This window comes from Aphelocoma coerulescens, chromosome 2 (assembly GCF_041296385.1).
Source record: "Aphelocoma coerulescens isolate FSJ_1873_10779 chromosome 2, UR_Acoe_1.0, whole genome shotgun sequence".
NCBI lineage: Eukaryota > Metazoa > Chordata > Aves > Passeriformes > Corvidae > Aphelocoma > Aphelocoma coerulescens.
The window spans coordinates 3,595,804-3,739,982 of NC_091015.1; the positions used below are offsets into that span (position 1 = coordinate 3,595,804).

General features: G+C 42.7%; 1 protein-coding gene across 3 annotated transcripts; it reads right to left on the minus strand.

The window, feature by feature from the left end:
• Positions 1 to 35,242: 35,242 nt before the first annotated feature.
• Positions 35,243 to 102,251, minus strand: MINDY4 (MINDY lysine 48 deubiquitinase 4). 3 transcript variants are annotated; one of them, XM_069006298.1, is made up of 18 exons: positions 102,081 to 102,251; positions 100,392 to 100,511; positions 99,641 to 99,843; positions 96,807 to 97,065; positions 95,383 to 95,804; positions 83,917 to 83,975; positions 83,464 to 83,573; positions 82,361 to 82,477; positions 79,671 to 79,759; positions 75,951 to 76,052; positions 74,928 to 74,991; positions 73,858 to 73,923; positions 73,488 to 73,555; positions 57,341 to 57,404; positions 54,504 to 54,665; positions 45,055 to 45,235; positions 41,353 to 41,425; positions 35,243 to 36,527 (listed from the first exon to the last, which is right to left on the minus strand). In XM_069006298.1, exons 1-18 carry the CDS (start codon positions 102,117 to 102,119, stop codon positions 36,479 to 36,481), a joined length of 2,247 nt encoding a protein of 748 aa, XP_068862399.1. In that variant the 5' UTR covers positions 102,120 to 102,251; the 3' UTR covers positions 35,243 to 36,478. The 3 variants fall into 3 exon arrangements, with proteins under 3 accessions (XP_068862399.1, XP_068862398.1, XP_068862400.1); XM_069006297.1 differs by having other exon boundaries at positions 102,057 to 102,251; XM_069006299.1 differs by lacking the exons at positions 73,488 to 73,555; positions 73,858 to 73,923; positions 74,928 to 74,991; positions 75,951 to 76,052 and having other exon boundaries at positions 102,057 to 102,251.
• Positions 102,252 to 144,179: the final 41,928 nt, after the last annotated feature.

Below are 144,179 nucleotides of genomic sequence, written 5' to 3' on the forward strand. Positions count from 1 at the left end.
TCCTCTGCATTAATAGCACTGAGTCCCTTTTTCTCTGTTGTACTTCTCTGCCTCATTATTTTAAGATTATTCTTAGGCCCCTCTACCATTGTTGGATTAGGTTATTTATAAAACTTTTTTCTTCAACAATTTTAGCCTTTTTATTCTCTTTGCTTTTTCTCTGGATTCATTCCTGTCTGCCTCCATGTAGAAGTTTTACATCTAGAATAATGTGGTTCACAACAATTTTTCCAGTCACGACATGTCAGATCAAACCATTAAGCATTTAAAAACATCTTTCTGTGAACTGCCTGCCTGTATTTTAGGATTATGATATTGCTGCTTCTCACACAGCAACTTTCATAACGGGACAAACCTAATAAGTCTCAGTGCCTAAGGTCTGCTTTGCATCATCTTTAAATCAAATATTCTCTTCTGTGAGGAGCTGCATCTATTCTGAAGAGAAATGAGGGGTTCTGCCTAACCTTTTCCATCATGGATCTTCAGTGCCATTTGCCAAAGCAATATGCCAGCTATTCATGAGGACAAAAACACAGTGAACTCAAAATAACCCTTTTTTTTTCCCCCCTTCTTACCACAGGTTAAAATTAGAATAAAATAATAAACTTGGTGAACTTACAGTTTCCAGCTACATTTTTCCATCACCACCTGAAAATGTGATGTTTAACTGTCCTGGGTCTAGTTCTGAACCTTTTGACCCGAACATTAATAAGCAAGAATCCTGTGGAAACTGAGAACTTCCAGAATGTGGGGATAGTAAGTCGGGACCCTTCCGTGATATTATTTGCCAGCACAGATTTTCCCAGGACAATAACTGGAAATGCTCCAGGAGAAAAAAACAATGGTGGTGCACTGTGAAGGAATAATGGAGAAAAAGCACTTTTGGTGGTGAAAACAGCTGGGGCTGTGAGACCACCCTTCTCATGGTACATTTGTGATGCTGTAGTCAATTCTCTAAAAACCAGAATAATGAAGAATGGGTCATTACACAGCAACTTATTCCAAGGCCTGGTCCTTTTCCAAGGGATTGGCAGCTTCACCCTGCCCGTGGTGTGAAGATGTTGGCCCTGGGGCTTTGATTCAAGCCTAAAATTTCTCTCCAATGATGCTCCTTCCCAGGGCAGTCCTGCCATGGACTGAAATTGCAGATTCATGGTTGGTTTTTCTGCCACTGACCAAAACAGGCCGTGGCCTACAGCAGAGCCTGTATTCAGAGAGGTTAAACAACATATACAATTTCTTTAGAGCAACACCATGCCATGAAAAATATGCCATAGGCCTTCCTTGCTATGTGGCAAATCCACATTAGCACAGCAGAGCTCTTGTGCAGGGGCACAAGAAAACAGGCTTAAGAAGAAAACTGATTTTTAGGGGCCACACCAGGTTTTTTTTTTTTAATTATTACTATAACAACCGGTGCAGAGTGAAATACACTCTAATTCTGCTGCACTTCTTGTGAACTATCTTTAAAATTTAAGTTACAGCAAAATAGTCTTGATAGCAATTTCCATGATGACAATGCACGGAAATAAAATATGGGATAAGAGAGAAAAAAGAGTCCTAGGAGACGAGAAATAGAAATTAATCGGTGATCCATGGCCTTGTGGACTATGCAGAGTGAAAGCAGATTGCTTGCATTGTTTTGAAGGTTTCAAATAAGGAGAAAATAGCTTATTTCAGGGTTTAACTGGTATTTGGAAGACTTCCAGTGGTCACAGAGTGATTGAGCCTTGTGCTTTAAAATAAAATACAAATGGCTTGACAAACCACTGGGAATTTGTGCAGCCAAGGAAAAGAGGTGGGGAGGGGCTGGCAGAGGCACATTCCTGACTCTCATCTGGATGGGATGTTAGAGTGCACCAGTCCTGGGCTGGTGTCAAGGATTTCTTGTAAAAACAAATCTGGGGGGGCCACAGAGCTCTCAGAGCCTTTCCTGGGTGATCCAAAAGTCCTGGCTCGGTGTCCACTGCTCTGCACACCCACTGTTTCTGCGAAAGCATTCAGAAATTCTGTTTGCATTTTGAGCATGGTAAGTAACAAATGCATAAGGCAGATATTCTTAAATGAGTAAGAATTCCGATGCTGTTTTCTGGGATTTATAAATACACTTATTCCATAGAGAGACTTAAAGCCTGAAAAGCTCTTAAAAAGATAATCACTCAGAGCAATTTAAAACAATTTTTAAAAGAAAGACACGAAGGTAGGATGATGCAGATATTGATCTCGACTGAGTTATCAGTGCCAAGAGACAGATGGCACTCACTGACTCATGGTAATAACCACAGAGATCAGCTTTTAATGCACTGATCGTCAACATGCAGAGAAAAACATGATCAATGATCTATTGCTATTTTCTACTCTTTTTAACCAGTGCTGATGGAAAATAAGGATCATTGGGGCTGTGCTATACACCATTAGTAGTGAGTGGTCAGCTGAGCACGACCCCACCTGATGACAGAAAACACATTTTTAACTTTTTGCTCTCAATCTTTCTGCGTTCTCCTCCATATTCAGAAGTGACTCTGAGACTACAGAGCCCTGCTAAAACCAAGTGCCTGAAAAAGTATCCACAGCACTTTCAGAGTGTGTGCTGTTCGAAGGGAATAATATGTGAATCACACCAGGCTCAGCTGCTCTACAAATTCAGTGGGGAAACCAAGGCCAAAACATCAGTAGAAATGTAGGTGGATGCCTTCCACCAGCTCAGGTGAGAAACCACTGAACTCCAGCATCCTATTCTCACAGCTGTTGATAGAACCTGTAACAACCAGGTTCTCAGCTTCAGTGCTTCAGCCAAGAATTTTGGTGGGTTTAAATCCTTCTCTGGTGTTGCTGAGGAGTTGTCAGCCTACTTTTCCCAGAGAAAAATTTGTGGAGACAACCACACCATGTTAGAGATGATGGATGGTAGAAACTTTGTGACATAAATGGTTTTCTGCTGGAGAACACTTCAGGCCCTGGACCTGTTCAGTTTTCTCTGAATCTTTCTGTGGACAAACACAGGCAATTTCAGCCCACAAGGAGGATGAGGTGGTGGGATTTGTAGCTGGAACTCCTCTGCGGACTTTCTGCAGGGCTGCTTTCAGTCCAGGCATTAGGATGACATGGAATATTCCCCATTCAAACCTTTGTGCCACAGCAAGGAGATCAAGACGGCATCAGCAGCAAAAGAAATTATGGATGAACATCTTCAGGGCACACATTTGATTTGGAGGATTTCTGTTACTCCTGTAGTGGAGGGCAGATTACACCGCTCCTGCCCCAAAGGCTTGTTCCTAATACTCCAGGGGAGAAGCTCTGCCCTACTGCACTGTAATAATCTCTCCTCCTTCCTAGCAGGCTGCTGTGGTTCTCTATTTCCTCTAGCTGGCTTGGCCACGGGGCTTTTGCATTTTTTCTCTTCCTTTTATGTAACACAAATATCAGGTAGCAAAGATCAAACGGTTTGATGTCTGGCTGATGCATCACCTGGGTTTAATAACTCAGAGAGTCAGTGTGGGGCATTAGAGGGAGATGGGCAGAGACAGGGGTAGGATGGGCATGAGCAATGATTTCCAGATTCTTTCTCTTCCTATTGTGTCCAGAGTTCAAAAGCAACAAATGCCAGAGTCTGCAAAATGCAGACAAAGTTTCTCTGCTTTCCTCTACTTTTGACTTTTCCCTGACACTGGACCAATAGAGCAGTAGTAGTTTAATAGCAGTGTGCTAGCAGTAGTTGCTAGGAAATCATAGAAATATCATCAGGAAGAACTAGAAAAATTCCCATGATGGAAGGAATTGGTTTACATAGTACAGGAGGTAGGAATAAAGGAATTTGGAGTCTTTTCTGACCATGAAAGACAACAAAGTCTAATGCAGCTTGAAATCCCTCAGGCACACCGAACAAAGCACCCAAAGAGGAACAGCTGGATTAAATTTGACTTAAAAGCCACCATAAATGGCACTGGCCAGTAGTCTCCAGTATAGGGATGAGCAGGGTGATTTCCAGTGGCATAAATTATAGCCTGGTTTGAGTTTTGACTCCACTATTTCAAATTCATGAGCTGATTGAGAAATTTGCTCTGATCTTGCTGAATGCAATAAATCGGGCCATGAAGGAATAGCCTTACATGTGCACCCCCATAAATTAGACTGAGATAACCACACAGTTTTATTGAACATAGAGCAGCTCTTCGTTTGCTGAGAACCACAGACTGATTTCAAAAGCTTTCCTCTGCTGAAATCTTCCATATCCTCTCCTTAATCTCTTAAACCATCTCAACCCTGGAGCACAAATATTAGAGAAAAACAGGGAGATACATTTTCATTCCGTGTGCTTCCTCTGCGTGGATGTGAATGGCATTCACAATCTCTTCGCTGGCCCATGTGGTTTTGTCAGCATCTGTTTCTTGGAAGTGCAGTGAGTTGCATGACCTCTTCCATAATTAAATTTGAATCACTGCTGTTAAAAAAAATCCATATCATATTCTTACTTCAGTAAATGCATAAAGCTCCAGCTCACAGTTACCTCTTCCTCCCCTTCCTCTGTTTCTCCCATTACAAAGCTGTTCCCAAACTTCAGAGCAAGCATGGCCAGGAACATTTCATTTCAAAATATATATATATTACTCTTCAGATAATCCCCACTATTCCAATGTCATGCTTTACCTTAAATAATTCTTCTTCTTCACCCCTCCATCTTCCCTCAAAGTTATTACAAAAAAACCAGCCCAAGACTTTCTCAATCACTGCTTTTAGCCAAGATTTTATATTTTCTGCTTTGGAGCCAAGATGACCAATTTAAAACAGACATAGAACAATACCAGAGAGGAGACCTCTATATATGCAAGATTTAAAAACTTTATAAAGGTGAGCTTTGGCTCAAATTAAATTGTATTTCTGCTAAATCTCATTCTGTCTCTTAGGATACCCTTTTAAACTATAAAACTTCTAGAAGTCTCACAATTATCAAGGATTGCAGCACTGAATTCAAGCAGTCAGCCTGGTTTCTCAGGCTAATCCAGACTACTTCCATATGGAGCATCCTCTGGTATCATGTGAAGAGCCTGACAAAGTCCTCATGCAGTCTGAATGACCTTTATATTAAATAAAATCATGCTTGGGGGAAAATAATATCATTCTTTTTTTGGTTAATATTCTTCCCAGGAAGCGCTTCCTTCCTTTTTTCCTCCTGCTGCCCATACTCCTGCTTCCAGTAGAGGGGCACCATGTCCAGCCAACCCTTCCTTGCTGGCAGATTCAAAAGGTATTTCTTTCTCTTGTTTTTTAAGGACTTGAATTAAATTTTTACCAGTGTCTTTTCTGGCCCCTAACTATCAGGTAACCTGTTTCAGACCTAAGCTTGTACTCCTCGTTGGGATGAGGAATTCAATTCACTTCCACGTGTGCAATAGGAGCAAGTCACGGAGCAGATTCCCCCTGGCTCATTTAGGATTTGGGACCTGCACAGTCCAGGCACACTGGGCAGGACAAAGAGGAAGGTGGTGACCCTGGCTAAAATATCCCAATTTCCATGAGGCTTAGGTAGCTTAACCATGGCAATGCAAGCCTTGCTGCTGCAGCTGATGCCTTCAGACCTCTTTTCTCCTTGGCTTTCAGACACAGAACACAATTTTAGATGTGCTCTGGGCATTGTCCTTGGATGCTGACCAAGACTGTCCAGCACTTTGCTGCTCTCAGAGACTTTCAGCTGTTCACTCAGGCAAGAGTTTTCCACTGAACAGAGGGAAGCAGGATATTGGAGGCAAGATTAAGTCCCCCCCATTTCCCAGCACTGAATCAAACAAAACCTTCTTCCACCCACATATTGCTGTCTCAGCTTAACAACAAAAACAGCCTGCCAATCTCTCCCCACACAGAAACCTTTAGAGTTCTCATCAAAAGTAAAGGAAAGGTACCACAAAATTTCTCAAGCCCACCAGGCACAAATTGCCGTAATTCCTTTCAAATTATCTGCTGTTATTTTCTTTGAAATCACTGGATGAATCAGATGAGAAGCGAGGGAGCAGGGTATTTCCTGTACCAAAAACATGCCACAAATAAAGACAAGAAAGTTTTGCTCCTCTCTAGAGCAGCACTTGTTGGCCAGAACTGTCAGTGTTTCTGAGCAAAAACTTTAGTCCAGAGAGTCAGGGAGGCAAAAGCAAATGGGAGCCTTTAAATGGCATTGTAAGGATGGGGGAGATTAATTTGGGGAAGGCCACCAGTAAAAAAAAGAAAAAAAAAAAAAATTGAAGAAGAACCTACTGTAAATAGAGACAAGAAAAGAGACAGGAAAAGAACAGAGAGGGATTCAATCTTGATAAAGCTGAGACAGCTGCGAAAAAGAAAAGCAACCAAAATATTTGCGCTGACAAGGAATGAAGAGAACTAACAATGAATACTCAGAGTGTGATAGAAAGTATGGCAGAGAAAGAAACTGAATTTAGGTCTTCCCAGACCTGCAGCCACAGGGCTGTGCTGGCTTCTTGCAAAGCAAGCTGGAAAACATAATGAACATTAATAAAAGGCTCATGAGAGTGAGTAGTTTATCCAGGCTGTAGGATATACAGAGCTTTGGGGTATCATGATTTAATGATGTGTTAAAAGAACAGAATCAGGAACTTCTTAGAGTCATATATATATAAATAATCATATATCACATATAAATTTTTATATATACACCCCTAGGTAGAGAAAATCTAGGATAAATTATCAAGGAAGAGGAGAAGCTTTCCCAACAAGACCTGTTGTACAGTAACTCCCCTGAGGAAGTGATGAGTACAAAGTTCTTGAAATACTAAACATGAGGTTTTTTCCAAACCAACAAGTGTGCCCTGGAGAGAAAACCTGTGCTGGCCAGGATTTGGAGCATTTAATAGTCCTCTCCCATCTCTGGTTTGTGAAGATCTCTGGGGACTGAAGGAGCCACAGAGATGTTGACAACGCTTTCCAGTAGTTTGCTATCAGTCCAAAGGGAGGAAACAGCTGGAGAGTTCCTAGAGCAGCTCATGGAATTTCCCAAACCAGATAATTCTAATCAGCCTGTCACCCTGGAACATGATGGTGATGCCTTTTCCTGGTGTTAAAATCAAGAGTCAAACACGGTTAGAAGGGGAAAAGGGATTTTACCTTGGTATTTATTTTAAGGATCCTTAGGTGCACACGTCCAGGTCATATGCATCGAGATGCACCCTGCCAAGTCCATCTCTGTCTCTCCCCCTCCCCAACATTGGGTATAACATTATAGGCTTTACTAATTAACAGATCTATCAAAGATTCCCCAATGAGAGGCTCAAGTGAGTCCCCCTCCCCAAGGAACCTTCCCCTGGATGGTTCTATCTGAGTTTACAGAATGTGTTCTGGAGAGGACCTTGGGCTCTGGGGCACACTGATCCCTGGCTACAAAGCTTCTAAAATGTTTAGTCTCTCAGCTTGCCAAACAAGTCCAAGAATGTGGGCAAAAAGCACTAGGAATACAGGAGTTGTAAAAAGGTACAACAGGGGTATAAAAGAAAAGGCAAAAATCTTTATGGCATCAATGGAGCCAAGAGTGGAAGTGGCTAATGCCATGGAACATCTGCTCTGCTGTAAAGATCCATGCCCTGTCATTAACAAGAACATTGTTTTTTCCTAATTATTGTAATTCCTTATTACTTTCATGGGGAAAATTCAGAAAAACAAGGAGGAAGATAATCAAAACTGATGAGGCAGAGGAACAACATTTCTTATTTTCCAAGCTCCCTTATGGTGCATCCCTGCTGACCCACCCATCTCCAGACCCACCTATCTCCAGACCAGAGAGCCAAGGGCAGTGTCTTTGCCCAAGAAAACAAACTTGGGTACCCTCTGCACGTGGGTTTTGCCTATGAATCACCTGCTGGTGTCATTCCAGATATTTCTGTGCATGTATTAAAACCATTCCAAGAGTGGGATGGATATGAGACGAAAGATGTCTTGATAGAAGAAGCTGTAATTTCAGATGGAATTGCTTTGGGATTTATGGGTCTGAGAAATCCGTGCAGATGTATTTCTGAGCATTAACTTATCGCTGAATTGGAACTGTTTCAACATCATTTATATTTCAGTCTTGGGATTTCCCTGACAACCTCCTCCAAATCATTCCTGTCTGTTAATGTCCTGTCAGATTTAATGATTCTGGCTTCTCTGACAGTTTTATCCTTAATGTGAAATAAATGCCTTCCTGATGCTTCGCTCTGTGTTGCTGATGATGTGATAGATCAACATTTTTATTTATGTTTGTCTTTTGGACTGCAGAGGATAATCAAAGCTGGCCACTGAAGGCTACGAAATGGATCCTGTTGGCTTCACTGGAAGTTAGACCCATCCCCTGACCAGGTGGGAATGCAATGGTCACTGATGCAGATACAGAGGGGATCAGCCTCAAAGCAGGGGAATAAATCTCAAAGGAAGCTGCTCCTACTTGCTAACTAAACACAGACAAGTTATTTGAGAGGCAAAATATTTTTGCCAGAGGAAGCAGAAAGAAGGAAAAGTCCTGAGGCTCTGGGGACATCACAGGCACAGGACCAGTTGCATTAAGAACACACCAGAGGAAGGAAAGTTTTTCTTCACTAAAACTTCTTTCACTCTGTACAGCCCAACATCCAGGTTTCACAGTGCACACAACCTCCATAACCAGCCCTGGTGTTTCACCCACGAGGATTTACTCCAGACACAGAATTTCTTTGCTCAGCCCTTGCAAGAAGGAACATCTTTGACTCTGGGCTGAAATTTTGCTTCAGAGAGACTGGGTCCAAGCCAATGCCAGCAGGACAAACTGTCCTCCCTGGGAAGTTGTCATCTTTGCAAAGATTCATCATTTTCTTCAGGTTTTGCCTTTCCTGGGCTGCAGATCCCTGTACCATGGTCCCTCAGGACTGATTATTATGGGAACAGGATCATAGTTACGTGATTTTTCTCCTAGATTGAAAGAGAGGCTTCTCCAGAGGCTGTCACCAAATACATCCCTCTCCTTTGAATAAGTGCATGGAGCCTAAACTGCTGACTTTTGTGTCAAACTTTGGTTCTTAAAATGAGGTGACAGGAACATCTCCCTCCCCACAATATCTGTTCCCTGAATTATGGAGCTTACAGAGGGATGCACATAGTTCTGCAAACATGATAAGTGAAAAGTAAGACACTCCAAGGAGCATATTCCCCATGATAAAACTTGATTCTGACTTATTTAGTTAATTTTCCCGTGCCTGCTTAATGTGATCAAAATATTTTCAGAACAAGTCAATGCAAGAAAACAGGGCGGCCCCAAAGCAAGAAATATGAGGTGGAGAAGAAACTCTTGTCTCTAACCCAGCAAATATTTCAGAAAACATCATTTTTCACTTCACTGTTTCCTCCTCTGATTTTTTAATCTCCATTTTTCCACAGAAAAAGCCAGACCAAAAAAAAAAAAAAACAAACCCACCACCAACAAAAAACACCATCCCAAAACCCAAAACCCTCTCAAAAGGTCAGAATGATGAACAATATTTCATGCTGCAGGTTGCAGGGTCATTGCATTCCTTTTCAACAACTCCAAAACCACATGAGAAAGTTTGCAAATACCTTTGAAGATAGCAGGGAATGACTCCACTTACAGAGGGCCTCAGTCTCCTATTCAGGCAATACTCAGCCTATAAAAGCCAATAACTGGTAACAGCTTCCATTATTAGCAAATCCTCTATAGGTAAATTATCCCTTAATCTGCCAGTACCACTGTCAACATTTAATTAATCTGCCTAAAGGCCTGGTGCTGCCTCAGTGGGGTAAAGGAATTTTTTACCATTTATTTAAATCATAACCCAATTGCCATTTTTAGGCACTTGAACACTCTCTGACTTTCCAGATGGGCAACACCATTCTTTTCAGCAGCAGCAGCTGGTTTCTAGATTTTGAAGCCTAATTTCAGGGCTGACAGCATTTTCTTGTAATATATGTATTGTTTAAATACCAGGAACTTCAGTGATCCTTGGTCATCATTATTTGTCTTCATTCTGCAAGTGAATATCCCTGAATTAATTAATCCCAGGGCACGATGGAGGGATAAACTACTTGTGTTCAGTATGCAGCTTATGCATGTGAGAAATTTCAGGTTTACAAGTTGTGCTTCCACTTCTTTTCCAATTCAACCAAACTCCTGGAAGGGGCATTTTTTCCAGGAACAAGTTTGGTATGAAACATCTTCAGCCCAGAATGTGAAATGCTCTCATGGTGTGTGCTGATGTGTCGGCCCATTTTAATCTTCTAATATAAAGACACCACTGCATGTGGAGTTACTGTTTTCTGATGAAAATAGTCAGGGCTTTTTGGTGGTATCAGCAGCACTTCCAGCAATCCCTGTAACAGAGTGAAATAATTTAGACCCGTTAGATCTCAACTTCTTACAAATCCTTTCTCAACGCAATTTCTGTATTCGAATCGTTGTTTCAACAACGACAACAACAAAAAGTAAAGTTATTATGTTCTGGAATTCTCCAGAAATGCAGAAACAGTGGAAATAACAACAAAATTCCTTAAAAAAAAAAAAAAAATACATGTATATTTGCAAACTCCTCTTTTTTGGCCAACGCCCACACCCAGCACACCCTGGAGTTCATCCTGCATCCATTTGTTTAAACAACTAAAGAACAATGAAACATTTCTGGACATTCCTGCAATTGCCTTCTATCCATCAGCTCTGGCAGCTGCTTGGCAACTCTTCCCTTGACCTCCAAAATAAACCCACCCTCTGAAGAAAACACTGCAAACTTCTAGAGCCAGCCTGCTCGCCTGCAAAGTGATTAATTCGGGTTTGAAACCAAAGCCAGTGTACTGATAATGTGGAGAAAACAGGGGGAGAAAAGTGTTGAAAAGCTCAGAGCAAACAGTTCCTGCTTTGCAGGATATTCTTACCAACTTTAGGTTTTCCAGCAGATGAGAAATGAGCACTCTGGGCAAATTTGAAAGGCTTAAGAGGAGACCTTCCTCATTAGCCACCTCCTCATCCCCAGGATTGGGGAGACGCCCTTTTCAAACCTCCGTTGAAGTCCTTCATGTTCTCAAGTCTCTATCAGCTGGAATTCAGGGGCTTCCCTCTCTGGGACACCTCTGAAAATTCCTTCCATTATTCTACTGATAAAACAGGAATATTTCATAGAATAACATGTACTGATAAGAGGTGAGGGCTGAGATGAAGAGGTGTCTTATGAAACCCAGTTAAGAAACACTTGGGTTATCTCAACCAGATGTTACTAAACTCACCACAGGAATTGCTGGCTTAGAAATGCTGACCTGGGTTAGGAAGTGTTCAAGCCACATGATTAAAACAGTCTCTTTTAGCTTTAAAATCCACCTATCCTTGCAGCTATTGAACTTGCTAACTTCTCTGGAATTCATGGGACAATATCAGTTTCTACTGGTTTTTTTTCAGGAAATTATTTGCAAAGAAAGGCTTAAAAAGCGTCAAGAGAACAAAAAGTTCCCTATTCCTTTAATAATTCTCAAGTCAATATTGAATTTGGGAATTATCTGCCTCAGGATTTATGGATTATGTGAAAAGTTAGAGTTCTTACCTACCATGGACACTTTTATCTCATGCTCATCCAATTGTTTCTGGGCATGCCCAGCTGCATCCAAGGAAAACTTAATTAATCTTGACTTAAGTCAAAATAAACAATTTAAAGCATTTTAAAATCCTCTCTGGGGCTCAGGGAAAAAAGCAAACAAGCTTCATAACGGAAGACATGATTTCATTTCACAAGCTCTTACTAAGTTTTCTTCAATTTGCTTGAACATCTGTAATGATTTTCCAAAAAAGAAAGCAACAAGTATTGCTTGTGCTGCAGAGCTTGAGTTCGTGTCCCATCTGATTTTCCTGACAGTCCTCAAGGTTCTCCTGGGAATGCCCTGGACTTTTTTCTGTTTTATTTTCTTTCCCCCCCTCTTTCCTTCATGGATAGCAATGAGTCCTGGGGATTCATGATCGAGGCAAAGGGGTGTCACCTGCTTCTTCCCTTTAACAAAAAGTGTTTCCAGCATCCCAGGTGTGCATGGGGATGGCAGACCTCGGGTCCCTCTAAACACTGAGTCCCTCTTGCCTAAGTGTCCTTTTTGGATGGAGACAAATAGAAATCTTGGTGTAGGTTGTTATCAGGAAAAGGTTCTTCCCCCAGAGGGTGGTTGGGCACTGAACAGGCTCCCCAGGGAATGGTCACAGCTCCAGTCTCTCTGGGTTCAAGAAACATTTGGAAAACACTCTCATACCCAGGGTGGGATTCTTGGGGTGTCTGTGCAGGGCCAGGAGCTGGATTCAATGACCCTGATGAGTCCCTTCAAACTCAGCATGTTTTATTTTTCTGTAATAATAAATAAAATGTACTGTTGCAACCAGCTCCAGCATGCACCTGTATTTACTTAACTTCAAAATGAAGTCTCTGCTGGACATTGCTGGAGAAGGTGTCATCCTCTACAACCTGGTTAAATTCTTTACTCTCCTCAGAAAAAAAAGACTGAAATTGTTGAAGGCAAGTGTGGAATTCATTTCAGGGCATACAGAAGGTGATCTAAGTGGGTGGTTTACAGTTCATTGAACTATCACACATCCACGGCTTAGCCTGGAAATATTTCCAAGATACATAAACCAGCGAGGCAGGATGGAGCAAGGAGGTGTCAGAGAGCTCAGAAGGGCTGCTCACAACCCAGGAAAGAGAATGACCCAAGAAAGGTGCTCACATTGAGGTCAACAAGCTCACACCAGAGACCAGCTATGAACAGCAACTTCCAAACCCTCCAAGGACTTCTGCCAGTGTTTGGTGACACCACTGGGAATCCAGGGACAGCCCTCAACTTCATCTTTCCCATGTAGATAACAACAGAACCTGTCTGTGTGTTGTCTTGAACCTCAAAGGCACAACGTTCATCCTGTTCAATTAGTCAGTACAGGGCCATGACTCAGGAGAGACCAGAATACAAGAGGAAATCAGGGATATTAAGGAAAAAGTTTTATCTACTGCTCTGTTCCTGAAATGAAAAGGTTATAAAAACTCTATCCTAAGCGAAATGGGAGAAGAGGGAAATCTTATTTTTTTGCTTTTGTGTTTGTTTCCAAATACAAAATGAAGGGAATTCACCATTAGCTTATACAGGGCTGCACAGTTCTGGGCAGCAAAATCAATGGACATTAAATTTCGATGCTCAGGAAGGCAAAAGTTTCAAATGCTGAGAAAATTTCCCTTTAAAAATTTCTAAACAGTCTTAATATTTACTTTGCGTGATATCATCAGAGTAAGAGCCACAAAGAGTTCTTCTGTGTAAAATCTTTGAGGCAGAAGAAATTCTGACATATGACTTCTCCTCCCACCAGAAATGGGAAGGAGAAGCAGAACTCTTTTAAGGTAGATGAAATTTTCTCTTGGATAAAAATCCACCTTCTCTTAGTCATCACAATGGAAATCTGGTGGAATTCAGCCATAGACAGCTGAGTTCTGCATTTCTTTACTCTGCCTGAATTTATATAGAACATAAATATATGTTCTATAAATAGAAATACACGTAAATATAGAACTCTGTAAAGGTCACTCAAACCCAAGCAAGAGTGACACATCAGTTCATCCTCATCACTGCAAGGTCTCAGCCTATGAAGCCTTTTGGGTTTCTTCTTTATATTTGTTCCCCTGTTTGTTTTTGTGTTTTACTTCAAGGCAACAATTTGCTGTCCTTTATTTCTTTGTTATTCTTTCACTCAGCCATGGATTTCTATTTGTTGCTCTTTTTCGTATTTGAACAATGTTCTGATATGTTACAGCTGCAAAGTTCATTTTTTAATTAAAAAATTTGTTAGAAATGAGTGAATTATAAAAATATTAAATCAGGACATACTTTCCCAGTGGTGTACATATGCATCATTCTGAGCTCTGATATTTACTCATTTTCATAAAATCTTTGATTTGAAAACACTATTCTTTGAAAACACCATTATTACTGCTCTGACAGGTGATACATGCTTTCTTTGTGTCTTTGAGGGTATTTTTTTGAAAAGGATCTTAGAGATGGTTTTAAAAGTTAAATTTAAAAGATGTCTGTTAAAACAGAAGATGAAAATGTAATAATGAAATGTCCTGGTTCTGTGCCATTGCTCTATTTTGGATGGAATATCAGACCTACCATTGATTCGGTGTTTCTTTTCCTTCGTGATAACCATGTCTGTGCCATAAAACCACAGAACTCTTAACAGATCAATCAAATATCCAGCTTCAGCTGAAGAAAGGCTCTCTATTTGGTGGGGCAGCAAACACACATCCATTTCCACCACCAGCTGTAAACTTCCAGTGTCACAGGAATGGGCATTTGCTCAGGAACAGTCCACCCATTTATCCAGCCTATCAAAGCCATGTCCTGTTCCCAGCCCTTGTTTGCTGTGAGCAGTGAATGCCAGCCCTGTGGGGTCACTGTCTGATGGACCAGACCAAAACACCCCTTGGCAGAACAATTCTCCCATGCTGAGATCTGTGCTGCCCTGGCTGCTCCACCTCCAGAACAAGAGCTGGCTTGGTTGAAGGTAGGAGCTGAAAAGAGGTGATAAATATGTGCCATGACACCAGATGTGCCTTATTTACAGTGCACAGCAAGACTTTGGAGTTAAATTCCCATTTACTCGTTGAAAACAAGGTTTTATGAATGTAAGTAAGCTTTAAGTCATCGGTGTTACGAGGCAAGCACTGAAGATCTACATAACTGCAGTGTTAGGTGAGGTTTGGGATTCCTAGAACCTGGAGTTTGGTCTACATGTAGAGAAAAGCAAGAGAATGGGAAAGAAGTTTATCATCCAAGCTGCCCAGGTACCACTTAAATATCAAATAAAGCCCTTTCCCTCTGTCCTAAAAGCTGTCAGAAGCTGCTATAAACCTTCCACCCCGCAGAGCCCCTGTAACAGGCTGTTAGCATTTGTCATCCTCCCTCTCCTGCGAAACAAACCCTCCATCCATGTGTTCCACTGCAGAGCAGCAAAACAGATAATGGAGATGCCAAGAAAGGTCATTTTGTGTATTCTTCCCCTTCCTGTTTCACGCAGCTTCTGTGAAAGATCCTGACAGGTGGTTTGAATAAAACATCCCACATGCTTTGTTTTTTTTCATCAAAGGCTGACAAAGGATAATTTGTTTGCTGCATCCCTCCTGCAATGCCTTTATTGGGAAAAGCTGTAGCAGAGGGATTTTTGGAAGCAACAGCACTCCCAAGCATTTCTGGGTGGCTGAGCTGAGCAGCAGGTGTGGGCAGACAGATAGATCAGACTGCTCTGATGCTCTGCAGGCCACCACCTTCTCTCCAAGCCCACCAGGGCTACCAGGGATTCATTACAGTTGAGCCTTGGCCAGTGGGTGTCACTAAAATTAAGCTGCAAGGGAAATTAGAAAAAAAAAAAACAACATGGGGGCAAGAGGACCTGAATTTTAAAAGCATTCCAGACCTTATTTTTGGCCCAAAGCCTTGTTTTGAATCCTTCCTTTGGTCAAACAATGGCAATGAGATCAGAGCCAGGCATCCAGTGCCCGCTAATTACTCAGTGGACTGACGCTTGAGGGGATTGCTGGATGGGATGGGAAATGGTTTTACTGAGGTATCCCTGGTGGTGGTGGCATGTTTCTTTATGGGTTTCCTACTGCCCTGTCCCTCCTGCAGTGGGGGGACGCCAGCCAGGTGACTCACTGAGGTTCTGCCCCGTGTTTACTGCAACAAACCTCCCCACAGGGAGTTGCTCACTGTGCTCAGCCTGATTTTCCCAAGAACACCTCAAAGGGCTAATTTTAAATGAACAAAAGCTTTGGAAGGCAGGGATAAGGGAAGGGGGAGGAGGGTTTCTTGCAGGAGGAAAGAGATGGCAGAAATAGCCTCCTTCCTTTTTCCTCTCTCTTGTCCAAGATAAGGAAACATCACACGCTAAAGGCAATTTAAAAACAACTTAAAAGGCAGATAAATTTAGTCACAAGTATTTTACTGGGTGGACAGTCAAGATACAGAGTAAGTCTTCAGTCAGAAGGGTTTTAGGGAAAATTACCAGTGGTTAAGGCAAAGGGGCAAAAATCAAGGAAATATGGCTGGCATTAAAATTAATGTAGGACGAAGTCATAAACCCCCAGCTCATCCACCCACAGCAAAGGGAAGCTGGGTTGGGATGTTTCAGTATACTTTGATTGGAGGTGTCTTTCTGCAGAAGGGGTGGACTGGCCCATGATGAGCATAAATACGTAATTCTCATATTAAAGAATTCATGTTACAGTTCTATCAAGACCAGACTCTTTCAGAACTCTAAAAGGTTGAAAAAACTTATAATTCTAGGAGATAAAAAAGGAAGGTGATGAATGAGCATCACAGGCACTGCTGTGGTCTGATGATCCTTCTGTGAAAAATTGAAGGGACTTGCATCTCTGAGGCAGGGAAATGGCACCAGAAAATGATACTGGCAACTGCTCAGCAGTTGAGGTTTTGCATGGAACCAAACCTGCTGGAGTCACACTCCAGATGCCACACAAGGATTATAATGAAGTCCCCTCCTTTTATGTCTCCTCTCAACTGTCTTTTTGCTACTTTATTGACTGTTTTCTCAGTGGTCTTTGGTTTATATGGAATTTGAGCTGACTTCTAAAGTTTGTCAGGCCAACAAAGATATTCTATTCATCATTGTGGTGAGCATGTATCAACCACAGGTCAGCACTAGCTCGAGGACATCTGTACAATGCTCCGTTGCACTAAGCAAACACGTCTTTAATCTCTCTGTACCATCTGGAAAATAATATTTCTTTTATTTTTCCCTTTTGATTTCCTTTTCTGTTGAGATTGCAAGTATTAAAAGGCAAGCCCTTTCTCTGATTACAAAAGGATACATCAACACAAGCAGGACAAACAGTCCAGGACCTGCTCCTTGGCCCTGAAGGCAAGTGGTGTGATTCATCTTATGGCCATATGGCTAAACTTTAGTCCATGTGAAAAAAAATAGAGTGGCCTCACCCACACCTCCTCCTGGGAACAGGCTCTGACCCGTGGTAGTATTTGAACCATCTCTGAGCATTTTCTGGGAAGGAGAAAAATGGCACAGAGTGAAAATGTTTCAGGGAGTAGATTGCTACAGAAGATTGTAGGACCAGCCCTGGTCAGCTTTAACAGCATAAACCCAGCTTAAGTGTACAATGCCCAAGACAAAAAGACAGAAGGTTGATTTGGACCTGGTGGTATTACTAGAAAAGAAAGAGCAAATAGGATTTTTCCAATTCTGTTTTTGGTTTGGCTGCTGCTAACTCAAAGTCACTGGTTATGAGCACCTCCCAGAAGGAAAATACCGACTCGAAGGCAGCAGGCGGCCCCTACAAAATCCAGCACATGCTCTGGTTCACTCCCAGCCATTCTTTGCTAGGTTTTCCAGCCCTGGAAATATGTGTTTCCAGCAGAATATTTTTCACTGGTTCATGAGGGGGAAAAGCCATTAAAGAACATGACTCTTGACAGAGCAGTGCTGGTGTGCACTGCTTGACTTGGATGTGGCGCACTTCGAAACACCCAGTGAGGAAAGAACCATCACTCAGATAATCCTTCCCAAGTGCAGTGAGAAGGAACTGCTGGTGCCACAGAGCAGAAAAGATTTCCAAAGCTTGGATTCTAATTTCCTGATCCTCAAAAAGAAATTGCTCATCTGCAGCTAATCATGTTTGCGCCTTTCGCCGTCTCCAAGAGCAACATTTTCCAAGGTGCTTTTAATGAACTGAACAGCCTCCTAAAGACTCAGGAGAGACAGAGAGGCTGTCAGAGACAAATCTCTTTATTTGATTAGGCTTCACAGGATCTTGGTACATTCCTATCCAAAAAGAACACAACAAAGGTTGATCCTCCTCCCACCCAGATCAGTTGGACTTTTTCTCCAAGGCAGGACCAAATCCAGCACATACTAATTAGAAATGTTTTGATGAAATGTTGTTATGTAGTGTGAGGCGTGGAACCAGGAAAGCAGATTGGGTTGCAGGAGAGACATAGCTGGAGGTGACTTCCAAAAGGAAAAAGATGAGGAGAGGCCAAGGTGGCAGGTTTGACCACGAAAGGCTCAACAGGGAAAAAGAAGGGGCAACCACACAGCCTGAACCTCACCTCTCGTGGGGGCTTGGCCCCTTCTGTGGGACACAGTCGTGTGACCCCACCTACATTCCCAACTCTGGGCCAATAGATAAAGGCATTTCTTCGTAATGAACTGCTTCATGTGCCTTGGCAGAAAAGCACATAGCTGGGAGCAGTTGGGAAAGTGTTTTGTCAGAGGCAGTCTGGCTGAAGGCTTGCTTGTAGCACTCTTTGCTGGAGTTCTGTTGGGCTACACTTCTCATTTACAATCTGCTCTGCTTTTGCTGCTTTGTTTTCTTTACATATATTTCTGCTCTGTCTAAAAGAGCACTTTTCCCCAAACCCAGAGGAAATGCTCAGAATTCTTGATTTAGTCATTTAGTGAATTTAGTGGCAGATTCTTCCAATTACCTGCATGTTACAGGGTCTCATAAACACCTTTGACAGAAATCACAAGACACATTCTGCACTTCTAGGCAGAGGCTGTGGTTTGTCTGTCAATTTATCTCCCCCTTTGATGCTCTCTCTCTCTCTTTTGTAGCCAAATATTGCATAAAATTTGAGCATAGAAATTGAATCAGCTCAACATAAATTGAAATGTTATCAAAGGTTTATTTGCAAGTTACAGATTCAGTTCTAGGGAAAAATAGACTTTTCTTTCTGCTCTGTTCTTTTGATGACAATCTACTTTTGAACAAACAAAAATCCACTTCAGTTTTCATCTGTAGCTTTCCTGACAAGTGAAAAATTGACTAATTCCATGAAATAACATTTTCTTACATGTTTTCCTTCTTTGGTACAGCTGAGATTTGGCCAGGACAGAGCACCAACCTGCCAGGATTATGCGGAAGGCGTAGGATTCGTGGTATTTCAGACCCAGTCAACACAATTAAGCCAGCTTTGTTCTATTTTAAATTCACAGAACACAGCAATCACCTCAGAAAAAACTTCCAGAAAGTTTTGATTTGTTTTGTTTTGTCCTTAAACGATGCAAGTTCCGGGCTGATTTCCAGAACATTTAAGTTTCAAACCCGAATAATCAACTTCTGAGGGATCACCTGAGCTGAACCTCCAGGTCCTTGACAAGAACTACCTGTTGAGACCTGTTGATCTTCTCTGCACACAGAGTTCTGTTTAGCTTCAGGCCTCCCTGGGAGATCTTCTGTAGCTGCCAAACGTTATCTTTTCAGAAGTAGCTAGCAAAAAATCTTCAACATCTCTGACCAAACCTGTAGGGTAAATGAAAAATAAAGTAATCTATAAAGCCCTCCAATGTTCCACCAGTGCTGATCTAGGCTGACCAAAAAGGGAAAAAAAAATCTCAGATGCCTACATTAAAAAAATATGAGTCTTTATTCTATTTTTGTTTTTCTATTTGATTGCAAACTGATTCAAACAACACCAGGTTAAATCTAGCTCAGGCTTTTCAGAGCTGTGATAACCCCAAAGCAAATTACATGCTCAGCTTGCTGACAGGAGTCTTAAGGGTCAAAACTCTAAATTCCATCACTTTGGTTGAGTGCCAAGTATTTTGGAAAGAGGAAAAAAAAAGAATCAAGTAATCTTCATGTGCATCTTAACGGATGCAAATAATTTTAATAAAACTAAAGTGTTGCCTGGGACTCTGTGCACCCTGGAACTTTATTCAAGTTTTCTTCTGACATGTAAAGTGAGAAGTTACCATTGATTTATGGGAAGGGAAAGGGGAATATTATTTTTTTTCGTTTCCAAAATGTTGTGGGGCCAGTAATGGATAAGAATGACCTGAGCTGGATACTATGATGTAGTTTAGACTGTGGTTTCTGAGTTTTGGTTATGACATAATGTCAGCAGAGAGACATGGAAAAGGAAGAATTTTAAGGCACCTTCTGGGCTTGCTGTACCCTTAGTTTCCAGAACATTTTTTTGTTCTTGATGTGAATTTGAATATTATTTACCTACTCACATCTAAGTTGTTAGAAAAGAAAAATCTGGGACATTGGGATTCAAAACATGGAAGCCAAACACTCAGACCCCATTATGTGACAGCGAACTCTTGCTGCATTTACAGAATCACAGAAGGGTTTGGTTTGGAAGTGATCTGAAAGCTCATCTCCTTTCAATCCCTGCCATGGGCAGGGACACCTTCCACTATCCCAGGCTGCTCCAAGCCCCATCCAGCCTGGCCTTGGACACTTCCAGGGATCCAGGGGCAGCCACAGCTGCTCTGGGTAATGTGTTCCAGGGCCTCACCACCCTCAGAGGGAAGAATTTCTTTCTAGTATCTCATCTAAACCTGCTGTCTGTCAGTTTGGAGCCATTCCCCCTTGTCCTGTCACTCCACACTCTTGTAAACAGTCTCTTCCAATCTTTCCTGTAGTTCCCTTCAGGCCCTGGAAGGCCACAATGAGGTCACCCTGAAATCTTCTCTTCTCCAAGCTGAACAATCCCAATTTTCCCAGCTTTTCCTCCCAGCAGAGCTGCTCCATCCCTCTGATCATCCTGGTGCCTCGTCTGGACTCTCTCCAGCACCTCCACATCCTTCCCATGCTGGATCCAGGGCTGGAGGCAGCTCTGCAGGTGGGGTCTCACCTGACTGGGGCAGAGAGGCAGAATCCTTTCCCCCTGTCTGCTGCCCACACTGCCCAGGGTATGACTGGCTCAGCCTAAAGATTCAGTCATTAGAGGAGAATGCGAAATCCCCATCATTTTTTGGAAATAAAATGTCTCTGGACATTATTGGAAGCTTAAGGCAGCTATGTAATAACTGAGACATCTCGAATAGATGTTAAAATGGAAATGGATTCAACCTGCTCTGCTGCTTCCAAGCACAAAGTCAGAAAGCAAGGGAGTTCTGCCATCATAACGACAGCCCAAACTCTCCTTACCTTGACAGCTCTAAAATCGTGAAAACCAATTAAAATGTCATGAAGTTTCCAAAAATATCTTTAAAAACCAGGGAGCTGGGACGTCTTGGAGATTCCAGCATTAAAGCAATCTGCATGGGAGCAATTTCTGCCTCTTCTCAGCTCTAACTCTTACTGAACAAGCCTAAGGAGGTTGATTAAATACAGAGAAATTATTCTTTTGGCTCCTTGGCAAGGGAAGGCTCCGGGATCATCCACTCCACACTGCTTCCCTAAAAAGGAGACAAGGAGCATGCCGTGCTCTCTACAAAGTGCTTCCTAGGGAATGTTAAGGGAGTGATTAGGCACTAATGACCCTCCTGTGCCTCCTGGTGCAAGGAAAGGTCCTGTTTGCTCTGGCCCAGGCTGGTTTTTCAGCACGTTTGCCTTGGTAGCAGCGCTGCTTTTTTCACATCCCCGTTTTCCATTGAATCAGTGATTTGGTTGTTTCAGTTCCAAGTTTTCTTAATTTTTTTTTTTTTTTTTTTTTTTTTTTTTTTTTTTTTTTTTTTTTTTTTTTTTTTTTTTTTTGCCTGCTAACCTTGGTAAACAGTCCTTCAGTTGTCAGGTCCTGACTGATTATTTTCACCTGGCTAAAGACTCATTGTTTTTCCTTCTTTGGTAAAAACTTCATGGATGTAGGCATTCATTCCCTGATAGGAAACCCAAATTAACAGATAAAAACCAAGATCTTTGTGTAGCCAAATGGTTGTACTTTTTTTTTACACGAAGTGAATGGAATTTTTCTGTTTAAGTCAAGGCTACATTTTGTCTGGGAATCCATAATTGCTCACCCAGTTAATTAATCTGAAAAAGACCATATGATTATTTTTGTGAGGAACCATCTATCACTGACTTAGCACTGAAAGTACATCATGGCTATAAAACTCCAGCTGAAACAGGCCAGCCCAATGGAATAACACACAGATCTTTGACTTCAGTTGTCTTAAGATTATTTTATGCATTTATTTCATGCTTTGGGAGCTTCCAAATTAAGAACCCATTCTCAAGTATGGATTTTCATTTGATTCCAGATACCTCGAAGCCGGTTTTTAGTGAAATGCTCTTCATTTTGAAATTAAAACATATTGATTTCAACAGGAGTGAAGCTTCACCTTTAAAGCCTTTTAATGGGATACATTCTTTCACATTGAGTTTCCTTCATTCCAAAGCCAAAACTGTTTTCTCCTCAAAGAAGTGATGGGTGGAGGTCAGTCAGACTCGTTAGCTGGGAATTAGGAATGTGTAGGCCTGTAAGGCTCTGCTATGAAGTACTCTACACATCTTATGCCAATGGGGACAGAAGGTACTTAAGGCACGATACGGATGGGTACTGAAAAGTATTAAAGGCAAGACAGAAGTTCCCTCATTAATTCTGAGAGAATCCCAAAATGTTTCCGGTTGGAAGAGATCTTGAAGACCAACCAGTTCCAACCCCTGCCATGGGCAGGGACACCTTCCACTATCCCACGTTGCTCCAAGTCCTGTCCAACCTGGTCTTGAACTGCTTTATTTCTACTTTTACAGCATCCACTCACAATCACAGGGGAATTTTGCTTTTTAGTTTGCAATGGAATCCTGCATGCCAGAGTACGAAGGTGCCAGTTTCGTTCTCAAACTCCATGCTATGAAGAAATAGAATTGAAAAATTAAACTCAGTCAATAAAGATTTCCCTGAATATCCTTAAGCATATTAGGACAGAAGTAAACAAAAGACAATTGGATGAGGGAACTTTATTCGAAGTTATTTGAAGTTTTGATGTTATTTTCTTTCTTCTCTCAGTTTCCCTTCCCCTTACTGCAGTCATGTATTGCTGCTGTTATTATATTCTTTATTTCAATTTCAAATTATAAAAGGGCAGACAGGACATTTTAGGTAGTCCCTTTTAATTTAATAATAACTTGTGATGTCATTTACAACATGGGTGCTTTCAGAGAGACGTGCAGGCTGAATTGGGCTGCCACATGCTGCTAATTTTGGATAAAGCAGCAGTTTTACACTCCAGCTCTGGAGGACATTGGAGCATTCACCGTTCTCACTCCTAGTTTACACAAAAGGCAACTGCAGTGTGGCTGAATTTATTTGGTATAGCAGCAAACATCTTGGCACAGGCTGGCACTGACAGCAGAAAAATGTCACCAGAGGCCGTTTCCTACACACGGCACTGGGATTGTGCAAAAATCCCTGCTGGAAAAGAGCCTGCTGAGCCCTGAGATCATAAAGGGCTCCTCATGCATAAATGACACCAATCCTGATGCTGGGACAAGTGGTTAAAGACTCTGCAAGCTCAGAAAGAGCACGGAGAAAATGCCTCTGAAGTCATGATGCATCCTGTGTGCTGTGCTCCACTTTTGTGTATTCCCAGCTCTAAAAGGTGGGTCAGGATGGGCCATCCATTCATCTGGCCCTGAAAGTTGTGTCAGGTGATGAGGTCAGACAAAACAGTTCAAGGATAAAATTAAAATTGACAGGTTTTACCTCAAAAGGAAAGCAGCATTTCACACAATTCTGATATTCAGGTATCGGTCTGTGTCAGGGGTGCTCAGACCAGAGGAGCTCTTCAAACACATCCTCACAGCCCAAGAGAACCATCTGTCTGTCACAGGGGATGGAAAAGTAAAGCTCTTCCCCTCATTTTGCTCCATTTTTGGTATAAAATGGAAAGCAGACCTGTGCTGCAGTAAACAAAATGCAACTTTGCTTCAGCAGGAAGGGACACTGGTTTTTGAACATAAAAGTGATTACAAGAAACATGTTAGCTATGATTTTGACTTAAACCCAAATCAAATCTCCTGGCTAAGCATCACTTTCCTGATCTGCAGTTTGTTTCTCCAGTTCTCTGTTTTCACAGTCAGAATTTGTGTCTGATTTGCAGGCTTATAGAGAACAACAACTAACCCTGAGTTTTCTCAGGAAACACTGATTGAGGCATGTTAATGAGCTTGTTCATTAAAAAAAAAGCCCTTTATTTTTTCAAAATCCTTAGCAATAAACTGAAAAGTACAAACCACAGATGAAAATAAAGGTCATGCAATGGTGAACAGCAGGTAAGCACATCTAAACAAAATATTTCTGAACATAATAGAAGAAGAGAGTAGATCTGTATTTGCTGTGAGACTCTGGGCAGTGGCTTGCCTTTGGATTTTGATCACAGATCAAAGTTTTCCATAATATAAATTCTCGTTGCTTGTATCTGTCTGCATGTTGAATATTTTCTGGTAATGAGAATATTTTTATATTAATTGCCATTAAAACTCACAGCAAAGCAGAAGCTGATATTAGAGTTTCACTGGGGTGCCATGGAGTTAAAAATCAGGAATGAAACTCTAGTTCAGGCACCTGGAATTTAATTTTGGATTTGTGATTAATATTGGATGTGAGGCACTGGTTTGCCATTTCATAACTGTTCACCTTTATAATGGAAAGGATGAGAGGAAATATTAAATCAGAAACCCACTGGCCACAGAATCACACAGAATCCCAGAATGGCTGGGTTGGAAGGGACCTTAAAGCCCATCCAGTTCCACCCTCTAATGGGCAGGGACACCTTCCACTATCCCAGGTTGCTCCAAGCCCTGTCCAGCCTGGCCTGCAACACTTCCAGATCTGTAGAGACATGGGAGGAAAAAAAAAATCCGGATTGTTTAGCAAGCAAAAAGACAGAGATGATCTCATGGAAGAGGAAATTTGAAGGCTCCCCAGACCAAGAGTGGTGGTGATGTCTTTTACATACGTCTATGGTGCAATGAAGGAGCAAAGGAGATTTCCCTGACTTGCTGAAGTCAACACACAAAGTCCTACAACTCCTTTCAGGAATGTTTGTTGATGGAGCAACACGTTCCCATTCCAGAGATTCAGAGCACAGGGAGTCCTCAGGAGGTCGCAGCTGTCCAGTAGTGCTGTTAAAACCTTACAAAAGTATTAACATGGAATTTATTTCCTTTTTAAAAAATAGCTTCAAATAGGTACCCAAAAGCTTGGTCTCTCCCTTGAGGACTCACACCATGATTGAAAGCCAATCACCACAAGCAGCAAGGCTCAGTGAGGATCAGAAGGATGATGATGGGGGACCATGGGTCAGGATGATGGATGCCAGAGGCATTTGGATCTGAGATCCCAGTGGATGTGAGGTGGCCACAGCTCCACGTCCCTCAGCCCTGCCTGCTGTGAGGTCCAGTGTGTGTCCCCACAGCTGTGCACACACCCCACAACCTCCCCAGAAGCTGCCTGAGACCTTCAGACCCTCCAGGAGGCAACTTGCCACCCGCTGGCCCCTCCAGCATCTGTCCCAGGGCCATGTCTCTCCAAGGTCTGGCTCACAGACCTCTCCCCTTCTCACCAGCTGGTTTGAAGCTCTCTGAACAAACCAGGCATATCCATGTGGGCAGTTCCTCAGGGAAACACTCACGGCCTGGTCTCTCCAGTCCCTGGACCCACAGGCACACGAGCCCTGTGAGCCACAGCCCCTTCTCCACATGCTGGCCCTAAGAGCCCACACAAACCTGTGGGGGCCCCTTGCCCAGAAAAATACCTGGGAATGGAGTTTAATAAGGAGATAGGGCAGAGTGAGCTGAGCAAGTGCAGAGCGTGGCCAGCCTGGGGTTTTGCACATGTTCAACAGCTTCTATCCCTTTATCTCTCTGTTTTCCCACACTTGCTCCTTCCAAAGCCACATTGATTGGTTCTCTTCCAAATATCCTACAGTAACTTTTCACACACTCTCACAGCTCCTGTAAAATCATCCCATGGTGACTTTTATGTAATCTTCAAACGCTCCTCCCTTGCATCCCTGTTCCTGTGAGGGCAGAGAGCCCCACAGCTCTCAGGATCCCCTTGGGGGGCATTTCTTTGGCCAAGCCAAGCCATCTCAGTGGGTCTCAGCTGCTCACCAGCCCCAGGAGTGACTGAGACAGAGAACTCCATTGGCACCAATCACGTTATTGGGTTTCTTCCACCTAATTGTAGCTCCTCAACTCCTTGATGAGCCTTTGGGTTTATGGTGATTAGCTGTTAATCACCTATGCTAATGGCTTAGGGAAACATTCTGCCTGCTTTATTGCTCTCTCTGGCCAGCCCTTCCATTGCACCAAGCATGACTTGCACAACTGCTAATCCAAAAATAATTTCCCAAGGTCTGGGGAGCCCTGTCTGGCCAACATCTCGTTGTGCTTCTTCCTTTCAGCCACCCTATATCAATCACCAGCTTCTCCTCACCCACATCTGTGAAGATTTGAGAACCTATAAACCTCTTCCTGATAAACAGCTTCTGTTCCATCTGTTGGTGTGTGCCTTGCCATGCAGTTCCCTCCCTTCAATTAAGCCACGAGTTTTATTTCTCATTCACTCTGAGCCAAAGATGTGTGATGCTGACAACTCTGCCCCATTCACATCCCTACTCAAAGCTCCTTTTCCCGGGAAGACTCACCGAATCAGCTGGTGAAATGTTTTCTCCACCCCACTGTGAGATAAAAGGGCAAGAATGAGGAGATTGGTGAAAACCAGCAGGAACTGCTTTATCAGAGAAATATTCTAGATCTTGCAGACTGGTTTTAAAGCAATCGATTTTGAGGCAGGGTCCACCTGAAATATTTTCCCTTTCCTATAGCTGGTAACAAACCTGAGGGTATCTCCTCCTTCCAGACTTACTCCAGCAGCCAGCTGGGGCAAGGCAAAGAAAAAGCTCCCCCTGCCTGAGCTGCATATCAGAAAATTTAGCAGCACCCCAAAATACAGCCTTGAAAATCCCAATAAGAACAGATTGTTCATTTTCTCCCTTTATTTTACCAGCCACTCCGGGACATATTTTTTCCATACTCTACGATGCTTTACTGGAGCAGGGACTCTGCTCTGAAGGTGTGGCCGTGGCACAACTCAGAGGATTTACACAGCCTCAAGACCTGGCCCTGCATTTTACCTTGGCCTTTCCAGCATGCTTGGGTTTAATTTAACCCAAGGCCAAGAATTAATATATTAAAAAAAAAAACCCAACAATTCATGCCTGGTTACATTTGTCCGAACAGGAGCTGAACAGGACAAAGCACAATGCACTTCCTTGCTTTTATTGCTCTCATTCACTTCATGTCATGCCAAAGAAGGTTGATTTAGGAAGTTCTAGTAATTAACTGCTGATGTTTTTGACTGCTGTCCCCAAGAGACTCACAATGACTTGTAATTGTTGTTGTGTAGGAAACGCTTTCTGGAACGATTGGAGATAACATATATTCTCTGTATGGCTTTACTTTTACTTGATTATTTTTTTAAGCCAGGAACACGATTTTTTTTTTTTTTCCCTTTAAGCAAAAGTCACCTGTTCCCTGCATCCTGGAAACCTCATAAATCACCTTTCTCCTCACTGACTGTGCTGACTATTTGCTGTCGGAGACCACAAAATAAAGAAGCTTCTTAATTCAGTTACACATTAAATACGGAACATGTGAAATGGAAAAAACAAGGAGAGAGTAAAAATTAATGCTGTTTTTATACTTTAAGTTACAAAGTGCCTTTCTTTGCTGTTAGCAGCTGAGAAAACTTGAAAGGAGGAGGAGCACCATGTATTTAGAGAGCACCACATGTTACAAGAATTTAAACCAGGCTGGTACTATTAGAGGAGGCTCTAAAAGAATCCCAGAACAGTTTGGGTTTGAAGGGACCTTAAAGATTATTCAGTGCCACCCCCCTGCCATGGGCAGGGACACCTTCCACTATCCCAGGCTGCTCCAAGCCCCATCCAACCTGGCCTTGAACACTTCCAGGGATCCAGGGGCAGCCACAGCTTCTCTGGGCACCCTGTGCCAGGGCCTCCCCACCCTCACAGGGAACAATTTCTTCCTAATACCCAGTTGGAACACGTCCTCTGGCAGCTTGAAGCCATTCACCCTTGTCCTGTCACTCCATGCTGTTGGAAATAGTCCCTCTCCATCTTTCTTGCAGGCTCCCATCAGGTACTGGAAGGCTGCAGTTAAGTCACTCACTTCTCCAGGCTGAATAATCCCAATTCTTTTAGCCTTTTCTCATGGCTCTCAATACAGCCTCTCACTCATCACATAGCCCTATGTTTTCACTTGCTGTTCTGTTAAAAATTAATTTGTGGGTGCCTTACCACAATTGCTTTATCACTCATCACAATAGTGCCCTATGTTTTCACTTGTTGTTCTGTTAAAAATTAATTTGTGGGTGCCTTACCACGATTGCTTTATTAGATGCTTATCTAGATCCTACTCAAAATTAAAATAAATATAATAATTATAGTTCTAATTCCCCTTTCTGGGGCCTCTGCTACCCATAGACACATGGTGTGATTTTTGGGGGTATCCTGTGCAGGGCCAGGAGTTGGACTCGATCCTTATGGGTCCCTTCCAGCTCAGGATATTCTGTGATTCTGTAATTTTATGTATTTCTCAAAGTTCATGTCATGCACCAATTAAACACCTATTTTCTCTCTCAGATGACTCAACAGTTGGGTATCCAGTGCTATATTTCATAAGTAAGAATAAAAAGTGCCTAATTTTCAGATTTTCACCTATTATATTCACTGCTACTGACCGAAAACCAACCCTAACAACCCCAGAGCAGCTTCTGATGCTCGTGTTGTGTTTGTCAGCTTTGCACACTGGAATCACGATTTCAGAAACGCTGGATCGTTTCACGGGACTGACCTGAGCAGGAGCGACTCAGGAAGGATATGGTGATAGGAATTCAGCCCTGAGAAGGATGTCAGTCGTAATAAAAGTGTTCTGCATTGAAGTGCTCGTAAAAGACCGGCTGTCTTCACACGCCACGGCAGAGCACTCATTCCTCATTTGTCACCCTGTCTGGGAGTGCCATTTACCAGCTGCAATTTGCCATTTACCAGCTGCAATTTGCCATTGTGATATTTTTCCCCTTTTGCTCCTATTGACCGAATGTAAACAATTCATGACAGCAGATTTGAGATCGCATCAACAGCGTGTTGCAGCCACTTCAAAACAGGAATAGGGCCATGGATCACTGACAGTAAGACATAAAACACGGACCATGAAGGTTTTTCTCAGCCAAGATGTCACAGCATGCAAGGGAGTGATCTTCCATCTGAGAGATAAAATTGTGGAGCCCACTGAAAACGGTGTTTAGCTGATTTCAACAGAAATGGGTCAGGCTGGAAGGGACCACTGTGGGTCACCTGGTCCAACCTCCTGCTCCAGAAGGGCCATCCCAGAGCTCATGGCAGTCAGGATTGTGTGCAGACAATTCTGGAATAGCTCCAGATCTACACTTGGAATGAGCTTGGCCCTCAGTATGTTTTTCTCCTGACTTTAATGGTCAATAAGGCAAATGAAGCACAGGCCTAAAACTGCAGCACAAATAAAAAATCATCTGAGTAACAGATGGGTCAAGTCCTGTACCTCAGAGTAAAACAATTTATATCACCTTCCATGTTCAATGTTTAAGGTGGATTTTTATTTCTTGCTTGCGATACTAAAATTAATTTACTGCTGCACCTTCCACCACCCCACGACGATGTTTTTATAGTGTTTAGGATTTAATCCCTACCAAAACTTCACTAATGTGACCCATGTCATGCTCACAGCTCATCCACAGCCAAGGGGCTGCTCAGTATACCTCTGATCTTCAGTTTGGATTTTCACATCTCTTGGGAAACAACCTTGCAGAAACCCTTCCATCCTCAGGGGAGCTGTCCCACACAGACCAGCACAGGTGGAGACCCTGGACTGCTCCTTTCCCTCAGCCACAAGGGATGTTTTTCCACTCTCCCTGCAGCAATGACTCAGAACTCAGGGTCTGGAGACCTTGGCTCCTGTCCACACCACTCACCAAACCAAGTACATCTCAGCCAAAGGTATGTTTGTGGAATGTAACTTTTAACCTCCTATTCTTTGTGTATTTTACAGAGAGGAGCTGAAAACTTCTGTTCTTTTTTTGGTTATGCATTCTTCACTGCTGTTTTGTCAATTAATAAATATTTGCTGAATTCCAGTGCATGGAGTATTTTTACGAATGCCCAGAATATTTCTTAGATTAATTCAGAAGGCCTTGCCAAATGATAAGATGATGATAAGGAAGCAAGCAGAACACCCACACAAGGCACAGTTATCTTGGGTGTTTTATCAGGATTTAGGGTTGTGACACAGCCCCAGTGCTGTTATACAAGAAATCTGTGCTTACAAACTCTCTTGTCCAGGACACCTTCCAGGTCCCACCTCTGATAAGCCTCCTGTGTGCCCACATGAGTAACTTGATTTATCAGCAACTTCTGTTCCAAAAGCTGGCAATTCCTGCTACTCAGCCCTGTGCTTCCTTCCACAGAGATGATGCTCTGTCTCACAGATGAAAGCTGTGAAGTAGAAGCCAGAGGTGAGGATGGTGCAGGAGGCAGGAGGAATCTCTAACCCATCATCTCATTCACTTGTTCTGTCAAGCTCCATAAACACAACTTCCTTCTTGTCAGGCTTTATCATTCACACACAGTGGGATTCACTTGAATCAGTCATCCTGGACTCCTCCAATAATCAGTATAATCTGTGGAGGCCCAGAGAGCAGCAGGCAAGGAAGTGAAAACTGCAATTCTTTTTGTAGCACCTAAACCAGACCGGGTGGCTGAAGTCCACCAGTGCCTGTTTCTCACCAGTGGCTTTAAAGATATTCCTGGGTCACTGTTTTACATGGAGATATCTGCCCTGTAAACTCCTGTGAGGAGATATTTTGATGATGATGACATTTCCAGGGATGATGCAGCCACAGCTTCTCTGGGCAACCTGTGCCAGGGCCTCCCCACCCTCACAGGGAACAATTCCTTCCCAATATCTCATCCATCCCTGTCCTCTCTCAGTCTGAAGCCATTCCCTGTGTCCTGTCACTCCAGGCCCTTGTCCCAAGTCCCTCTCCAGCTCTCTTGGAGCCCCTTTAGGAACTGGAAAAGGCTCTAAGGTCTCCCCTTCTCTAAGCCTTCTCCAGGCTAAACAACCCCAAATCTTTCAGCTTTTCCTCAGAGGAGAGGTATTTCATCCCTCTAATCATCCTCATGGACCTGCTCTGGACTCACTCCAGCTCAGCTGGAATTCAGCTTCAGAGCCATATTAAAGTCACCCTGCAGATTTATCACCTCTGAGTATCTCTGCACGAAACACCTCACCTCAAGCTGGCCACAGCCAACTCATCGTGCTCTAGTTTTTCATAAACTGGTCTTGAAAATCAAGGCACCCAGATCCAGGAGTTGCTAGAAGACATTTTAATCTGTGTTGAGCAAGGATGGGGAGTGCATGGGATGTGCACAGTGCCATGGAAAACACTGAAAACACCGCCTGAAACTCACCGTGAGGCCAAGAGCCAGAGAACAGAGAAAGTGCTTTAACTTGAGGGTCTGGAGAAGTCTCAGTGCTATCATTCTCTGGATAGTTGAGTTGTACCTTTAAGCACAACTTCCTCAAAGATCAACAGCTGTAGTTATCCATAATTCCTTCATAAAAAAATGAAATTTAATTAAAATAACCCACAGCAGATGAAACTCAAAACCTTGAAGTACTCATAATTCTTTATCTCAGAAAAAAACCCAGCTTTTTCCTTCTAAAATCCGTGCTTGATTCCTTGCTGATATAGTCAGCAACTATTAGTGAGGGATGCCACGAAATCTCGTTGTTTTCCACTGTACCAACAATCCCTCCCCACCCTGTTTGAAATGACAAATAAAATACCTGATTAAGCCCTTTTCCCTTTTCTGATTTTATAAACAAGGCTGCTAAGGAGGAAGTGCTTCCTTATTTCTGAGCTGGTGTTGGATTTATTATTTTATAGCCAATGTAAACAAATAAGTGAAGGGTGTGAGTGCATTCAAAGTGTCCTTAATGGAGTGACTTTTCCTTAGGAGATGCAGCAGATGGGATCATACAGAGATGCAGGAGCAACCACTTCCATTCCATAAAAAAATCTCTGTTTCCTACATGATCTTTTTGATGAAAAGTAAAATAAAACTATGAACATTAAAGCTTTGGTGCTCGAGTCTTGATTTTTATATTTCTACAAACACGAGCTGAAGAGACAAATTATCACAGGACAAACTTAGGTGAGGGTTAAGTTTTTATCACCTGAACAGTAACTCTGCATACCCCAGGTATGGACAATATGAAATTCAGGGTGGTTTCCTCCATAGTAAACTTACCCTGGGACAGGAAAATAAAGCAGAGTTCCCAAAATAATTGAAATCAGTATTTTTTACCCCATTATGTTTTCACAATCATACCCCAAATCATGTAGGCCCTCTGAAGAACTGACTATTGGACTCCTTCAAAAGATTGGTGCAAGCCATTTTCAGGGGAAAAAACGGTGATTTGATGTCTTTGTTTTTTAATGTAGCTCCCAACCAGCACCAGAAAAAATCCTGCCTTCTCCAAGTACTTCACTTTGAGCAACTGAATCCTCAGAGCCCCTAAACCACTTATCCCTGATGGAAAACTTGGCTTATGGTGGTGTCATTCTTCCAAGCTCTTCAGCTTTCCTTGATTACTGAAGTGGCCATTTCCTGCCATTTCAAACTGGCCCCGTGGATACATCGCAAACAGAAACAAACAGAAATCTGCCCCAGGAAAGGGAAAACTTGAAAGCAACAGACTCAAGTTGTCATTTTTAGTTTACCTGGGAACCAAACCCACAGTGACTGCAGGGATTCATTCATGGTATCAGTCATCATATCTCTAAGTTTTCCCAGATTTAACCAGAATAAGGACAGGCATGTAAAAAACAAACATCAGGTCTATAAAATTGTGATTTTTTTTACCCACAACCATCATTTTTTTGCTGTTGCCATTATTTCTCCACTGACCTGATGAGGCCCATGAAACATTCACAACTCAATCTCCCAGATTAATTTCCACTAGCAAATCAATTATTAAAAACCAAGGAGGAAATCTGGGCTTTTGCCTGACCAGTGCTTTAAATGTTTTAATTGTCTGGGACATTCTGTACAAGACAAAGCCAAATAAACACTTTGTACAGAGGTGGTAGATATGACACCCTGCCAAAATAGTAACTCTGCTCACATCTCCATGCACAATAAGCCATGTTTGTTATTAGTTAAGGGGTCAGTTTTCAGCACAGGGTGTAATTTCTTATACCACAAAAGGAAAGAGAATGAAATGAAGACACCGTGCAGACCAAGTGCCAACGTCACTGGTGTCTTTTAATGCTCAGTTACCAAATGGTCACTGTTTTCTCTGTTCAGGAAGTCACATTGTTTGGGAAATGAAAAAAAAAAAAAGAAAAAAAAGAAAGAGAAACAACGAAGAGGAAAATATAATTTAAAAAGCTTGGATGCATGTTGTGCACAGGATGTGTTTCTACACAGATCTGTGCAAAGGTCTGTGCCACATAACATTTTGCATTGCCTTGTGTGATTGACCGAAAAAGCCCTGTAATGTCTTAAAGGAAATAATTGCTGGTGCTTTACACTGAGTAAAAACACGCAAGTCCTGATGCAGGCAGCAACCAGGTAATGCTCTGGCATTATCTTTTGAGAGTATTTAGATCTAAATTAATGTTCTGCTTGAAGATTTCTTCCAAAGAGCCACTCCTTTTGCCTGATAAAAGGCACTGGCACTGAGCCCTGCTGAAGGAACCTGCTGCTTTCAGGTTCCAGGAGCAAGGATGGTGGAAGGAGCTCGGCAGTGCTGAGGTGCCCTGCACAGGTGGTGGTTTGGAGAGGTGGCCCAGCTTCTTTTTTTCCACCTTTGTGAGTGAGGGGTAGGTAAATCTGGAGTTAATTCACTGTCAGGTGGGCAGTGGACTTTGCAAACAAACATACAAGGGCTCAATGACAGCTAATAGGTAAGAAAAACCTGTTTTAACAAAAAGATTCTCCATAACCAGTGAGGAAGGAGCCTCAAAGTTATTTGGAGTCTGTTTTAGAAAGAGGGACAGAGTTCAGGGCCTCTCCTCATCTTCATTTACCCTCCACAAGAACCCATAAACCACCATTTCCAACAAAGCCATCCTCTTCCTCATACACTAAAAATCCTGACATCTGCATGGGTGCAATCCACAGGAGACAATCCTCTTGGGCTCCCTTTATAGGAATAGTTCTTCTCATCCTAAAGCAAAGACACACCACACCCTCCCCTCCCCTCCTCTGGACAGAGAACAGATCCCCTGAACACATCTGCACTGCAGACATCCAGATCTCAGTCAGATAAAATCTGGGCTGTCCCAAAGCAGCTCCCTCCTGCCCCAGAGGAGCCCTTATCTGTGCTGCTCTGCTATCAGGGAGTGGGAGGTTATCTCCAATCTGACATCGTTTAAAGCTTTGAAATAAATGGTGTGGGTTTACTAGACTGGAAAAACCAGAAAGGAATTTATTGGTTCCAAAAATCTTCCAACATTTGTCATCTCCACGGTATTTACTGTCCAAATGCACCCTTCAAAATTTTATATTACAGCTGCCCTGTGAGGCAGGTGGGAAAATCAAAACTGCATTTGTTTCATGAAACAAAGTGTGGACTACAGAATACAGAAATTTCAAGAGGGAAAAAGGTTTTACATCTGGGATCTTTGGCTGTTTGGGACTCCCCAGAAACACCGAAGCTCAAGCTGAGGTATCCTAAAGGCATTACTGAATCTGCCTGCAGCTGACAGCACAAACACATCCCCAAATACACAGGGATGACAGGGTTTGCCAGAGGCCATGTAACATCCCTGCAGCAGAGTCAGGAACGAGCATGGATCTGATGCTGCTGATGTCTCAGAGGCTGAATCTCTTTGGGAGATCACATCTCACCAAGTTTTAAGAAGTTTGTCTATGTGATATGAACTAAATGGATTTTATTCCACTGGAATAAATAAAATTAAAGTAACTGGAACCCTGAGATGCTTTACTGCATATAATGGCTTTAAACTGATAGAAAGCAGGTTTAGATTGGATATTAGGGAGAAATTCTTCCCTCTGAGGGTGGGCAGGCCCTGGCACAGGGTGCCCAGAGAAGCTGTGGCTGCCCCTGGATCCCTGGAAGTGTCCAAGGCCAGGTTGGACAGGGCTTGGAGCCACCTGGGATAGTGGAAGGTGTCCCTGCCCATGGCAGGGGGGTGGAATGAGATGATCTTTAATTTCCCTTCCAACCCAAACCATTCTGTGATTCTATGACAGACAGTTTGGTGTGAATGGGAAGCAAAGGGGGAGGCAGATCTTCATCCAAAGACCATTTAAACCTTTCTGGTACTCCTTTATAACTTATATTCAGGTTGGTTTTCAAATCTAACTCCAGTGTTAACTTCCCAAGATCCCTATTTGCACAGTCAGTTTGGTATCTCCACCCTACACCCAGAACAACACTGAATTTTTGCTGGAAATAGATTTTGTACTCATTTTTCAGGACCCAGAGGAGTTTCCACACTGACTAGGAAGAAGGTGCTACAATAAACATCAGAAACTAAAAGTCCTTTATTGAACTCTCATGAAATATTCACTCTCAGGAGAGAGGAATAACTCTAGAAACACCATTTATCTACCTTTTTTTCCCCAAGGCATTTTTTCCATTCTTCAGTACAGTAACTTGCTCCAATTTCGGTAGAGTGTTGCTAAAACAGAATTAATCAGAATACAAATTGTGGCTTCAGTACCTCAGGATCCATCTCCACCTCATTCCAGCACACACACTTTATTTTACCATGGAAACTGGCACCTATCACAGATAGGCACCAGTTGAATTTCAAAATGACACAACTCTTCTGTTTTCTTGTAGTTACGAAGAAGCAAACCCCAGATCTAACCTGCCACTTGGGTGTACATAAACCCTGGTGTAGAAATAAAGGTATAAATGTAAAGATACCGATACAGCTGCCTCTTACCAGAAAGAAAAATGAGCTATATCAGCACGAGGCACTGTTACACACCAACTGCACCCAGTACTAGGAAGGTACTAATGGCATTATTTTGGTAACACAGAACCACAATCCTTACTGCAAATTTATGACACAACGAGGACTTGGTCTAGGCCAGGCTTCCCCTGAAAAGCCCAGATGGTCACCAACCTATTTAGTGCAAAATGAGGCTTGCTAACACCAGGCAAAGAGGTGAACATCTGTTCCTTGGATGATGTTTTGTAGTGGCACTGGAGTTCTGTCAGGGGAGAACAAGGCAGGACAGAGAAGGCTGTAAAAGTGAGAGGAATCTGGGTTCAGCATCTCCCATCAGATGCTTCCAAACAATTGCAGGATACAGAGTGGATCCAGAAGGAGACCTCAAGGGGACGTTGACGACTTCTCTGCTTCATCTGTAACCTTGATTTGGTGGTGGGAACCCAGCCTGCCCTCAGGAGCTTTATGCTAAAGGCAGTGACGAGGAATTTACGTCAGTGTTGTTTATATTGTAAGCAAAATATCTGAAGCACGAGGTGACTGAGGTGAAACTCTGCCAGCCTGTAACCTTGTCATTCTTCCTCATCTCAAACTGCCCCATTTCCTGCATTGGTGGGAATAGGAATGTGCTAATTCAGTCGTTTCCTCTTGGTCTTCCCAAATAAAGTGCAGCTCACATCAGTCACAAGATGGGTTCCGTGCCGTTCCAGTCAATGACAGCTCCTTGCCACCTAGAAATGAAAGCAAGCCTTTGACAACCATCAGTTCATCACTGGAAAGGCAAACCCACAGCCCTCAACCACCCAAGGAACCTCAGAGAGATTGGGATGGGCTTTTTTGGGATAACTAACCATATATCAGTGGGAATGGAGCAGAAGTGAGGGAGTTGTACCCCCTGATTTGAGGTGCCAAGGTTGGAGGTCCCTGTCCTGACCCTCCCTCCAGCCTCTCCTGGGAAACATAAAGTCCTCAGCAGCAGCTGATTCACAACAAGAACCTTCACGTTGGACAGAATAATTAGGGAATGCCCAAGATGGGTACAAGAATTAACCCCAAATAACCAGAACACTCAGTGTCAGCTGTCAGTAGATAATTTGCACCCTCCTGTTCAGCTCTGATTAGGAGCCCTCTGACTCTGAGATCCTGTGCCTGGATCATTTCACTGAGCACCTCTCTTTGCTCCTGACCTTGGCTCCTCCAAGCATTCCACGGCTCATTTTAATGGTGATGTTTCACTTTTCCTGTGCTGAGGTTTTGCCTTTCTCTGCCCTTATTCCTCCTTCAGAATGGCACTGAAGATGTACACTGGGAACAGTGTTTCCAGGCCAGTCTGGACCCTTCCATGTTCTTAATTCCTGGCTCTGCACTGGCTGCCACATCTCAGCTGCCCACCTCAGGAATGGGACTGAATGCAAAGGAGGCACCAACCCTGAATTTGCCACAAAATGTGTTTTCAAACCATGGCAAAAGACAAAGATCTGCCCCCAAACCTGGTGAAAGCAGGATGATGCTGTCCAGTCACGTCCCTGAAGTGAGTCACCTGACCCCTCATGGCATGAATTCACCCTTGGCTGTGGCTCTTCTCATTTGCAAGGTCATGGTCCACATTTTCTGGGAACTAAACTGTTGCATTCCCAGTGCTGAGTAGATCTATTCAAAATACCTATTCTGAAAATCTGTCTCAGAGTAGTAAGACCTCGGTGAGGGGGTGGAGGGAACAGTGAGCTGCCAGTGCCACATTCTTTCTGTCACTGAGGACAGGATGTGTCAGCAAGGGTATGGCAGCTCAGTCCTTGTGCTGAGCAAGCCAATTAAGCGTAAAGCAAAACCAAAAGCTGAATTCATGCAGTCTTCAGGGCAGTGTCTCAAAGGAAGTGACCATCTGAGGGCTGTTGTGAAATTCTTCCCTTCTGTTTTTTACATTGCTGAGAAAATAAAAATCGAAACAATTGCAGAGATTGTCTCCATCCCAGGAATACTTAGCAGGAATACACAGCAGAGATGCTTCGCATCTTAAGTTAAAATATGTTTCATGTGTGGATATTCAATTTAGTCTGGCATTTGTCAGAGGTGAGAGCTGTCCCTGCCAGAGGTTAGGAATGTCACCCCTTAAAAAACCAAATGGAAAATAAAATTGCCACCTTCTGTCCCCATTGGATTTTTCAGGTAATGGCATCAAATCATCCCTTATCTTTGTCTCCAATCTTCCCAAGGCACAATTTTGTATCTCGCCAGGGTGATTAAAGCTTTGAGAGGGATCCACAGAGGCCCCACAGAGGCCAAAAGACACCAGATGATATCTGCTCTGAGCCTGCACTGTGCCCTGTGGAATTACCCACATTGCTGACACCACTTTTGTGGTTGGTAAGGATGTTGTTAATCACTGTGCAGTGAGGAACTGGCCTTTTTTAAAACAGGCTTTCCACAAAGAGCTTCAACAGAATATAATTTTGAAGCAGGACTGAAGGTAACTTTCAGAACAAGCCTCATCTCCTGGGTTTATTTTCAAACCATTTTTTAGACTGAAAAGCAGCCTTTGGCTGTTTGCTTCTATGAGACAAAACTTTTTTCCCCTCTTGCATCTGCACAAGAAAAGGTGTCAAAGAGTGAGGAATCTCACTCCAGGTGCTGAACAAGTCTTTTATTTACAAACAGATACAAAACCTCCTGGGCAGCGCAGGGGATCACCTCCCCAAACTATCCTGCCACAGTGTAATTCACAGTGAGGCATTTTCTAGCTGCTGATTCAATTATGATTTATCAGATTAGCAAAAGGAAAACTACATTTGACCCATCTGCTTCAAGCACAACCTCACCCAAGGGTCACAGAGTTAACGGGAACTGAAGAGGAACAGGTCAGGCCCTGAACAATGCTCAGCCTGGAATAGCACTCAGTGAGCATCTCCTGTGCTGATAATTTGGTATTGTTTTGGAGCACATCAGTATCTCAGGGTGGAATGCCCAGGCTCTGCTCTTCTCTTATCCACTAAATTCCCTCTGGGTGTTTCACTTCACAGCCAACAGGTGAACTCAAGTACGCCCCAGCCCCACTACCACAGAGGGTTAATAAAACACACTGCTGAATTCAGGTTAAAATATCAGATCAGAGTTTGGTTCCCCTCAGGCAGAGCCAACAGATATTATTTCCCCCAATGCTGAGGATCAGGACTGTGATATAAGAGTATTCCTCAGGGAAGAACAGGATAAGTTGTCTGCACGGCAGCTCCAAAACAACTCAGGGATGCACATTCCAGACATCCCTGGGCCAGAATCCGACTGCTGCCACAGATGTCTGGGGCTGAGAGCCACAAGAAAAGCACTTGTAACTTGTCCATTTTTTGGTTACAGTGATACCTGGTGGTGACTGGTCATTCCAGAGCCAGCTGAAGGGTTACCTGCTTTAAACTCAGAACTAAACTTCTCTGATGTTTTATACAATAGGGACTGAAAACATGAGCCTCCTCCTCTGGCAGAAGCAAAACCACCCTTCTCTTCTGATAATAATAACATTAACAGTATTATCTTGATATTATTATTATTATTATTATTATTATTATTATTATTATTATTATTATTATTATTAATTATTATTATTATTATTATTATTATTATTATTATTATTATTATTATTATTATTATTATTAAAAACTGAATGCCAAACCAGCCTACTACCTATGGAGTTTTCCCTTTAGGAGAGGGTAAGAGAACAAACATCAGGCAGATGTGAGGCACAGAACTCACTCTGTGTTACAGGATGGTGGTGCTCAGATATTGGGATAAGCAATGGGCTTGTCATGGATTAAACCAGAACTGAGGCATGTGAACAGAAGGAAAAACCCCCAATTAACAATAAAACCAATTAATGATAGTTAATTGTCCTAGTTTGATTCTTCAGACTGTGAAATTCTTCACTCTGCCTGAGAAATTATCCTGCATTTTTTGATGAGAGAAGTCTGATATGGAGCTTCATCATGAATTCTTCATCAAAATAAGTAACAGCTCTTTGCTTTATGAAAAATTAATTCAGGAGTATTTTCCATGATAGAAAACATCCCTTTTTTTACCTGCCAAATTGTTAAAATGTTGGTTACTTGGCTTGGTTTTTACTTTTCCTTATATACTGTTCCACAGCTGGAAGAAAAAATTCTTAAAACAAAAAGGAAAAATTTAACATGAAAAACCTTTTGCAGCAAGGCCACGCTTAAATAAATACCCTCAAAGCAAAGGGAGAACACTGAAAACAAGGAGCCAGACTGGCCAGGGTAAATCAGACAGTGCTGAGAATACTACAAACAAAATAAATTGACACTGGAATTTGCTGGTAATGTACTTCTCCAGCAGATTAAAGCAGGGAACTTAAAATAAACAAAAAGCAGCACTACCAACACTGTATAACTCTGACACAATGCCAGGAATGGAAGATATTCTAAGACTTTAAGTAGTTGCATGCATTATTCTCCCCGTGGGGCTTTCTGAGGTTATACATTATTTATTTGAGTTTGCAATCATGCTTAAGTGTCACTGGAAATGAAGACTCAATAAAATCTGTATGTGCAGGAAGGCTGGACTGATGTCACTGCTGTCACCTTGCAAGATGCCTCTTCTAACTTTCAGTGACTTTCTGATCATTGGCAGCCACTGTCCTTATTTATTTGTTTTCTGCTGGGTTTTTTTTTACAGAGCAAATTGTAGCAAGGACAGGAGAGGAACTGCAGGAGAAACCTGAAGCTGCCTGGCTCGCTGATAGAACAAATGTTATGGTCTCTGACAATGAGGCTTTCACTTCTTGCTCCAGAGATATTCAGATAGTAACTTCCAAAGCCATGCTGGAATTCACATAAAGCTGAATTTTCTGCCCAGCTAAATTTCTCCATTTGGCTTCCTCCATGCCTCACTAAGCTGAAAATGTTCCCATTAACTTCAGTATGACTTGGATGAATTGCTTACACAGGCCTCAAAGTGCCCACGAAAATCCCAAAATGACAGGAACTAACCTCGTATTTAAGGAGAGAATATGAGCTAAGAACTGTCATGAATGACTGCACAAAATGTGCTGTTTTGTGGTCCTGACAAAGCCTGTGCTGTCCACAGACAGCTGGAGAAAACTGAGACTGTTCAATGGGGCTTCATGATATTGAAAATAACACCCAGGTTGCCCCTTTTGTTCTTCAGAAAAGACTGATGAAAATAGAATAAATTTCCTCCTTTTCTCATTACACCTCTGCAACAGGCATCAAGCACTTTTGGGAATCTAAATTTAGATCTACTGCAGCCAAGCTGTGCTCTCTGACTGGATTTGGCTCAGTCAGTTCTTGGTGATGTAGTGAAGGTCCCTCTAAGAACGAACACCTTGGACAGTTCAATGTGAATTACAGTAACACATAATTAAATGTGTAATACTTACCACAGCCTGGCCCATTCAGATCCTTTCTGATTTTTAAGCAGTGATTTTTCAGCTTTACTTGCTGAAATATTCTTTTTGACTCTATAGCCTCACTTGTGTGACTTGTATCAACAACTGAATATATCTGTATGAAAAACTGTAATTTCACTTACTTTGTCCTAATACAGTGCTCAAGTGGAGGAGTAAGATCATTTTCTTTATTTTCAGGGCACACCTGAGTTGTATCTGCAGAGAGATAACAGACATTGTTAGTGGCTGGGGGAATTTCTATTCATGCAGAACCCCACAGAAAAACTTCTCAGACGATTTGAGCCCAACCACTGCCACATCCACCACTGATCACCACGCCTGAGCCAGGTTGGATGACTCACACAGAGATGGTTTCAAGGAAAACCACAGATCAGAAAACGAAATACTGTGCTGCAGGGCTGTCACAAGGCTTTTATTTTGCAACTGATGTTGTAATTACTGAGTAACTTTTGTTACTCAAATGCTAAGGACAGTGGTAGTGCTACACTTGAATAGGAAACCGCAAGTCCAGTTTGAACTGGATTAGGACTCTCACCCTGGAGAAGAAGATTGCCCCTTGACTGTTCAGCAAGCAATGCACAGACAGGAGAAGATGATGCTGTGTGGGATATCAGAGAGCCTCCCCAGGCTGTGAGCATTCCTTTGGGACCAAGAGGCAACTGCAGGGCTCGGGGAAAACAGAGAGGTCACTGTCTCAGACATGGCATCTGTCAACAGTGAAAGTAGAGCTGAGCTTCCCAGGGACAAAACATCCTGCCACCAGCTTGGATGTCAGTCTGCTCAGCTGTTTCCTGTTTTGGAGTCAAACATTTAAACTGCAGCAGACCAGGGTTTTTTTCTTTCTTTCTTCTTTTCTGTCTGTCACCCAGCCAATGGACTGTGAGCAGCACACCATGCCAAAGCAGGGTGTAGGATTTGGGTCTGCTTCAGTGAGACTGATGTAGACAGGATGGGAGGGGATTGTTCTGACATTCACAACTGCCAGTCTCAGATCTATCTGGCTCTCTTGTGTCACAGAAAGGACCTGGCTCTCCCTTGTGTGTTGATCTGATGGGTACAAATGCATGCAGAGAACTCTGGATGACTGCAAGGGCTGGAGTAGAGGGAAATGGACAATATTTAAAAGTACATCAAGTACTGGTGTTTTTCCTCTAGATCCTCAGGAACTTAAGAGGCACATAGGAATCTTTTAAGTTTAAAAGAACCTTTTTTGTCATAATATTGAAGAGTTTGTAACACAAAATTTCAGAATAATAGAAGTTGGAAGCTCTAAGATCATCAAGTCCAAGCATCAACCCAGCAGCACCACCACGTTCACCACATAACCCATGACTCCAAGTGTGGAAATACTGTAACACCCAAGTGCCACATGTACACGTTTTTTGAACACTTCCAAGGATGGTGACTCCACCACTTCCCTGGGCAGCCTATTCCAAGGCCTGACAACCCCTTCTGTGAAGAAATTTTTCTCTAAACCTCTCCTGGTGCAACTTAGGCCACTGTCCTGACCATAGTGCTGGTAAGAGGACAGGCACATGGCGTGACTGCCCCTCCCAGTCATTGCCAACTCTGATGAATTTTGTCATTTTTAGACTTGAATTCTTCCAACAAAAGGTTTAAATGGAGTGTTTCCATAACAAAGAAATATGAAAAAAAGTATCATAAAGGTGTATCTTACAGGAACAGGCAAGGAATATGTATATTCAACTTCTAGGTAGTGAGAAACTGAGCACCAGCACTGTTACAGCTCTTCTCTGCCTATCCAAAATTTCTAATAAATGCAAAGATTTATTATTATTTTCCTCTCTTTATGATGGTATGTTGATGTCATTAACCTGCTTTTATGAAGGAACTTTATATTTCTTGTCTCCATTTTGGGAAATGGCTAAGTATGAAAAGCAAGGCAAATTCTCAATGTGAAGTAGCAATTGCTGCTACTCCCAAAATAGAATTCTACTCTTCTGTCTTTTTTGCCTTTCTTGCCCAGCACAATTTCTTTACTATTTCCTGAAATGTGACCTTGATGGTAATTTTATCTAATTATAACCAGGATTCCCATTTCAAGGAATTCACCTTCTTGCTCAGGTAAAGCAACCAGCTTTGCTAATCAGCAGCAGGGAGACGTGGCTGGGGCAGTGCCCAGCTCCTCGTGCTGCATCTCCAGGTAATGCTGCCTAAACATCACCCCTGCTTGGGATTTCTACAAGGAAAATACCAGCAATATTCAGCATTCTGGCTTTTCCATCTGCTCCTGTGCTCTGGGTTTAGATGTTTGGCCAGTGTTACCTTCTGGATGTGAAGTAATTAGAGTTTTCTCCAGACCTAGCAAGGGATTACTGCACAGCCAGAGCCAGGACAGCGTTTTTGTGGAATGATGAAAATATGTGCATTTTTACTGCCTTTTGCAGAATTTCACAGATAACAAAGGATTTACTGGGACAAACCCTGGAAGGGGCTATGGCCACAACAAAGAGATATCTACAACTCCATGCACGTTTAGGCTTTGGGGAGAAACACAGAGGAATGCCATGGCAGACTGGACAGCAAAGGGAAAAATGTATACGTGCTCTGGGAAATTTCTCATCCAGGGATCTTAGAGTGCTTGGCAGATCTAGATTTTGGAAACATTCCTGGTGATGGAAAGACAGATTAGGATACCTGTTTTGGACCAGATGTTATGTGGTAGAACACAATAGAAAAAATGTGCCTCTAGTCCTGTGCTGAGCTTCATCACCCGTGTCAATTTTATCTGGGATGTGGGAACCAGCTGGCAACCAAAGTCCTGGGAAAACTGATCATTTTTTGAGCATGTGACCCCTACAGCAGAATGACAGGGGTTTTCTTTAAAATAAAAGGATAAATAACAGGCAGAAAGATGATTGAACTCACTACCATATCTCGTGAGGTTCTCAAGCCCCCAGCACTCCCAGCACATGAACAGCTTTGCCCCAGGGACTCAGGCAGAACATACAACACCCATCCTGCCCAAAAACCTGGATGTCGGTGCAAATAAGGAATAGAGACAACTTATTTCTAAAGAGCAGACTACAATAGAGTGGCTCCTTAAGATTGAGAAGGAATGTGGTTATCAAAGAATCACAGATGAGATTGTATAAAAATACCAAAGGAAAGAAAACAAAAGGTAGGTAGGGTATTATTAGCAAACAGGGATTTAGTGGTGGAGAACATACTGAAGTAGGTGCTTTCTAAGGACCAGAATACTCATCCAAATGCCCTCCAGTTGGAGAAATATGTAGTTACTGTAAAAGCAGCTGTGTAATTTGGCATGGTTCCCTGAAAGGAGTGTAACAAGCTGGAAGACCTTCTGCAGGCTTGTGCTTCCAGACAGGTAAGAGACAAAACTCTTTTAGCAGATTACTGGCATCTTCTTGCCTTGGAGGCAAGGATTTCACGTTTCCTCACCCTATGTGCTCATTTTCCTACAGGCATTTAGGGTGAGGAATGGGAGGCCTGCACTTTCTGCCTGTAGAAACGATGTGAGATGATGTGAAGGAGAATGGGAGTAGTAAAATACATTTTATGGTCCTGGGAGTGTGAGTAAGGCAGAGATCACAACCTGTTCCTTGGGAATCAGTGCCACTGAAAGATTTGCCAGTGTGTATAAAGTGACACACGATCACTTTTAACCCTTTCAAGAGCTTATCCTCAAAACCTCCTCGCGAAATATAATTAATCACCACAACCAATTACGGAAATTAGGGAAATTAACATTCACTGCCTGCAACCATCACTTTTTCTATTATTGGATCCTTCTTTCTGCCCCCATCCCGAGGTGAAATGCAGAGTCAGGGAGCTGCACATACCCACTGTCAACCGTATCTCTTCATCCTGGTTGGCCAAGCCATCGTAGTAATAGAGATCAAACCTCCGTCCCGTTTTCCACTCACTGAGCAAATCCTTTTCCAAACAAAACAGCACACTGAAGTGGCTTTCACTGCAAACCAGCCAAATTGGGTACTTAGGGGTCTTCAAGTAACAACCAACCTAGAAGAAAAATAGAGAATATTAGGGTATCACAGGGGTTGGGGGGAGAAAAATTCATTGTGGAAAACATAGAATTTGTAAGATCATTTGTTTATTGTAGTCTACAAACACTAATGAAGGCTCATTATAGACTGTTGATGAAGCACACCAGGATAGCTCTGGTAAATCAGGAAGCATATAAAGCAAATATTAGGCCTTGAGTTATGGCAGGTAATGAAATGCAGCTGTCGTGCTCTTACAGCTGTAAGATCAGATCCCAGATGAGCTGAACCAAAAGGAAGCCTGTCCTCTGCAACAGCTGTAAAACCACAGTGATTTTAGGTCAGGAATAGGACACTGGATCAATGGGAGGCTGTGCTGTCATTCAACAATAACTGGAAACCAGGTAAGAGACTACAGGATCTCAGGTGCCATGAGACATCCCTGCCTGGGCAACTCAAATGAGCCCAAAATCTCTTCCTGGATAAAAAATGTAACACATTCCCTTCACTTTATCATCTTCTAGTTCACAGTCCAAACACGTATTTTCAGCTATAGAAGAATGCAATACAGAATTTGTTTTGCTTCATTATTCTAAAAAATGAAATAGGTTCAGGTGAAAAAAAAAAACTTTAACAAAATCCTTTTCTAAACCTTTGTCCTTCTTTTGAAAGTGTATCTATAAATAACCTGAATATTCTGTAAGAAAGTGCATAAAAACAACTTCCATAGTCATTCACAGATGTTTTAAACTAGAATACTGCAGAGATTTAATCTATAAGGGATGGAGGAAGGGGATACCAACAGCACTGCAGCTGGGCTTTGTACCTTGGAGAAATGGCTTAGGGAAACTGAAATCTGAAATTAAACATTTTGCTTTCAGCCATTTTGCTCTCAGGACTTTTTTCACTGAAAAACCCCTAGTGGAAAATGAGTGACTTTTAACAGAAAAATTCTTACACATGATTTCTAGATAGAGATTTGTGCATGCAGCTCCCACAGTGCAGCCCTCAGGTCTTCACCACGGGCACAGGGGCAAATGGCAAATGCCAGAAGGAAGAAGCTAACATTAATTCTGTTGCAATCAAAACTCTAACCAGCACCCTAAGTGATAAGGAGTTTGTGTTTTCATCTTGATTGATGTTTAGAATTTATATCTGAAGTGTTACGAGTGTGAATTCAGCTGCCTTCCCCAATGAGAATTTCTTCTGATGTTAGATAACAAGTCTCCAGCTAATTAAGTAACTGTTCCCTGACTCATTACTTTGCTAATATCTATTTAAAACAGCCTTTTATACATCAGTTTTGCTTTTTAAGTAAATTCTTGGCTCAGAAGTAAAGAATTTTTTTTACAAGCTTCCAATAATACTCATAAGAGGAGTTATCAAAAAAGAAAATACGGAGTTTCAACAAAAGATGGCAAATTAGAGGGACACAGATGAAAGCATTCAGTCTCACAAACATGCATATTTTAATATGCAGATAAGTCAAAGCCAAAAAGAACAGCCAGTCTCCTCCTAAAAATGTGTTCTTTCTATGTTTGTCTGCAAAAGCAACTTCCCAGCTTCATCAAACAACATTTGACAAAGATTAGAGAGATACAGAACTTTCAAAGCCACGTCCACTCCAGCTCTCACTCACATGAACCATCCCCCCCCCCAAATCCAGGACAAACTGTTCAGATGATTGAGGGCTGTAGGAACATTCTCCAAAAATGTGTAGTTTTCAATTACAATCTTTGCAGAAAACAGCGAGGGCATGAACTCTAAGACAACAAGGAGAGTCTAAAAATATTGTAGCTTAAATCCTCCTCTCCCTAGGAAGGGAGAAGTCTTTGTTTTGGTTACATCAATTTAACCAGCTGAGGATTAGCTGCTGCCTTTGACATCGAGATGCAAAACACATTTTGTAGAAAATACAACATGGAACCATGCTGCTGACAAAGTAAGGACCATCCTCACAGTGAGGATTCCTTCAGCTGCTTCTTCAAGCATCAGCTGTTGAGTGGAGTAGAGTCACTGAGTCACTTAGGCTGGAAAAGACCTCCAGGACCATTGAGTCCAACCTCTGACCGAGCACCACCTTGACAACCAGACCAGAGCACTGAGTGCCACATCCAGTGGTTTCTTGAATACTCCCAGGAATGGGGACTCCACCACCTCCCTGGGCAGCCCACTCCAACATCTGACCACACTTTCAGTGAAGAAATTCTTGCTGATGTCCAGCCTGAACCTCCCCTGGTGCAGCTTGAGGCCATTTCCTCTTGTCCTGCCCCTTGCTGCCAGGGAGAAGAAGCCGACCCTCACCTCACTACACCCTCCTGTCAGGGAGTTCTAGAGAGCAGTAAGGTCATCCCTGAGCCTCCTTTTCTCCAGGCTAAACACCCCCAGCTCCCTCAGCAGCTCCTCACAGGACTCACTCTCCAGACTCTTCCCCACACACAGAATTATGCCCTATTTTACTGGTGAGGCCTGAGTGCTTCCTCAACTGCCTGACCAGCCTGGCTGGTGGTAGTGATCCTGGAATAAAACCTGGAATCAAACCTGGAATAAAACCTGGAAGCAGGACAAGAACAGGCAGGAACACCCAGTGTTCTGACTCCTCAACAAACTGCTCAAACTCAGCAGTGTCTGTGTCATCCACCAAGAACCTGACAGAGATCGGGGCTGACAGAGACCCCTTCTTTTCAGTGTGTTCCCTACGACTGTAAGGCTGAATTCCAAAGGCAAATCAGGGATATGTGACTTGCACCCTTTTTATTAAACACTATTTTTGATAAGGGCTCAATGGCTGTATTTTTATCACTATTCAAGTTTTGGTTTTCAAGCAGGCTCATTAATCACCTTCAGGTGAAAGGAGAGTAAGGGGGGAATGAAGGAGGTGTCCTTTTGTGCTGCATGTTTCCAGTTCCTATGGAGACTTCCCTAACCCCGATCCTCTCCCTTACAAAGCCCTCAAGAATGCTTATAAGTTTCAGGGACACCGTTCTGATCAAGTTTTCAAAAGCAAGCCCCTTCAAAGGGCTCATTCCCCATCTGACCTCTGACTTTGGCGTGTATTCACACGATGGCGAAACTCAACCTACAGACAAATATTTATTGCTGGAAAATTATTCCAATAGATCTGCCAGAGTGAGTGGATGGTAGCTCACCATTAGGCTTTAATTTGTCCCTTGAGCAAGGCCATCTTTTGTCATGAGCATTCCAAAAGGAACAAGAGAATGTGGGATCAAAACCAAGCAGGATAACTGGATATGGCCAATCTGATGGCATTATTCTCCAGGAGTTTTATCAGTTCATGTAATTTCACCTCCTTGTTTGTGGGACTTTACTATTCATTTTCGAGTTATAATCAATCATTCCTTGCTTTATGTGTCTTTCCTTGAATACAGCTGCTAGAGATGTTTATTTGAGAAGTAATCACAGTGTGTAATGGTTCCACGAAGGGCTGGGTTCTGTCAAATTGAGGAATTTCTGGTAGTACTGAATCCCGTACAATTGACAGACAAAAGGATAATTACACAAAGCTTTCAGAGCTACAGGCAGCAGCCTATTGTTTGTCCTGTCAGTGTTTTATTCCCCACAGCTGCAATGACCTTTACTGAATGAATATTAAACAATGTTCCAGGGGTGTTAAGAGTGAAGTGTCAGTGGTGTAAAAACCTCTTCAACAGCCCTTGGGGGAGCAGGAACCCCACTGACCCAGGTCACCCATTCCACCAGCCCCACTGGAACACCAGGTCAGCCCCATCACTACTGTATTTGCAGACAATTAGGGGACACTGTGAGGGTAAAGTTATTGCCATTGCTGAGCACTTGATCTCAATCAGCTTGAGAAAAATAAAATTAAGGCTTATGAGATCTGCCATTCAGAGTATGCACTATGCCAGGTGAGACAGAAATTGAGGAGGTTTTAGCCATACATTTATAAAATAATAGCAAACACTACTGCTACACTGGAGCCCTAGGTAATTTCTCTGCAGCTTTGGATCCTTTTTTTTTTTTTTAATAGAAAAGGAAATCTTTCTGATCATGAATTGGGAGGGGGGTGGGGAAAGGACATGACTGAAGAAGAACAGAAAGAGATGTGTTAAATCCTAGGACTCCCAAAGAAAAGAAGAGACTCCTGGAAAGCACTGGCTTCTGATTAAAGTTCCCTTATGCTACCATGCTGTAAAAAGCAGCAGATGTGGCACGGAAAACAGACCTCAGGGTGCCAGGCAGCTTCAAGAGCTTTTCTTTATCCCTGTCCCACTCTGCTGCTCTTCTGGAATGTCCCACCAAGTGAAGAAATTTTGAGGAAGATTCAGACCCTCACTCAGATGTCAGCATTTTGCCATTCCCTCAGAGTTTATAGCCCACTTCAGGGAGTTAGATCACTGCAATGACGAGGACAGGGCAGGATTCAGCCCACTGACCTCTTCTGTATTTATTTCTAGGCCCTCTAATGCAGGTTGGCCTTTAGGCTTTGTCTATAAAATCAAATAAGGAAGAGATGGGTATTGTCAGAAATTTAGACCCCTCCCATTCACTAGTGATGCAGGGAGTTGGCTGGACCTTTACCTGAAGGATTTTCGGCCTAAAAAGCACCTAAAGTGAGATGGGATAAGTCCAGATCCAAAGGTAGGTGTTTATAATCCAGAGAGACAGGTGGGCAGTATCTGACATCATTTTCTGCTTTATCTGTTTGCAAAGCATGCAGAGCTCTTCTAAACATGTGGGCTTTGTTATTCCTATTGTCTTAAAACAAAAACTCTGTCATTCTGTTTCATTTGGAAGGATGTTGACAGGGAAGCAATGCCAATACCCCAGCAACAGTGAGTGGCCCCTGGGAAAAATAACTGGCCATAACTCAGAGGACAATAGGACTTCATTAAAGAAAATTTCAGTTCCAGGCTAGAAAGGGAGATGTAAAAACAAGGAATGAAGAACAGACTTTCTCAAAGGCCAATGCTTTGTCAGCCTTCTTTCAGTCACATTTGAATGTACTTCATGTTTTTGCCCGCAGTGATGCTCACAAAAGTCTTACATAAATAGCAGCTTCCTTTGCTGCATCTACAGGGCACAATATTTACCCCCCATTCCCAAAAAATAAATGGAAAATTGAAGCCAACCATCAGTTTCCAGTTTGCCCTTGCATGTTTTTGTGGCTAGCTTCTCAAACGAGGTGGTTAAATCCTTCTTTCTCAACTTTCCCCTCCACAACCCCACCAATGGCCTGGCTTGAATCCAGCCCATCTGATGGGGACAAGAGATTGTTTGGGAGACACATTTCCCTGGGAAGATGGTTATAGGAGGGACATTCCACAGGGCAAAAAAAAAACCCAGGTGAGGTGCCAGGAGACAGAGCATGTGTGCTGAATTTCATAATTCAAGCAGGCCTTGTCACAGCACAGAGTGGTTTCTTCAAAAAGACCAAAGATAATATTTCCCATCTGTGGAATTTTAATGAATAAATTCTGTTTCTTTCTGTTACTTTACTCTTTCATTTTGAAAAGAGACAGGGAAAATGTGTGTAGCTTCTTTGTCAATGCCCTCTCTGTTTTCAGAGAAGCAAAAACTAAAAAGCACCAGTCCCTTGAAATGCTGGGCAGGGATTGGGACACTATCAGGAGTCAGAGTAGGGTGAATTTGGGAGGTCAGACAACAGGAGGTTTAACTGCCAGGACAGCTTAAAGCAGGAGAGAATTGGTGAAAACAAAGACAAATCAGAGAGAAGGTTCAAAAGAGACAAATAACCTTGATTATTTCCATTATTTCACATACAACAGCACACACCTAAAGTGGTTTCAAAAATAATTTCTGCAGGATGGTGAAATTATCAGCCAGCACCACACTGCCTTTAAAATGAAAGATTCAGACCTGTACTCATCCCAGTTCAGCCAGGAGCTTACTGGCTGATTTACTGGGATAAGCACTTTGACTTTTATTCACCTGTTACCCCTCTCAGCAAAGTGGAAATGCCCCTCTTGCAAAGCACAGATCTGCTAACAGGAAATGGCATATAAATGCTATACATTACTGTTATTATTATCATTATTCAAGTTAATTGTGGTGTTTATTAATTGGTTATTAATATTATTAAAGAATTAGCAAGTTATTAAAGATAATGATAATAACAGTAACTGTTAAATTTATTACCTGAGAATGCAGATTATTTTTCCCCTTTTCACTGTTATTAAATGACCTGGCATAAACACAAGGCATCTCTGTTTCCATCCCTTTCTACTTTTAATGTCACAAGACATTTTGAAAGGAAGAATTTCATCATTCTAAGTCTTTTCACCTGCAATTTTAACGTGGCATTTAGGCCAAAGGCTCTGACCCAAATGCAGGGATTTTCTCACCCAGGAGTGCTAAAATTGGTCCTGCCCACTCCTGTGCCTCATCCCCTTCTCTGAGGTCTTGTCCCTGCTGAGAAACCACTCAGCTTCCCTGAGACTGAACTGCTGCATCCTGCAGGTCAGCAGACTGAGGAAACCTCCACCCATTTCACGTGGAAATGTTTCTATTGCTTGAAGTGCTCTAAATAAATCCCAGGAAACCTAAAATCTTGATTTGGACTTCTAAATTAAATGTGTAAGACCACACAGAATTGATATTGCTTAAATATGGGCTTAGCACAAAGAAAAGAAACCCAAAGCTGTGTAACTTGCCAACTGAAAAGTAGCAGAATTGGACTTTCAGCTTTTTTTTTCCCATTACAATACGGACTCACTGTGAAACTAAACATTTGCACATGAAACAGATGGAATGGATCCATCTGTCATTGGGAAACAATTTGCAGCAAGTAATTACACTGCAAAAACTCCACGGAGCTCGGTGATATGTCAGGGCTGAGAGTGATGGTTAAACATTAACAACTCCAGACAAATTACTTGGGGCACACGTTTTTCTCATCAGCAAAGACAACACACGATCCACTGGAAGAGATGAATGGATGGGGAACAGAGGGATTCTCCAGGCAGTCGCTGGAGAAGAAGGAAGGATCATTTTGTTTTGATTTGTCACTGCTGGAGTTTGACAGGAGGATTAATTCACGTGCCCTCACAATATCTGCAACTCAGCAGCCACGCCAAGGGAACTGTGGATTTACACACAGAATGCTCCACATGTCAGAAAAATGAGATAAAATGGTAGAGAAGTCTTCCTCCATGTGCCTTTGGTGCATCTGGCCTGGAATCTTGAACAGCCTGTCCTAAATGTGTCGGTCAGTTGGAACAAGTCTAGAGCAGGGCAATAAAAACAAGCTTTGGACAGGATGTGCTGATGAAAAAGGGAGGAACTGTTACATCAGCTGCAAATGCCCAGCGGATGGGGATGAATTGTTTAGGGGGCAGGTCGGATTAGGAGTAAAATTATAATCAGAGGAAACTAAGTAAATGAAGAGTCTGATTTATTAATAGTATTTCCAAACACAGGCTGTGTAGTAGATATTAAAATCTCCAAATTCACAAGGACCTGCAAATCTTTATTTGCATTTATTCATGTTTTAGAGTAGAGATGGGTGAGTAAAACTGTAAGATCAGTTATATGCACTAAAATCAATGAGAAAATGGCCATCTGAGCAAAAAGGGACTTCATGGATACAGATTTTTAAAAGAAACCCTGCTCTATAACAGGACACAAAAATATCCTGAGTTTTCCCCTGAGAGATGGGCTGGATATGACCTAAAGGGAGTTTTCTGACTCCAGTGTCTGTGATTCACCATATAGCACGCTCAGGATTTTCTTACTGCTGGAAACAAAAAATAAACCCAACCAAAAATGACAGTCCTTTTCCATGGCTGGTTTCAGTTACCAGCCTCAGAGCCACACTGTAATTGGATGCTGAGAGGAATGAAAGAGTCACTTTGAAAGACAAATTCTATTCTCAGTTCCACTGCTGCAAACTGCCACTGACATTTCTTTTTCCTGAACTGCTCTAAATTTTGTACCAGGAAGCAGAATCTGGCTCCTCACACTGGCTCCTCCACTGAAGCCACAGTGGAGACTCCCCAGTTTGGGGCCAAAGCCCACCAGAATCGGACTTTTGTCCCAGTTCTAAGCAGACATTGCCTCTGAACTGAAATGCAGAGAACACCCAGATGTTCTTAATAAAAACCAGGACAATTTGCAGCAGATGCCCAACTAGGGTAGACTCTTTAAAAAAAGGAAACTACGTCTGCTGGAGTTTCTGATTAAGTCACTGGCCTGGAAAAACAGATCCCAGCTCCTGAGTCCAGCTCCCATGCAAGAGCACAGCAGTAGAAGCAGATCCCCTCTACCACATAATTTGCAGAGTAAGTGGAAAATGGTGTCTGAATCTCTGGGTAACTTATTTTCTTTTTAGAGGGCAGGTGGGTAAGAAATAGCTCTCACCTGCCCTGACCTCATTTACCATTTTGCTACTCCTGAGTCATTTTCCTCACTAGAGAATGGAACAAATTCTGGAGTGGTGCATAACCATTTTTTGAGGGTTTAAATATTACACTGTTTATAGAAAAGAAAAAGAAGCGTGAACCAGACACAGAAGCTTATTTATTTATAGTCCATTCTATTCTGAATTAATCTGATTTGGGTACACTGATAAACTGTCCTGACTGAATTCAAGCCTTTTGTAATTTGGTGAATAATGTAAATGATTGTGTTAATTAAAAATAACAAAAGTTATAATTTTCCAGTAGCAGAAGAATGTAGCTGACTTCAACCTTACGGGAAGGAGTTAAAATCAAGCTTTGTTTTCAGTCTCACATTTACATCAGATCAGAACAAACAAATCCTTTGGTAATCACTTCCAAACTTTTACAGAGGTGATGATGCTGCAAATGCAGGTGGGACTGCTACAACTATCTAATCTAGCATCTCATAAAAGCAAGAGAATTTCAAATAATATTCTTGCATTGAACACAAAAGTGGCTGTTTAGAACAGAACATGTCTTTAAGAAAGATGTCCATCCTGACATCCTCCATCTCCTCTTGATGGAGAACTAGTGAAATGCTCACACAAGTTTTTCCTGAGGAAAATTAATAGCTGTCACTCCTTTGAAAGTTTTAATCTATCTTTTCATTTTCATAATGACTAAAATTAAAATACAACTACCTAAAGCAATTAAAGGGAACAATCCCATTGCATTAACAGCTATCTGAATTGTCTGTAATTTTTTTTTACTGGTAATAGAATCACCACTACAGCACAGAAGAGATAAAGTGAACCAAGGCAGTAATTTCTCTGCTGCTTTACTCACTCCAAGCTGATTTTAAAAGTAATTGTTTTCTTTTTAATTAAACCAGGGGAATGGAGAACATACCTGACAGACATCATAGTGCTCAAAGAGGGACAGCAAACCGATATCACTGCGACTCGTGATGCCTTTCAGAATGGTGATGTTGCCATTCCCAGAGTCCAGCTCTATCACATTGTTGAAAACATTGGACACAGCTTTGCCAGTCAAAAGCAAGTTCACCAATTCCTGTTTGGGACATGTTAAAAACAAAAACAAAAACAAAAACAAAAACAAAAACAAAAACAAAAACAAAAACAAAAACAAAAAAAACCAAACAAACAAACAAAAAAAAACCCAAAACAAAACAAAAGTCAAACAGTATTTGAACATCAGCACAAGACTGATTCAGGATTGATAAAGTTACACATCTACACGACCCCTAATTTATGTGGTTGCTTTAGGTTTATGGTTAGGATCAGGACTACTTATAAAAAGATTCCAGACACTTTGGTCAAAGTCTTCCAAAGTAAAATGAGGGAATTAGAAAATCAGGGAATATCCTGAGTTGGAAGGGACCTGCAAGGATCATCCACTCCTGGCCCTACAAAGGACACCCCAATGATCCCACCCTGTCCCTCAAAGCAGCTCTGGCAGCCTTGGGGCCGTGCCCATTCCCTGGGGAGCCTGGGCAGTGCCCCAGCACCTGCTGGGGAAAAAAAACCTTTGCCAGCTGTGTGCTGGACTTTTTGTCCAGAAGGATGCTGTGAGAGACAGTACTGAAAGCTTTGCTGAAGCCCAAATATTGAAGGAGTTTTCAATTTTCATCCTTCCAGAGGCAAACTGCTGATAATCAATTTACTCTCACAACTCTCAAACACCTCATATAAGTCTTGGTTTGGGTTTTTTTTTTTTTAATGAAAACATTTTGGTTTCCCTTCTTCTCTACAATGAAAAGTATGGCATGTCTGATATAAACTCAAAGCCTGTACAGTACTGTAGGACATTTCTGTATGTGCTTGGTGATGTATTTTGTATGTTGGACATGATTTGTTAAATTATTATTATTTCTGGATGAACTAAAGCCTCATTCAGTAAGACATTTACCCATATGGATCCAGATCACTAAGATACTGATATTTCTTAGAGATGATTGTTGATTATTTCCTCTCCAATGGAATCAGGGTGTGTTAGAGGCTAAACACACATGACGGGAGGGCATGTGCACATGTGAGCATGCCTGAAGTTCAAGAACAGAGATATGGGGTATTTTTCTTAGCTAACATCCCACCAGGGCCAGCTGGGGTGCAAGAGCATGAAACCAGAGCTAAGAGCAGGCTGTGCTGCAGCAGCGAACACCTCACTATTAATAAATAACATATGGTTAGAAACAGGAGGGGAAATAACAAAGAGAAAGTTTCCAGAAAAAATACTGCCAATTACCATGCCCAAAGACATGAATAACTCTGGTATGGCCAGTTTGGAATTGGTCTTAAAAATACTGCACACAATTATAGCTCTGCGTTTCTCCTGAAGGATTCCCCAGAGTTTATAGGTTCTTACAGATGTTTTTAGTATTTCTAATCCACCAGGGGTGTTCCAGCACCTTCCTGAGGATCCATTGTGTGGTCACAGTACAAAGTTCCAAAAGAGAAGAACATGAAGCTTTGTCTTTGGCAGCCAGAAGGGCAATAGATAGAATCATGGAATCACTGAGGAGCTGTAGTGTCAGGCATGGAACCTCAGGCACCTTTCTGAAAGGGCAGGGAGGGAACACAGCGATATCTCAGCACTCAAATCAGCCAAGGAGTCCAAAAGAGGCAGATCAGAGGAGTGTGAGGGTGATGCCATGAAGATTTTTGCCCTTTCCTTTATACCCCTGTTATACCTTTTTACAACTTCTGTATTCCTAGTGCTTTTTGCTGACATTCTTGGACTTGTTTGTTAAGCTAAGAGACAAAACATTTTAGAAGCTTTGTAGGTAGGGATCAGTGTGCCCCAGAGCCCAAGGTCCTCTCCAGAACACATTCTGTAAACTGAGATAGAACCATCCAGGGGAAGGTTCCTTGGGGAGGGGGGCTCACTTGAGCCTCTCATTGGGGAATCTTTGATAGATCTGCTAATTAGAAAAACCTATAATGATATACCCAATGTTGGGGAAGGGGTCAGAGAGGTGGAGACAGAAGACGAAGACAGAGATAAACTCGATGGGGTACATCTCGATGCACATGACCTGGACGTGTGCACCTAAGGATCCTTAAATAAATCCCAAGGTAAAATCCCTTTTCCCCTTCTAACCGTGTGTGACTCCTGATTTTAAGACCAGGAAAAGGCATCAAGGGCATGGACACACAGGTAGAGGAACGTGCAGGCCAGAAAACCAGCCTGCAAAGCAGAACCTCTGAAAGCAAAGACAACAATGTGCCAAAACATGAGGAAAAAGAATAAAGGATGAAGGAGCTTGACGCTATGGGGATACGGGAAAACACAAAAAGAAATTGGTGGAGATTTTATAGCAGCCTTCCCATACCTAAAGGGGCTCCAAAAGAGCTGGAGAGGGACTTTTCACAAGGGCATGGAGTGACAGGACAAGGGGAAATGGCCTTCAGCTGAAGGAGTGTAGGTTTAGATGGGATATTAGGAAGAAATTCTTTACTGTGAGGATGGTGAGGCCCTGGCACAGGTTGCCCTGAGAGGATGTGGACTCCCCATCCCTGGAGGTGTTCAAGAAGAGGCTGGATAGGGCTTGGAGCAACCTGAACTAGGGGAAGGTTTGGAACAAGATGAACTTTAAGGTCCCTTCCAACTTAAACCGTTCTGTGATTCCTTGACTCTGGGACTTAAAAACAAGAAATGCCATCTCATCCCAGACTTCAGTTCACAGAAGGGGCACAGGACAGCCCAAAACTGTACCTCTGACTCACCTGAGTGCAGTAGCCATGGCTGCCAATCAGGCGGTTTGTGAGCACATCGAAGTCATTGCGCACCCTGAAGAGGAAAATACAATTATATTTAAATACAATTAAATTTAAATGCAATTGCTTCTTTTCGTGAGGCACAACGTCTCTAAATCTTACAGAAAAACAAAACCACACTGTTTCCCAACCATAAATACAGCTCTGTGTTTTCTGAGTCCTTTCAAGGTGATTTTTTACATGGCAAAAAAACATTAATATATCAGCTAAACCTGTGGGAAGCAGAAGTTTGGTAGAGCTAGGCTTGAATGAAACAGCTGTAGAGGAGGAAAGAAGTCACTGTCATCACTAGGTAGAATTTTAGAAGTTAGAATTACTGCACCATTTAGGTGACAGAATCACAGAATGGTTGAGGTTGGAAGGGACCTCTGGAGGTGCCTTTGTCCACCCCACCTCTGGTACCTGCAGCCAGTTCCCAGGTCCACATCTGAATGGTTTCTGAATATCTCTAAAGAGACAGACTCCAAAATGTACCATGGCCACATATTCCAGTACTCAGATAAGATTTCCCATTTGCTATTCCTTGTAATATATCCATACCATCTACACACCACATTGTCCACGAAAAGAAGAAGAAGAGAAGAGAAGAGAAGAGAAGAGAAGAGAAGAGAAGAGAAGAGAAGAGAAGAGAAGAGAAGAGAAGAGAAGAGAAGAGAAGAGAAGAGAAGAGAAGAGAAGAGAAGAGAAGAGAAGAGAAGAGAAGAGAAGAGAAGAGAAGAGAAGAGAAGAGAAGAGAAGAGAAGAGAAGAGAAGAGAAGAGAAGAGAAGAGAAGAGAAGAGAAGAGAAGAGAAGAGAAGAGAAGAGAAGAGAAGAGAAGAGAAGAGAAGAGAAGAGAAGAGAAGAGAAGAGAAAGAAAAGAAAAGAAAAAAGAAAAGAAAAAAGAAAAGAAAAGAAAAGAAAAGAAAAGAAAAGAAAAGAAAAGAAAAGAAAAGAAAAGAAAAGAAAAGAAAAGAAAAGAAAAGAAAAGAAAAGAAAAGAAAAGAAAAGAAAAGAAAAGAAAAGAAAAGAAAAGAAAAGAAAAGAAAAGAGAAAAGAGAGAAGAGAAGAGAAGAGAAGAGAAGAGAAGAGAAGAGAAGAGAAGAGAAGAGAAGAGAAGAGAAGAGAAGAGAAGAGAAGAAAAGAAAAGAAAAGAAAAGAAAAGAAAAGAAAAAAGAAAAGAAAAGAAAAGAAAAGAAAAGAAAAGAAAAGAAAAGAAAAGAAAAGAAAAGAAAAGAAAAGAAAAGAAAAGAAAAGAAAAGAAAAGAAAAGAAAAGAAAAGAAAAGAAAAGAAAAGAAAAGAAAAGAAAAGAAAAGAAAAGAAAAGAAAAAAGCCCTCCAGGTGTCCACATTTATAGTGGTGCTGTGTGACCCCCAGTGATATGTTGTGACACCAAAGAGAAAAGTCTGAAACTGCAGTACCCGTAATTATGGAGCAATGTCTCCCCAAACTAAGTTCACTCTCTCCTAACTCGTGGAATTATTGAATTAGGGATTGGTTGATGGCCTAAACCATAAAGGTTGTAACTGAGGTTGTTTTTTATCCTGCAGGTATAATGGAATTGCAAACACTACTTTGTCCATCAATAAATGTTTAATCTAGCTTTGAGGAAAAGCAATGTACTATATTCTGGGAGAGTTATGGCAATAAAATTCACAGATTAATTAAAGAAGCTCTTTTCCTTCAGCATAAAATATGCTGATCTCAATTGTTGTGACTCCATCCTTATTTTGGTATTGCTGCTGAGGTAGAGAGAATGCCTGAATGACCATCAGCTAAAACTTAGTTATTTTACACACATCCAGGCTTCTTATTTGACTTGGGAAATCTATCCATACAAATATCCACATTTCTTGACAATTGGCACAATTACTTTTATTTTAAAAAGATGGTATTTTGTTTGTGACACAGCAGGAGTTGAATTGATGTGGTGAGGGTAAAGCCAGCTGGGAATTTCCCCTTGACATTGCTACACATGCTCCATTAAAAATTTATTTATTAAGTAAAAAGCCAGGATGTTTCCTGTCTTCACCCCAAACTTTAGATAATTATTTTCCCATAGGATTTCACTGAATGCCAAAATCAGAATTTAACATATAATTTCAAGGTTGACAGTGCTAAAGATAAATTAAAATCATTCAAATAAAGTCATAGTCATGGAATCACAATTCCCAAACTTTAGATAATTATTTTCTCAGGATTTCTTTAAATGCCAAAATCAGAATGTAACATGTAATTTCGAGGTTTACAGACCTAAAAGTATTTAAAATAATTCAGAAAAAGTCATAGTCGTGGAATCACATTTCCCACTTTGAAAAATGCATTATCCCTTTTGCAAAAACATATTTGTCCCCTTTTTAAAACTCTTATTTTAAAGGCAATTTACAAGTCAGTGTCAGACATAACAAAGCGCCACTGACGTCCCTTGCCGGTGTGAAATCAAAGGAAAGGCCGGGGAAAGTGTGCCCGTGACATGGAAAACTCTCTCGTGCACCACTGCAAGGCATGGATGGGATGATAAAAATCTTTGGATTTTGGCCATTTTTCATTTTTAGCAACGGTTTCATCTCGCCAGCGCCGCGGGCAGAGCGTCCAACCTGCGTCAGTCGGGGACGAGGGGACGTACGGCCCACACAATGGCAGGAAGCTCCCATTCCATCTGGAGGCACAAACAATATGGGAGGCTGGAGGTGGATCTCAGCTCCTCCAGGAGGAGGACAACATCTGCCTTTGCAATCAGCCCTGCTGCCGAGGAAACGGCATCAGGAGCATGGCCACGGCATTGACACCTCTGCTGAACACGTCTGGGGCTCTTATTCCTGCCTGCCCAAGGCTCCCCTATCGGGGGAAATATTGAGGAAGATTGTGGAAAAGGGAATATTGTGGAAGATTGGCTATGTGAGAAAGGGCACATCAAACCTCTGCAGCTTTGATGGCATGCATCTTGTGTAACAAATGAAGTTGCAAAAAGCTACACGTTCTCCTGCTCAACAACAGGGCTTCCATTGAGTTCTTATTGCTAAGCTAAGTGTTTTATTGCAGAGTTTGCAAGGTTGAGTTTTTGGCAGTAAAACAATAAAATACTGTGGGTTAGAAAAGACAAAGAAGAAAGAGAATTGCTGACCACAGAAGAGGAGCTAGGAGGGGTTAAGAAGTCAGCTAAAACTACGTGAACCACTTAGAATGCGCCTTTACGAATATTTATAAGCCTATTATTGATAGTATATAAGAAACTTTAGTATGATTAATAAAAGGAATCCTGCTGATCCACTCATATTGAGCGTCTGGGCTTTCCCTCCGTCGCGACACTCCCCAGCTTCTCTGCAGGTGTTTGTTGTGGTTTAGGTGCAAGTGCACTTCATGCATTGTAAAAATACCAGGTGGTGATAAGTTGAGAATTCTGTGGTTGGTTTTCTGCTGGGGTGTGGAGACATTTATTGGTGACAAGCAAATCCGAAGTGTTTGTTTGTTCTGCTGTCCTGGCTATCAGATGTCAACGCAGGCATAATCAATAAATCATTATCACTAATATGACTGCCCCCAGCATGGAATTTTCCATTTATAATTTTTAAATCACTTTAGAACAGCAAAAAAGCCACTCATTTTAAGCCAGGAGTCTTTTAAGTACCCCAGTGATCATCAGACAACGATTTAAGGCCTGATTCCATGAATCCCTTCTTTTTAATTTACAGCCCAACGCTCCATGTGGAGTTTTAACAGAATCACAGATCAGTACACAGACACTAAAAAGCAACAGTGTTAATGGTAAATATTCCTTTCTTGTGTTGTATTATCACTATTTTCCAGTTCATTATCCCAGCTGGAGAGTGGGGTAGGAGCATGTTGGCTGCTAGAGCAGAACAGGGGGGTTTGCCTTTCCTGGTAATATTATAAAGTCTGTTTGAGAAAAATTATTCAGGCAGAAAGCAAGATATTGATTTTTTAAATCTCCTGAATAAGGATTTTAAATCAAGCATATGCTTCATGCACATTTTTCAGCAGAAATCATTCCCTGTGCTGATACGAATCAAAAAGTTGACAAGAAGACTTTGCTAAATTTCAGATCTCTTGTAAAATCTCTCAGCTTGATTTTTGGTTTTAGTTGTAATGTGTGTGATGTGGTTGATGCCTGTATGAAACCAGGGAAGAGAGAGTTTGGATTCTAATATATTTGCAAAATGGGAATGTTTTAATATGCTCATAGAACTTACATGGCAAAACTCAGCTCCTTGTGCTTTATTCACTTTCTGCTGTTCTTTTAAAAAATATTTCTATTAAAGCCTTTTTTTCCCCCAAAGAAGGGTGATTGTGGGCCTTTATCCTGGGATTTAACTGTCCTTTCATTCCTCATGCAAGTGAACATTTTTTTCTTGCATTATTAGCACACAAAATGAACATCATTATGTGGTGAAACCAAAAGATGTGTAAAGTGGCTTCAGAGAAAAGAATTCATATATAGCAACTGGAGAAATGTCCTCGTGACAGAAATCACCAAAATACAGCTGGTATGAATTATACCTACATTTTCAGGCTTTTTAATGCTGCTGGGTTTAGGGCAGGGATGCCTGAAAGTCCTTCCAAAAAATATCTTTATATATTATAAATTCATTTTCTCTCCATGCTCCTGTTGGTGAATCTGTGTTTGTCTTCAGCCTATTTGTAACTCTTTGTTTCAAGTTATAAAAAATGTGTTTATAAAGGATGTTAAGTACTGAATGTGGACAGATGTTCTGAGCCAAGCCTTTGACTGCTTTGAATTGTCACAGCCATACTGACACAATTTGCTGACTTCCAGTTGTTAGAAATCTGCCTAGAAATCAATCTGCTCTGGGATATAACAAAAAAAAAGAAAAAATAATCTATGGGTTGAAGACAGATGGACAAAACCACCATTAGACAGAAGAAACTGTAAAATCATTATAAACCTTAGCACTGATGGTGCATTGATGAAATAAACTTCAGTGATCCATACAGACTCTTTAAATTTTTAGAAATGCATAAATACAAGCCCAAAATAGAAGTATTTTGAACACTGCAATCTCCAATATAGCATAATCTGCAATCAGATGAACTTTTCCTTGGCAAAAACTGAGTTCAATAAATAAGACATTTTTAAAATGCTTCACATACATTTATTCTCAGTTTATTTCCAGGAAAATTCTCGACAAGTCTTAAATGGAGAATAATTAAATACTGAATACAAAAGTCCCACACAAACTGTACTAGCAGGAATAATCCCAGACTATCACAATGTGAGTTAGTTCATGCCATAGGTACCGTTTGCCTTGATAACAGAACAAAATCAAATAATATAAAAGAAAAAATAGTGCATTTGAGTAAGTGCTGGCTGGTTTACAGTCCTTAACTCTGAGGCAAAGCTGCCTCAGAAAATTGGTGACCTCACTTTGTTCATGGCAACAGACAGTCACATTAACAAACACACAATTACAAGTCTACTCCCAAAATAGATTTGGGGCTGGGAGGGAGAAAAAACTCATCTTCAAGCACAAGGATTTCAAATAATTACAATGGGGATGTGGAAAATGTCAGCATGGGTGACTGCCTTATTGTCTAAATGTTCCAGAATATTTCTTTTTTTTTTTTTTAATACTGGCTCATGGCAAAGGTTTCAAATGAATGTTCAAAGAAGAAGGGAAGAGCCTCTCCAAAAAAAAAAGTTTGGGATTCAGACCAGTGAAAGCAAGGAAGTGGCTTCATTCTTTATTTATCACTTTTGCCACATATCTGCTAATTTCACAGAGTTCTTAAAATGTACTGAGGTGCTCATGGCAGTTAATTCATCAGCTCTGCTGCCCCAGGGTGCTGACGTACTATAGGAAGAATTTATATTTCACAGGGATAGATCTGATGGGAAAAATGATTCATCTATTGGCATATTCAACCCACTATTTTATTTTTTTTGAAGAAATAACCTTTCTTACTGAGTGCAATGTCTTACTGAGTGCAACAAATCAAGCAAAGATACTGAACCTGTATCTCCCTCACCACACTGACCCTTCTGCAAACAGCTGGATGCTCTGAATGTAACGAGAGTAGCCTGCTGAAATTCAGACAAAATCTGACAATTTATTTGTTACAGCTACATTTTGTAGTAGAATCACACTTCTGCTTCCACACCTTTGCAGACTTTTAATCAGCATACTTTATTCCCCTAAAATAAAAAGAATTAATTTCTGAAATGCTCTGATTCGCTAAAGGAAAGGGAAAAAACAGGATTGGAAAGATGATCAATCACTCCAGGGCAGGATTCATATCACTAATTTTTACATCTAAAGATGGACACATGAACAGGCAATCACTCTGGAATTCTTTAAATTTGTGTACATGGAGAGAAACTGGTACATCCTGAAGGCAAATTAAGTGACCTTGCTCAGGTAATCTGCAGAGCAGAGGAGGAAACTACAGGAAAATTCCTTATCTCCATCTGATGAACACACAGTCAGAGGAGCCTGCCATGGCCATTGACCTGCTAAATACCAAGGGCCAGAGGGATAAATCACAAATATTCTGGTACTGCAGATAGACAGAGTCTATTTGGGATTTTTTTTTAGATTAAAAGCTGAGAAGTGAGAAATAAGATTGATATAGAAATAAAAAAAAAAAAACCTTCGAAAAAGACTCTTTGATTGGACAAACCCAATTAAAAGCAATGCATGAAGACTCGATTACATTTAGTTAATTGGATACAAATTTTAGCTCAACAGAATTTGAGCATTTAGATATTGCAGGATCAGAGGGATTTCTGATGGTGAGAGGAAACCATAGCTGAGAAATGGAGCAGCTTTCCTGTGGGAAGAGGCTACAGAGACCAGGATTGTTTCACTACAGCAGGACACAACTGATGGACTGCAAGAGATGTTCCAATGGTAAAGAGATGATTAAGGAACATTTCCTCACTGCTTTTCATAACATGAATTCCACAGCAATCCTTAGACTTACTGGGCAATTCAAGGCAAAAAAAGGGAAAAACTCTTTCACAAAACACATTAATGCAGCAGGGAGCTCATTGCCACAGGAGGCTGTGGAGGCCAAAAGGACTAAAGGGCTTAGAAAAATTCATGGAGGACAGGTTTCATCAAGGCCTAATGAACTCAGTGACCTGGACACAACTGCCAACTTGGAAAGTCCTGGAATTACTGCTGGAAACACGGAGAATATTCCAGCAGAAGGATTCTTTGCTGCACTTCTTAGAGAGTTTCCCATCTTTCCCCTATCAAACACAGGATAGAGGACTTGAAGAACCTCTCCTTGATCCTATAGGGGCAGTCTAATGGAACCAAGGGGCAGTTAAACCCACAGATCTCACAATATTCCATGTTTACATCAGCCCTGGTGTGGACTGCAGCCATATCCCACACTGGGATGAAGCAGAATTGTGGGGAGGGAGAAGGGAAGATGGTGTTCTCTGCATCTGGCAGGTAAAACCCAGCCATCCCAGTTACTCTCTTGCACAGAAATCCACACTTCTTAGCTGCTTTCTCAGCTTTCCATATTTTCTCAGTGGTAGCTCAGGAACCTGAAATCTGGTCATGCTTTGATGAGCTTTATTGACTCAACAGGCTGTCCACTGATGCACTTTCACTCTGTACTAACACCCATCTTTAAATTAAACAACTTTTCCCTGTGTTTCCTGTTTATTTACAACCACTACCATCCCATTTTTTAGAAAATAGTTATGTCCCGCCTCAAAATTTGCTTTTTTTAAGGCTAGAAAATATAAAAACCTTTTGTTCTTTTAGAATTCCTCTTTGACAAAACAGATTTCTCCTTCCCCTGGTCTGTGCTTTTCCTACACTTCTCCTGGCTTTAATGAGTGAACTCAGCCTGACATGGTGTTTCTCTAAGGACACATCAGTGCCTTGCACGATCCATTAACATTTCTTCACCTCCTAAAACTATTTATGCTGATACACCCCAAGAGCAGATCCAAGGGTATTTTTGAATGCTGGCTCAGAGTCACTGTGTGCTCTGCTGCTCTTCAGCTCCTCATCCTGCCATTTACAGCTGATGAACCCCCCAGTACAGTAGTGAGCAGCCTCTGTTTACAAGACCTTGCAGTTTCTGTAGTGAAAATAAATTCTTTTTTATTGCCCTCATCATGAGGCTGAGCCAACTCTTTTTTACAGCAGATTTGTTCTCTGTATTGACAGGGCCTTGCAGCTTTTCAGTCACCAGGTCACTTCATTAGCACACCACTCCCTTTTTCCAGCATTATTGTAAGGAATAAAACATTTTTAATCCCAGACTGATCATTGACAAACTCCATCAGTCACCTTCCCCATGCTAACAACTCTTTTCTGAGTCTCTCACTTTTAGCACCTTTACAGTTCTTGAAAGATGTGTTATTTTCACATCAGCAAACGATTTTTCATTTGACATACCAAATAAAAATCTCTTATAGGTCTCCATTAACTAATTTTATTCGATTTTTTTTTTTGAGTTTAACTAACAGTTCTCCATTCAGGCCTATAATTGCAAGTCAAGTTACTCTGTATTTAAATAAGGCATGACAAAAGTAAGCTTTTAGGATCAGGTCCATTCATAAAGTCTGGAAAAGCAAGAGAGAGCTTGAAAGCGCTGAATAAATTTAGGAATGAGGTGTAGGTACAAAGCTACCTGGCTTCTTTTTCTCTTCTTGTTGTGTAGCCATCACTTTTTCAGGCAAAATTCTACCTCCCACAAACTTAATTCAGTTATTATGCATGAATCCCAATTAGCCATGCTGACTCTGCACCGTGTTCCTCTCCTTCCTAAAAGGCAGAACACTAATTTAGACTTGGAGCATTCTTTACATTATTCCTGGTATCAGCCACCTCCACTCTACACATACACCTCACATATTTCCCTGATATCTTTGTATTAATATGATAAGGAAATCACTTGTTGTTTCATTTCCTCAGGTCTGACCTCGCCTGAACCACATTTTTTCTCCATTTTCCAACACCAGCACTCAGACCACTAATGACAGAGAAGGCTGTTGCTCACCACACTTTTTCATTCCTCTGCACTATTTTAAGAAGTCAGAAAACTCCCCAGGGAATGAGCTAATCATCTTCCTTCTCTTCAGTATTGTTCCTCAGCTTTATGATTTATCCTCATCTGTTCCACAAGGAGCTGGATGTCTCAGGGGAGCAATCTGGATTTATTCCCACAGGTGACCTTTCTGCTGCACATCCACACCAAATTTGCTGTCACTCAGTCTCTAGTCCACTTCTGTGAACGCAGCTGGTGACAGCTTCCTGAATTTCCTTGCCAGGGGGACAAGAGTCACATGTCTCAATTATCAGTGCAAACTCCACGTTTTCCCCCCTTTCTTATTTTTGGCATTGTTTCCCAATTCCCCAATCCCTTACCTATCAAGGTAACAAACAGAACCAGCATAACAACCTCTTTGTCTTCTTGATTCTTCCATTTTTTTTCTGAGTGGAGCCTCATTTTTTCACCTTTCTCTACCACCAACCTTTGCTCCTTGTCCTCCAGTGTAGCAAACATCCTCAAACCTAATTCAACCTTCCCTCTTCTTTGCCTCTGTGGTCACGTTTCCACCTGGGTCACACTCCTAATCTACAATGTTAAATAGCTTCCTTATAGTCACATTTTATTTGGCAAATCCTACACATTTCCCTTTAGTGAGACCCTACTCTCCTTTCCTGTATCTTGTCTTCAAAACCCCCTTTTCCCACCACCTTGTGTCCCTGGGTCCCCTCTCTCTCAAGCATTAGAAGGTGACATTTCACACACCAGTATGTTCCCCTGCCTATCCCCTTTGGAAAGCACATAAATCTCAGAGCTTCAAATGGTGGTCTCACATCCTCCCACAAATACTGCTAGGGCTGTGCCACTGATTGTCCCTGTATTCTTGCCTTTCTTTGAGGGAAAACCATTAAACTCAAGCAAACTCCCCTCTTTATTACCTTTTAGCAGCTGCAAGCTGTGCTTCATCAAGGCTCTGCATTTATTAATTCATTAATGCTGCAAGCAACTCCTGCCCAGTGAACACTCTGGCTACAAGGGCCTCTGTCCAATTCCCACAACAGAACCTCAAAGGCAAGGAAGATCCTGAAAATCAGGAATTGCAGGCAGCCCATCGAGCAGGAGGCACAGTTCATTCATCCCAACAAAAAAGGGCTCAATTCTTCCCTACCAAGGTCTGGATCCCACAAAGTCTTTCCTATCTGCTCCTCCCACTGTTCCTGAAATCTAACCTGCTTCCTTCATGTCACAAAATCCCAAATAGCTCTGGGAGAGCTCTGAGATCCTCAAGTATTTTTTTCTTCACTTGTGTCCAGCTCCTTGTTTTTTAGCACTGTAACACAATTGACAGCAGTTTCCCCTCAAAAAAAGCAGCTTCTCTTTTTCAAGCATCAAAAGCTGTAAAAAACACGATGACATCTATTTGTATTACATAACTGCAAGCCCTGAGTGAAAACTGCTCACAGACACAACTTCCCCAGCTACTGGTCTCCCAGGCACTCTCAAGTGGAGGGGAAACTACCTCTGGAGAGGCTTTCCCAGAAAACTGGCTCACGGAAGAATGTACTTCCATCAAGAGCTGAGAGTGCCCCGTGTGATTGGATCTTTCACACGAAGTTGGAATTGGAATTTCACCCCCGGCCCAGCCAAATGGACACTTCACAGAAAGCCTTTCTTAGCAGCCAAACAGCGTGAGGAGAGAAGGTGCATTTCAGGGGAACTCCAAATTAGAGATTGGCTTTGGGACAGGAAAAGGTGTCAGCAAAGGAAAGCGGACTGAGGGTGGGGGACCCTTTGTTCCACCCACAGCCCATCAGCCAGCAGAGCATCACTTTCCTTTTCAATGTCCTGCATGACTGGAAGGCATTTAAGGTCAGGTAATGTGTCAGAATTGGGGTTATTTACAGTAAATGATGCAGAAAGGATATAGGAAATACTACAGGCAAAAATGGTTTGATAGGGATTACTCCAGTGATGATCACTGCCTGCTACACATCTCAATAAAAACTTCTCTCGCTGAGTAAAGGCAGACAGAACTGTTAAAAACTTTTTAAAAATAGTAAAAATGGTTTGCCAATGGATCAAAAGAGGAAGATTCTTGGAATACTGTCTGCAACCAGACAAATGATTACAGAAGTAAACCCAAGATGATAAAAAGATACATTTGACCATGGTAAAGGGCATAATAATGGGCAGCATTTAACATGATTTGGTGCTTCTGCGTGTTTATGTCAAGGATGGATTAGGATGGCAGATTAAGGAGATTTAACTTCCCCAGTTAGGTAGAATAGTACCACAGGAATGAAGAGTAAGTGCTCAAGTGCACAGAACAACATCATTTTAATCATTTGATTCCCTTGAGTGAAAAATTTTTCATTAACAGATTTTGGAGAATGAGGTGAATTGGTAATAATCAAGGACAGAGTTATCAGGTGTGAGAAATCCTAGACTGATAAGGAGTCATAATGTGATTTATTCAATTTAATAACAACTGCCTTGTGAAATAAATAAACTAAATAAACACACAAGACAACCGACTCCAAACAAACAAAATTCCCCAACACCAAAATGGGAACAGCACAGATTAAGTTTGGAACAGGTCTGAACACCCTTTTCTGGAGCAGTAAGGACTACAGGAGTGTAGTTAATAGAATTGTGGGAGCACGACAAGGAAGATGCTGACGTGTATTTTCCAAGGTCTTATGAGCAGCCAACCTTAATGAAGTACACAGCCTCCTCTTGACTTGCAAAATCAGTGTTCTTTTTTATTTTTCCCACAGCTAAAGCCATTGTTTTACTTATTCTCATAGAAACACTTCAGAGAAAACATGGAAAAGACAGCCAGTGACCAATCCTGACCAGACAGTGACACGTGACCTGGTATCAGTAACTGATAAAAGCATCCCCAAGTCGACAGAAGTTATGCACACAGGGGCATTTTGAGGTGTGAGCAACACAATGAGCCTGTGTTTCAGATCAGGCTCTGTGCATTGGCTCCAGGTAGCCTGAAAATGGCAATACACTGCTTTTCCACAGAGGGATTCGACCCAAGGAATTTTCTCGTTCCACGTGTTCTTTGCTCCAATGGGTTCTAGTAGTGATGTTTTTATGCTGTAAGGTTATGGCAGTGATAAGGAAAAATGTGCAACAGATGGTTGCTGAGGAGCTGGAATTTAAGGAAAGCTGAGGATCCAGTGAGAGGATCCAAAGGCGCCACATCCCACTCCAGGAATGGCTTTGCATGAGTAAGCACAGCGAGGAAGGTGCCAAGGGTTGGGAGAGGATGAGGCAGCATCCAGCAGGGAAAGCTGTGCTGCAGTTCCACTGCAGGTTGGAAATTCAGTCACACCGTGGGCATCACTCAAGCTGTGATTAAAATCCCTCCTGAATATTCACAACTTTCCTACACTCTGTGGTGAGGCTCAGTGGGGGCTTGCAGCCCAGCTTTGAGCTCATTCTCTCTCCCACACGCATGGAAAATATCCTGTAGCTCTCATCAGCGTGAAGGTTCCAGTACACATCTTGCACACTCAGAAAGATTAGTCCCCTGAGCTGCTATAATATCATTCTTTTTTTAATTTTTCACTGTCTGGTTAAAAAAAAAAAAAATTAAAAAAAAAGAGGTTACAATTGTTAGGGCCCAGCATTCCTTCCTGTACCAGAAGCAACAACGCGTTCTCAGCAACTTCCTCAGGAATTCTCACTCCTCTCTGGCCATTTGTTATCAGTTCAGGCAGTGATGATCATTAGCACTCGGAGCATGAAAAACTCATTACCCAAAATCTACAAAGCAGTGCAAACTCCTGCATTTCCTGGCATGCATCCCCACGAAATAAAAATACTTAAGATTGCCAGTGATTTTGGAACAACTGCCCAACAGAGCTGGCTGAAAGCTGGAATTTCCATTTGTGAGGGAAAATCTGTAACAATGTAAAAATTATGGAGCTGGACCACGAAAGCACCAGCAGCAGCAGCAAACATCAAAGCAGAACACAAAATGGGGGACATGGAGATACCATCGAGGCCAGGGGCTTTAGGGATACTGGAGCTTGCACCTTCCAGGAATTGCTCTAAATTTGCTTGAACCTCTCGATACTTTTGGCCTCCTCATCTCCCAGTATGGAAAGTGACTTATGCTGTGGGTAAAAACCCCAGAACTGTGGCTTGTTTTAACATCAAAGTCTGTTTCCCTGAGAGCACCCAAGTTTTTGGACTCTGAGGGAAAACCTTATCATGGGCGCCTGAATTTTTATTACTTCCAAGTTATTCCTCTTCATTGGTGAAGAAAAAGGACTTTTTTAATCTGTCCAAATTAAAGGGAAACTTCATTTTTGTCTTCCACTCTGCTCCAGTACTAATGTGACTTTACTGGCCTGGGGAGACAGGACTACATGCAAGATAAAATATGCAAGATCATATATTTATATAAAGCCATTAATGTGTTTTTATTCTGTTCTCAACTCCCAACACATGATTTATCTTTTGTCTATCACAGAAAATTGAACTGATGTGTTCAGATAATTGAATTTCTAGGGGTGGTGCCAGAATTTCTCTCCTTTTTTTATAACAGGCTATTTAAAGCCCATGGCTAGGTGAGGATAGTTGAGACTGTTCTCATCATGTATAATGCTCTGCATTATTGACATTTAATCTCCCATTTTTCATTGACCTGTCACTATGAAACAGATTTCATTTCACGACTTGATATTTACAGTGTAAAATTTCTTTAGGAGGAGGTTATTTAGATTTTCTCACTTTAGAGGGGAGATAACCAAGCACTTCTGGAGATTATTTATCTCATTCTAAGCTAGACACCCAAAGTAAGTCAAATTAATCATGATTTCTTTCTGGTTTTTTGAGTATAAAAAGGCCTAGATGCAAATATTTCCATAGAAAGTAAATAAATCACAGAATCCTGGAATGGTTTTGGTTGGAAGGGACCTGAAAGCTCATCCAGTCCCACCCCTGCCATGGCAGAGACACCTTCCACTATCCCAGGGTGCTCCAAGCCCCATCCAACCTGGCCTTGGACACTTCCAGGGATGGGGAGCTCACAACCTCTCTGGACAATAAAGATCATTAAGATAAATAATCACACTCAAAATAGGAAAAACCTAAGTGCTGCCAACACCCCAATTAAAGTTATATAATTTTTTTTTCTCTCTCACAAAAATACAGACAACTGAAACTTCCATGGAGTTTTCTTTTGTAAAAAAACCTGATTTTCTGTTAAAAAAAACCCCCCAAAAACTGGGACAGAACAATCCCAGGGAGATTCCTTACTGGCTGAAAATTCCATTATCTAAACCAGCTCTTATTTGCCTTCAGCTGCTCATCCAGAACTATGCCAGTTATGTAAATAATTGCTTACCATGCTGGTAACACTCTCTGAATGGTACATATTTCTTGAGGGTATCAGCACTGACTTACTTGTCTTGATATTCTTAATATCCTAGGAGAAGCACTGTGACATAGGCAGCTAAATCGATTGCTGAGGATTACATAAACAAAATTCAGTTTGCACTTCTAAAAAAAAAATTATGCCAAGGTCTAAAACCACTTTCCATTGTGTTTGAAGACAGAAAAAATCCTGTGTCTTGTAAGCAAAAGGTAGGTACCAGCTCAGTGTCTCACACAGTACAAGCTAGAGGAGTAACAGCACTTTAAAATGAAGTTTTGTGAGAAAATCATGACAATTCCTCAAAATAGAGCTGCACTTCATAAACTGTTCTGACATTCTGGATCAGATCTGTAACAATATTTAGATAGCTTAAAATGCAAACAGGCACCATAAGGAATTGTCATGTTCACTTTAGACACTGCTCCCCCAAATAAAAACACAGATGATTGATTGGCCTTGTCATAATCCATCTGTTAGGAACTGGGAGGTGATGAGGGAGAATATATCCTTGCTTTTATTATTAAAGACTATTTATCATTTTATAGCAAGCAAAGCAGGGCAGACAGCAGCAATTATGGACCTACCAAATGCCAAACAGATCATTACCTGCACAAATACCTTTACTAGTCTGAACCTCTCTGTTGTAACCAGCTCAGAAAAATGAGAATAAATGGCATATGCCTTGGAATTATCACATCATTTGTGTTAAGAGTACAAAAGCAGAGCCAAGCCAAAGGCTGAAGTGTTACTACAAGCAATAGAAAGGAAGAAATTACAATAAAACCAAAAGAACTCAATCTGGAAACACTTGCTGGGATCCCAGCAGGTGAGCAACTGATTGTGGATCTCAAATTTGGACTAAGTTGCTGTTTCTTGTCAAGACAACGCAGAGCTGTAAGAAATAAAAGCTTCCATAAACCAGACTCGTGCTGCTTTCAAGTGCAGCTCCTCTCTCCGTGTCACCTGTCCTTGCAAACTGCCAGGGAGCAGCTTCCCCTTGCTCCTGGGGATTTTCACAGAAGTGGAGCTTGATTAAACCAAGGAAGCCTTTATATTCCAACCCAGTGACACTCACAGCAGCACAGCAACACCTTCAGTCTGTATAAAAGCACAGTTAAGTGCCACTGTGCCTGGGCAAGGCCCAAGTTTTTAAAGAGCTGATGATGACTTTCCATGGGTTAGAGCTCAGAATATTCATTACAGCAATAAACTGAGACCAGATTTGCTACACTACTTACAACTACTTAAAAAATGAGCTGCCTAACCCCTTTTTTTTCTAGCTTTTCCTTATCACTATCACTGGCAGAGAGACTGGGGCATCACAGGGAAGTTATTCCCCCCTACCTAAGATGCCTCAAATGTGAAATAATTAACCCTCTAAATAAGTCTTGCTTAAACTAACAAGGTAGGGAGCACAGAAAAGTACCTCAGATATGACAGATACCTAAAGTTTAGATGGAGCATTTGATATCAGATGTGGTGGACTGATCACTAAAACAGATATATATAGATATATATACATATTCACACACACAAGGGTGTGTATACAGCAAGAAAAGCCAAGATGAGGTGAGTAAATCTGCATCACTCCCCCGTATTTATCAGAGCAAACACCACAACGGGTTAAAAAGGCCAGAGATTTAAGCACACCATGGATTTTTCCTCACTTTTCACAGCTCACTTTGCTCTGCAGTTTATGAAATAAGGCTAGAGAGGCACTCACAGGTTGATGGATCTTGATAAGATGACAGACACAGTCAGGAGGATGCACCCATAGGGACCAATTTCAAACTGGAAAAGAAAAGGTGTTATTTTGGTGTTACTTTGTTTGTTTGTCTAGGATTCTGGTGCTATTTTGTTTGTTGTGTGTATATTTTTTGCCCAATCCTCCAGAAATGCAAATGGAACTGAAGGCAGAAGGAACTGCTGTGATTTATGCTAAAACTGAATTTGTTGCTGTGCTTGTTAAAATGCAAGACATGTCCATACAGTGTTTGAAACTGTTCAGAACACACTGGGTGAGACTAACAGACACAGAAAGTCTGCCAGCTGAACCATAATTTGTTTAATTAATACATAACTAGGCACAGTACCTGGTGGATATTCTGCTGTAGAAATAGGACCAGATCCTCGTATCTCGTGGCACTGTGAAGTATTAGCTGGGAACAAATGCAAGAAGGAAAAAAGGAGACTCAAAAACCAGCAACTCATTTTTATATCCTGAAAGCTGAAATGAAGTAGCCAAAACTTTCAAACTGCCTGGAAAGATCTGACCTGACAAAAGGAAATAAAGATCTAATGAAATCTACCCCTTACTGCTGTCATTTGGCATTGAATTGTATCTCAGCACCCCGTATTTTCTGAATTTTTCAATGCTGCTTCTTGGTGTTTTAAAGCTTGTTGAACAGACCTTTTGACTCAATTTTAAGCATTGTTTATGCAATGAAAAACAATTCCTAGAACAGAGGAATACTGAAGGTGTACAAGACACAGGATGGGCAAGAAGCTCAGGGGTTTGTACCTATAGGGTGAGGCATTTATCCTACTCAGAGAATTGAGTATTGCTATTTAACATGAATTCCAGGAGAGCTCACAGATCCAGGCCCTCACTTCAATATTCTTTGCCTGTTTTTCCATCTTCAGATTTTGAGACATCCATTCCCCTTTTAGGAGGCCAACAGCATTTCCTCCAGCCACTAAAGCCTGGCTGATGGCACCACTGCTTGCAAAGCCATCTGAAAGCCTCAGATGGAAACAAGGAATAACTGGAAAGTGTTCTGCCATTTGGAGCTCCTGGAGAGGGAAAAAAAGGCAAAAATCCTGTGTAAGACAAGAAGAAAATAGTGCCTTTTCATGCTCATGGTCAGTTGGAGGGGGGCACATTCATTTTTACTGTGTATCATTAAAAACAGGCAGAGTTTTTGGGTTTGGAAGGTAAATGGGACAAAAAGGGATTTCGGAGAGCCCAACTTCCCACAGCCACTGGGACAAGTCAGAGCCAGGCAGGCTGTGGGATTTTATTTCCTGTTGGGTTTTGGATCGTAACTAATTTAACAGAACAGATTTTAAAACGTTAGGAGAGCAATGGAAATCAGATTCACTGAACTAAAACAGGGAAAGCAAGAAAGAGGATCTGGAGAACAGGAGTCACACAGAGCCTTACAGTTTCTAGGATTCCATCTGCCTTGTATTTTCCTGTGGGAGTGAACTGCTGTCTTCCTGATGGCCTGAAGGGGATATTCGGATGAAACTCACGTTAAAAGGAAGAAAATGGCATTCAAGAGGAATCAACACGTTATATGAGCTGAATGATGAGCCAAAGATTTGCATTATTATTATTTTTACTGATTTTTAAAAAAGAGATTTCTTGTAAATACGTTCATTTTGCAAATCAAACATCTGTCAGTGAAACAAACACTTTATCTGTGCTGTGCTCGCTCAGTCTAACATGGATTACAAGTTTCTCCACACAGAAAGAGGATAAATATAAATTTAAGATGTTAATGACAGTTTTTATTGAAAAATATTTTTAGAGCAATGACATTCAAACAAGCAGAAGAACATATGTAAAATATCACAGAGGAAGCAGTTTTGAGATGTAAAATATGTGAAATATCATTTGAAAGGTCTTTGAATTTGCTGCTTCTATTTCAGGTTTAAGGATTTTTGTGTCCCAAAGGCTCTCTGCTGCTTTTTAGCTATATTAAATCTTTAAAATTAATTATGCTCACAAAACCAAACTCACTTAAAAATATCCTTTAGGTTCCAGTGCAGACAAAGCCAGGGATCTAGAAGTTGGATATTTTGTGAACAAGCAGCCTACTTGCACTGCATAAACTAAGCAGGAAAATACAGCAAAAGGAACTTAATTCCAGCCATAATGGAATATCCTGCAACATAGGAGCAGAATGCTGCTTCTGGAAAAAAATAACTCTTGCTGAAAACATTTTGGAGGATTCCTACATTCAATTACATGCACAGGATCCTCCACAGCAACTTCAAAGTGTTTTGTCTACTCTGTCCCAGCTACTGGGGCAGCAGGAACCACATTTTGCATTTCTCCTTAGGCTGTTTTAGGGGGCATAAATGCAGCTTACATGGCTTTTATACTGTGAATTATGTAGATTTGGGACAGATAGAGGTGTAAGAGCAGTGTGCAGTGACTAAAAGGGCTTGTCCTACTCACAGTGCCACGAGGGCTTTCTCGTGGCCCCCCGCACGCCACAGAATGTCAGCGAGAGCCAAGGAGAGGCACTTGGTCCTGTGAGCTTCTGAGGGCTGGAGGCAACTGCAGTCCAGGAAATAAAGGAGAGAGACAAGCACCAAAATTTGAGGGCAAACAGATTCATGGCAGGTTTGTCCCTAAAAGAACAAAAGCATCTTTAGAGAAAATTTTGTCCTGATTAATAACAAGGCTCCAGTGAGTTGCCTCAGAAAATCATCATTTGGGTACCTCAGTTCTTCTACAGATGGGAAAGAGACAACCTGGATGGCCACAAATCCTGTGAGTTGAAGAGGGAGCTGGTATTGTCACTGGGGAGACATTCCAGGTGTGAAGGTACAGCTGGATCCCCCCTTTCTCTGGGAATCAAGCAGCAGAGGGAGCGGCCAGGAGAGCACTCACTGCACACCCTGCACTGAGACTTCCCAGCACCCACAGAGCTCTCGAGGAGGAGATGCAATTGATGGCACCACTGGGCTTCCTGGGACCATTCTCTGAGGAGAAACCTCATTTTAGGCATTTCAGAGTACCCTGAAGATAAACAGACCCAGTGAACAGAGCTGTAGGGAGAACAACTCTGTCTTTAGATTGCTGCAGAACAAACTGGGCACACTGGGTGGGTCTCCTCTGAAGTCAGAAGGACTCAGATTCACAACTAATTCACCAAGGTCAAGTGTGAACAGCTCTGTGCTGCTTTTTGGGGGACCTGGATGAGTTTTTGTTGCTCCTTATGATGGTTAACTTGCTGCTATGGGCACTTAAGCAGTTGCAAGCTTGCTATGACTCTGTCTTCTGTGACACTGCTCCTGTTCTACAGGTGAATTTAAGTGATGAAATGCACATCTCTTCTTCTAGAAGATCATTATGTAATCTGGTGTCTGATTTACAAAAAATAATTAAAATAAAACTGTTTTTATCATTAAAAGCAATGGACGAAAATCAAGAGAAGACCAAATAAGGTAGAGTCAACAACAGGAACTGGTTATGCACAGATCTGTTATCACACCCTGATCTTCTAAAAGAAAGAGCTGTTCTTTCACAGAACATATTTTTAATTGCTTGGACAAAAAAGCAGGTAAATGTTTCAGGGAACAACCACATTGTCAAATAATGGACAAGAAAAGCTACTTCATCCTTAAATCTGTAATAAAACTTTCAATATTCTCCAACAGAATTGTTTTCTGTTCTAAATATAATTTTTAGTTTCTAAAGGCATTCATACTTAATTTTTTTCTGAAGTTTTTACTTCTTAACCCTTTTAAACAAATCTACACCGTAATGTTTTTATCCACTACTCCACTTTCTCCAAAGTACCATCAGCAATAAACACAGGGCTTCCATTTTCTTAAAGAAGGTGTGCCCCAAAGTCAGGACCTCAAACATTACAGGACCAGGAAGCTAAAATTCACAAAATAGGAAAACTGGCAGATTTTAGAATAAACCAAATATTCATGAGATTGAAGAAGTGGCCAAAAGATCCCATGCCACTAGGGAGAACCTAACTGGAGTTTTCTCTGGTGGCTTCAAGAATGGCACTCTTTGAAATTCAGATTTTATCAGTTTTAGAGTGTTACCAGCATGGGAGAAGGGGACAAAACCTGTTCCCAGCGTTTGAGTAAAAGATCTAATAATTCAAAAGACTAAACAAGAAACACCAATCATCAAAAAAATTAAACAGCCTTTCAAGTTCAATGTCTGCCTTGAATGCAACATTCATTTAGAGAACATTTCCCTCTCTGAAGGATGTGAGATATGGGAAATAATTGGTGAGAGTTTTCAAGTGAAAAAAAAATATATAATCACAACTTTCTCTCATCTCTGCCTGTGTTCTAATACAGACACCCAGAAGTTTATGGGAATCACAACTAATTTATGTGTCTGAGAGAGGCAGCAGAGGAAGGAGGAGACATGATAATTATTTCTTGAATGTGAAAGAAGCCTGAAATCAAACACCTCATGTGAAGTGGTTGATAATTTGAAAATCCAGGTTAGAATTAGAAAGGAATATTTATCCTCTTATTTCAAGCTTTGAGACTTCCCTTTCTTTCTCCCTGACTCAAAGTTTCTGCCCATGGCAAACACAGCATAAGAAAAGTTATGTTTATCTCATGAATAAAAAACAAAAATCTTTTAAAACCATGTGGACAATAAGAGGGGAAAAACAGGAGAGGCAAATTCTGCCAAGTAAACAGGATGGGCTGGAGCTGGCACAAGTTGGGACACACAGTTTAGACAACCTGGCCTCCATCCACTTCTTTGGGTGCCACACAATTTTATTTCATTTCTGATCTCTGAACCATGCTGCAAGAGGAAAATTACCATCTCTGTTTTTACTAAGGATGACCTGAGACACAAAGGGACCAAGGAGCAGATGATCAAAGGCCGTCCTCAGAGCTGAAAGAAATTCTTGGTTTTCATAACCAGAAATAATTATTCTGTGGAGATCCCTGGTCATAAAATGTCAGTATGTACCGAGCTTCTTGCAAGGAAGTTTCTGAGCTTTTCCTTTTATGCAGGCAAGAACCTTGAAAAGTCTGCCCTCATTATAATCTGAATTAGAATCCTAAAGTATTGCAGGGTAATTTCTGTCACTTCCCATCCTGGATGCTGAAGACAAATAGTGATGCTCTAGAGGTACCTTTTCCTTTCCAATATTGATGGAGAACAGCCCAAACAGTGAATTTACATTAAGTGTAAGCCAGACAATACTACGGAATATCAACAGAGACCACAGCATTTTCTTACACAGTTCCAAGCAGAAAAACGGGTGTTTAAGGCCAAAATTTAATACAAGAGGAACATTTGCATGTTGTAAGGTAATGAAGTTCAAGAAAGATCTCAGCATGAAAGCTTCTCTTCAGACTAAATCGAGGTCAGACTAATGGAGGTCACAAATAAAACAAGGTGGTGGCAGCACAACCCAGCAAAATAATTTTCCCTATTTAACATTCTGTTCCTCTAAGGCACAGGGAAGCTTTGTGGAATTTTTCTTTTGTAATGGACTTAATTTCGTATTGAAAACAAAAGGTAAATACATGAAAGCTGGTAATAAAGTCATTTTTGAGGCATTATTTTCCAGAATTTAATTCAATAACCCCTGTTCCTTTAGCAATGTGACAAGTACATTATTATTATTGTAGCAGTCCAAGCAATTTCCTTGTCAGTAGCAATACTTAACAAAATTCCTTTAAAGCAAGTAGAAAATACACAGCATATAAATTCAAATTCCATTAAGGAGTTTAAACATGGATGATCAAATACAGTTACAAGGAAAAAAAAAATCATTATAACTTTAATTTTTCAACCCTGTTGAGATTCTTAGTGTCAAACACTGGATGAACTTCATGCTCTTTCAAACCTTGATTACTTTTTTGTTTGAAATCAGATTTCCATGAAGACCTCGAGGCTAAATAATTTTCATTGGCCTCAATTCAAGCTGTTGGGTTTTTGCAGAGGTTCTTGGGTTAATCACAAGCAATTACACCAATAAGACACCAACTTCTACATTCCTACAGTTCAGTGGGAAGTAAACACAAGTAAATCAGATGCTGCTTGCTTTCTCTCTCTCTGAGACAAAAAGAAGTTCAGCAAGTTCAAGCTCAAAAGGCTCCTGAGTGGCTGCAGCAGAGAAATAATTTTTTTTTTACTCCTGTAGGGAAAAATTGGTGAAATTCCCTGACTTACCGGGGGTCTCTGTTCCTGTTGCTGTCTGCAAAGATCAGCTGCTGCAGGACACAGGCTTGGACTGCAGCCAGAACTCCACATGGGCCACCCTGGGGGGAAAATGGGACACTCCATGAGCAAAAAACTGGATGGATGCTGGGGGAAACCTCTGTGAGCTCCCATCCAGCCCAAAGCCATCCTTTCAGCTCTCTCTTTCCAGCCATGACTTTACCCCTCTGGGGTTTTGTGCAAACCAAGGAAAATCACTGGTTTTAAGTGTTCTTGGGGTTCCTGCCTGTTTTTCCTGAAGAGACCTAGACATCTACAATGTCAAAAGAAATGTGGTTTCTTTTTTAATCTGGGATATACAAATTAAATATCTCCTGATCCCTACTGAGCTGCAGTTTAATTTTCAGAGAGAAATCAAATCTGAGTGTTTTCCATGGACTGAAAACAAGCCTTGCTCTTGTACCTCCTCTCAGCACCTCGAGTTCCCACCTGCATCAGTAAACAAAGATTTCAGCTTTCAGTACAGCCCTCTGCACCAGGGAGATCCTTCCTCTCTCTCCCTCTCAGTGGGGAGGAGAAAGAAAACCAAGAAAGTTTGAACCTTTCGAATTATTAATGTCAGAGGGGAAAAAAAATCACAAAACCAAGAAATGCTGTATTAACTATAAATTTTATGGGAAGTAGATTCATAGCTGGTTTGGGCTATATGCAGGACACAAGGCTACACCACAGTGCCACCCATCAAACTCCTCTCAAAACCCTAGAGAAGAAGGGAAAGGGCAGCCAGCACTGCTGTTTTCACACAGCAATGTGATTAAAGGGATCAGTTTAATTCTCTGGTTGCCCTACATGCAGCACCAAGGGAACAGGACCTGCAGGTAAATGCTGAGTGGAACCTAGAGAACAAAGGTCCTGGAATTAGGAAACAGCTTAGATATTGACACCTTCCCATTTCTCATTTATATTATACACACACTGCCTCTCTAGATTTATTTAAATACCTGATGAGTGAATAATTTGAAATATATCAAGGAAAAAAGCAAGGTTTGTTTCAGTCCCTCAGGGAAAGCCTTGAAGTCAAAGTAGAAATTACAGGATCTATTCTAAATATCTTCTTAGAGCAATTTAAGGTAGAGAGAACCAAACAGTTGTTCAGCTGAAATGAATTTTGGAAGTGAGGAGGAAATATGCTAACGAGCTGAAACAAGCACAGGCTAAGCAAAGCACCATTCCTGCACTGGAATTTATGGTGGGGAATTTAATGGCCAGTAGTGATGAGATATCCTTTCTCCAGCAGCAGGGGCTGGAAACACCAAAGTGACATTTACTGTGGGCAAGTGAACACCACTGCCACGGTTCCTTTTGGAGTTTAAATTAACATTTAATATCTTCTTTTTCCGCTAGGCTTTGTAAGATAAGCAGCTTTCTTCTGAGATCACCAGCCTAATGAAATGTTTGACTAGACAAGGTAAGTTAATTAAACATCTTAATGACATGTTTATTAGCCATTGTCCTTGCCTCAAAGCCTCTCTTCCTCTCATTTCTGTATAATGGTCTACTTCTCTCAGGTCAGATCAAGATTTTCTGCATCAGCACAGAGGCTTAATGAGTGTTTTGTAAAGAGGAGCCTACAAGAATTCACTGAATTCCTCAGATCCCTGCTCCTGAGGGGAGAGACCTGCTGTGGATACCCCAGGAGCACACACACAGCCACAAGGGCGGGCACAAAAGCACCAAGCAGCTGGGGAGGATCCATTCTTACAAGGGATCTGTTGGATTTTGGGGGCAGCTCCATGACCCTGTGGCACGAGGGTGGTCCCTGGTCTGAGCCTGTGAAACCAAGGTGAGCAGCACAGAGGGGTGTGAAGCACTGCAGGCTCAGTCTCTGAGCCAGGTGCCCAGACAGGGCTAAAAGGGAGAGGCCAGAGAAGTGACTGAATACCCCAGAACAGAAATCTTCATTAGCACCAAAAATTTCCATGGATTGGGCACGTGCTGTCCAGGCTGGCCCAAGTCCAGGCACGGTGCTTTTACCAGCTGTGGTCATCACAGGGACCTGCTGGCCATTCCAGGTCTGTCCACCTGGGAGATGTTGCCAGGGAATTGATGAAAACCTCGTTGCAGGGAGGAGTTGGCACCTTGTGGCTGCAGGCCAGAATTACAGAAAGGTGGCTGCAAGAGAGATGAGCCCACCAGCAGTGCCAGGGTCCCAGGGACCATGCAGGGTGTTTGCTCCTTTTATTTTAGGAATGAGCCTCATCACTTGACCCCAGTAGCTTTAGGAAATTAAAATCTCCACGTGATTTTCCAGGCAACCCCTGCTGCGTCTCATTTTGAGACAGATCAAGCTGCATCTTAAGTTGTTTGGCCCCACATATCTTCTTTAACTCCACCCTTGATTTTTGCTCTTTTGTTCTTTTACCACCACCAGCTTTCAGCTGCAGTGGCTCCTCTTCCTCCCTGTGAATAATTCCCCATCACACACACACTTGCACACTTTCTGCAGCTCCTTCAAGTTCTCCTCCATCCGCCTCAAGTCTCCCACCATGACTTGACAAGGTGACATCATCCACTGGGAACCAGAGAACTTTAAGAAAGAGCAAAGTCTTTAGAAAACTAATTTTTTCCACTGCTGAAATACACAGCCTTTGTAAAGTCAGTGTAAAAAGCAAAGATCACTGTTAGGAAGGAGTTTACAGCACCTTTTTCTGCACAATGCCGTATTTTAGCTGTGGGATATTGTTAAATGTAAAACTCTGGATTTTCCACTCTTCACTGAAGCAACAAAGACTAGAACCGAACAGCAGATTTTTTAATTCCTATAAAAGAAAGAAAGAAAAAAATTCTCATTTTAAAAACAAATCCAAACCACAGCAATTTGTAGAAAAGAAAGGAGGAGTGTGGAAGGGTAATGACTAACTACGTATAACCACCCTCTTCTGTTTTATCCATACTGTAAATAGCAACACCCCAATGAAAAGGAGCAAGATTTTCCTTTTCCTGCCATATTCCTTCCACTCATAATGCTGGGAGCTGCTCAGCAGTGGAAAATATTTATGTCTGATGTCTGGGGCACAGTTTCCCATGAAAGCATCCCAGAACATTGCCTGAAGTTTAACAGCTGGGAGAGCAACGCCTACCAATGGTGACATGAGGAGAAAAGAACCTTGTATGAGATAAATGTTAATTAAATGCTTGATTTCTGCATTTCAGGTGGCACAAATCCAGACCTTGGCCCTGAACAACTGCAGGCCACAATAATTCAGCAACGGCCACACTGAATAAATTGCATTCATGCTAAAGCAGAGCTCAGTAAATAAAAAAGACTACTCAGGGCTGGTAGTTACTGGAACCTCTTTGAGCTAGAAATTAAATTGGAAGACACTCTCGTTATTTGGTCTGGGTTTTTTTTCTCCTCTGTCTGAATGGGAAGGAAAGCATTTAATAATTTCATCTCTGCTCAAAATAGGGGAGATAAGCAAGGCAGAAAGAGTGACAGGGGAATAATCACTGTCAGTGGAAAGGACTGGAGAATAAGCACATGAATAACTGACTAGAGGCATTAAGAAAATAATACAAGCTTCATTAATTAAAGCTATTATCTGTGCCTCAGGTGGGCTGATGCATGAGGGTATTTCTCTGAATTTAGGCACCCCTAAATTACTTTGTCACCTGGATAAGGAATGTACTCAGAACACAGCACATGTTCAAAAGCACAACACAGAGCAACCCACTGCAGCTTTGGCTAAGGAAACTCAATTAACAACGCCACACATCTATTTATATTTACCATAATCAGTCTTACTTTTGCAAGAGAAATATCAATTGCCTTTGACACGACTTGAAGCATATAAAGTGTTGAAAGATCTGGGGTCTTATTAACTTCTCCAGTTGTCTCTTCATCCTCAACATCGACTGCAAGAAAAGAAAATCATGTAAGAGTTGGATGAAAAGAATTGTTTTCCCCTGCACACTCAGTGCCAGGGGTCACCAACGTGAAAATTAACACTTATTGTCTTTATAAAAAGGAAAAGACAGTTTTAGCCAGAAAGGGCAGATAAAAATACACGAGCAAGCTTTGGTTTATTATCTCTTCATGATTTCTTTGTCTTACCTAGAAGTTTATAGCAAATGCAATTGCTCTAAATCAACCAAGAGTTACAAAAGAAGCCCCTCCTACGTATTTATTTGGCCACAGCTGCTCTGAACAATACAAAAAGATTTGGCAAAAGCCAAACTGAAACTTGACAGAACTTACCCAATTCTAGGACTTCTTTCATCTGGTCTTCTTTATAGCCAGTGGATGTTGGAGACTTCCTACATGAAAATTAATCAAAAAATGAATGACAAAATGTTTATTTTAAATGAGAAAAGGTGTTTGAATAAACAGTAAGAAATAGGGAGCATTCCCACACAAGGATATAACTTTTACCTCTCTGTGTGTGTATATAAATATATATAAAAAAATAAATACATGGTGTAAGAAATAAATGGTCTCAGAGCAAAATTTTTCTCAATGGAAGAAAGCTGCACTCCAGGAGCTCATCAGGAAAAGCAGCCAGCACAGAGCAACACCCTGTGTTTGATTTGGGATTTCAGTCCTGTTTCAGCATCAATTTCATTTCATTTGTGTGGTATGATAGATCAGGCCATAAAATAAAATGTACATCCCTGACAGGGATCAGAGTAAGATTCAAATTAGTCATTAAACAACCTGAAATATCCAAATAATGAAAGTGGGAATAGGTCTTAGACTGGCTCCTTTACCAGGGTAATTTTTTAATCCACTAAGAGGGATCAGTTGTTCAACTTCTCTTGTGATTTAATTGTACATTAACAATTAAAAGGTTAAAATTCATATGAGTAACTACTAAAAGGACTAAGCATTTAAACTTGGCTGTGAAGTCAGAGCTGAAATAAAATGTCAGATTTTTGGAGATGAGATGGGTTTTATTCTTCCTGTTGAATTCACACCAAAACAAATTCAGAATCCAGGAAAAATTCTGAATAACTATTTCTAAAAATGCTAGAAATTGACTTTTCTTTCTTTTTTCCCAAAAAAGCAATACTGTATCACTGGTTTTTGCTTTGGGAAAAAAAAGGTATTGCACTGACAATCCTTTCAAAAATAGTATGGAATAATTTCCTCAGCAACATTCTTTGTATGCATGATATTACAGCAATGACTGCTGTCATGTCACATACTTTCCATGAGCTTAATTTCCTTTTCAGAGTATGAAAGAATAAAAGCAGGACACAGACATATCACACTCAGGATTTGCCCAGTTTAAAGGCATTTTGGCAGCTTTCTCACTGATAGTATTTGATACTATAAGAACAGAAACACTTCTCTTTTTATCTATAAATAAGTTAAAGGACTGAGGCAAGGAAATGTGGGTGGCCCCAATTTGGGACAGACAGAAGAGAAATGAATCACCCACGTTCTAGGAACTTCAGGTAAAAATAAATGGGAGGCCCAGCAGGTCAATAAAAATAAGAGGACTGGGAGAAAATTTATACAGTGACACAAGCAGCACTGAGCTCCCACTGAATATTACAGTAATTTTATGTGATATAGAATTTAATAGAGTTGATTGTGGTGTATTTTACAACACAATCAGATCTCCCCTTGGTGTTTCCTAACATGAATTTCAGCTGAGATTCCCTTCCCACAGCTACTTGCTACTGTTTCCCTCTCTCCTGGTCAAGGACAGGGTCTTAATGGCAATAAATTCACCAATAAAAATGGCAATAAATTCACCAATAAAACGTTTCTCAGCCAAGTCATGTCACTCAGGCATAACCAAGAGCAACATTTTTGTTTTGTCTGAGATTGCACACTATTCTCTCTTCTCTCCTAGCTTTTCTTCCCAATCAACCCATTTCTATCTAATTTTGCAAGTTTTTAAAACCTTCCAAGGCCAGGCTGGACAGGGCTTGGAGCAAGCTGGTCTAGTGGGAGGTGTCCCTGCCAGTGGCAGGATGATCTTTAATGTCCTTTTCAACAAAACCATTCTGTGATCCTGTGATCCAGACACTGAATGCTGCACTACAGTTTCTATATATAAATGAAAATACAGCCACCCATGGTACAATTCACCTACAGCCCACCTGGCACCAGTTTTTGTAGTGTTAACTCTCTCTGGGAAGTTGGTTCTACACCCATTCCAGGAAGAACCAAGCCCGGGATGCAAAGTGCTCTGAATTCTCAAGGCTGAGAATTCCCATCAAGCTGAGGAAAGCGCTGACATCCAAGATTAATGTTGGGTGTTTTCTGCTTAAGTGGGGTATTTTTGCAGGTTGTGTTTCTCAAAACAGCCAGGACATTTATTGCAATTTCCATTTCAGCAGAGGGCTGCTGTTCCAGGAAAATTTATTGTAGGTGCAAAACCATTCCGTTGGAATACTTAGGGAAGGGGGAAGTCATCCATCACGGCAGGAAAATGGGACAGGAAGAAAATATGCTTCATTCTAAACATACTATACAGTACTTTCTCTAAATATTTGAACATTCCTCTCTGGCCTCCAAGCATTGTAGAAAAATGGATTTACAGAGGAGAGCTGAACTTGCAGAGAGGGAGCTCCTTGGCACAATAATGGATGTGCATTCCACCATTTCCTATTTACACCAACACTCACAAGAGGTCAAATAAACAAGGGGGCTTAAAAATTAAACATCAGTGCCTTTAAGGTGATTGGGGTGGTAAAACTTATTTTCATTGCCAGATTACAACAGCTTTTTTACTGCATGTAGAACAGGCAGACATATCCAATATTCTTGGGATAGTGAGTAAAATCTGCAGAGCAGGTAATTAAAAAATAACCTCCACTGCTGTTTGCAAAAGGGTAAAAAAGGCCATTCTCTGTGGTGCAGCTTGCCACTGTTTTGGGGCACAATTACAAAACCAGAATTACTAAAAGCAATTGTAAAGATGCAAAGGACATGATCACAATCAATGCCAGGCAATATTTTTCTACAGGGAAAAGGTCTTGTCATGAAGACTTAATATAAATTCTATCATGTTGGTGAGTCTGGTTGACAAAGGTAACAGAGGCTCATACACTTAATTTCTCCAAAGTTCCTTTTTAGTGAAGACCTGCATCTGATCTGATTTGCACATTTGCAATATGAAAAATTAGCTTGTGAACAGATGACAGACAGATTTGTGAACATTGGCAGATATAAAACAGGTTAATGAGAAACTTGTCATTGAAAGGGTCATTTCTAACAGAAGTGGTCACTTCTGATAGAAACAGATTCCCTCACACATGAACAGGAATTTGTCCTGCCAAATTTTATTAACTGTGACAATTTGAAATCTTTGTTGAGAAGGTTTGTATGTAAAAAAGGGATTATTATAATCACAGGTTGAACTACAAGATGGTTTGAAGTGCCTGATGACTTGGGCTTGCCTGAACACAAAGCTCATCCACACGCTATGAATGAATATTTATCACCAACTACAAAATCAGAATCGTAAGAGAAGTGGAGCTGCTTTGCTCCTACTGTTCTCCACCAGAGATTTTGGAGTGTGACACCCTCACACTGGGATTTCCAAAGAACTCAGTACCACCTGTGTGAACTCACCATTATGTTTAGCAACTCAAAACTGCTGCCAGCAAAATGAACGAGAATCAGTAAAATTTAAGAAAGGGAGATAAAATTCCAATAAATTAAAATGCACAGCACCTACAAAACACAAAGCACAGAAAAGGGTTCCCAGATTTTGGCACTCAATCAATTCACATCAGTGGAGGTGAATCCAACCCTCTGCTCCATTTACCATCCATGAAGTACCCACTCTCTCTGGTTTGGGACTTCAACTCCTAGGCCACTTAATTTTTAAGGATGTGGAATATTCGTTGTCTTCCATTTCCTGTCAGAAACCTCATATTTTTAACAGTCCAAACCACTGTAACCTAACAGGTATTAGCAATATAAATGATTTTCCTGAGAGCTAATATCAACTGTTAAATTGGGAAATAAAAGCTTATGCTGAGGACGGGGTATTCTCTTATTTCATTATAAAAAAAAGGTGAGTTCAAAAAACAGGTTACTGGTGACCCCACAGAGACTTTACCTCCTGGTAAAGTAATCTGAGGGATAAATAGGGGTAAAAAAAATTCCTCATGCTATCTGCACACAAACTGATTTTTTTTTAAGGAGCAAGTAATTCCACAGTCATGGAGCTGGAAGATACCTCAACGATCCTCTAATGCAAATTCTCAACTGACTGACTGCATTTCAGGCAACGGGCTGGACCTCTCCAGATTTACCTCCTCTCCAAAAAGACAGAAACGATACAGAAGCCATTTGTCATTTCCAGCAGTTGCAAAGTACCTCTTCCTATGGAGTGCTGGAAAAATACTAAAAGGGCCAATGGCAGCCCCACAGATGTTACACCGTGGGCTCTGGTGCCATAAATCCGTTGGCACCGCACAAAAGTCACAATAGTTCATAACTTTTATTTTAGGTCCTTTTTTCCGGTCCAAGCATTATGCTGTAAAAGGTGTTACACAACTCCAGGCTCTTGAAGGTTTTCACTCCTGATTTGGCAACCATGACCTTTCCTTTCATCCATGGGCGGGTTAAATCCATATTCCCCACAGATGAGCCCATTTTGTTTGACAGACGTTCCTCTGCTGCTGGCTGTAAGAGTCAAACCCAGACTTACTCCCTGGAGTAAGGGATCAGAAGCCCTCCAGGAGGGTTTGGTTGCTCTCTCCAGGAAGGTGTGGCTGCACTATTCTCGTGTTTCCTGCTTCCAAATCCACTCCAAAGCACTGGGGGAAGCTGGAGATGATGCAAAGTGTGGCTGAAGGACAACGCAGAGATCCCAGACAAAGGTGGAAGGAAATGTGCCAACGTGATTTACTCCTGGGCTGCTCCAGCCCCGCGTTCCTTTCCGCCCTCTCGTCACTCTGACTAAACTCCCACTTCCTAGAAATGCCACCCCAGCCCAGTGCATCCTCTTCCTCTCACAGGTGGAAAAACTGAATTAATTCCTCAGGCATTGCTCACACACACACTGAGAATCCTGGAATAATCCGAGGGTTTCTGGCTGGTTTTAAACAAGATCAAGTCCAAAACGATACGGCCATGGGAGCTCAGACCTCATCCCACAGAACAAGCTATCCAGGTGGTGAGGACTTTTAGGAACTGCTCAACACCTCCCAGGATCAAAGCTTTATTACTCACCAAAATGCCAGGTGCTATTTTAGACAAAGCCATCCCATCCTACGCACCAATTTTGTATGTAACACTGAAATATTGCAGCCCACCAGGCAAACCATACAGAATATTCCTAGAAAACCGACTTTTACACCAAAATGCACAGTAGGAAAGACTGGAGCCAACCAAAGCTGCAGGGTAAATAATGTACATTACATAACTTTGCTGGAACTATTTTTCCTTTGACTTGGAAATTCAATTTTATTTTAAAAAAAATAGCATTAAAACTGGAGTGTTGATCAGTATTCCTTGTGAAATGAGACATTCACGTATTAACCTTCAACAGGCAATGAATTTTCCTGTCTCAGTGTGTCAAGAAATTACCATCAGTGCAGTCCAGAAACCTCCTGGGTTGCTTGTGCTCTGCGTTGCTGCTTACACTGACCAAGGGAACATCAAATCCTGCCTGGGACTTGCTCAGACACTCATGGCCTATGCTCTCTGCCAATCTCCCAATGCAGGTCAGCACAGATTGTGGCTGGGGATGATGCAGGATAAAAAGATAGGAGAGGCTCTTTGCAGTTTTAGGCACTCAACCATCTGTATTTGACAGGTATTGGCTCGGTCCTCACATGGAAAATAAGCTTTTTTATTCCTGTTAATAACAGAGAGCATGAATATCAATCCTTTAAGGACCATAACGCTTTCAAAATATTATTTTGAAAGCGTTATGGTCCTTATAATATTTATACAACAATATTTTGAAAGTGTCAGATATCGAAAAGAATAAAAACCCAAAACAACTAAACAAGCCTGAATATATTTGTAAAGGACTTAAGGGATTTTTCTGAAGATCTGCATTTTTTTCCTCTAAGGATTTCCTATTTCTATAAAGATGTTTTCAGGGCCTTTTTTTTTTTTTTGGAACATATGAAAGAGAAAAAGCAGAATTTTCACTAACACAATGGGTTCACCTGTACTGTGATTTATAATGCTGAGGACCAGGCCAGGAGCAGAAGGTGACCATTCTTGCCCTGTTATCTGTGAGAGTCACAGTGTGACAATGGTAGAGAAACCCTTAAATACATGGAGGAAATAAAAAACAAATAGATAAAACCTAACAGAAAAACAACAGCAGAAGTTCAGAGCGGGAAAGAGAAAAATATTTAGCAGACAGTACAAGCTTTAGACAAAAAAAAGCCTAAAGGAACATGAAAAATACTTAAGAGTATTTTAACAGAGGTGATATATAGCAAGGAACAGAAACACCAGTCAAAAATCAACTTCAGCTGTGGGAAACAGGGCAAAAAATAGCAAATGGAAGGTGAATACAACAAAAAAAATTCCTTATAATAAGGACTACTAGAAACTGGAATGTATTATCAGGGGAGAGGTGTCACTTGAGTCATCTAAGACTGGACCAGACAAAACCTGGAAAAAGTATTACAGCAAATATAAATATATATAGCAGTGATTCATCTGCCATAGAAAGAAATGACCTTAAAAGTTCTTTTCCATCCGTAATTTCTAAGATCCTATGAAATATGAGCAATGCTCCACTTGGTGTCTGTGGCAATTCCCTAACCCAACCCTATCCGTGTCAGAATGCAGGGCACTGCTAGAGAAAAAGGCTTCTTACCAAACAACAAGGGATATTTTGGGAATGGGAAGCACTAAACAGTGCCCAGCTGAGGTGAACTCAGCTGAGAGACTCTGGCAGGAAGAGAAATCCTGGCTCGGAGCTCACTGGCACTTTCCTGGTAGTGGAGCTGAAGCACCTCGGAGAGAGTCAGCTTTTGGTTGGAAAAGGCACCTGAAGCCAAGTTCCAGAGCCATAAACCAGTCCCTGGTGCCTGGAATATCCCTCTGCACTGGCAGAATGCTGGCAGCAAAGCAGCAGCTCCCCGGCAGGCTGCAGCCAGCACCGGTGGCCAGGCACAGGGGGAAAGGCAGGCGCAGTCAGGGATAATTCAGGTGGTTGTTCACAATAGAAGGATGAGTGCAGAATCAGTTATCCTCCCTGCTCCTGGACCTGCACAGATCTCTGCCTCTGGACAATGGGATTCACTGCTGCACCCCTCTGCTCGCTAATGGCAGCAGGAAATTTCTGTCCTGACGTCACGATACTCCCAATTCTTTGTGCCTTTCTGATTTTGAGTCATTCCCTTTGAGCTCCCAGGAAATATCCTTAACTTCAGGTCCTGATTGCATAGTCTTTTTGTTCCCTTAGTCCTGTTTTACCCTTTTTTTTCTGATTTCAGTGCTCTGACTCTAATTTTATGCTGTTTTTCTTGAAACTGGGGGAGGGAAGTTGGTTGGCTCTATAGGTGAAAACCATTTCAAGCACCACATGTTCTTCTTAACTACCAGAATAGAAATGGAGCTGTACAGACCAAATCTGCCCATCTAACTCAGCAAAAGTGGTTCCACCCCACTGCAGAACTGCCAGCTCAGATTTACTCATCTAGAAATTATTTATTCAGCTGACAACTGAAGGGTTTCCACAGCACCACCACACTTTGCACTGATAGACTTAAAGGAATATGGAAAATTAGGAAAACACTTCAACTTCAGGGGCTGCAGGAGCAGCAACTCCAACACGTTTCTGTAGCCAAGACCAAACAATTGTTTCTCAACTGTTCTGAAGTGGCTTTTTCTTGCCTTTCCCCAGTTTTGTTTGCTCAAGCTGTGAAACGGGGAATCTTGACCTTCTAACCCCATGTAACCTTCCCAAAAAAGTCATTATTCATCGTGGGTTTTTTCTGGAAAAGCAATAGAAAGTCTTTAACACAAGGACAGGCATCAAGTTCAACACCTGTTTATATTTTTACAATTTCTAAAGATCATGAATTCCATTCCACTCATTCTTCCTTCTGTGTGCTCAGGTTAACGATAAATATTTCCAGATAAATATTCAGCACTAAGGAGAATCACAGAATGATCTAGAGGCCACATGGCCCAACCCCACCTCAAGATATCAAAGGAAGCAGAGAACCTTTCCTTGCTGCCATTCGAGGCTCTGGCCAGGATAAAAGACTCAGGAAAGCCTTTAATAATCTGCTTATCTGTGACCTGAGTTTGTTCCTTCAACATCATCTCTCCCAAGTTCCTACAGATCTTAAGAAACCACAGATACAGCAAGTTTTTGTTGGAGTCGTGGATAAGGCACTTGGACTGGGTACTTTTAAATTTAGATTTTTATTCCCTTAAGAATCTCTAAATAAAAAGAAAAAAAAACGAAAAACATAGTGAGTAATTCACATTTCACTTGGCCTTGCACACAACTGAGAGGAACAGGGACTCAACAACAACAGGTGAATACTCCTTTGAAGATGAACCATAAACAACAACATCAAAATGACCTGAAAGGGGTTTCAAATTCTCCACTGAAGTGGCACTGAGACATAAATGTCATTTTTAATTTGTTAAGTCAAATGAAGTTGCTGTGAAGGAGCATGGAGGAATCACTGACATAATTCTGGATAAATGTGTGTGCACTGCCTGTACAACATCACCACATCCCAACATTTAGAGTCTGGCTACAAGTAAGATGGAGACTCCCATTTTCCAAGGAATCACATGGAAAAGACAAGGGGCCATGGGTACAAATAGACCCTGGGGATAATCCCATTGGAGAGAAAAAGGAAAATTTTTCAAGAGAACAACCAGCCATTGAAACCATCCCCCAAGGGAAGTGTTAAGTTCCCAAATCCTGGGCACTTTTAAGATTTGGCTGGACAGGGTGCTGGGCCACCTTGTCTGGACCTCGCTTTTGCCAGGGAAGGTTGGACCAGGTGATCCTTGAGGTCCTTTCCAACCTGGTGTGCTGGGATTCTGTGAATTGAGAAATTAAATTGGCTGCTGTCTGCTTACAGCTGGGGATAAATGAAGATTTGCTGCCACCTGTATATTGCTTTTCTTCTGGATTAATTAAAAACAAAAATTCTAAAAAAACACAGTTGTAGAATCTGGGTAGGTATGCAAACTCTACACCATGTTGTATTTTTTTATGAAATAACCCCTCAGGACACGGCAAAAAATACAATTATGACATAAAGAACCATCGCTGACCCCTGTAATTTCTTTCATTAAAAGGTGTGAGTCAAAATGCTGTGCATCTGCATTTCCCCAGGATATTTTGATGGCCAGGTATTCTTTTAAAGCATGGCAGTGATTTTACTTCCAATTTTTTCTGCTATGTGTGGACAGGATGCCTGCAGACTATGCTGCAACAGCACTTTTGGCATGGGAGAAAAGAGAATGAAAAGGTAAAGCAAATGGAAGGAAAAATAAGATTTATCTTTAGTTTTCTATGGGAAACAAAACCAGAATTGCAGATGCTGTGAATGAACCAGCTGTGGTTAATATTATAGAGGTTTTCAGCGACTCATCTAAATACTTAGATTAGCATTTATGTCAGGTAACAGAGAACAGAAGAGGATCCAGACAAATATCTGCTCCCACATTGTAATTTTTTATTCTTTAAAATGCATAATCACTTTGGCCAAAATCTGCAGGGCTCTCAAACACTGCAGGATTTGGCTGAAGGGAAATAAAAGTCTCGCAATAGCCAGGCCTTGTACTTTGGATGTTTATTTGGAGTCTCTGCTCCGTCCACTTAACTCCAGGAGTCTCAGCAGCCCTGCTGGATCCTGTGGGCGCTTCCAGGAGCTCAGAGCTCAGCACGGATTCCAAGGCTCTGCTGGCTCTAACTCACGCTGCCTGCCAGGAGTGAACCCGTGTTCCTCTGCCAACAGGCTCTGCTTAGGAAAGGGCTCCCTCTCCTGCTCCTGCTGAGACCAAACCAGCTCTGAGGGAATTGTTTCACTCTCTCCCTGCAGGGACGGAGCACAGGATGGCAGCACATTGTGTGCTGTGCTGTGGGTCACCCCCCTTCCAGCCCAGCTTCTCCTTTTCAGCTCTTCCTGCCAAAGGTTGGGAGGTGTCAGCATGTCCAACTACATCTGAGTGAACCACAGAATTACAGAATTGCTGAGGTTGGAAGAGATCTCTAAGATCATCGAGTCCAACCAGTAACCCAGCATCGCCATGTTCACCACTAACCCCTGTCCCCAAGTGCCACATCCACACAGCTTTTGAAAACTTCTGGGAGTGGTGACTCCACCACTGCCCTGGGCAGCCTGTCCCAATGCCTTCAGGGAAGAAATTTTCCCTAATATGCAAACTAAACCTCCCCTGGCCCAGCCTGAGGCCGTTCCCTCTCCTCCTGTCCCTGTTCCCTGGGAGCAGAGCCCGACCCCCCCGGCTGCCCCCTCCTGTCAGGGACTTGTGCAGAGCCACAAGGTCCCCCCTGAGCCTCCTTTGCTCCAGCCTGAGCCCCTTTCCCAGCTCCCTCAGGAATTCTCCAGCCCCTTCTCAGCTCCATTCCCTTCCCTGGACACGCTCCAGCCCCTCAATGTCCTTCTTGTCGTGAGGAACCCAAAAGTGACCCCAGAACTGGAGGTGTGGCCTCACCAGTGCCCAGCACAGGGGGCAATCCCTGCCCTGCTCCTGCTGCCACCCTATTCCTGATCCAATCCAGGTGCCATCGCCCTTCCTGCCCACCTGGTCCCTCCTGGCTCACATTCAGCCACTGTCACCAGCACCCCAGGTCCTTTCCCACTGGGCAGCTTTCCAGACACTTTCCCAAGCCTGCAGGGCTGGCTGGGATTGTTGTGAGCCCAGTGTAGGACCCAGCCCTTAGCAAGTGAAGTTTGTACAAGACTTTTTTACTGGCTTTTCTCAACAGTTTTCCCAAAAAATTCCATCCAGTCCACCATGCCTCTGAGGCTTGTCCTCAATGAACTATCCACTGACTATCAAATACCAGGAATCCACTCAATGTTCTCAGCTTTGCTAGGGAGCTGCCAAAGGCCACTGAAGCTCTCTTCTCCACCTCAATTAATGCTGAGTGTGAGGTAAAAAACCATCCTGAGAGTGGAAAGGATGAAGTGATGGGGCAGCACCACCTTGGAGGCCCAGTCAAGCTGTATGAAACCAGAGTTTTAAGACTTTAGACTGTTGTACTTTGCCCTATTACACAGTAGTCTTTTACAAATTAAACAAGCCAATGCACTGGGTAATGCTTGCAGCTCTTTCTCAGCTGATTTTTGGTTCCAGAGAGGAAGCAAGTGCCACTCCTGACCCACCTGCAGCTCCAGCACATCCCCAATTTGATAATTCCCACAGCCCTCAACATAAATGTGGAGAGACCTAATGTATAGGTCTTCCTTCTCAACAGGGCCTCCACACGTGGTATCTCAGGCTTACAAGAAATTAAATTGGAAAACAAAATAGCAATAATAATTTTAAGAAATCTGGCCGCAGTTTTAGTGTGTAAATAAACAAAATGCCATGCCTCTCACTCTTTGATTTCACCCAGAAAAAAAAGAAATTAAAAAAAGATCAATTAAGAATATAAGGGAGAGAAAAGCCAAAAAAATGTATTTGGAGCTCACAGGAGACACTTCTAAAACTTTTGTACCATTATGAAATCGTGCAGAACAATAACAAAAATCTAGTTTAGCATAATATTCCCAGAAATACTCTCACCTGTGACCTGACAACCGACTCTCAGTTTTCTTGAGGGATCTCTCCTTCTTTTCTCTCCCAGCCCCTGAATGTCTGTGAGGGGCACTCACTTTAAGGCTTTTTTCACTGCTGTCTGCACCAGAGCTTGGAAGTGATTTTCTTTCTTCAGTCTTGGCCCTCTCTCTCTCAGACAGCAGCTTGGAAAAAAAGTCATCTGGATCTTTGGGGCTGTTCCTTGGTTTTTCAGAGGCAGAACTGGTGTGTGAGCTTGGCAGAGTTTTTGATGCAAATTCCACGTTTGATTTTGTTGGAGATGCTTTGCTTTCCTGAAAATCAGTGCTTGGGACACTCAGGTCTTGTTCTTCAAGATGTCCTTCACCCCTGAGCTGTGCTGTGCTGCTGATGCTCGTGGATCGTTTGGAAAGCCTCCTTTTTTGGGGATCCTGGAAAAAAGTGCCATGACAGCCACAGATTAAAATTTTACCATCTTTAAATAAACATGAGAAGAAAAGGAAAGCTCTAGGAGTGATTTCTGGGCTAAACAATTTGTTTGTTATTAGGAAACAGCTTCTGGAGTAAATCAGATTTTTTAAAAAATCAGTAATAAATAAGACAAACACTTTCACTTAAAATTTGACCAGTATTAAAGATGCTACATTCCATTAAAATATGCTTTCCTTTACCCAAGAAAATCAGCAAAACACCTCCTAAAAGCTTATCTTGGGGTTGTACACAACTCAGGAAATCAAGATACATAAGATATTTCACTGCTGTCTACCACTGGCCTTTTTTTTTAAATCAGAGATATTTATAAAAACCCAGCTAATTCATTTAACTTCCACATGCTCTTCAGTATTATCTAAATGTCACAGTTAAAATAGTTAAATTTCTCATTATTACAAGCTTAATTTTACATTGGAAAAGTCCCTGTCTATATAAAAGCCACATAAAGGAAAAAAATAAAAAGGGCAAGAAATTCTTAATTGTGTTTTGAGAGCACTTCTTGATGGAATATGGTCTGATTTGATCAGTTCTGAAACATATTTCGAACTGAAAGCAATTTCCAGTTCCAAACTGCCACTGATTAAATGTGGGGTCTTGGAAAACCAGAGTAAAACAGATACTGTGAAGGTAAAAAAGCAATTTTCATAGGAAAACGGAAAACCAAATCTGTCAAGAGGTTTCAAGTATGGGAAAGATTTATACAGGAATTTGGTGACCTGAGATCACAGACATGCAGGGGGCAGTTGCCTACAGTGTCTATATCTGAAATTCTCAATTAGGCAGAACAATTTCCCTAACTCACTGCACCTTTTCAGCCTGCAGATTTAATGGATTAACATGCAGAAGTCATTTGAATACTTTATGCAAATGATTTTTATCCCAGCAGGCTGGAAATAAAATCCATGGGCAAGCCAAATACTTTGTTAAGTGTTGGGAATCACCTCTGGTGGACTTGCTACTGGTCCAGCCATCATTCCCTTGGCAGTGAGACCAGCCCTGGGCCTTGGCTTCTCCTTCCCTGTGGATTTCAGCTCCTCAGAAACCAGAGCTGCTTTTAAATCCTCTCGACTGTCTTTTAACTTCTTGTCCCAAGCACAGGGTAAGTTACTGCTGTGGGTTGTCCCTGGGTGGCATTTTTCACTCCTGTGCTGATGTTTTCTGGGTGGAGGGATTTTATCCAGTGGATTCTCAACATCATACCTAGAGGGAAGAAAGAGGAACAGCTTGAAACAGCAAAGTAATGCACAAGTAGATTAATAAAACCAGCTAAGTAAAGCACTGCTGTCAAATTAAGCAACAGTTTATCTCGGAGTGGTAATCAAATGCAGTCACTTGTCACTCAAACACCTGGATGTGGGACTTGAGGACATTCTTTCAGTATCATTATTATGTGCCACGATTGGTTGTGAGTAACACAATCTCATGTTTACATATTTTGATGTAAAATGGGCTCAAACTGAAAGAGGGGAAATTTACATGAGATATTGGGAAGAAATTCTTGTCTGGGAGGGTGGGCAGGCCCTGGCACAGGGTGCCCAGAGAAGCTGTGGCTGCCCCTGGATGCCTGGAAATGTCCAAAGCCAGGCTGGACGGGGCTTGGAGAAATCTGGGATAGTGGAAGGTGTCCCTGCCCATGGCAGGGGGTTGGGACTGGATGATCTTTTAGGTCCCTTCCAGCCCAAACCATTCTGTGACTGTATGACTGAGTATCATAGTAGAAAGCACAGTTTATATGTTATACCAGACAGGTCCTAAACTACAACCAGCAGCTCCCGTTTCTTCTCCATCTGTTTGGAAATTTGTTAACACTTTTGCTCACATCCTCTGTTCTCCTGTAACTTAGACTGACTTTACTGACCTCTCTCACTCTTTGTTGAGATGTAGAACACTTATTTCAGTCCAGAAAAAAAGGCACTTTTGTGATGGAAATTATTTTACTGAGTTCTGGGTATAAATTTATGTTCTGTGTAACCCAAAAATGCTCGCCTTCCTTAACACAAGGAAACAAGCCCCTGAATTTGTTTTTCACTCTGGGGTGTCATCCTCCATCCTAATTCATTGTAAAGCAAGTCCATAAGTTGAAACATCTTGTACCACAAAAATGTTCCTTTTATTTAACCCATTTTTCCAGGTGTGTGTCTCGTGTTGTGAGGACACGCTGTGCACGTAAATAAAGGGAGCATGATCCATCTCAGGGAGCATGATCTGCCTCTGGAATCATCAGGAAAAGTAAGGACTGCTACTCCTGACCCAGCTGCACTTAACTCCTCATTGCCAAGGGGTGCTGGCTTAAGAGACTCATTTAACAGTTACAGACACTCACACAAACCTCCAAAAGGAAAGTTAAAAGGAAAGCAGACTCGTTAATAAGGAACTGTGCAGAGTCCTGTCTGATTACACTCTCCACCCCTGAAAGCATCGTTAACAATTACCCAGGTAGTTGAAATCAAAACTAATTTCAGGCACTGGCTGGTTGACCTTGGCAATCCCTGATTTTCCCTTGCCCAGAGGGGATGGCAGTGGTGAGGATGATCCAGAGCTGTGCTTTGCTGTGGTGTTTCCCTGACTGGTTGTTTGTGGGCTGAAAAAGATCGTGGCTGAGCCAACCTCTCAACCTGCCCACAATAACCCTTTTTATGGCAACTCTGCAGCCACAGGACAAGGGCTGATGGCTTTAAACTGACAGAGGGAGGGGTTAGATGGGAGATTGGGGAAGGAATTCTTCCCTCTAAGGATGGTGAGCTCCTGGCAGAAGTTGCCCAGAGAAGCTGTGGCTGCCCCATCCCTGGAAGTGTCCAAGGTAAGACTGGACAGGGCTTGGAGCAACCTGGGATAAAGGAAGGGGGTGGAATGAGATGATCTTTAAGGTTCCTTCCAATGTTAACACTGCTGGGCACTGCTGAGCCCTCACAGAGCAGTGTCAGGGACTCCTCAGTGGGAGAGATCCATAAAAGGGAAAGAAAAAGGGGGAAAAAAAAAAGAGGACGAGAAAAAAGGAAAAAAAAAAAAAAAGAGGAAGAAAAAAGAAAAGAGGAAAAAAGCCTTTGCACTGCCTCCTTTTCAAGTGTTCCTTCTGAGCTCAACTTAAAACATCTTGGCTTTCTTCCCCAATAAGAAATGACTTCATGGGTTTTTTTTCAAGCACTGATGCTCAGACTTGGCTCCTTTGAGCATGCTGCATTTAGGATGAAGAATAAAACCTGATTAATTCCCTGAGAGTGGAGCTGGGAAGGTGAATTACACTTCTCTGACCATTTTAAAAGCTTTCTATGGAGGCACAGGGCTGTTAATCCTCCTCTTTGAGGCACTAACAAATGAAAAACTTGATTACATGCTATTTTCAGGTATTCTGCAAGATCTGAACCTACACAATTTGTAACAACACTGAATTTAAGACAGTAAACCTTTGCCTATGTAAGCCATGAATATACCTGTATTTTGAGCACAGGGGGTTTGTTTCACCTCCAAACCTGCTTCAATCTGAGTATTTCCAATTTAAAAGGCATGAAATCTCCTATTTCTACGTACTTCAGTGACTGCAAGATGCAACTGAGTTTATCAGCCTTCAGAATTGTCAGGGAACACAAAAGATCATTTTTGAAGGGTGGCTTGCACAGGAGATTTTAATAACCTGGAAAGTTCAGCTTTGTGTTACGAGGATAACTAATAAAAATGTGGTAGAGCTGAAGAAATGATAAAACATTTAACACTATTTCCCTTAATTAAGAAAAACTAAGTGAATAGACAGGGCAAAGAGAAATAAATCAGACTGTACCTGGAGGCCTGAGTTTTGCTTTCATCCAGTGCACTAGCATTGCCATGGTCCTCATGCGGGAGGTCGGGTGGGTGGGATGCTGAGCTCTTACTCTGAGGAGCTGACAGAGCAGAGCTGGAACCCGTGCTCCTGGAAGTCCCACGGTGCTCCAGGAAGTAATTAGTAATAATTTCAAGCAGTGTTTTCAGTGGGTTCTCCCTTGCCTGGCCAAAAAGAGAAATAAAGCTCTCGGTGACTATTGAAACGCTGGCTGCAGGGTGTTATTTTTACCCTGTACAGCAACTGAACATTTTAACTATTTCCTACAGTTACCTGGGGGTGTATCCCAGGTGTGACTGTACAAACAATCCAGGGAACTGGAAGATGGCAGCTAGAGAATGTCGAGAGCTCAAGGTGCTGCTGTGTTAAATGAAGGAAGCACGACACAAAAAAGCAACCTGTCACGGCGATTTCTGGCTCTCATTTTATCTCAGTATTCCAAAGTGTGGTAAGTGTGCTTGAATGCATCTTTTCTACACTGGGAGAGGGTTTTTTGAAGCGACATTTATTGACTTATATGAAGGTATCTCAGGCTGCTGACCAAAAGCATCGTGGTGCCTCAAGTCACGAGTGACCTGTTCATATTGAATTTTAAAGGACAATAAATGCTAAGAGAGTAATTTTCGTCTGCTGTGCCATGTATAAAGCTACAAGTAGAAATGGGCATGCAAGGATACTTCCACAATTTGGGAAGCACCATGGATTGCCTCACCTTGTTCTGTTTGTACAAGGAGTGCAGGTGCAGGACATTCCGGAGCTCATTCCTGTTATTGATGCTGAGGGCAGAGCGGGGAAGCTCCCGGTCCATGGTGGTGATGGTTTTCTTCAAACCCTGAGAAGGAAAAGTGTCAGACCCCGAATCTTTCACACCCAGTTTTGTTTGGTGTGACATGAAACTTGTGGATGGCAGCAATTGGTAACCAGGTAACCCTCAGAACCTGTGCTGTAATGGTACAATATTGAATTATCACAGCCCACGGATGTGGAGGTAATTAAGGTGCTATGTGAGATGGAAATTGCTGAACACAGAAAAACAAAAGCCTCTTTGCAGGTGACTTGAGCTGCTAAACAGCCTCCTAAGACTGATGGTTGGTATGAAGGGCCCTGAGCTGAAGTCATTCCAGACAGCTTCAGGTTGGAAATCAGTCAGATCTCCACAGCATCAGCTGGTTTGGGGTCTTCAAACTTTGGCTTTCAGTCTGTGGTCAGCACCCATGGGCACCTCAGAGACAAAATCTATGTGCATCTCACTTTCTGGGAGAAGAGGCTGCTTTATTGTGAGTTGGATCCCAAACTAATTTAAGTGGTACAACACAAGACTACTATTTTGAGAGAGAAAGCCCTGATTCCTTCCTTTTGAAGAAGTTATTGTCACAACAAAGGATTTATTTTTCTGCTGACAGAGTGTCTGCCTCAGATTTATGAAATTAAGGGCAAGTTGTGGTAAATAAAGGATCATTATCCCTGTAGGCTCTGATGGGTATGAAAGATGTGGGGGAAGCAGAAGCACAAAGGATTATCAGTGCCCCTTGTTTTGAAAATGTGAATTTGGAGACAGGATGCAAAACATGAGTTTGAGGTTTGTGCAGCACTTAATGAGACAGTGGCTGTTTAATTTCGGATATGAAACAACTCATTCCTGACACTGGGAGTCTGACATCAGCAGTATTTCCCTAGGATTTAACAGAAATACAAGGTTATAGGCACTGCTACACGGAAATGCAAAAGTGGTTTTCAGTCTGCTCAATCCCACACTCCCCATATCCCTGTGTGGTCCAAAATTCCCTTTATAGTATTAAATTTGTGACAGATACAATGGCCTCTTTCCTACCTTTATCTCAACTCCCTGCCCCCTAAAAAACGGGTTTTCTGCTGAGTTATTGCTGAAAATTGGGAGGGAAAATACAGCTGAACAGTTTCTCTAAAACTGTTACCTTCTGCCTTAAAAAAAAAATTAAAAATTAGGTTTTGTATACCTCTTGCAAACAGAAGGACAACATCAAAACAGGTAACTCAGGAAGGACAAAAATAAAAAAAGAAAAAAGAAAAAAAAATCAAAAAGCCAAACTGAAACTGAAAACAACAAGAAAAACCAAACTGAAAGTGCGTTTCTTGATTTAATTTCCAGTCTCGCAGCCCTGTGCGAGCAAGGATGGGGCTTCCCCGAGCGGGAGGAAGCGGCTCCATCGCCGGGAATGAAAGGGCACTGTGGGAGATGTAGTCCAGCTGCTCACCCCAGAGCCTCCCACCCTTCACATCCAGCTGATTCCAGGCTGGAATAAGTCCCCCAGCATCCCTCAATTTTTCCAGTCCTTCCCATTTTCCCCAGTGCCATCCCCACCGGGGCTCAGCTGGGACAAAATCGAGACAAGTTTACCTTTCTACTGAGAAACTCTCTCACCAGTGATGCGGCCACTTCTTCCACGAAGGCGTTGTCCATGTTTTAGCCCCAAAAAAGCGGCTTTGGGGGGCGGGGATGCTGTTCAGTCCATGGCAGCCCGGCGGCATCGCCGCTGCCCGCGGTGGCCGCACGGCGACGGAGCCCGCAGGGATGTTGCTGTGGGTACCATGTCATCGGAAGCGGGGACAACTCCTCCCCCTGGGAAGGGAGGGAGGGAGGGAAGAAGGAAGGAAGGAAGCTGGGCAGGGATTTGGGATGGGGAGAGGTCGTAGCGAGCGGCTGGGTGGTTGCTTTAAATTAAAAAAAAAAAAAATAAATAAAAAAAATTTAAAAAATAGTAATAAAAATATTTAAGAAAGGAGTGTTCAGCTCTTAGAGAGGGAATGGATTTATGGTTATTTCTTTTATTTTTAAAGAGCTCTGCGTAGTTATCTGCAGTCGAGTAATTCTGTGCTAATGCGACTTTTAACCACGTGCGTGCCTGTAGTAAAACGGCGCTCTCTGCATAAAACTTTATAAAACAATTTTTAAAAAATACGCAAAAATACAAAAAAAAAAAAAAGAAAAAAAAAAGCAGCTGCTCAGAGAAGCTGAATCTCTCACACTGGCAGTGTCTGGGGCGGGACATTCATCAGCTGAGCCTTTCCTTTCAGGTTACACCTACACGATTAAGGCTGAGACTATGGTGACACTCTTCAGCTCGGGGATCTGACCAGAGTACCCTGTGCCCCTGGCTATTGAGATTCCACAGCCTGGCCAACCTCTTCCAAAATTTGGTCGCTCTTGTGTGGGTCATTTTCCCGATCTGTTTCAAATTTCTCTTGCTTCAGCTCCTGGCTGTTCTGTCTCACCCATTTTACTGTGCTCTCCGAGGTGAGTGTGGCTCTGTCTTTTACTTAACCCACATTCAATAGCTGTGTACAGCATATAAAACCTTTCCAAGGCTTGTATTCCCTTATTTTCACCGAACAATGCATGGACTGCATCCCTGTCCCTCTGATGAATGGATGGGCAGGCAGAGCTTGAGGCATTATAGTGGTTCCTGCTCCAGCATCGTGTCAGGTACAGACTGGAGCTCTCACTGGAGTGTACCCAACCTGGCTGGCTGTGTCCTTTCCCTTTCAGAGGTCCCTAAATAATTCCAGGTGTTTTGTTAAGCTCAGTTACTTCTCTGACTTGATTAAGTTTTGGAATTCAGTAGGTTTTCCCAGTGTTGTTTCATTTATCTCAGGGCAGCCTGGAGGTGATTTTGCCTGAGTTTGTGATGTCCTCCCCCAGAGAAGCTGTGGCCCACTGCTTCTTAAAGCCTCCAGCCCTGCAAGCTCCATCCATCCCTGCACCTGGGAAAGAACTTCTGGAGGCCAGGTTGTGGGGATTGTCATCAGAACAGGCTGAGTCTTTTGCCAAGTTAAGCTGAGTCTGAGGTGTTCAAATGGTGGACTGTGGTGGACTACAGGCTTTGTGTTAACCACCTGCACAACTTTTTGGAGATGAGATTCCCATTCTCTGAGATTCCCTTTCTCCAAGACCTTCAGAATAATTTTTGGTTGCATTGAGTGGCAGTGTCTGCTGAGGTGTGATGCTCTTGAGGCACAGGGTGCCTGCCCATCTCATCACTCTGGTCCCACAAATTTGATTATTCTTCATGTCAGTGACAGCCCCCTCCAGTGCAGCAAGCCCATTTCGGCAGCAGGATGCTCTGTAATCCACAGACAAGAAACCAGCTTGCAATGGTTTCTCTGAGCTCTGACCTGCACCCCTGTGCACTTAATCACTTTTTTTCTTAGCCCATCAGCTGCATCCCACCTGCTCCAATTTTCCAGCATCTTCACAGCTGCTGCAGAGGGATTCCTGAGGCACATTTCCCACATATCCTAATCTCTGTCTCAGCAAAGGGCTGCTGAGCAGCCACACTCTGGGGACGTGGCACTCCTGTGTGTGCTGGTCTGTTAATCAACAGGAACTGGGGCTGCCTTACAGGCTTCTGCTTTTAATCAGTCATGAAGCTCACAAGTGTCCCTGTCCCAGCTTCAGGGTCCCAGTGGGTGGCAGTCATGGCAGGCACGTGGAGCTCACCTCCTGTCACACAGCAGCTGGGGCTGTGGGACAATTGGGCTGGTTCAGAATCACCAGCTACTGGTCATATGCGGTCTAAAAACATTCTTCTGGTTAGGGGCTAAGGGAGATGCTCCCAGTAATGTGACACTTCCAGCAATCCAGCACATGGGAGGTCTGGAAAGGCTTCTCAAACTTTTCTTTCAGCATTGTGGGGTCTGTAAATACCATTTTTTTCCAGAGTGGGTAACACTCAATGACTGTAATAGCTCTGGCTTTTAAGAGGCACCTGCAGTTGGCTGACAACTTTTTCCTAGAGAATTTAGAATACAGTAAAGCCTGATACCAATGCAAAGTAATTAGAACAAAAGTAATTATGCATGGCTTGTATAATTGCACACAGCTACGTGTGAGTTGCAGTTTGCTGACTGCCTTTGTTCTCTGCTCTGTGCTTTGGAGAACATAATTGCACTTAAGCTTGATGTTTCATACTCTGTTTAAGGTGATCTTTATTTGTCTAGTTAATGTTACTGTGGTTTTTTGTAGAAATGCAGAATATTTCATTGTATGTAACAGCAGAAAGTGAAATGTATTAAAAGAAATTTAAATGCTAAATCCAGCAACTTTTTGTGAACAAAAGGCATTTTTGTGAATAAGGGGGTTGGAGAGTGGCTGATTTGTACAGGAAATGACTTAGCTGGTATTTGTGGTGAGGAACAAGAAAGCTGGTTGATCGCCTTGTTTCCAAAACATTCTTTTGGTCCAGTTATTTCTTTTTCTGTTGCCTGTCTCTTTTTTACAGCCCTTAGCTGGTTCAGAGAAGTTGGGGGAGGGAATGAGTTAAAAGTTCAAGAAAGAAACAGATGAGTCAGATCTCTGAAAACACACAGAGCCACAGAATAGAGAGTAACTCACCTGAGAGAGTAGTTGTAAATAAAGTTTAATGAGGACACAGGACGGACTGCACTGACCATGGGCACAAACACAGACACACTGGCCAGCCCTGGCTGCACACAGCCAGCCTCTTCTAACTCCTGAGTCACCTTTCTATTTTCCTGGAGCTCATCTTTCCCAAATCACCTTGACCCCTACCTTCTCCTGCCTTTGGTTCCTTCCCTAAACTTGGCAATGGGTTCTGAAAAATGCTGTAAAGCTCTTCCCTGCATCACATAAATCCCCTCCTCAGCCCAAAAGATGTGCAGGAGAGCCTTTTCATGGTCTCACTGGTGGCTCTTCTCTGACAAGACTCGGAGGAGATGCTGCTGGGGCTCTTTTTCTCTGGGTGAGTTATTCAGGTTCCCTTCTCTGTTGCCTGCTACTCGTCCGTGCTCTTTCAGGCTGATGACTCCTGTGATAGTCAGGGCAGTGTGTTTTTCAGGTTCTCCCATTTGAAACTCTCTCTGTGGTTCCACATGGTCACAGAATCACAGAATATGCTGAGTTGGACCTTTCCTGACACAGCAGATCTCTTCCTTCCTGCAGCTTTCTCCTCTCCAGGCTGGAGCAGCCCTGTCCCCTCGGGCATGTGCTCCACCCTCTGCCCATCTGATGACCCTCTACTGAACTCAGTCCAGCTGATCAGTGTCCTCCGTGTGCCAGGGGTACCAAAAATGTGTGTGACAGTCCCCATGCACAGATCATTGGGACGGGATCCAGTGGGATCTAAACCCCCCAGAGCCAAGGGGGTGAATAATTCTGGCTTTTCTGACCATGCCTTGGCAGCATTCCTCAATTCCTTCATTGCACCCTGCTCTCTATCAGAGAGCTCCAGGCCTCTTGTTTTGATGTTTTCATGGTCTCCCTTGACCCACGTGAAGGAGCAGCAAGTGCCCAAGGGCTGGATGAGCCTGGCAGCTTCTCCTCAGCATGGCTGATCCAAGCCCAGGGGAAGCAGCAAATCTCCCTGGACAGGGAGGTGGTTCTTTGTCATCTGGCTCTGGGGGTCTCCATGTTCAGGTGCCAGGCCCCAAGGTAGGAGGTCTGAAATGATTTGGAGTCCTGATCACCACTAATGTGGGCAGATAAATGGTTTGATTCTTGGCCACCTTCTGAAGTGTCTTTGGAAAGAGAATGAAACTGCCCTTTGAGGCTTCATGAGAGAAGTTGGCACAGGGTGCCCAGAGATCAATGGATGACCCATCCCTGGAAACATTCAAGGTCAGGTTGGACAAGATCAACATGATCTGGTTGAAGATGTCCCTGATCATGACAGGGGGGTGGGACTAAGTGAGTTTTAAAGGTCCCTTCCACACCAAACCATTCCATGATTCTATGATGCCCATCCCTGGAATTGCCTTGGGACTGACCTTCCTTTGTCTAAATGTCACAGAGGTGGGTTCTCCTGTGGAACTTGAAGTGTTTGTGTGCTTGTGTGTGGTGTTTGTGCTTGAGATTTGAGATCTTTGGAAGGAAGGATTGGGAGCTGGACTTTGATGGTCTTTGTGGTTCCCTTCCAACTCAGGAGATTCTGTGATTCTCAGAGTGTGTATTCACAGTAAAGATGCACCTGAGTGGATTTACAGAGGTTGTCTGGATGGCTTGGTAGGACCTTGACTGATTGGACCAGAATCTGTGGTGAACCAGATTCTTTGCTGCTTAAAAAAACCCTAAAATTACTGTATGTAGCTATAGTTTCACCCTACAATTTAAATCTCCTTCCTTTGTGTCACCTCATAGAAAGGATTGATCTTTGCATGTCTGCATTATATAGCTATAATTTTCTCTCCTCTGTGATTCATGTTCTTTATTCACATGAATAATTTTCTCCTTGTTCTTTACATTTTTTTTCCAAGATAAATTATTTAATGCAACAGTACTTGAAATGCTCCATTTTAAGCCCTAAATTAACCTTGGATGTGAGACATAGATTGGCAACATTGTATTAGGGAAGAATCTCTATTAAATAATTGACAGATTCTTTTAAAGTGGTGCTTAAGCTCTTGAAGGCTGTGACACTCCCTTCAATTTATAGAATTTGGGTTTGAGCAAAATGACTCATTTAGCTTGAACTTGGCTCATTGGTACGGGTATTGATGAGAAAAAAATTCCATTTCAGTTCTGCAATTGTACATTTTATTTAAAAATGTACATGAGTTTGTGTTGACTGTGAACAGGAATACAGGAAATTACTGCTGATACACTGAAAAAAGTATTAAAAGAGGGAAGGTGTTTTAGGGGTGGGTGACCTGCCCTTGCCAGCAGCTTTGCAGGTTCACACTGTAGAGAATGAGAATCAGTTCTGGGGGGTTATTGACAGCTTTGGTTTGGTCCAATGTTTCTTGATTCACTGCAAAGGATGTCAGAGATGTGGGAATCTCCCCAAGGTCTGTGTCAGAACAGCCCAGTAAAGAAATTCACTGAGTGTTTTTGCTGCATTTTCTCCATCAAACATTCCTGGTGGTTCCTGAGCTGGCCTCCTACTTTAATGTTCTTCAAGAACTTCTTACCAGGAAGTTGAGTGTCCACTGTAAGGTGCTGTTCAAATTAATTCTCATCCTCTTAATTTCTTGTTTAGCTTTGACCTGCCATGTTTTATGCTTTTCTGCTCTCTGCATGTGGGCAAGCTTTCCACTTCTTTAAATTCTGACCTTTTCCTTCAGACTCCTGAACTCCCTGTTGAGCCAAGCAAAAATTAATTGGATTTTCTTTCTTCTTTTTTTCTCTTTGGTCCGTGTTTTATCTGGCCCTCTAACCCAGTGTTCTATGTAGTCCTTGGACTGTTTGTAGATGTGATAGTTCCTGCTTTTGAGGCTGTTCTTTTCATCATCTTCTTGTCTTATAGCCTGGTTTTTACATTGTTCCATTTCTTCCCATTTTTTTATCTGGTGCTTTTTTCACTCATCAGCTCTTTTCTACAGCAATCCAATTTTGTTGTGAGCACCACTAAAAAACAGCTTTTCCAGTGATTCCACTTGAACTGTTTTCCAAGCACCACTTGAGTCTAAATCCAAAACAGCATCTTTCCTGTGGATTCCTGTATAGGTTCTTCTAGAAGTTTTGAGTTTGCTTCTCATCTTGAAGAATTCCAGACCCACTGTCTCTAGGTGATTTAACTGCTCTCAGTCCAAAATTTGCACTTGCTGTGCTCAGCATTTCCTGATCACTGTCATTGCCCTGGTGGGAATCCAGTTCCAGTGCTAAATTGGAATTAGATTACGGGATTCCTGGCCTCAAGGGTTCTTCCACTCTTCTCTTTTCCTGTAACATCTTCATGCTGTTACACTACAAACATGTATAATTCTCTAGTAATTCAACCAGAGCACGATTTGCCTTTGAAGCTGCTGCAGTCCCAGCCCTGGGAGCCTGCTCTGGCATCTCCCTCCAAAGAATCTGTCACTTAAATCCAAGTATCATCTTGTTGCCTGTGTTTATCAGACCTACCTTCATTTAAGTGTTGGAACTCAAAGGTAGAAATGATTGGAGGAGTAAAAGAATAATGGCAAGAAGTTTCATAAAGCTTTTCAAGGATGAGATGTTGGGCTGATGCTGGAAAGCTGTTACACTGTTCTCCTGCTCAGGAATGCTGCTGTAAATCAGGGCTGCAAAAATTATTAGCCGGTCGAGTTGATACCTGAGGAATGCACTCTTAGGGAAAAAAATACTAAAATATCACCCACCCCCTGAACAATTCAATATCAAAGTAACTTTCTGCTGTTGTGCTGACTGAAACCAGCAGAATCTGCCTGGGCCACAAGTGGTTTCTGTTTATCTTGTTGTGTATTGTTTAATCAGTATTGAATCATAGAATCCCAGAATGGGTTGGGTTGGGTTGGGTTGGGTTGGAAGGAACCTTAAAGCTCATCCAGTCCCACCCCCTTCCATGGGCACGGACACCTTCCACTATCCCAGGTTGCTCCAAGCCCTGTCCAGCCTGGCCTTGGACACTTGGACACAGGGATGGGGCAGCCACAACTAAGCAGGACCCCTGGTGAAGCCTTCCTGTCTGGAGTGGCTGGAATTCCTTTGTCCTGCTCTTCAGGTGTTCCCCTGCTGACTGTAATCCCTCTCCAGACACTGAGCATCTTCTGTTGGATGTGAGGAATGGGATGGATTGAGGCTCCTCTCTCCCAGCTTTAAACTATTTAATATTATTATAGCCCCTGTTATTTTAGACCCTATTATTAAAAGAAATCAAAAGACCTGTTTTGGTAAGTGTCATGTTGGCTTGGATTCCTCCAGTGTGGTTTGGTTAATATTTCCTTAAGAACTGTTTTGATGCTGGATTAAAAAGCTGTTTCATTCTGTAAAAAAGAAAAGGCATGACACCAGGCTTTTTTTTTTACAGCATTCATCACTCCCCATCAGTTTCAGGAGGATTGGGAACAAAGGACAGGCCTTCAAAAACCCTTCATTTTTACACTGCCTGGTAGCCTTGGCTGCTTCTCTGTGCAGTTCTGAGTATTTCAGAGTTGCAAACAGCGAGCAAATAATCACAGAACTGCCAGACACAGTTTGAAATACAGCATCACAATCCTTATAACTCAGGAACTCTGAGCTGTGGCATTGTTTCAATCTGGAGTTTCATCCATCTTTTTGTCTCGCTCCTCTGGTGAAGGAGGACTGGTTTAATTGGAATCTCAGCTCTCTGTTACAGAAAGTTATGAAACACAGGTAAGAATTAAACTTCTTAGAAGAAATGAGAGCCAACAATATGTACTTGCCCACCACTGAGTTTCATAATTGCATCCAAGGCCTTGAGAGGAAGCAGCTGTGTAATTTATTATATTGTTGTAGTATTTCATGCAGGAATATGATGGATGCTTTGTTCTTCCTGAGCCCTGTTGTTAAGGAACTGCTGGAATCCTGAATCACTGTTAACCATAGCCTGTGTATAATGACATGTGTGTCTTTTGGGTACAATGCTGTTATTAGTTTCCTAATACCAGGTTGTCATATCCCCATGAACATTGCATTTTCAATAGTTAAAAGCTAATTTAGTCACAATCTCCGGGACTATTTGCTAATGCAAGGTATTAGGGAGCAGGAGGCAGAGACCATTGTCTCACCTTAATGCTTGGAATATAGTTATGAACAAATGTTGGCCATTATCCTGCTGGAAATATGGAATCCATGCAGGTGCACAGCAGGGCTGTACTTGGAGCATTCCCACAGCATCTGCTAACAGCAGGATTTGCTGCTCTTTCTTTGTGCAGCCGTTCTGTGGTAGCTGATAGCCTGTTTCTTTGTATTCTCCCCGTTTTTATTCCATCCTGTCTTATGGGTGACTGTCCTGATGTCTGCTGAGGCTCTTACAGAAATCCAACCATCCCTCACGGTGCTATTTCTCCACCTTTTCACTGTTATTTATATCCAGTAGTTTCTAATGTTGTATCCAGTAGTTTCTCATGGTCTGTTCAGATGGCTGAACCTCATCCCAGTGCCCCAACTTCTTACACACCTCAGCAGAAGCTCTCTAAATTTGGTGGCTACAGTTTTCTTTTTCTACAACATTCTGCCCCTCAAAGATCCACAGAAACTCTGTGGGAAGATTTCACATTGGCTCCAGTACCCGCCAATGTGGCTGTGTGGAAAATCAAGAGTATATTTTGGTATTTAAATAGGAACTGGCACTGTTGTCAGGAAAATAATTAACTCCAATCCAGTGGTGAACAATAACATCTTTAGGCACATAGACTGAGCAATAAACAAAATGCAGAATAAATTACAGGGACCAAACACACACTCTGGCTGTCAAGTCATATTTCAAACATCCTTTTCCTCTTTTAAGATTTTTTTTCCCTCAAGGTACAACATATGTTTAATACAAGAATGTGAATCAGAAGAATACAGGAGATGTTTTCTTTTTCTGTGCATGTCATTGTTAGCAGAATAAGATGTTTCCTTTGTCCCCATCATGCTTTTGCTGGCCTTGATGGAATCTGCCGCCTCCCACTCTGGACTAGCCTTGCTCTTACATCTTCTCTGCAACCCTTTATCTGTGAGCATCACTTCTTAGAGTATCCAGTTGTTCTGACTGAGACAGAAATAAGAGATTTTGATTTGGGTTTGAGATCCCTTTCCTTTTTATTTTTCCTTTGTGAGGGGATTTTAAGACAGACTTAAGATGGAGCAACCAGAAGGCCCTGTCTTAGTGTCCTTTCAGACCCCTGTAAAGCTGTTAAGGATGAACCAAAGGCCTCTTCTTCCCAAAGTTTTGCCCTCAAATGCCAGTCCATCTCAAGCTTTTCCTCCTCCTGTGGGTTTTGAATTCAGGTATGAATTATCATCACCTCATGCCAAACTGTTGCTGTTCTGTTTGGTTTATACACAGTTCCACCGAGACATTGACACACTGAGCGCTTTTCTTCCTGGTGCCATCCTTTTGTCCCTTTCCTAAGGGGAAGTACAAATTACCTGCATCTTTGGAGCAGTTTTGTGTCAGGTAAATGCAAATGTTCCCCCCACCATCTCTGCAGGGTCGCTGTTCAGCACTCTGCATGCTGCAAGATGCTCTTTTCTTCCACTAAAATGTCCAACCACTTTCTGACTATTAAGAAATTCACCTGCTGTGGACAACATCCCCAATGCCTTTTTTAATTTTTTTTTTCCTCTCAGCAATGAGCAGACTGCAGAAGATTTTACATCTGTCCTTAAAAAGCTTTTCCGACTGTAGGTTTCAAAGGCTCTTTTTGTAGTTTTCAAAGGCTTCACATTTCCTTCTTTTCCTTTTCTCCCACAATTTGCAGCCCACTGCACACTTCTGTTGAATTGAAGTGTTTGGTGTCCTGCTCCTCCTGGTACTTTCTGTCCTCTTCTTGAAGAAGGTCACTTTGCCAATTTACAGGTGACAGGCTGTGTAAAAAACATGAGTCCATTTTTTTTCCCTCTAGGCTGGAGTGCATGATCATGGAATCCCAGAATGACAGAATGGGTTGGGTTGGGTTGAGTTGGGTTGGGTTGGGTTGGGCCGGGTTGGATTAGATTGGGTTGGGTTGGATTGGATTGAGTTTGGTTGGGTTGGATTGGGTTGAGTTAGGTTGGGCTGGATTAGATTGGGTTGGATTGGGTTGGGTTGGGTTGGGTTGGGTTGGGTTGGATTGGGTTGGATTGGGTTGAGTTGAGTTGTGTTGGGTTGGGTTGGGTTGAGTTGAGTTGAGTTGGGCTGGGCTGGGCTGGATTAGATTGGGTTGAGTTGGGTTGGGTTGGGTTGGGTTAGATTGGGTTGGGTTGGATTGGGTTGGGTTGGGTTGGATTGGATTGAGTTTGGTTGGGTTGGGTTGAGTTGGATTGGGCTGGATTAGATTGGGTTGGATTAGATTGGGTTGGGTTGGATCAGATTGGGTTGGGTTGGGTTGGGTTGAGTTGGGTTGGGTTGGGTTGGATTGGGTTGAGTTGGGTTGAGTTGGGTTAGATTGGGTTGGGTTGGGTTGGGTTGAGTTGGGTTGGGATGGACTGGAAGAAACTTTAAAGATCATCTCATTCAACCCCCTGCCATGGGCAGGGACACCTTCCACTATCCCAGGCTGCTCCAAGCCCCGTCCAACCTGGCCTTGGACACTTCCAGGGATCCAGGCACAGCCACACCCTGTGCCAGGGCCTCCCCACCCTCACAGGGAAGAATTTCCTCCTAATATCCAATCTAAACCTGCCCTATGTCAGCTTAAAGCCATTCCCCCTTTTCCAGTCCCTGCATGCCCTGACATTGACCTGTCTGCCTAAAGTGTGTTATTTCATTGGGAATTAAAATTTAAAAGTCAAGAAGAGGAAAAAAAATTAGAAAGACAGCTGCATGCAGGCTGTATTTATGTAAATGGACTCATTTCTAAAAACGAGGTCATGAATGAATTGAGAATTTAGTATAAATCCCACATAAAATGCTTCAGATTTCTAGTTGTTGCTTTTTCTCCTCCTTTCTTCTGTCTTGTGTTTTAGAGTAAAATTCTCACTAGCAATTTGCTAAGGATTGTCCATGATAAATGCTCTCCTCGGGGCCTGCAAAATAAACTGTAATTTACTGACTTGATATTAATTGACACCAAAATGTACATCAAAACACAGGAGTATGTTCATTTTGTGGTAAAATGGGAGAGCCAGATGAGGAAGTATTTGTTAAATACTAACAGAAAGAAATCAGAGCTTAGGCCAGGAATTTTGGCTTTAATATGGACAAGGTGGACAGCTAAAATGATTTATGAAAATGCCAAGTAAAACATGAAGGATTCCTTAGTTCCTCACTGCAGTCTGATATTGAAACACTAGGGAGAGCTCCTGATTCACGATTTCATTTTTCCAGAGGCTTGTTTGGAGAGCTGAGCCTCCTCATGTTCTCCTAACTGTGAATAAAAGAGAAACTTTCAACAAAATATTGCCTTTTACTCCATATCATAGCAAATTTGTGGCTAGTTAAAGTTGAAATGTAATTTAATACAAGAATTAAATAATTTTCTCAGTAATGAATTAAGAAAATGCTGATTTTACAGATCCTCATCTGCTGCTTATCCATTTTTTTTTTTTTTCTTACCAGTAACAGTTACAGGTGTTGAGAACCCACTTAAAACAACTTTTTCCTTTTATTCCACTCTGAGAGCAGCACGGCAGTTTTAGTGGAATATAAGAATTTTGATCATGCATTTTTGGAATATCTTCCCTGTCGCAGTGGTCCCAACTATTCTAAATTTCCTTTGTGGTATTTGGGAGCGTTTGGGTAAATGAACCACAAGCAGTAGCAGCATTTCCGTTCCTTGATTGGATGAGCAGCTCTGGCATGAATCACATTCTTGTGTGTGTACAGATCCTCTCTGGAGCCTCAAATATGCACCCCTGAGATCTCCAAACTAATTTCTTATGAGTACTTCTGCTAAAAAAAGGAATGCTTGGATATTTGCTGAGAGCCAAGCTGAAGTCTATCTGTCCCAGGCTTCTGCAGGAATCCAAGCCTTTTGTTACACAGTAATTTGAATAATTTCCAGTCCAGCAGCTTACAAACTTGTTTGGGTTTGGTACCCAGGTTGTGTGGCAAATTTAGTTTATTGACAGCTGCAGAGCTACACAATAATTGAAAATATTTGATGTTTGGATTGAGAAATAAGGCTGAAGTCAGACATAAGTGTGCAGGCCTTGTGTATGTGGTCATGCGTATGTAGATATATATGAAGAAAAACCATATTGTGGTTGCTGTCCTGGCCTTTTTTTCAGCCCTCAGCATTGCTGCCATCAAAAACAAGACAATTTTATTCTGTATTTGCACCCCAGCCCCTGGATGATTGCAAGTTCCCACATGGTCTTCTAAAATATGTTTGACTCAGATTAACTGACCCAGACCTTACTACAAAGTCTGGAGTTCAACTTTTGGAGGTAAATCCATGTTTTGGAGTACCAAGAGGATACAAACTTGGGGTTTAGACTAGATCTACCCAGGTCTGGTCTACTGGAAGGTGTCCCTGCCCTTGACAGTGGAATTGGAACTAGATCATTTTTAATGTCCCTTCCAACCCAAACCCTTCTATGATTCTATGTTTCTATGATATTGGGTGTTTCAAAAGAAGGAGCAAGAAAATCTGCAGTGCAAGGTCTGGCTAAGCTTTGCTTCTATTCTAAAATTTTAATGGCACCCAGAAGATCTCATTTCCAGTGGATTCTCTCTCCTTGACAACAGTCCTGGAGGTGAGGACCTCCATCCATGCCTTAAAAACAAAGATTTAGAGAAATTGAGTAAGGAATGAGTTTCATGAGGCCCATGAAGGGCCCACGATTTGAGTGGGAGCAGAATTTACAGCTCATCACCATCTCTCCTGCCACCAGCCTGGGTCACACAAGTTCTGCTGCACAGGTGAGCCTCAAGAAGAGGTGCCTGGTTTGGATGTTACCATTTCACCAGTCACTTTCCCCACATTTCAACTGGCAGAAATCCTCTTGCAGCTGAAGCCTCCAGTGACAGAGGCTTCCCAGGAGCGAGCTGTGAGCGCAGGATGCCAGAGAACAACCCTCTTCACATGCTTCCAGAGAGGTATCTGTGGCCTCTTTGTTTTCTCCCATTGTTTGTGGGTGTTCTCAAAGTTTAATCCTTTATTTGTTGAGGCACGTTTCCCTCCTAATGTTTATGCATGAGCAAATATCTATTTACTCCAGCAGGACTGTAAGGTCACGGTTGTTGCTAATGTGAGTGTCACTTCTTTTGATTGCTCTGTTTCCCGGGGTGTTTATTCCCCTCTAACAATGCCCTTCCTTTTTTGAACAACTGCTCTCATTAGCGTGATGTTGTTTAATGATAACGTCTAATTGTTGGAGTCTCTGCTTCCCCCTTCCAGATGCGTGGGGAGGTTTTGTATGTGCTACAGGATTGTTCAGTGAAAACATTCACGGGAGTGGCGCTGGATTGGGGAATGGAGCAGGGATTGATTGCAACAGGAGCATTCAGTTGAAATTAGGTACAGAGAAATTGCAGGGGAAAGTAAAAATTATTTTTAATTGAGATTCCGGACAAGAGGTAAGGCCAAATCTTTCCCCTTCAGACAGTCTCTGATTTACAGTTAACCTACTAGTAAAATGTTTGGCTGTTAAGAACATTCATCTTCTATGAAATCAGTCTTGTCTCCAATGTCAGTTTTGTTCTTCCCTCCTGTAACAGAGTGTCCCTGAACCTTAAATCTCTTTCGAAATTCAGAGGTATTTAAAATTTGGATTTAAAATGTCTTGTGCCTGAGGGCTGTTCCTACTTCACATGTTCATCTCATTTGAATGAAGACCTTGAGGTCTGTCCAGCCATCAAAGGTATTGGAATTTGCTCTTCTGGAGAAACATTATAATTTTTCACTGGGGGGAATGGAAAGGTAAAATTCCAATGGAAATTGTGTCCTGCCTTTCCAGCAGCCCTAGCAAGCATTTCTCATCCTGTTTCCCTTCCTACTGAAGGCATGCCTTCCATATTAGAAGCTTATTATAAATTACAAACGTCCAGAAGGAAGCTTTGAAACATTTGGGGCTCTAAGATATTCCTGTGCTCTCTTTAGGATCATCACTCAAGCTTTATCAAAAATATCTACGGTCTTATGTTCATGTTTTTTGAGGGGAGCTAATTATAGATACTAAAACTAGCTGAAGTGGAGGAGGGCTTTTTTTTCTTTTTTTTTCTTTTTTTTTTTTTTTGGTGGAGGCACCAAGCCAAGCTCCTCATTACAAGGTTGCACAGTTTGTTGCCTGTGTAGGCCCGGGGAGCAGATGGAGGGAGGGATAGGGACTCTCTCGAGTAGAACTGGCTGGGAAACTGTGCATCTGCTTTGTGAAAAATAGGGACACTTTGGAATATGTGTGGCTGCCAGTGTGGATCCACAGGGCGGGTGCTGCCGTGATGGATGGGGGGAGAAGGCAGCTTTCTGCAGCAGCAGCAGGCTTTGCTGTCAAAGACAAGCTCTCACCGATGTCAGATGCTGTTTTTGCAGCAAGATTCGAGCCCAGGAGTTGTTGTCTCAGGGTGACAGAGCACTGGGAAGGGGGAAATACAGAGAAGGATGGTTGTGTGTGCAAGTTGCTCTAAAATGTTTGTAGTTATTTTTCCTTATTTTCCAGGTATTGGAAAGCACGATACCTTTAGGCCTAAAATTTCACAGGGGCCTATAGGGACAGGTCAAGGGGGAATGGCCTTGAGCTGAAGGAGCGCAGGGTTAGATGAGGATATTATGAAGAGATATTAGGAAGGAGGATATTAGGAAGAAATATTGGGAAGAGATATTGGGAAGAAATTCTTCTCCTCCCAAGAAAATGGGAGGCTGGTGAGGTCCTGGCACAGGGTGCCCAGAGAAGCTGTGGCTGCCACATCTCTGGAAGTGTCCAAGGCCAGGTTGGAGCACCCTGGGATAGTGGAAGGTGTCCATGCCCATGGGGGGATGTGGAACAAGATGATCTTTCAGGTCCCTTCCAACCCAAACCATTCTATGCTTCTCTGAAAATGTCACCAAAGACCTGTTCTGCCCAGGACTTTGATAAATTCTGGTTCAATGTTAACTTCATCTCAGATGCTGAAGGATTTCCACGGTCCCAGCACAAGAGACTCTGTTCCTGTGGTTTCAGCTTGAAACAGTGAAGGGTCTTGCTTGGGTCAACCCTGCCTGTACTTCACAAGGTTGTAAGAAGTACAGAATTACAGAATTACAGAGTTGTGTCTCTGCTTGTTAAAATTACAAAGCCATTTAGGTTGGGAGGGATCTCTGGAGCTCTTGGTCCAACCTTGGTTTCAAGCAGGATACACTTCCAAGGCGGATCATGTGGCCTGAGGATTTTATTAGCTGAGTGCTGAAAATCCCCAAGGACAGGGATTCCATAGGCATTCCAGGCACCTGTCCCAGTGCTGCACCAGTCTCACATTGAAAAGAGCTGTTGCTTATTCCTCCCCAAATTCCCCTTGGTGCAGTTTGTGTCCATTGCCTCTTGTCCTTTCAGTCTGGTTTTGTCTTCCCCATAACCTTTGTCTAGACAGCTGAAGGCAAGAATTTGATTCCTTGCAATAACCTTTCTAATTTGGTGCAACTGGAACAGGAAAAGAGGATGACTGCAGCCAAAGGAGCACTCATTTTAGGTTGGCCATATATTCATGGATGTTTCTGCCTGCTGACCCAACTCACCCCATGGAATAGATTTCATCAGCACATCCCTATGCCCCAGGTTAATTCCTCTAAGCAACACACCCCAGAGAGCGGAATTTTCCTGCCTTTTTTATTTTAACTGTTCTAAATTAGATAATTACTTAGAGCCCTGACAGATTTACAAGAGTAATTGCCTAATTTTATGATGCAACACTACCGAAAACAAAGATTTCTTGATTTAAATCGGGTCTTGAAAAGGAAAGTCTCGCTGGAAGTGTTTGAATAATGCCTGAAAAATACACTCCCTGAAGTTCAGCTGGCTACTGGGGAAGAGCCAGTTTAGACTCTGCCCCATCCAGAAGCAGCACAGGGAACTGGAGATGCTTGGAAAAGAACTGAAGGACAAGTGGGAGGACACGAGTAAGGAGATCCACAATTATGACTTAAAGACCTTGGTGAGCCCTTCATCAGCAAGCTGAGTTCAATTTCCAACCAACTTCTTGGGTTTTTTCTATTTTTTTCTCCACTTCTAGTCATTCAAAACAAGTGCTTGTTCCAGCAGTATCGACCCTGGGTTGAATTTGATCCACTCTGTCCTCTTTCATTGTGACTGGCAGCATTTTTGGGCTCTCAAAACAGTAGGATACTCTAGAGTAAGCGCCTATATTGGAAAACAAAATAGTAAAATACAAAATTATAGGAAATTTATCTCTTGCCATTGTTGCACTCTGCTCAAACATTTTTCTGACTCTCCTCACAACCGTAAAAAGTCAGAATGGCTCTTGTAAATCAAACAGCAGGGTTTTGGCTTCCCTGTCCCTTCCTGATGTGCAAGTGAGGGGTCCCAGTTACTCCCTACATGTGGCATTTTGCTCTCCTTGCAGTGAAATCAGCTCCCAGCTAAATTTCTTACTGTCCTTAGTACTGCTTTCAACACATAAAAGGGATCCTGGAGCCAGGTGGGTTTAACAGAGTTATAATTTACTGTGTTTAATCACTTCAGAATCCTTTTTTCATGGGCATGCTGGGAGAACTAAAAATGGGCTTTTCTGCGTGTCCACGAGACCTGTACCAAAACCAACCTGCCTTCAAATCAAGAGGGCTTTTATTCCAAGAGCTTCTACCCTGAATGCAAGATCTTTAAAAACTGTGCAGATGCTGCATTTTCCCAGCAAAGTGAATCCAACGGGTTGAGGACATCACAATTCATCAGGTGACTTAGGGAACTGGATGGGTTTCTTCCTGCAACAGGAATCATCTGACTTGGAACAAGATGCTGAAATTCTGGGTGGCTGAGCTAAGTTGCCTTGCAGTGCAGCAAGCAGGTGGCATTTGGTGAGTGATTTGTGCCATCTATTCTTGAACAGATTGTATCTCAAACAGGTGGGATAAGTCACCTCTTGGAGGTGCCAGTCTCCCCATTTCCTGGAAACGGAAGCCTGGAAGAATAGTTGGGATCCAATGGCCAGATACACTGTGCCAACTGTGCACCTGGAGCTTACTGCCCACCTTAAGAGGAGTGAAAATCAATGGAATTGAACCTTCTTGGCTGACATTTTAGCTTTCTTAGCCATCTTTGACCAGACAAAATGATGAAGCAACTAAACAGGGTATTCCACTGAAAGTTAAAGGAATCACAGAAAGGTTTGGGTTGGAAGGGACCATGAAGAGCATCTCCTTCCACCTTCTGCCATGGGCAGGGACACCTTTCACTAGACAACACCTAGGTATATCTAGTCTAAAAAACATCATCAGGATTTTATCCTCTTGGTACTCCAAATCATGGATTTACCTCCAAAAGTTGAACGCCAAACCGCTTTTTCTGATATTTGAGCATAAAGGCCCAGATGCAAATATTTCCACAGCAAGTAAATAAATCATAGAATCCTGGAATGGTTTGAGTTGCAAGGGACTTGAGAGATCCTCATTCCAACCCCCTGCCATGGGCAGGGACACCTTCCACTATCCCAGGGTGCTCCAAGCCCCATCCAACCTGGCCTTGGACACTTCCAGGAATGGGGCAGCCACAGCTGCTCTGGGCAGCCTAAAGGAAGACCCTAAGCTTGTTGCAGAAGTAGCACTCACAGAGTCACAGAATAGGCTGAGTTGGAAGGGATCCATCAGGATCATCGAGTCCAACTCCTGGCCCTGCACAGACATCCCAACAATCCCACCCTGTGCCTGACAGCATTTCCCAAACCCTCCCTGAACTCTGTCAGGCTGTGACCACTTTGATACAAGGTGCTGATATGTTTTTACTTTTAGATACTGACATTGCAGCTCTTTTATTGCTGTTTACTGTGGAGACTCCTCTCCTGAGCCAGTGTTTTTTCAGTACCAACCATCCCACTGCAAATTGCTATGGCAATAGAAATCAAGCACAAAAACAGTCCTGCCCAAACATGTAAGGATTTATTTACCCACATCATTGGCCTGCATACTTTCTCAGGAATATTTTTGGGGTATCCAACTCAGAACAGAACGAACTGAAAACTTGTGTTTAGTATGAAATACATGGATGACAAAATGACAGGTCCTAGATGCCCAGTTATCCCAGGAGGATTGACTTGCAGAAAATAGGTATTCTACTTATTTCAAAAAACAAGAGTCCTTCCTGTTACAACAGGCCACTCAATCCCTGATGGTCTTATTTACTTTTTTGGGGAAAAAAAATCACTCCAGAGTCTGCCATACTAATGAGGGGCAAGTCTACCCTGTTAACCAGCTTGGCTCCCTGCTTTCTATGATCTGTACTTGACCACGCTGGTTAATTCCCAGGCCCTCTAAAGAGGCAAAAATCAGCTCCTTTGGGAGTGAAGCCTGGGTTTGGTTCATTCCAGGATTTCTGTGATCAGACAGGCCTCTGTATCGTGTGTCCTCCAATTTACATCTCAGAATGATTCCAGGAGAAAAGCTAATCCAGCCATATGTGCCAGGGACTGTCGAGTGTTTGAGAGACTTATGATTCTTTTAGTGAAAAAGTAGCAATTTCTCATTGAAATCTCTGCCAGGGGAGGCTTAGATGGAACAGGAGGAAGCATTTCTTTACTGAGAGGGTTTTCAGCGGCCCAGTCAACAGGAGCTTCTCTGAGAGACTGGGACTGCTCCCTGGGGTTCCTGCATTTAGCATAGAAGTAGGATTAAGGGATAAAAAACCCACCAAAAACATCTTTTGGTGTTTTCAGTCTTCCTAAAGCCCAAATGTTTAAACACAAGAGTTGCCTCATAGAAATTCTGTGCCATTGCTAAAATGAGAATCCTTCAGAACACACTGCTGTATTTTAGATGTGCTTCCTCAGCACCACTTTAAGTCCTGTAAATCACCCCATATTCTCTGAGTGCCACTACTGAGCCACAAACTGAGACTTCTCTTTCTTTAAATCATACCAGAGTTACCCTTAAAATGCTTTCAGTGAATCCATTTATGTGAAAATAAATAGAGCTGAATTAAGTGCAGCAGAGCGCTTTTGATCCAATTAAATCAACCATGTAATTTATCACTGAATTTTATTCACAAACTCATATTTCAACAAGTGATTTTTCATATCGTCTTTAAATTAAAGCTAATTTACATCCCTGTGGAAGCTCTTAAAATGAACTACCATTATCATAAGTCCATAATCAATCACTTGTAGAGTGTTAACAGACCAGTAACTGCAGATTTTTTTTCCCCCAACTATTTATTAAGAAGCATTTGTTAAATTTCCTTATTTACAAGCATCTCTCTGTTTTGACAATCAATCTCAGAAATCAATCTGAGTCTAAACATTTGTAGTTTACATCAGTGATGGTGCCCTCTATGTTTACTGGGAAGTGAATTTATACCATACTTAAAAACACTTTGGAACCAAGAGTGGAATAATTTTGTGATTCAATTTTCTGCTATGAAAATATCTTCTGGGAGGAGCAGAGGAAGCTTTCCATGAAGATTTGAGGATGTGGAGAGTAGAAGAAGCAGCTGGTTTTGAGGTGCAATATAAAATGACAGGACCTGCACTTCCCTGTTTGAATATGCAAAAAGAGGGAAAGGTGAAACTACTGAATGACCAAAATGGTGGAGAGCTGCAAAACACTATGACAGAAGGTGTGGGCTCTATTTTAATTCCTGTTTCCTTGATCACAAATCAGGTGTCAGCTGAGGTTGCTCCCTAAAACATGAAAATATGTAATTTTGATATTTTGGATATTTGTAATATCACCAACCTGGTGAAAGGTTTGGACATAAAATCTTAATATGTTGCCAAATTCTGCTCCTGTCTCCTCTAACATCACCACTGCCAGGGCTCCTGGTAAGATTATTGTATCTTCTTAGTAGGCAAGATGCAGCCAGGTGCCACCTTCTCTTTCGTTGTGCTCCAGAACTAAAATATTTCTGGCTCAGACTCATTTTTGGGTGCTTTTTGTATCACACTGGCATTGACTGAATTTCTTTCCAGGGCCTTTTTTTCATCACCGCAATAAATTGACAGCAAAGTGAAGATGGAGGGATGAGTCTTGATTCCAGGAGAAAAGCTAATCTGGACGTATGTGCCAGGGACTGTCAAGTGTTTGAGAGAATTATGATTCTTTTAGTGAAAAAGTAACAATTTCTCGTTCAAAGCTGTGCCAGAGGAGGCTTAGATGGAACAGGAGGAAGCATTTCTTTACTGAGAGGGTTGGCAAACACTGGAACAGGCTTCCTAGAGAGGTGGTTGGTGCTCCAAGACTGTCAGGGTTTAAGAAGCATTTGGACAATGGCCTTAACATGACTTTTGGTCAGCCCTAGATTGGTCAGGCAGTTGGATTAGGTGATCATTGTAAATCACTGAAATTATTCCATTCTATTCTATTCTGCTCTATTCTATAATTTATGCAACAGTATTTTTAGTGTAATTGAGTAAAGGTAATGTTTTCTTAATCACAGAATGGTTTGGGTTGGAAAAGACCTGAAAGATCATCCAGTGCCACCCCCTGCCATGGGCAGGGACACCTTCCACTGTCCCAGGTTGCTCCAAGCCCCATCCAACCTGGCCTTGGACACTTCCAGGGATGGGGCAGCCACAGCTTCTCTGTGCCAGGGCCTCCCCACCCTCACAGGGAAGAATTTCTTCCTAAAATCTAAACCTGCCCTCTGTCAGGTTAAAGCCATTTTTCCATGCCCTTGTTAAAATTCTCTTTCCATCTGTCTTGTTAATCTTTTTTGGGTTCTTTTCTTTCAGATTCCTATCTGTTAATCCTTAATACCTTTATTAGGATGGCATAATTTGGAACATGAGGCAGGAAAGAGACCTGAAATCTTTAGCATTCCTACAAGTTCTGTGAAAATCTGTGAAAAGTGCTGTCCCCAGTGTGAGTGCAGAAAACCAACTCCGTTTCCAGCCTCAGGAGATTCTGTGTGGGTGAGGAACCCCATAGATGCCCTGACAGCAGAGCTTTGTGGAGCTAAGAGAAGCTCAAAGCTGAGCCTTGCTTGGAGCAGGACAACATGGACAGAAGATGTAAAAATCACAATTAATATTTTTATTTATTTTTTTTTATATAACCTTGCAAAATAATTCTTTTTCTCCGTTGGGATGAAGTCAACACAGCATGTTGAGAGCATGCAGGAACTTTCTCTTCCCATCCCAAAACACCAAAAAACCACCCCATAAAAATGAAGAAAGCAGCATCTACCCAGAAGCTGACACTTGCAGTTTCTCAGCTGTTGCAGAAACGTGCCAAAAAGATGCTGTACAGCCTAATTGAGGACAATTCATTTAAAATGAGTAAATAGTCCTGCCCCTCCAGTCAGCTGGGTGTGCTTGGAGGGCTGTGGCTGGCCAGAAACCAGAGCCTGTGTTTGCAGCTTTCTTTGGCTGCTTTCATAATTTAATGAATGAAATAATGCAGTCAAAGGCTGCAATTGTGAGCTGCCGAGTGACGCCTTGCCAAGCATACTGTAATAGTGATTAAGACACAAAAGGTTGTAAAAATGTGGATAATTACATCATGTGCAACATGGTTTAATTGTTCTCTGCAAGAGCCAGAGGAAATCTCCCCCGTGAAGTGTTCTTCTCTTGGATTGGAGATCCACTCTGGTTTTCTTCTAAGCAGCGTATTCTGATCCCCTCAAGAAGGGATGTGTCAGAGAGCAATGACTCCCCCAGGGAAAATCACATTTTTGAGAAGCATTTCTGTGCCCTGATATACCCAAAAAACAATCACTGGCCTCACATGTCCTGAAGCCCATGGGACAAAACATCCATTTTCCAATATTTTAATAAGGTCAGTCATTAGCAAGTCTTGCTTGGGTTGAGGGTGAAAACACCACAATATTGTTTTCCCTCCTGAACCGTGTCCTTTCATGATATATTTCCTGTCACTGCCATTCTGGCTTGTGTTGATCTTGGCAGCTTGAAAGCAAACAGCAGCTTCATTTTGCTACTGCAAGTCCTGTAGTTGCTGTCAGTAAAAGCCGTGTGAGTAGTTGGTTTATTACCCAGATAACACAATCAAAGAATTGCTAATAGAGACTCCCAGGAGTTAAGCACTTATGGCCGTGGGGCAGGAAGCAGAGGAAGGTGCTTTATGACTTGGAGCTGCTTCCTGAGTTGTTTTCCAGTGAATGATAGCACAGTATGGATGTCTAACTCCTGCAACTGGGTGAGATCTGATCCTGCTGAATGCAGGGAAGAGGGATGGCTTTTAAAATCCTTTCAAGAATTAAGCTTATGCCTCCAAGTTACTATTTCTACTACTACTATACTATTATCTTTATCATCATCATCATGATCATTATCTCTTTGTGCATCCCAAATGCCAGAGGAAGGTTGCTGACTGGACAGGGCATTTTTATCCAGAGCAAATGCTGGAGCTGGTCTCCAGCACTGGACCTCAGACTGAGTATGGACAAATAATAAAATATTCATCTGTCTGCTGGTGCTGGACAACAAAGAAATGTGGTCAGGAGCCAGAGCAGCACTCATTTGCAAACGAGATAATGCAATTCCAAGGGAAGTTGTGTGAGAAGTGAAGCAGCACTTTCTGCAGTGCTGATTCTCCCAGGCAATCTGACCTTGGCTGGGGGCGCAGGGAGAGCAAACAGGAAGGGACTGGGATACTCAGGACTGCAATTCCATCTTTCTGTACTCCAACCCATGTGCCAGCAGGCTGCCAGCTCAGTGTGTTGTGGTTTAACCCTGGTTGCATCAGGAGAAGACCTTGCAGCTTCCCTCAGAGTGTTCGATGTTATGGTCGCTGTTACAGCAGGATTGAACTGGAACTTGGAACCACAAGTGATCAACTCAGATGAGAGAATTATTTTTAATTAGCTGTAATTGAATTTGGGAAGGATTACATCAGTGGTCTCAGGTGATGAATCACTCAGAACAACTAATTTTTCTGCTCTCCTGACTCAGTTATCAGAATTTGCCTTCTCTCTGCTACTTTTTTATAATAATTGAGACTGGGACAATGGAGAATTTCCAATCTGTGCCCTGATGAGAAGCTGCAGGAGCTGCCTGACACAGAAAACAGCCTCTGCCTCAAGAGCTGTGTTCTCATTCTTGATGTGTGGTTATTTGGTGTGAAAACTGCCCAGACTGGGAGTGCCTGCCCCGTGGATCTGGCAGCTGAGCACGGTGAGCACAAGGGGAGCTGGACGAGGTGGAAAGTGAGTTGATGAAAAGAAAAAATAAAAGCAAGGATACACCAGCCTCAGATGCACTAACTTAAACACAAAATCTCTCTCCTTGAGAGCTGCACTTCTTTATCACCCTCTCAAACTGTGACATGGCACAGTGGATTTGATATTGTAAAATTTGGGTTCCCTGGTGGAACAGGTCTCGGGGCTTCATGAGAACATCATTTTGTGGATAACCCTCCCTTGCCCTTCTGATAACTTCTCAGTGAGAACAAAGAGGGAAAAGCAGGTGCAGAAAGAGAAATTTATTAAAGCAAGTTTCTGCTAAGGTGCAGCTTGCTGGAGCAGGGTGGAATGGACGCTGCACCATTTCATTCCCTGGAGCTTGGGCAGGATGCAGGAAGATCAGCCCTGTGAAGGAGCTGCAAGGATCACAGGCTACCCCAGCACAGTCTGTTGGCCTCTTTCTCTCTCTGTTTGCCATCCTGCCCTAGCATGCGGATTTTTTGACCCCTTCCACCCTGCCCTGCTCTCAGCCAAGCACCACTTGGGAAAGGAAATGTGGGTGCCTCCATTTCCCCAAACCCCTCAGTTTTCTGCACTCTCCAGTCTCTGGGAGCCTGGGCAGGCCACGGGAGGCTTCACAAAAGTTCCCCTTATTGGCAGCGTGAGGTTGTTCTTCACACTAACTGGAGTGTGAATGCACCCGTGTGCAAGTGGGGGAGAAGAATCAGACACCTGAGCTGGCCCCTGTGTGCTGCACCACCTCCACACTGCCCTCGTGACTCCTGGCTGTGGGGCCTGGGTGACTCTGTGGCTGGAGCAATTGTCCCTCTGGCTTGTGCCCTTTGGGATGGGCTTGCCAGGAGGGAATTCTTAGGAGGGCTGTGACACGCTGGATGTGCTGCCAAGACTGAGATGCACCTTGGGGAGGGTGGGGAGTCTCTGGGATGGGTGGCTGTGCCCCCCAGTGCCCTGGCAGAGCTGTTTGGGAGGCTGTAGTGCCCTTCTGCTGTTCGCCCTGCAGAAAACCCGTTGTGCATCCCAGCCTCCCCACACACAGAACAGCAGCACCTCAACCCACGCGTGGAGAAAGGGCCTCGGAGTGGGAATGAGGGCCTCGGAGTGGGAATGAGGGCATCGGAGTGGGAATGAGGGCCTTGGAGTGGGAATGAGGGCCTCGGAGTGGGAATGAGGGCCTCGGAGTGGGAATGAGGGCCTTGGAGTGGAAAAGAGGGCCTCGGAGTAGGAATGAGGGCCGCGGGGTGGGAATGAGAGCCGCAGGGTGGGAATGAGAGCCGCAGGGTGGGAATGAGGGCTGCGGGGTGGGAATGAGGGCCACGGGGTGGGAATGAGGGCCTCAGAATGGGAATGAGGGCCTCGGAGTGGGAATGAGGGCCTTGGGGTGGGAATGAGGGCCGCGGAGTGGGAATGAGGGCCGCGGGGTGGGAATGAGGGCCGCGGGGTGGGAATGAGGGCCTCAGAATGGGAATGAGGGCCTTGGAGTGGGAATGAGGGCCGCGGGGTGGGAATGAGGGCCGCGGGGTGGGAATGAGGGCCTCAGAATGGGAATGAGGGCCTTGGAGTGGGAATGAGGGCCTTGGAGTGGGAATGAGGGCCTCGGGGGGGGAATGAGGGCCTCGGAGTGGGAATGAGGGCCTCGGGGTGGGAATGAGGGCCTTGGGGTGGGAATGAGGGCCTCGGGGTGAGAATGAGGGCCTTGGAGTGGGAATGAGGGCCTTGGAGTGGGAATGAGGGCCTTGGGGTGGGAATGAGGGCCGCGGGGTGGGAATGAGGGCCTTGGAGTGGGAATGAGGGCCTTGGAGTGGGAATGAGGGCCTCGGGGGGGGGAATGAGGGCCTCAGAGTGGGAATGAGGGCCTCAGGGTGGGAATGCTGTCATGGAATGCCTCTCACTCAGAGTTTCATGTTTGCATTCCATTATTAGCACTGAAGTTTTTAACAGCAAACAACCACTTGGATGCACTTCCACTGCCATGTAATAATTTCGCTGTTTTATCTCGATGGATCTCGTTTTGTTTTCAAGCACTGCACTGAAAGCAGCCACTTGGAGTAGAATCATTCCATCCTCTCAATTATTTCTTTTGCATGAGGCATAACTGCTACCAATTTTGTCAAAAACATAAAAAACTTGTTCCTCGGAACTTAGGAATTATCGAAATGACGTTTTTTAGCATTTTGAAACATCAGGCTTCGTCACCCTTGTGGCAATTTTCTTTGGCTGTAATGATTTTCTGTCAATGCTATTTATGCACAACAGTGTTTTGAGAGGAATGAACGACTTTTTAAAAAACTGAGATCTTTTTGGTGTTAGGCACCTTGGTATGTCTCATTCCTTCAATTCCTTCAGTTGTTTCATCCCCAAGTCTGACATTTCTATTTGAGAAATGTGTTTTCTGAATATTTTATATCTTGGTTTGAGCAATATCATACTCACATAATAACTATGAACTACTTGTGGTATCACTTTAAAGCAATCATGTTTAGGGTGGGATGTGCTCAAGTGAGATGTTGATGTTTGGCCAAACAGTTTTCTTGATGCCACGTGAACCCTCATTCTGCTCTAGGGCTGGTGTGTCACTTTTGAGTAGATGTAGAAAAATGAATGCCTGGGTTTGCATCAAGAGACAGAGTAGGTATTTTCCTAGAGAGACCCTGAACATTGTTGCTCAAACCATTCTGATAAGGAAGAAAATAATCTGTTTTTTAGTATAGTTCTGAGGAAATAGGTTGTTGTAACTCGAATTTCAGTAAAATTTTGCTGCTGTGAGATGAGATAGCTCTCAGGTTGCATTAAAATAAAAAAAAAAAACGGGGGGGGGAACTCAGTAATTTGTGCAAGGATGAATTGGTGGCCGATTTCTGATCAAATTTGGAAGATCAATTTCCAGGCTGCCTGGAGAACAATGACTATAGAGAGGAGACAAAATTACCAGCACTAATTCAATTGCAGTTCACATCTAAGAGTAGGATTAGCACCAAATCAGTTACAAACCCCTTCTCTGCTACTCCAGGCCTCCTAAAAACTCAGAGGGCCCCAGGGTGGGTGCAAAGCTAGTTTTTCCTGCAGAGGACTTTGAGATGAGGCTGTGGGCAGTGTGTGAAGCAGCGCTGGGGTGATGATATTGCCGGGGCTGTGATGGGGAGCAGTCTGTGTGTTGTGACTGAAGGGCTTTTGTCAGACACTTCCACGTATTGTATGGAGGTTTCAGGCTGTAAAAGAGGGAATTTTCTGTCTGACTTGAGCAAAAATAGAGTAAAAAAGCTTTACCAGACTGGTACCAAGGATGAACAGCCTGTAGCTGTGCTCTGAAGAGACCAAAGGCGTCTGGACTCTGTTCTCAGCCTGAAAGATTTTTTGGTGAACCTTTGCAGAAGCCTTTTAATCATTTTGCCCCTCAAGCCTCCCAGTATAAAACAAGAATAACTGTCCCAGTCTCGCTCTCCTTCACTCTTTTCTTTTGACACCATCCTCAAAAGATGCTACAGCAACTCAAGCAACAAAGCCCCATCTCAGCAAGACCCCCGTGCTGTCATAATTAAGAGAATTGATGGATATTTTCATCCTTCCCTGGAAGTGTTTAATTTTGCATCCCACTTTGGAAGGGACCTTCAGCCAGCAGCAATGGTGGTGGTGGTGATTTTTTTTGTATCTTTTAAATTATTTCAGTTGTTACCAACTTTTTCTCTTCAAAAGAGATTTTGCCAGGTAACTCAGGGCACCGGTGCTGGGTGTAAAACTGACCAGCATGGGTGAAAAACCTTGAGGCTGAATGAGCATGGAAATGATGAGGCTTTTGCTTTCAGGGAAAATGTGCTATTTATTGCACAGAAATTTCTAAGTAGCTCTAAGACCAGCTGTTGAAGCACTTATTGAAGGACCAGTGTTACCTCAGTGCTCTGGGTGCTGACAAATGAGTTGTTTTACCACAAGCTGTACTGGACAGACACAGAAATGATGCAAATTCCAGGTACCATCCTCTCAGCAAGGAAGGTTAAATAGCTGCTAAATACCTAGAAAATGGGAAAAGAATCAATGCAGTGGCTTTGTCTTCAGCAGATATGTATAATTCTGCCTTAGTGTCCATATACTGGTGATAATGAGCTTCTCTGAATTTCATTTCTGTTCTCTCCCAAATAGGTACCTAAATATATGTTTTTAAAATTGCTTATTCTTTGGGAGTGAATATGTTCACAGCTCTAACAACATGTGGGGTCAGTATAATTTCTTGTCCTTGTTTGAAAATTACTCAGAAAAATGGAATATTAGCTCCACCTTTCTACAAGGACAGGCTGAAAGAGTTGGGGTGGTTCAGCCTGGAGACAAGAAGGTTCCAGGGAAACCTTAGAGCTCTTTCCAGTGCCTAAAGGGGCTCCAAGAAAGCTGGAGAGGGACTTTGGACAAGGGCATGGAGTGATGGGACAAGGGGGAATGGCTTAAAACTGAAAGAGGAGAGGTTTAGATGAGGTATTATGAAGAAATTCCTCAGCGTGAGGGTGGTGAGACACTGGCAGAGGTTGCCCAGAGAAGCTGTGGCCGCTCCTGGATCCCTGGAAGTGTCCAAGACCAGGTTGGATGGGGCTTGGAGCAGCCTGGGACAGTGGAAGGTGTCCCTGCCCATGGCAGGGGGTGGCACTGGATGGGCTTTAAGGTCCTTTCCAACCCAAACTCTTCTGGAGGGAAACAGTCAATATTTCAAAGACTGGTTCTGATGTGTTCCTAGGGAAATGCCCTGGTACTGAAGCAAAAAAGACAGGTGTGGGCCACCTGTTCCAAGAACAGCCTGCAGCTGCAGGGACAAATTTAAGAGCTTTTGAGTAGAAGGTAAGCTTTTTCATGGGTAAGACTGGCCACAGTCTTTCACAGCAATCCCATTTTACAGTGTTTCTGGGTCATGGTGAGTCCAAATGCAGATGTTCACCCAACCTTACCCTCACTGCATGCACAAATTTAAGGCCATGTATCCCTCCGGGTGTTTCCTCACAATGTGGCACACGTCACATATAGGACCCCAGCTGCCTGCTGTGCATTATTCTTTTTACTTTGCACATGTTTCTCATCCATTTCTGGTTTTAAAAAATAATACTGTGCACTTACAGCTAAAAGGCACATGGGAAGTTGGAGTTCATGAACTTAAACTGATACAAAAAGTAGGACGGAAAGTTAAGAATCAAGGTGATGATGGGGAAGTTGCCGGAGTGAAATTTGGGAAATGGAGAGAATTCTTGATCTCTTGCTGCCAGTAAAGAGTGTAGAGGAATCCCTAACTCTGCATTCTGTGGTTTTTCATAGCAATAAAAATGGCACATGTTTTCTTTTAACTGGAGTCTAATGGACTTTTGCATTCATAAAGCTGGAGCCTTGAAACATCTGTGGTCATCATTTGGAAAATCATTAAACTCTTCGGGTTGGAAGTCACCCTTAGAGTGTCTGTTCCCAAAATCTTGCCCAGACCAGTTCTGGCTTCTATCCCAGACCAGGCTGCTCAAGGTTTTAGTGCAGTTCCGAAAATCTCCAGTGATGGATTGTTGGTTGAACATTGTGGTTGAACATTGGAACAGGTTGCCACAAGAAGCTGTGGAGTCTCTTTCTTTGGAAATACTCAAAACCCTTCTGGACATGGTCCTGGGCAACCTGTTGTCACTGACCCTGCTTTAAAAAAGGGGTTGGGCTAGAAGGTCTTTAGAAATCCCTGCTAATCCCAACCAGTCCATGATTCTGTGAGGTTTCACAGCCTCTCAGAGACTCTTTTCCCATGCTCCACCACTGTCATGGCAAAACTAGTTTTCATTTTTCAGGTGGGAATTTCCCTCCCTTCACCCTGTAATTGCTGTTTCACGTCCATCTACCATGCCCTGCTCAGCAGTCTGGCTCCTCATCTCTATTTTCCCCTACTTGAGAGTTAAAAGAAGTCATTTAGATCCCCCTTGGCCTTCTCCACGATGAAAAAACTCTTCCAGGCTCTCCTCATTCATCCCAACCCCCAGGTTGGTGGACCCCAAACTACCTTCATGGCCCTCACTCAAATTTGTCAACATCTTGCTTATGCAGGAGGACCCACACAACATTCCAGAAGTTGTGTGCCACGTGGAAAGGAATAATAACTTTCCACAGCCTTCCCAAAGCAGGCAGCATTTTACCTGAGCATCATTTGCTGTCACCACCCCTGTCCAATCCTGCCAGCAGTCTGAGATGTGAGTTCAAAGGTGGCTGAAGCAAGGTGAAATTAATCTCCATCTCCAAAGGAATAATTGATGCTGGGCTGGGTCCAGTTTCTCCTCAATCACTCTGGCGTCTCTCTGGGTGTTCAGGGTTTACCTAACACACATGTGCAGCCCAAGGCAACGTCCTGATGCTGTCCTGTGACAGCTGGCAAAAAATCTGATATATCTGGAAAACCTGGATATAACATTGGCATGAGGAGCCAATGGAAACTTGCAGATAGAGGGAAATTGCTTCCAGTTACAGGCAAGGTCATTTGTAAAACATCTGGGGTGGAAGGAAGAGTAATTTATTGAGTTATTTCATCATTATTATTATTATTATTATTGTTGTTGTTGTTTCTACAATAAAATTAACATGTTATTACTGTTATTTATTTGGCTGTAGCACAATGCTCATTTCTGCTGTGCACACCTGAACCACTCATCATTTTTTAACTACACCTCACAGTTGCTCCCACAGCCCCCTTTGCCTGGGGTGAATCTGCTTCCTGGGTTAAGCTTTCTTGTCCTGTGAGAGAGAGGGAAGACCTGCACAAGGGAAATAGGTAGATTTGAGAAAGCCAAGCTTGCCAAGCAAAGTAAACTCTTTATATCGCTTCTGGTATTTCAGGAAGGAAAATGTTTGGAAACAATTCAGATTTTTCCAGCTGGAAAGAATAGCTGCTGAGCTCGTGGAGGAATGAGGCAACAAGCACAGGCTTCCTCTGGCAACTGCTGCCCAGTGCCTTGACTGAACACGGAATTTGTGGAGTGATCAAACCAACCTGAAGAGGAATCAGGATGCTAAAACCCAGTGGGTCATGGTACACTTTCATTAGACAAGGTGGATCTGGTTCCAACCCCCGTACCATGAGCTTTAAAGCCATTAATCATAAATCAAAGCACTGAGAAGGTCAACAATTTCAAAATTCCTTGAATTTGTTGAATTTTGAAATCTAAGCAATGCCTGCATTATTGCATAATTTACCATATGCAGGGGTAATGGGGACCTCATGCCTGCTGGGAAAGCTGAAGGCTTTTCCCAACACAGAAAATCACATTTACAAGCCTGTTTTCTGCATGTGGCCCCACAGGACCGTACTTCCTTCTGGGTATCCACATAGGGGATCTCAGATCAGCCCTCTGGGCCAATATACCAGAATACCATTGCAGAGAATAACACAGAATGCAAAACCCTGAATTATGGACAATCTGGAACTGTGGGCAAGCAGGCTCCTGAAAGGGCTGCCTGTGTGGTTTGGGCTCTTGGGGTCACACGAGGGTTTTCTAACACATAAGGGCCTGCTGGGGGTCACTGGCCCATTTCCAACATTAATGTGGAGTTCAGGATTAACAAGGTATCTGGGGGACTAAAGATCATTTATTCTCCCCCCACATCTCCACTACATACTGACACAAGTCCCTGCCACCTCCATACAACAGTTTTAGACTTAGAACTCATGGGGGAAAGATGATCAAAAATACCTGCTGGAAGGTAGACCTTAACTCCCAAGTGACTTCAGTATTCTGGACTTTTCCCCTCTTTCTTCTCCAAGAGTGAAAGAATCCAGTCTGAACTCCCACCAGATTCCAATGGGATTTCATTCCTGCTGACTGCTGAGATGAAAACAGGCTGCCATGGATTTGGCTGGAGCTGGGTTCATCTGTCATTAAGTCTAAATCTGCCCTGAGGCATCTGTGGCACTTAGATCGCAGAGCTCGTTTCTGTCACAGCCCACTTACTCAGAGATTGGCCCTCAAAGTAAGGCTAACTGATTAGGAACAGGTTTAAATACTTACCCATTAGAAAGAGGAATTAAAATGGAATTTTTTGGTCTTCTCAGACGTTTCAATTATATAAAGGCAGAAAATTCTGCAGTCCTTGACGTAGAAATAATAAAAGATTAAGAAACACTTAGAACAGACATGGTGGATTGCAGGGACACATTAACATGAAATATAGAGGACCTGATATTCAGCTGGCAAACCTAGATACGGCTCCACTGGGTTTTGGGGAGCTGCTTCCATCAGCTAAGATCCAAATCAGGTTTGATAGAGGCTGGGGTACAGGTTTTGTAGCCAGGAGGTGTCTGAGGGGCCACACTGGGTGATGGTTAAAGTAATAAATTCAACCCCACACTCACCCTTTGTGGTCGTGGCTCTTCCAAGAGCAAGGTGGGAGAAGCTGCACAAAGCAGTGGTGCTGCAGTTTGTGATCTGTGTAAATCAGAAGATGATGCCCTTTGCTTGAGGGCTGTCTTTGAGGTGTCCTGATAAAAAGGCAGCATATAAAAACTAAATGACATTATCATTTCTTTCTCACGGGATGTGAACTTCTACAGAACTTCACATTGCTCTTTGTGAGCATTATATGTGTACCTTAAACACTTGCTGTGTTTCTAACATTTATACAAAAGGCAGGAAAAGACTGAACAACTTTAGGGACTAGAGCTCTTGTAATTAAGAAAACTCCAAAAAATTTAAGATCCCTGACTTTTTCAGACTCTCTTCTTACATCAGACTCATGTATTTAGTGCAGTTCTGCACTTACAGTACAAATTTGAGGTGATATTGAAGAGATCTGATTGTTTCATTGTTGTTTGGGTTTTTTTTTCACTCATTTATGGAACCTGTAGTTGCTCTGACCATAATCTAAACCCACCATGACATTTCTAAATACACTTCAGAAAAATAATCCTGAAAAGAATATGTTCCTGGTGCTGATTAAAGCCAAGCTCAGGTAATCCCAATTAACCCCGTTACCAGAACCTGCAGAGCACTGCCCTGTGGTGACCAGGCCCCAATTTTTTCTTTACAGCAGCCTCAAGTCAGCTGCCAAGAGTAACTTCAGTTCCCATCTATCAAAGGTGAAATAGCAGCCCTCTGCCCTTGGCTTTTTGGCTCTTCAGCTGTACGGGGAATCGAGCCAAACCTAACAAATGGAAAGATTTGAGCCAGGAAATAAACACAAAATAGACCCTGCTGTTGCTACAGGGAAGAGGTGCTCAGCTATCCCAGCCACGTGTGACACAGTGGCACTGTCAGGGACAGCCCCCGAGCTGCCTGGGCTCGGGTTTGGACTGGGGTGGGCGTCTGTCTGCAGGAGCAGGTTTGGGGGGAGTGGAGAGTGGCTGTCAGCTTTGAAGAACAGCCACCAACTGTCTCCTGTGCCAACCTGCTCACATCGCCATCAAATGTGTTATTTTGGGATTGAGAGCTACTCTGGTGGAACCATCTGTCCCAAAGGAGTGAGAGGGGCCATCAGCCTCTGATGGTTGGTGGTGGTGGCACTGGGAATGACCACTGGCAGAGGCAGCTGGCAGTCTCTGGGTGGAAATAGTGTTGGGAGGAGGGTGTCAGTGCTGGCATGGAAATGTGCCTGCAGTGTAATGAGCTCTAACCCAGCTGGGTCAGAGCCAGGGGGGCAGGTGGCTCTGTCCATGGTGGTGCTGCATGGAGCTAATTAAGCAGGAGGGTTTGGCCATTATGGACAGAAACACTGACAGGAGAAGTGTCCTGCTGATGGGAATGAACAAGTCAAAACCCAGGAGATGCCCTCTGGTGTTTGTTCTACAAAGTGGTTGTTAATGCTGACACATGTCAGCAGTCGGCCTTGTGCCAGGGCTCCAGCAGGTCCCCTCCCCACAGCCACTCTGACCTCCTGCCCTCACCTTATCCCTCTGTTTTCTGAGTATATTTCATCTGGAGTTGTTCTTGCAATATGCCTGCATCCTTTAATAGCCCTCTTTTTAATCCTTTATTCCCCAAACTTCTCTTATTTTCCCCTTTTTTCCCTTTGTAGTGCTCTTTGTAGTGTAGGACTGTTGTAACAATGAGTGATTATAGATGTTGTTGAGGAAAAAAACGTGCTGGAAGAAATGGGGTCACAGTATGGCAGGTGTGAAACTCTCTTTCCAAGCTCAGGAATAAGGACCTGGAGTCTCCTTCCTGACCAAATGATGGCAGATGGTGCTGGATGTCTCCTTTTGGCCACAGCTACAGTGCTCAGAACACTAATTCATGTTTGCACTGGTCCAAAACATGCAAACCAACGTTGGGTTCACATGTTCAGTTTGGGGGGTTGGAATGAGATGATCTTTAAGGTCCCCTCCAACCAAAACAATTTTGTGATTCTATGAACCAAGCTTTAAACCAGCTGTTAATCTGGATTTCTGAACTGCAGGAAGATCTGCCCTTTTCCAAGACCTGCTGTTTCCAGGACCACCTTTGAGAGAAGGTCACTGGCCTGGGCTGGGTTGAAGAGCCAGCAGTTTGGCCAGAAATCAAAATCCAGACCAGGGTACAGCGTGTCCTTGCCACAAAGGGCAAGATCACAACTTCTGAAGGCCATTTCTTTCAGTTTAATATTTCACTGCACTCCAGCTAATACAAATTATTTAAAGTGTCTCTTCCTTTTACTGGGGGCTTTTGTGCCTTCTTCTTCCCTGTGTAATTAAACAGTCATGTAGCCTGACATTTATTTGTATAACTGCTTGCTGGAGAGGTACTAAAAGCAGAATCAAAGGCTGTGTACAATGAGCTCTGGAGCAAGGACATGGTGTCTGCAGGGCATGGCTCAGAACTTGCCTAATCCTCAGAGCTTTGTTACTCAGCATGTGAGGCTCTTTATCCAGATTTTACAGATGTCAGGAATTGAAATTCATCCATGAAATACCTTGACTGAGAACTCCTGGTACAGGGTTTTGGCTTAGCTGAGGATTTCTCTTCTCCTCGTGGTGGATGTGGGTGTGCCAGCTGTGTCTAGACTGGGGAGAGATGAGAGGATGACTTTCAGTTCTGCCTCTTTATGTAGGAGAAAATGCATTTCTTAACGTTTGATAGAGAGGAGTGTAAGACCCAAATGAACCTTTCATGGATCCTCATCCTGGCTGTGACTCCAGCGATGTGTGTGCTGTTTGCCTCCCTTCAGAGTCACTGAAAGGTTATCTGCTGATTTTTTGCACTTTCCTCTCTAATTAGCCAGAGGCCACATTAAAAACTGCACTGGCTCCGGTTTGAATCAGGAAGTTTAGAAACAATATGTTCCAAAGATCCCTTCTTTCCTTTTTCCTAAGCCTTGACTTTCAGCCACTCTTGGTTTTCATCTGGGTTTTGGGGGGTAGTGGCTTCTGGAGACATTCAGTCCTTAAGATGCTCTGAGGGCTGGAGCATCTCTGCTCTGGGGACAGGCTGAGAGAGTTGGGGCTGTTCAGCCTGGGGAAGACAAGGCTCTGGGGAGAGATTATTGTGGCCTTCCAGTACCTAAAAAGGGCTCATAAAAAAAGGAAGAGCAGCTTTTGACACAGGCAGATAATGATAGGATGAGGGGGCACAGTTTTAAACTAAAAGAGGAGATATTTAGATTAGATTTTAGGAAGAAGTTCTTTACTTAGAAGGTGGTGAGGCCCTGGCACAGGGTGCCCAGAGAAGCTGTGGCTGCCCCATCCTGGAAGTGTCCAAGGCCAGGTTGGATGGGGCTTTGGAGCAATCTGGGATAGTGGAGGGTGTCCCTGCCTGTGGAAGGGGTTTGGAACTGGATGATCTTTCAGGTCCCTTCCAACCCAAACTATTCTGTGACAATCTTGGCAATAATGGCTATGAAATAGTGGAGTCCAGGATCCCAAGAGGAGTACACTATAAACCCTGGATTTAAGGAGAGTGGAATTCAATTATAGTGTTATAAGTCTTTTTTTATTCTGTCTCTAGATCTGGACTTCGTCTACAGAGCTGAAACTTTTTCTGTTAAAAAAAAAAAACCAACCAAAAAAAAAAAAAACCAACAAAAAACCAACCAAGAAAGGAGGTCACAAATACTTTTAATTTCCCAAGATGTGTTTCTGCTCTCATGAGAGGGAGTGTGTGAGCCCTGAGCTGTGAGCAGAGCTCCCTAAAGCTGTGAGACAAAACTGTTCACAGTGAGAGAAGCGGGCTAACTCATCCATAAATTCAAGTGTAAGTGCCAGATATTTCTTGAAACCTCTTCCATGACTGTGAGTTCACACATTTGTGCTTCCTTGAGCTTGCAGCATTAGTGTGAAGTGAGTGGCCATGGGGATTAATGAAAAGCTAAGCAGGGACATTTCTAGAGGGAAGATTCCTTCCAAATGCAGTTACTTGCAGTATGCTGAGGGCGTAGTATTTTGGTTGCTATGGTGATGAGCAGATTATAGAATTATATAGGTAGATAAACAAAGTTAGGTTTGTGTTAAGGTTTTTAAGAGGCTGAGGAGCTGGGAGTATGTTTAATTCAATCACAGCAGCTCCACTGCAGCTCAGTCTGCTAGAACCCCTGTGTCAGAGCATCTCTGAGAGTGGATTAAGCCCAAACAATTGGAAATGTTCCATTATTTTGGGATTCAATGGGATGTGTCGCTGGATATTTTGAGAAATGAGCAAGGAACTAATTTTAGAAGTTTAAGTATCAAATAATCCGGTTAACTACATGCCAGTTTATTGGATTTCCAGCCCTGGGCAGAATTATGGAAAAGCTGATATGAGATTTGATTAGTGAAGGCACAATGCAATTATCCCATGTGCCAGCGTGGCTTTATTGAGCATAGGTCTGTTGGACACTTGATCAAGGGAAATTGGAAAGCTTTGTGCATAAATACTCCAAAGCATCTTTCAAATGTTTTTAATTAATATTGAGCAATATTTTGGACAATAATGAGCAATAGATCATGTGAATAGATATTCTTACCCTTAGAAACACTTTCAAATGATTAAGAACTAGGGTGACAGCATTCCTGTCGCTAATGAAACGACTTTTTAGATGCTTTACTGGCATTTTACAAGATTGGCTCTGAGCCCAGCACTATCAACAGTGTCATTAATGATCCCAAAGCAAATATGCAATCACAGTCGATAAAATTTGTGGGTGTCAAAATGATGAAGCACCTATAAATAATAATGAAGACAAGACATTTAGAGAGGGCAATTCTGACTGCTTGTCAGCAAGCCTTGTGCAAATGGTCTTTTTATTGCAGACAAATGCAGTCTGCTGCCTCTAAGAACGCAGGTAATTCTTGGAGAATAAATAGAGTGTTTGGAAAACAATGACTCTGAAGACAATCTTGTGGGAGTAAATCTGAGAAGTTCAGTCTGCCCTGGTAGTCACAGACTGGGAGTTGTTTGTGTGGTTTGGAAGGAGGTGTCTGATCAACATTTTTGGTGTTTTGGGAGAGGAGCAGTTGGGTAAAAAAATCCCCTTAACTGGGAGCCCTGGTCAGACCCACATGATGTCTTTTGGTGTCAGCATAAAGATAAACTAATCAGGGAGGAGAAGCAGTACATAAGATTATTAGAGGGCTGGGGAAAGCACTTTTGGTAAGTGATTTAATGAGCTCAGTCTCTTCAGTTTGTCAGAAAGATGATTGAGAGGTGACCTGATTGCAACCCAGAACTGCAAGTTCCAAAAGAAAGGGCAAAGTATTTAAGAGGTTATTTAACACAAAATATCAAGAACCAATGTTGGATGAAAGAAAAAATCTCAGGCAGAAAGGCTCCTGGTTTTTTACCCCAGAAGAAGAAATTATCAGCCAAGGAGCTGAGGGACTGAACTCTTGAAATCTCAAAATGAACTCCAGATAGTCTGTGTGAGAAATGCTGTTCCCAAGAGTTGCTGGGCTGTGACCCAGGGCAGCAGTGAATTGACAGATGCTTGGAAGTGACGGGTGATGGGTGATGGGTGACAAGCCCTGTCTGGTGTTCTCGCTTCCAGAGCCTTTGCACTGCAAGCCCTGCTTGAAGTCCTGGCCCAGGATCCTAAAACAACATGAGCGTTTTTGGGCAATGTCACCACTGCTGTAGCTGTAGCTTGTACAAAGAGTTTCCACAGTTCACTAGAATTGCTTAGAGGAGTGCAGTGAACGGTTATATGATCACATTTCATCCTAAAACAGCTTCCAAACCCACAGAGGGGGAAAGCCATGTGTGAAGCACCTGCCCACAAGCAGCAAGCCAGACCTGGGACCCCTCTTGCCCACATAAACCACCATCAAGCCTGAATGCACCCTCAGGCTGCAGGCAGCTTGAGGCCTCTGGACACCTTTCTCCTGCACATGTCCAATCCAGGTCACCAGCTTGGTGCTCATGTGCTGCTGCTTAATGCTCCTCTCCAAAAGCAGAGAGGCTTTCAGACACTATTTCATTTTATATATCCGTGTAAAAGGCTTCTTTTTATAGCTGAAGCTGCTCAGCTTCACAGCAGTGCCAAGCTCCATCCTCCTATCTCATTGCTCGTTCCCCGGAGCCTGCATGTAAAACCTGCCTGTGCACTGCTCTTAATGTAGTCACAGTCTGTTGCACTGTGTTAACTTGTGAATGCATTGTCTGGCAGGCTCGTTTTCATGCTGAAAGAGGAGAGGAAGGAGTGGGGAAAGGAGGGGAGGAAATAGCGTTAATGGAAGCAGCAAGATGGGAATGGCAGGAATCAGTGTAAGCAATCTTTCTTTGCTGCACAGCTCTGGCTTTTGGCAAAGCTCCCCCAGCTGTGGTTCAGGGCAGACTTTTTCAGTGACTCTGGTGGCCTTTGGATGAGACTTTTTGTGCTGAGGTTGAGCCCTACATTCCTGCAGGTAAATCAGGTATTTGGAGCATCCACTCAAGTGCACATCTGCTCCCCTGAAGGACTCCACCTACCAAACACAACCCGCTCCAGGTCATGGAGTGTAATAACTGTGCTCTTTTGTGCTGGAAACAGCTTAGAACCATGGAATCTCCTGAGTCAGACCCACAAGGTTGAGTCCAGCTCCTGGCCCTGCACAGACACCCCAACAATCCCACCCTGTGCCTGGGAGCAGTGTCCAAACACTCCTGGAGCTCTGGCAGCCTCGGGGCTGTAATATTCCCTGGGCAGCCTGTTCAGTGCTCCAGCACCCTGTGGGGGAAGAACCTTTCCCTAATATCCAACCTAAACCTCCCCTGACACAGCTCCAGCCATTCTCTCAGGTCCTGTCACTGTCACCAGAGAGAAGAGATCAGTGCCTGCCCCTCCTTCTCCCCTCGGGAGGAAATGACACACAGGGCTGAGGGTCAAGGTCTTAAACATGGGTTTGGAGAGAATTCAAGAGGACAATGAGCAGGACGTCCTTGGTGATGCCTGTTGCTCCTCACAGGCATCCAGGGAGCCAGTTGATGCAATCCTATCATCACCTCCATCTTCTCCATCAGCTCTCCTCTTGGGGCTTAGAGGACAAGTTGGCCAGGCTTGGGAAGAAGTCAGTGGGTTGATACCACAGCTTTGGATGGAGAGAAGGTGAGAGGAGAGGGGAGGGAAGCAGCAGAACCAGGATCAGGAGGTTAGGGAGGGGCCAGAGAGAAGGACCACAGCTGGGAACATCCAAGGTTTCAGCCTGGAGCAGAAACAACCTCAGTCAGCAGCTGAACCGTCTGCCACAGGCACCTTCAAGTGTGGAGGTAAGAGGACAGTAAAAGTTCAGAAAGGCCCAGTCCTTCCCTCCATCCCCCAAGGAGACACTGGGGCACGTGCTTACAGCTTAAAAAAGAGGATGGAGGAAATGGAAAAAGCTCAGAGTGATTTCAGTGGATCAGTCCCACAGGCAGTTTTAGAGACACATCAGCTGCAAAGACTTCAAAGAGCAGCATTTAGGAGGGGCACATTACACACAGCTTTGGCCTCAGGCTCTCTGCAGGGTGATCCAGCAGCTTTATGGCTTCTATAGGCTCACAGGCGAGGCTGGGGGATTGTCATAACCCAGCACAGGGTGGACTTTTATGTGCACCTTGTTGGGAAGGGGCCAGTTCTCCCAGCACAGCTCCAAAACAACGAGTCCCTTCGGCAAAAACTTGGCTCTCACCACTCTGTTATTTTTATTAGTTTCCTAAAATACTGAGCACTTCAGAGGAGAAACAGATGGGCAAAGATACCCGGTGCTACAAGCTCTCGTTTTAATGTTAAATATAATGCATATTTTGGAGAACGAGTAGAAAAGACAGCTTGGAGGTTGCAAAGGACAGTCTTTGCAGGAACATAACAACATCTGTGTGCCGTTGCTGCTCTGTCATTTTATCCACTTAACTACCTGCTTTGTGGTTTTTCTAATTCACTTTAAGCCAAAAACTACAGGATTTTACATTGAAGGCTTAAGGTCAGAGAGCTACTAACAGACACAGCTAATTTATACCCTCTAAATATGACCTTAACATGGGAGCTCTGAGACAGGATACAGTTTAGCCTTTAGGCACTTAATTTTCCCCAGAAACCTTTCTAAAGCTGGGATGGTTATAAAGGTATTACCAAGGTTCGTGACCTTTCCTGAGAAAGCTGCATCCAATTTGAAGCAAACCTGGGCTGTTCAACAGGTTTGCAAGAAACTGGAGCTCAGTTGACACTTCATGATTCTTATTTAACATTGCTTTTTGTAAATCTATCTCTTAAGGAAATCTTGGTAATGTTTTTTTGTGCTAAAAATCAAAGAAAGTGGTAACACCAAAACCTCGTGAGTATAACTATAACTTACGTAGTCCAGACTTCCTGCTTTTAACTTTGGGATCCAAAGTTTTTAGTGAAGTTTGACTATTTCATAATACTATTTATGAATCCACTGCAGTAACATGTGTTGAACAGTTCAAGAAAATTATATTCTGGGCAATACAGAGAGCTGACAACTATTTCCAGATGGTTCAAGACACCAGATGTGGCATTTCCTCTGTCGAGATAGAGGGCACATAGAGATGAAGTGAAACCTCACAGGTTCTCACAGAAAAATCTGTGTTAGATTTGGGAGTTAATTCTGAGTCTGGTGTGTTAAATCCAGAGGGTTGTTGTCAGCTGGAGTGTTTGCAGGCAGGCCAGCGTGTGGGTCTGTGTATAGTGTGGGAAATCTGACACTTTCGGGAAGGATTGGGCTCCATTCTCACCTGGTGTAGACAGATCCAACATTTCTGGTTGTACTGAGCATCAACAAATCCACAGCTGTGATAAAGCCTCACATTCCGTTCAGTCAGAAAGCCCAGGAAGAAACTCAGGGGATCTCCAGTGAAACCTGGGCTTGATCAGGGCCCCATCAAACCTTGAGTGTCCTTGTTTGCTAAAGCAAAGGCATCAAGATGTCACAGGGGGTCACTGATGGGGCAATATCAGTCACATTCAGCATCTCATCTGTGACTTCCCTGCTGTTTCACAGCCATTGCCAGTGGATGCTGCAATTCAAAGTACTTGAAGCTGTCAGAGCACTCTCAGTGCTGAGGTACTTCAAGGACTGATCAGCTGGGACTCTTCTCTTTAATTGCTTTTGTGCTGTGTTTTTAAACAGTTCTCTGCCTGGCCCTGGCTGTTCTCCCTCCAAGGTGGAAGTTCAGCTCTCAGAGGCAAAGCAGCAGCCTTGGCCTCTCGCTCACAGTCCTCTCTCCTGTCTCCAGGCAGTGCTGGAGATTGGCAGGCAGGAAAGTGCCGTGCCTGACTTCCCACCAGCAAAGGCAGCAGCCTCTGGGGGCTTTGTTCTGTCCCTGGCCCTTCCAGGAGTGCTGCACTGGGATCTCAGCAGCCTGAAGGCTGCAGCAGAGCCTTTCCCCATCACAGTAACGCTGGGTTCAGCATAAGCCCCACAATCCATAATAACTCTGGGAAGGATGTCAGAGAATCAGAGAACAGAGGAAAGTTTTGGGTTGGAAAGGGCCTTAAAGATCATCCAGTTCCAACCCCCCTGCCATGGTTTGGCAGTTCAGCTGATCAGGTTTAAAGTCTGATTTAGGGTGAGCTGAACAGGGCTGCAGGTTGCAGTGAGATCAATTCACTACAGTCAGTACAACCCGAGCTCAAATATGAGTTTAGGGCAGCCTGACTGGCACTGAAAGATCTTCAGGACTGAAGCTGAGATAAAGAGGAAATGAATCAAAAACCTCTCTCTAATCTACATGCCTAATACCTTTTAATCCTGAAGTAAACCTCCTTAAGGGATTCCAGAGGACTGACTAAGCACCACTTGAGGGTCAGGGAGGCCTTTCAGCAGTTCAACACCTCCCTTTCAGCAGGTCAACACCTGGTAAATTCAAGTGTGAACTCACTTGGTGCTTCTGGTCCAGCTCTCACACAAGTGTCCATTTGCATGGCGTCACCTTCCAGTTCATGGGGAAAGGGAGGATGGGAATGAAGCAGCTCTGTGCTTACCCAAGTGAAAACATAAAGATCTGAGCAGTGACAGGGAGCTGAACTGCCTTTGATTCTTGGATTGATTTTTGCTCCTCTCAGTACTGCTGCTCCTAAATTCCCCGAGCTCTCACTGCACACAAAGATTGATGCTCTGCTCTTTCTTACCTGCTGGGTGCCAAAACTCTGGGAAAGTATTGGCTGTGGAAAGGAGCTGAGCAGTGCCCTGTAACACCCCTATGGTGCTGTTTAATGGTCACCTGCCCTAATGCTGGGTTTGTCCCTAGATGTGGCCATGAGGGGTCTGGGCACCGTTTTGTTTGTGCTCTAAAAGCTGTTTTTCTCCCAGATTCTCTTTCTTTTTCATTGTTGAGTTGTTTTCTTGTTATTTGAGCAGCAGTAATTTTGTGACATATTAAGGAGTCTCCGTGTAACACACCTTTGGGACAGGAAGGAGTAACAAAACACAACTTGAGCTGCAGGAATGCTAACTCCACAAGAAACACCCTTTTTAAATAGCCCTCTTCATTTTCACAAGAGATTTATGATGCTGGCGTGTCCTGAGAAGAAAAGAAGATTCCAAAAGAAATTCAG

Coding starts and splice junctions, on each gene's coding strand:
- MINDY4 (XM_069006297.1), bottom strand. CDS start 102,119: ATGGACAACGCCTTCGTGGAAGAAGTGGCCGCATCACTGGTGAGAGAG. Junction 95,805..96,806: donor CAGTAGCAAGTCCACCAGAG/GTGATTCCCAAC, acceptor ACTTTTTTCCAG/GATCCCCAAAAAAGGAGGCT. Junction 41,426..45,054: donor AGAGATACGGTTGACAGTGG/GTATGTGCAGCT, acceptor ATCTCTCTGCAG/ATACAACTCAGGTGTGCCCT.